Genomic DNA, 127,759 nt, shown 5'->3' with positions numbered 1-127,759 from the left:
TTTAATTTAATAAACTGCTAATGTTTCTTTTACTCTTATGTCAGGTTTTTTTTTTTTTTTTTAAGTAGTTAGCTTTTACATTTTCTACTTAAGTATGTGCCTTATTAAGTGTAACCCAGTCCATAGTCTGCCAGCCTGAAGGAGATAACCTTTAGAAAGAGGTTGAGGGCCAGCCCCGTGGCTCAGCGGTTAAGTGCGCGCGCTCCGCTACTGGCGGCCCGGGTTCGAATCCCGGGCGTGCACCGACGCACCGCTTCTCCGGCCATGCTGAGGCCACGTCCCACATACAGCAACTAGAAAGATGTGCGACTATGACACACAACTATCTACTGGGGCTTTGGGGGAAAAAAGGAGGAGGATTGGCAATAGATGTTAGCTCAGAGCCGGTCTTCCTCAGCAAAAGGAGGAGGATTAGCACGGATGTTAGCTCAGGGCTGATCTTCCTCACAAAAAAAAAAAAAAAGGTTGAGCTGGAGTGATGGCATCACTTGGTTATTATAAACTTGAGGCATCTCCAGGATTGACTGAGAGAAATGTTAGCCATATCAATAAGCACAGATGGTAACGGGGAAATCAGGTGTTCTCTTCATTTGTGTATTTCAGCAAAAATGTCTGTTGGTATTTGCACGTGTCTTCACTTTTGCATTTTAACTTGCATCCTTGTGCTTCCACGTGCCCTTGGCTGCTTTTCTTTGCAGCAGCTTCTGTGTGGTCCGACTACAGGGAAGGCCTCCACTCAGCAGTCTGGATGAGTTTGTTAGGAATGTTGTTTTATCTTAAAGATGCTGTCGTAACAAGTGAGAGATTATGAAGTAAAACACGCTGGTCATTACCTGAATGCTGGGTGGGTGGGGAGGGAGAAGAAGGCCCAGGGGAAGAATGCTGTAAAGGCAGGAGCATGGCGAAGCTTTGGTCCTGCGTTGTGGATTAGTTAGCCTGGACTTTGTAAAAAGAGTGGGATCATTGGTAATCAGCCACATTCTTTGAGTCTGAGTTTATCTTCACCTTTCAACTTGGATTCTGTGCAGTTCGTAGCTGTTCCCTAAATCATTTCATTATGACCTGTTATATTTGGTTGCAGTTTATCATAACGTGTCACTTTGTCCCTAAACTTAATCTCTGAATTTTAAGATCCCCTCTCTGATTTTTATATATTGAAATTTTCAGGAGTAACTTTTTTTAAGTCTTTTGAAAGTCCCGTAATCCTAAAATAATTCAAAGACTTGTTACAAGTATCAGAGTCTTCACACTGTGCACGCTACTAGAAAGCACTGGCTTATCGCATAGTGTTCAAGGGGAAAGGCTGGGTGGCAGCCAGCATAGTTTCTGGGTATAAAATGTGAAGGACTATTGAGATGAACATTTTTAGTGGAATATATATAGATACATATGTTTAGAAGTTTGGTGAACCAGTGTTTGTTTTTAATAACCTTTTTATTTATTTCCTTCTTTGATTAGCATTGCCTTCTGTGTTAAGAAATGCGGACTCCTGGGAGGTGCTGGAGGTTTGAATCATCTTGAAAGCTTCCCAATCTTGTCTAGTTACTGCTGCAGAGGCACTAAGGAATTTACCAGAAAAAGAGATTTGATACAAATGATTTATGAAATCTCGACATTTCCTGAGGTCATATCACTGGGCACCAGTTATGAATACTATGAATGAATTGCACACCTGGAAGCTTTTTTTTTAGCTAACGACGATTTCTTCAAAGATGTCAATTGTTTGCCTTGAAAATTTTATAAATTTCATTTCTACACACATCTGCCCCCAGTGCTTACCGTTGGGTTTATTATTCATAATCTGCAATTCAATAAAGGCTTTGTGCTTTCATTTATCTTCAAAACCTCTGGTATGAGCCTTTATGTAAAACTCGAATGGCTACTTTTTTTTTTTAATTTATCTTCTAATTCTAAAGACAGCCCTGTTTAGACCAATGGGAGGTTTTCTTGTACATAGATAGCATTTCTGTGGATTTGCATCCTTGTTAATGCCAGCAGTGGAGTGGGAGATGCTCTAAGATGCTATTTTCCCTCCTGCCCAGGTCCTAGCCGAAGACATCCATTTGGCCTCCTCACAGCCATTGCAAGACTGGAAATTGGCTCCCTAGAATTTGGTGATTTGCAAATACCAACCCAGTTTTATCCTTTGCTTTAAAGTAACAGGTTATGCTTGGTGTGCTAAGAAACTGAGATCCTTGCCATAGGTTGGTGGAGCAACAAGTTACACAGACTGACACAATAGAGTAATGAAAATGTTTGGTTCTCCAAAGAACAGAAAGAAGCAGGATTAGTAACCGTGTACAACCGAAGCATGTTTTCAGAATTCTGCCCCCCTCAGGGAGCAGAACTGGCAGTCTTTTGGCTTGGACTGATGGTGCCTTGGACCGATGGTGCCTGCCTGGAACCGACCTGAGTGGCGGTGAAGAAAATCCTGGGTTTTATTTCTTCAAGATAATCACGAGCTGATGGAGAGTGAAGAGTAGCTCAGCAGTCTCTAGACGACTGGCTGGGAAAACCAGACTGTCCACGCCAGCCCGAGTTCTGTTCACTTACACATACACTGAAATGTTCTCTTTAAAAAAGCAAAAAAGTGTAATCCTGTTAAGTAGCATCCCAGAGGTTTCTCAAATGGTAAATTAGAGAATGAACTGAATATACAGGACAGTTTTGTCCATCTACCCAGACAGTGAATTTACTTAATTTCTCAACTAATATGTATGATGTATATTCTGTTGTGAAGAAGTATAGATAATATGTAAATATCTAGAGAAAAGGATGTAGTTCACCTTCACCCCCTAATCCCACTTAGCTCCCTAGAGCTAGCCGCTTTCATATTTGGGGGTGTATCCTTCTAGATTTGTGAAAATGTACTCACATACATCAACATATCTGCACATGTATAATCTCAGGGAGTCTCTTACCCTTTTGCGTAAGTATCATCCTGTAGCAGTCTCCAGCTCCCCTACCGTATGGCGAGTGCCTTCCATGTCAGTACACGTACCAATCAACCTCATTCCTTTTCATGATGCTGACTTTTGCTTGCAGGTAGCTTTGATAAATTAACATGGCAGATACCCCAAGGCCCTTATAAACTAACAGACCGATAAAATGTCCAGGACTTGTCAGCTTATCTTGAATAGGGATTTTATAAAGTGTTGCTATTTGTTGGCACTTTTCTTCTGTGTTTATTGAGGGGGAAAAAAAACCTCCCCCAGCTTTATCTTCTCTTAGGTGAAGTGTCATGAGTTGCTTTGAGAGTGTTTCATCCTTTGATATTTTTGCTAGGATTTAAATGTTACAAATGCAACATAGTCATCTGAAACTGCACCCTGCTACTTTGTATTTCTACTTTTAAACAGAGGTTGCCCTTGGCAAAACTGATGAAAAACCTCAGTTATGTGGATCATTTTCCGCCACCTGCCCCCTAAATCTTGACCTTTGAGCTTTAAGACCCTCCCGTAACTGCAGCAGCAACAACTAGAGCTTTCTCTAACAATAAGTTCTCTGTCTTAACGTAGAATGAATCGTATGGCAAGCAAAGAGGGAACTCAGGCGAGAAAAAGATTCCAGCTATTTGGGTCAAGAGAAAGCAGAGAGCTGCCTTGGATTTTATTGGACAAATCTGCCAGAAAAATTTGTTGGAAAAAGGGAGGATGAAAGGTAGCCGTGGAGAATTCCTGACAGTGATCTCCCTAATCCTTAGGAGCATACCGCTAGCATTTTTTGGGAGGTGTTTTCCTTTAAATCACTTTCTCAGGCTCTCATTACGTGATTGTAGAATTCTGCTGTAGTTGCCATTCATGAGCATTCAGTCAAGTCTGTTAGGAGATGTTCTATATTTACCAGGTCGGCCTAGGAATGCAACAACTCTGACTTTTAAATTGGGACCATTTTCACCTTCTAAGTAAAATGCTTTATATTTGCTTGTCTAAGAAAACCATTTAAAAACCCAAACAAACTAATCTGTGAAATAATCCATTTGGGAAATAGCATAAATTGGCATATATGGCCATGTATTTCTAAAGCAAGTAACTCTTATTTGAAAACACGGGATTAAAATGTTGTTGAAGAGAAACCCGTTAGAGATAAAAATGTCAATGTTTAATGCCAACATTGAAAGGAAAGGAAAGGAGAGGGTTGTTCAAAGTGTCAAGTGGCCTATTTAAATGGTGTATCAATTTTCGAAAGAGCTCAATTTGGGTTGCAAACCATTTTTGTACTTAAGTCACTCAGCAGGTATCTTCAGGAATGTGGCTTTGCACAAGCACTCAAAATGGTTATAAGGTGGATTACATCTTCCATCTTTGTTTTTAAAATTCAAGACAACAGTGCTTTCACATAAGTAGGCAAGACATCTCCACAAGAAGACGGAAGGTAAGGGGAAAGGCGACACAGAACAGGCTGTGGGGAGAGGTGTGCGAGGAGGCCAGGCAGGGCACAGGGAGAGGCTGGAGGGGCGCTGGGGCATGGGGCTGGGCCCTGCCAAGAAAGCAGAAAGCAAGTGGACTGGGCAGAGCAGCAGTTCTGTCATGTTTACAGCCAGATAGTTCTCAAGTTTGTCTCCCCTCCCCTCCCTCTGCTCTCTCCCTTGCCTGAGGCAGCCACTTCCAACTTCTGGTGGTTTTGCGGGGGTGGAGTGTTTACCACCTGTCTCTAAATAATATATCTAATGCCACCTCTTGATTTTTAGTTCTTGAAATGATGTGTCAACTTCCCACCATCCCTGAACTCCTGCACCCCCGCCTCCCAGTAGAGTTGTAGTGAATTTTGTTTAGCACAATATTCAGTGTTTACACTACTGTGACTGTGTAGATGCTATTCTTATCAATCGAGCTGTATAACAAAACGATTCCTTTTTCTGCACAAGTTTTTTTTGTTTTTCCTGGAGTTTTTTTAGTTTTCCATGCACTTCACTAATTTACCCTAAACTTGGCCAATATTCTAAGCCTAACCAAATGCTCAGGTGCCTCAGGTATCTTACCTCTTTCATCTTCTCAGAGAGTCTCTCCTGGAGCGTCCGACCACCGTGCCTGTGCACAAAGGTCACCCCGGTCTCTCCACCTCCACCCAGAGATTCCCTTCACTCCTCCCACGTTCCCCTCTTCCACAAACTCCTTTTGTTAGTGCACACTGCCCAGTGGCTTCCTGGGAAAGTCTGCACAGGCAGTGCGCATCTGCAAATGTCTTTCTTCATTTCTGCTCAATTGATAGTTTGGCTGAATATAGAATTCTGGGTTGGAAAATATTTATCCTTCAGCATTTGAAAGCATTGCTTCATCACTCCCAGTGTTGTTGTGAGAAAAGCTAGTTGAAACCTTTTTATTTCTCTTGGAACTTTTAGGATCTTCTCCTGGGTTCCCAATGTTCTGAAATTTCACTATTACGGAAATGAGGCGGCTCTGTTTTCGTCTATTGTCCTGGGCACTTGATGGGATGGACCCTTTCCATCTGGCACCGCATGCCCGTTAGTACTGGGAGTCTTCCTGAATTCTTAGTTTCCTCCCTCCCTTTTCTCAGGAACTCCACACTTATTCAGATGTTGGGTCTCCTGGACTGATCCTCCGGTTTTCTTCTCTCTTCTTCCCTATTCCCCATCTCTGACTTTTTATTCAACTTTATTCAACTTCCAATCCCTCTGTTGGTTTTTCATTTCTGCTATTATGTTTTTCATTTCTGAGTTCTTTTTTTTGTCCTCAGATGTTCCTTGTTAAAAACTAGTATCCTGTTGGGTTTCATGGTTACAATATTTTTTTGGAATCTCTGAAGATATTCATGATATAGTTAAGTTTTTGTCTGCCTGCCGTCTCTGTGAGTCTTTTCTCTGTTTTGTCGTCTTGGACTCTCTTTTTCATGTTAGAGGCTTTCCTCAGACCCCTGCTTTCTTCTAGTCACTAGAATGGGGGCTAACCAGCTCTCGGGATGCAGTGACTCAGTGTGGCGTCACTGTGTGCTCCCCTCAGGGTGCCCAGGCTTGGCAGCAGTGAGGAGAGGATCTCCAGGACTCAGCTGGTGGGGTTCCCCAGAGAATTCCTCCAGCATGGGGGTAAGGACTTTGCTGCCAACATCCTGGGAGCTGAGTGGAGAAGAGGGCCCGTTGCAGGGGGCATGTCTCAGCATCCCTAGAAATTCGCCTTTTAAATTCCTCTCTTTGCCCGCAGCTGGGCTTGGTGTGGCCCAATCCAGAGACTCTCTCTCTCTTTTAGCTTTTCCAGAGAAAACCCTTGAGAGTTTTGCTGGGGTAGGGAGGGGTGGTGACTCAGCTGGGTGGTGGTGGTCTGGGTTGGGGAGAGACTGGCACTCTTGACTGCTGCTTAGATTGTCAACCCACCTTCTTCCTTTTAGCTCTGCCCTGCCTCCGGAGATCCCAGGTGCTTCATTTTCTCAGTCTTCAGAGTTGACCCAGTATCACTGGGATTGAGTCTTAGTTTTCCCAACTGCTAGTTTCGGATTCAGTTTGTTGTGTCTGCTGAGTTGGTAGCAGTGATCCATGTGCTTTCCACTGTCCACGTTCATATTGCTGTTACTTCTTCTCATTTTCTCCATTCTTACGGGCCTTAAAGAAATCCTTTGAGCCAGCCCTGATGGCCTAGTGGTTAAAGTTCCACGTGCTCCACTTCCATGGCCCGGGTTTGCTTCCTGGGCATGGAACCACACCACTAGTTTGTCAGTTGCCATGCTGTGGCAGCAGCTCACATAGAAGAACTAGAAGGACTTGCAACTAGGATATACAACCATGCACTGGGGCTTTGGGGAGAAGAAAAAAAAAAGAGGAAGATTGGCAACAGATGTTAGCTCAGGGTGAATCCTTCCCAGCAAAAAAAAAAAAATCTTTTTATTGCCGTTTTGGTGGGTCTAAGGAGGCAGCAAGAGTGGATGACGGTTTCAATTCACCATCTTTTCTGGCCAGTTTTTTTTTTTTTTTTCCAGTTTTACTGAGAAATAATTGACATAGCACTCTTTAAGTATAAGGTGTACAGCATAATGATTTGATCGGGCCAGTTTTCTAACGTAAAATTGGATTGCCAGGGAGAAGAGTGCAGAAAGAATATATCCCGCACCTTGAGAATCGATTAGCTCAGGGAGCGGCAGGAAGGAGAGGACAGATTTCCAATTCTTCATATCTTTGGGTTGTTTAATTTTCTACTGTGAAGTGCATCTCTCCTTGCTAACTGAGAATTGTTAGCTGCACAGCCTGCCCACAGGTACTCACTGAGCATGGTGTCCGTGCAGAGCACCACTGGAGGAAGTGAAGGAAAGAAGGAAGCTCCTTCCTCCTCAGGGGTAAGCAACAAAGAGCACCTGCCTGGGAAGGCTGCCACTGCTCCACGTGGAGGTGTGTGGAAGAAGATGTGCCAGGACTGAAATGACAAGCACCAACCTCGGGGCACTTGCGAGCCGTCTTGCTTGGCTGTAGTTCCCGTGGCCTGCTAAAGAGCAGGCTGAAGTTTGCGGAAATAAGTCAATCACAGCTTCTGTTGTAGTGATTCATTTTAGGTGTCTGAATCTCTTCTCCCCGCACAAATGAAACAAGGCCCCTGACCAGTTGCCTACCACACAAATTCATCCAGGCAACAAACGTAGATGGTCCTCTAGTGCAGGCACCGGCTCTCCCTCCCACCGTGGACTGCCCCTGGGGCAGTTAATGAGAGACTCTTCAGGCAAACTTGCTCTGGAGTTCTTCAACACAGTGGATAATTAAAATCACAAACCCACTAGCTGTGGACATCTGGAGACCCCTCACCTGGAGAGAGACATTCAGCTGTCATCTGCAGCCCTTCAGTGTGGATTTGATTTCCTATGCAGACTTCTCCATTCCAAAGTTACTAAAATATTTTCTAAGTTTTGTTTTCAAACACAAAGATCTTTATTGTTGATTGTTGTTTTAGTACGGTGTGAGGTGGTATCTAATAGATTTTCCTTAAATGGTCGCCAAGTCACCCAACATGTATTGAATGATACATGTTGTATCATTCCCATGTATCACACCCAACATGTATTGAATGACCCAATATGTATTGAAGAAGCCATTCCTTTTCTTTCTGATTTCAGGTGCCATCCTTGTCACTAACTAAACTCGCCTGGGGTTTTTAATAAGGCGTATTCGCAGACCCCTCCCCAGGACCAGACTCTGGGAGTGGGACTCCAAACATATTTGGACACAGGTGCCTTAGAGCCTTGCCACCTGGGCTGGCCGGCGGACCAGCGGCATCGGGATCACCCGGGAGCTAGGCCCAAGCCAACATTCTTGGTGGTCACGCCAGACCTGCTGCAGCAGAAACTCAGAGTGGGGCCCAGCAGTATGTGTTCACTAGGCCTCCGGGTGCTTCCGAGGTTGGCTACAGTTGAGAATCACTGACCCAGGACTGAGCATGCAACAAGGCGATTGCCGCTGGGATGACCACAGCACAGATGGGGGGGCTGTCTTGGCAGTTAATGACGAAGCCGGATGCGAGCATTGTGTTGAACTCACTTTCTCCAGCTCTTTTTTTCCAGTCTGCTGTCAGGAGAGTTGGTCATGGGGTTGTGTAAAGATGACACACATATGACAAGGTGGGAAGTCATAGCAACCCCCCATGCACCACAAAGGGCTGAGGGGCCTCCTGCTCTGAAGAGGCCAGAAGGCAGACGGCTGAGCACGAGCCCCAGCAGGGCCATCCCATGCCTGGGGATCCACTTCACTCTCTCTACCTGGGCCGCAGGACACATCTCCTCTGGGCTGAGGCACACAATGTTCTTGAGGCCTTGGGGCAAAAAGCTGGGTTCCCACTTCCTGGGTTCTGTTGAGGGGGCAGGGCTGCAAGGAGGGGGCAGGGCACGTGCAGAAGCTGGTCGGATGAAGATGAGGTGTGCCCACCACCTTGCCCGCAGCAGTGATTCCCACTTCCTGCACAAGGAAGTCCCTGCAGTGCAGATCTTCCCCTGTGAGCCCTCAGGATGCAGCAGTGACCTCGCCAGGGTGGTGGCACAGCTCCAGCCCAGAGAGCCAAGTGCCACCATCCGGACGCCCAGAGGCTATGGGAACCAGTCTCAGAGTCAGGGAGGGCTTGCTGCAGACCACACAAGTCTCAGCTGGGACCTTCCCTTCTGCCATCTGGAATGGAAATCAGATTTTCACCTTCCAGCATTGCACCATCTGATTCCTCAGCATAGTTGCAAAGTAGGTGGCCTCTGGGCAAGGCTCTAGGCCCACTGCGGGGTCAAGACCATGACACACCAGGGTCTCCTCCCTCTAGGGTAAACTGGGTACCTGGCTCCAGGATTCCGCCATAGGGTTCCAGGTGGACCAGAGTTTCTCCAACCTGCTTGTCACAGGATCACCTGGGTGCTTGTTAAACTGCAGATACCCAGGAATCCTTCCCATGGTAGGGGCACCAAGGTTGGACCTGAGAAGTGGGCTTAACTGCTGCCCACGTGACCGCTCCCGGCAAAGTGGGAACGCTGGATTTTACAGTGGGCCTGAGTGCTCCCTGGGTAAGTGGGAAGGGAGAGACTCTTGACGTTCTGTGAGTGAAATGTCCTCCTGGTCTTGATTACCTCTTCAGTGGGTGTCCTTTGTCCCTCCCAGCAGTGACTCAGAGGAGCGCTTTCTTGCTCATCCAGCCTGGGTGCCTGGGAAACCGGATAGACTTTTTTGCTGCCAGCTCAGGGGCCCCACCCTGGGTGGTAGGCAGCAGTGCGTGGGGTCACAACCAGGTTACCACACCCACCTTCTGAGGATACCTCTTTCTTAGGCTGTCTTCCAGGTGCCAGTGAAGACGGGTCAATAAAGGCCCGACTTACACGGGTGCTGGGGGAGGCTGCCACCTCTGCACCCCCTAGGACCTGTAGGCCGGAGAGAGACTGAAGGTTTCCACCTAAGCTTCTCTCATCTTGCCCAAAGTCTATGGATCCTTCTAGAAACGGGGGCATTACTGGAAGGGGGGGAGCTGGAGTGGGAAGAGCTCAAAGAGTTTGCCAGAAAGTGTTTCCCTCTGGAGGTGGGGCACCACCTGGCGCCTCCAAACACGTGGGTGACTTTGAGAAAAACATTTTTCTTGACAGGGTTTTAGCTCCTGCTCGCGTTCCGGGGCGCTCGCCGCCGCGTCCACAGGGCGTGGGAGGCGGCGGTGGACGCGGGGTGCTGGCGCGTTCTCCACACTTCTGGGGAAGATCGAGCCGCGCGGGGGCGAGCGGCGCCCGAATGGGGGCGGGGTGGGCCCCCGCGGCCCGGGTGGGGGGGCCGGGCCGGGCCGGGCGGCCAGCGGGGGGCGCCTGCGGCCGCTCCGCCGCCCCCGCGCGCACAGCCGGGGCCCGCCCGCGGCGGCGCGGCCACTCGGCCGGCGGAGGAGGCGGCGGGCGCGGCGGCAGGTGAGCGCGGCGGGCGGGACCCGGCGGGAGGGCGGCCGGGGCCGGGGCGCGGGGGTCGGGCCCCCGCGTCGTGGGCGGCCTGCGGGGGGGCCTGGGTTCCTGCCGCGCGCCGCCCGGCCCCACCCAGGCGGAGGGGCGCTGCGGGGCCTCGGGGTGGGGGGGGACGGAGGCGGGATGCCGGCCGCCGGGCCCCCAGACCCGCGGACTGCGCCGCCCCCCTCGCACTCTCGCTCCTGCTCCTTGCGAGGTTTGGGGTGGGTCTTCTCGGACGCCCCCTCCCGCGGCCCCTGGCCCCCGCCCCTCACGCGCTGCGGGAGAGGCCCCAGTGCCCTGGCCGGAACCGGGGCCCACCCCACCTTCCCGATGACAAGACTGAGATGTGACAGAGGGGCGCGGCCCTGTGCCCCCCGGCCCCCTCACCCCGGGGCCACTCTCTTGGGAAGCCGGTTGGCTTATGACGGAGGAGAGGGGTTGGTATGTCAGCTCTCCCGGACTTGGACAAGGCAGGGGCCTCGGGGGGTCAGTATAGCCTGTTAAAAGTAAAAACAGCTCCAAGGGAGAACTCGGCTCAGTGGGGGCAAGACTAGGGGTTGGGGTTGGGAGCAATCCAACAAGAGGTGACAGTGAGCAGGACCCCTCACCAGGTAAAGGGCCGGTGTGCGGATGGGAGAGTGAGCAAGGCATCGCCCCTGACTTGGACCCAATTGGCGGAAACCGGAACTAACCTTTCACATGAAGGAGGTGGGCAAGGTGGTGCCTGAGCCTGACGGGGAAGGATGCTGGAGCCTGTCTCAGTGTGGCTTGGATGCATTCCCTCTCCCGGTTTGTATCTTGGTCTCTCTCAAAGGCCAAGAACTCATGTTCTTTCTGAGTCCCAGAGCCAAGGCTGGAAATGAGAATTTAGACCCATTACTAGAAGCAGAGCATTTAAGATGAGGACCACAGCTGCCCTGTGTGGTTGGGCTGTGCCTAGAATGGCCAGATCTGGACCAGTCTTAGGTTCGGGTCCCTCATCACTTGCCGAAGTCCCCTCAGACCTGGTCCAGGATGATGCTCCACAGAAGAATGAATGAATGAATGAATGAATTACCAACAGGACTGCAGTGGTCTCAGGGCATGAGGCGGAGGACTTGGCAGGCAGGAGCCTTGGGCTCTGAGATGAGGGAGCTCTGGCATTCAGTCGCTGCTTTCGCATGTGGGCAGGTGCCCTCGTAGGAGTGGGGAGCTTGTCCACTGTGGTCCTGGGGCTAGGGGGGCAGACCCCGTGTGGTGAGAAGGCCCCAGAGGAGGGCCAGCTGGGCCTGCGGAGCAGAGGTGGGCAGCCTCATGCATGGCGAGCTGGGTCCCCCTGTGCTGAATGTTTGAGATTGTCAGACTCTGAGTCCTCTTCTCTCATCAGCCGAACAGGCGCTTGATGCCCTGGGGCTTTCGGGAGTGGGTGCTCTTGGGCCTTTATCGAGAAGTGCAGGCAGACGTGGGGCCTGCTGGGCCCTCCCAGGGAGTCCCCCAACTTCTGAGACCAGGTGGCTTACAAAGCCCTGGCCCGTCCCTTGTATAGTTTGATCCTGTGAGTTAGGCAGGGCCGGAATGATCAGCCCCATTTACAGGTGAGAAAGCTGAGGTTGTCAAAGGTCTTACGGCGAGATAGGCCTGGAGCTGGACCTGGGGCCTGGGCCTGGTCTTCCCTTCCTGTTCTGACATGGTTCTGGTGGAGTCTGAGTCTACATCAGGGAGCCTGAGCCCCCACCCCAGCAGGCAGAGTCTCACATGGGCCCATTAAATGCCCCCCCAAGGACGAAACACATTGCCCGCACATCCACCTGCCCACCTCTCACTTCATCCTGTTCCTACTCCGTGCCTGGGGACACCCTGGGGCTTTGCTGCTGACCCCACACCTCTTGGATCCCCTTCCTCTGTAGCTGGACGCAAAGGGACTGCTGATGGGAACCTGGTGGATTATGTGACTCCATGGCTGACTCCAGCAAGGGAGCCCCGAGTGGCCTGCCTCTCCCTGGGCAGGGGGCAGAGAGACGGGCTAGGCGTGGTCCCTGCCCTCGTGAGCCCGCTGGCCAATAGGGGACACAAAGTAGTTGTACCTTGACCCCGAGCACTTCTGTAGAGAGAGGCTCACACAGCAGGCAGGCCAGCCTGTACGCTGGGCACCAGAGAAGGACGCATGGGGAGGGGTCTTCATTGGAGTATCTTTGGGGACTTTGTTGATAGATAATTTTCTTATTTAGTCATGCTTTCTGTGTTTTCAAAATTGTCTACGATGAGGAAGAAAAGCAAAACTTTATTCTTTTTTTGTTCTGGAAAAGTTTCAAGAGAAGTTCTGCAGCTTCTGACATTTGGAATTGTGTTTGTAGGTGAGGTCTGGAGGCTGATGTAAACTTCTGAATTTAATAGAGTATCCAAAGGGAATGTCCAAAGATTTTGAGATATTTCAGCACAAAGTAGCCTCAAAACCTAATAGAATGGCCTGGAGGCCATTAGGAGATGACTCCTAACTGGTCTGTTGCAGAGCTTCTCGTTGGTGGTGTTGCTCTCCCCCTGCGCGTCTGCTGGTACCCGTGGCTCAGGACCAGCTGTTGGAGAGCTGTCTGATGGCGGCTGGCCAGAGGGTGGACGGGAGCCAGGGGTGATGGTGGCCCCTCTCAGGAGGGACACCCGGCGGGGGGTGATGGCGTCAAGGTTGGCAGCAGCCTCTAGGCCCTGAGCTACCCCCGTTTGGGAACCAAAGAGCGTGGTTTTCTAAGCTCGTGCTGCCTGCTGGGTTGGAATTGGCAGTAGGTCTCCGGGCCCCTAGAGGGGGCTCCCCTCTCCCTGTGGGAACTCCATGCCCACCTCCCAGCCCTTGCCCTTGCTGTTCCTTCTTGTGAACCCTTCCCTCCAGTGCGACCCGGTCATGTGTCTTAGAAAGTGCTCAGCCCCTCTTGGACAGCTGACCTCACGGGCCCCTTCAGTGCTGGACGTGGCCTGGGGGCCCTTCCGACTTCAGGCTCTGTCGGGAGTGTTGGCCTTCCTCTGCTTTTTGGGCATTGGTGTTTGAGCCTGGACTGTCACGTTAAGAGGGGAGAAAGAAAGGCAGGGACCGTGGTCGCCCCCAGGCCTCCGCTGCCCTTGCTGCCCCCCAGCTTGTATAGAGGGGGCTAATGGGGCCCCGCAGGGTGAGGTGGTGGGCATTGGACAGGGGCCATTGGCAGGTGTGGGGAGCTGGCGGCAGAAGGCCCAGCCCAGCCAGCGTGTCCACACGAGGAGGCCACTCGTTCAGTTAATGACCACCTGCTGAGAGAGGTGGCTGTAAGCAGCCGTCCAGCTGTGTGCAGAGGGAGCCGCTGTTTTCAGTTATTAACAACAAAGGCTGTTATTTGCAAGCTTCCGCCTGGAGGACAAGAACACGGTCTGGAGGGAACCCTCCGGGCTTGAGTCCCAGCTCAGCATTTCCTCGCTGTGTGACTTTGGGCTGGTGCTTCAACCTCTCTGAGCTTCAGTTTCTCATCTATACAATAGAGACAATAAGAATACTTATCTCAAAGGCTAAGGAATGGTTCCAGATTAAAGGAGACCGCAGAGACATGATAACCAAATGCAGTATGTGAACCTAGGCCAAAAAAAATTGCATAAAGCACATTATTGGGACAGTTGATGAAACTGGATGTGGACTGTAGATTAAAGTATTGTGTCGAGATGAAATGACCTGATAACTATTTATATGGGTCCTTGTTCTTAGGAAATAAACACTGAAGCATTCAGGGGGCAGAGGGACGCAGTGTGAGCAGCCCACGCTCGACTGTTGAAGAGAAACAGACATACAGACAGATAACAAAGAGGCAAAGTGGTGCAGATGGGCAAGTCTGGATGAAATGCATAGAGTTCTTTGTACTTTTCTTGTATCTTTTCTGAAAGTTTGAAATTGTTTCAAAACACAAGGTTCAGAAAAAAGCCTATCTAATGGTATGAATGAAATGACATTAATTCATGTCACTTAGAACAGTGCCTGGCACTCAGTGAACACCAGCTATTATTGTTACTGTTGCTTTCTATTATCATAAGTATGGGCAAAGTGTGTCTTATGTCACTGTCACAATAACCTGTGTTATTTTTCTACTTTACAGATGACACAGTTGAAGCCCAGAGAGGTTTACTGGTTTGCTCAGGGCCACACAGCAGTGAGTCTGAGCACTGATAGGAGAGCTGCTTAAAATTTATTTTTGATTAATTGCCAACATCTGAAAACAGTGAGATTTTACACGAAACCCCAGGTTTATGGTTTCCTTTGCTGACTCAGAAGGCTTACAGCGCTGGCCGCGTTCTAGCCTGGCAGCTACTGGCCAAAGCTCTGTGGCAGCTCTTCTTTACGCAGGGCGTGGGCCTCCAGTGTGCCCCAGTCCCCTCCTGGCCAGCCAGCCTCAGTGGGTGATGTCCTGTCTGGCCTCTGTGGGCCCTAAGTGTGCTGTCCTGGGGAAGTGCCATGCCACGCCTGATCCCAGGGTGCCAGACCCCAAGGCTTGCGTGCTTCCTGTCCCCCTGCATGATGCCCGTCTGGTCTCTGCCCTCGCCCACCTGCTCCTCCATCCAGAGGAGGCTGCAGTGCACCTCCTTCGCTCAGCCTGTCCCTGAGCACCTGCTGTGTGTGTGTGTGGCTGCAGGGAGGAGGCAGAGGAACCTGAAGCTTCGTGGCTGCAGCCTGCCGTGTCCTGTCGTACTCCCAGTCCTCCCTCATTCCCCCCTGCAGCTGTAAGCCCTGCGCCTGGCTCTTCAGCAGGGGTGCGGGAGGGTTGGCTGACCACCCAGGAGGAGGGCGTGGGAGGCACTGGCACAGGGGCCCCCAGGCTGCAATCTTCATCTTGCTTTGGAGTATGTAGGTGGGCGGTCCTTTCTCCCCTCTGAGTCTCTGGTTCTTCCTCTGTAAAATGGGGACGTAGCCTTCCTGGAGAGTGGTCAGAAGGATAGAGGGGCTGGTGAGTGGGCCTCGAGCAGGGCGGAGCTCTGCATCTGTGGCCGTGAGGGCTGCTTCGTCCCAGGGCTTGGGGTGAAATGAGATGCCCCTCGTTCCCCACCAGCCTGGTGCAGGGTCAGTAGGTGCCCGAGTGGTGAAGGAATGGCCGAAGGCGGGGGTGGGCGTGCCTGTCTATGGGATGGGGGAAGGCAGGGCTGGGCAGGCGTTGTTCATGTGGCTTTGTAGGTGAGCCTTATAGTCCCCATCTCACAGAGGGGGAACAGGCTCCGTGAGGATGGTGGGAAGAGCTCGACTTGGTGAGTTTGGTGTACGACAGATGGGGAAACGGAGGCTCAGAGAGGCGAGGGGACCCTCAGGGGTCCCACAGCCAGGTAGCTTCTGCCTCCGGGGCCAAGGCTCCGGGAGGAGAAAAAGTCAGCTCATTCCTTATTTTTAAATGGCTTTAATTTTGTGTTAATCACAGAAATAATTCACATTTATTATAGAAAAACCAGGAAACATAAGCAATAAAATGGGGAAAAAAACTAGAATCTGTACTCTTTTTTTTTTTAATAATTTTATTTATTTTTCCCCCAAAGCGCCAGTAGATAGTTGTATGTCATAGCTGCACGTCCTTCTAGTTGCTGTATATGGGACGCGACCTCAGCGTGGCCGGAGAAGCGGTGCGTCGGTGCGCGCCCGGGATCCGAACTCGGGCCACCAGCAGCGGAGCGCGCGCACTTAACCGCTAAGCCACAGGGCCAGCCCCAGAATCTGTACTCTTGAAGTAACCTATTAACATACTGGGTTCCAGTGACTTCCAGATGACTATCTTTTTTATTTATTTATTTATTTTTTATTTTTTTTTCTCCCAAAGCCCCAGTAGATAGTTGTATGTCATAGTTGCACAGCCTTCTCGTTGCTGTATGTGGGACGCGGCCTCAGCATGGCCGGAGAAGCGGTGCATCAGTGCGCGCCCGGTGCATCAGTGCTCGCCCGGGATCCGAACCCGGGCCGCCAGCAGCGGAGCGCGCGCACTTAACCGCTAAGCCACAGGGCCAGCCCCAGAATCTGTACTCTTGAAGTAACCTATTAACATACTGGGTTCCAGTGACTTCCAGATGACTATCTTTTTTATTTATTTATTTATTTTTTATTTTTTTTTCTCCCAAAGCCCCAGTGGATAGTTGTGTGTCATAGTTGCACAGCCTTCTCGTTGCTGTATGTGGGACGCGGCCTCAGCATGGCCGGAGAAGCGGTGCATCAGTGCGCGCCCGGTGCATCAGTGCTCGCCCGGGATCCGAACCCGGGCCGCCAGCAGCGGAGTGTGCGCACTTAACCGCTAAGCCACGGGGCCGGCCCCTCTTTCTTTCTTTTTTTTTTTTTTTTAAACATATGACAAGAAAAAGAAGCTGAGCATCACAGCTTTCCTTGTTGTGGTCTAGGGAAAGTCCTGTGTGTGCAGCTTGCCCCCGGGCTTTGTGAGTGGAGCTGTCGGGTTCCCAGGCACAGGCTCGCCCAGCGCGTGGTGCACGAGCAGCCCTGGTGCGTTTTCTCTGTCCCCTCTCGCTGGACATGTAGGTTGTTTGCAGTTTTCTGCAGCTAGAGCGCTGCATGGGGGAGCCGGGAGCCCAGTCTTCGTGTGCACTGGGGATTGTTCCTGTAGGGTGAATTAAGATGCGCCCACTTCTCAATGTGTGGTGCCCGCAGACTGGATGCGGGTTTGCGGTGGGGCGCGTCTGGGGTGTGGAGGTCCTGGGCGCCGAGAGCTCTCCGCTCCCCGACAAACTGCTTTGCGGTCAGAGGATGAGACGGGGAGGGGCTCCCACCAGAGGGCTTTGCCAGGAGAGGGGTTAAGATGCCGCCGTCCAGGCTGGTACTGGAAGCCGTTAAGCTCCTGTGAGGGAGGCGGCAGAGGAGGCGGAGGAGGAGGTGGCCTCTGCCCCATGCTGGTAGGCGATGGCGGGCCCCGGGCCCCGGAGCCCTGTGGCCTCCCGAGCTTCCTGCACAGGGCCCTGGAGTCGTCTTTGCCCATCCATGCTATGCTCGAGGCTCCGTGTGCAGGTTGGGAGCGCGCCCTGCGGGGTTTGGCTGTGGGGTGGGCTTCCAGCTGGGAGGAGGGTCGAGGCCGGTTCTGTCTTACCAGCTCTGAGACCTCAGGTGAGTCGCCTTCCCTCTCGGGCCGCACATTCCTCATCTGTCCCTTCCTTGCCTCAAAAGAGACAGCAGATGCCAGAGCTCTTACAGTGACAATGGGTCAACATTTCATTGTGGAAAAAGGGAACATACACAGAGGAGGACAGAATAGCATGATCCCCCCCAGCCCACATCCCTCCCTTAGCCACCACAGCTAACAGCTCTATCCTTTCAGTGTTCAAATTTCCAATTGTTTCATAAACATCAACATAAATATATATATATTTTGTTCTTTTTCTTTTTTTTTCAGATTTTTTTTATTGTGAAATTTTTGTTGTACATTGTTGTTTATCAGTCACTATATAAGTGCATCCCTCTACGCCAAATATATATTTCTTTTAGTTTTTAAAAATCAGGATCCGAATGAAGTCTGCATAATGAGATTGCGTGATGTATTTCTCACGTCTCCTTTCGTCTGTAGGATTGGTATTCCTTCTCTTGTGCCATGTTTTTTTTGACTCTGGGTCCCTTTCCCTATAGTAGAGCCTCCTATAATGGGTGACGCTTTCCTTATCCCCTGAACCTCGTAGAAATTGGTAGTTGTATCTGGAGGCTTGGTCTTGGTCGGTTTTGATTTTTTTCGCACAAGAGCGCATTGGAGATGGGGTTGCAAACTTCTCCTGGGGCGCTCGCCTTGTCTGGTGGACTGTCTTGTAATGCTCGCAGCCATTGATTTTCAATGGCTTTAAGGTGGTAGTATTTTTAATTATCATACAAAGCTTCCATTTTCGCCTAGTTACAAGTGGGGCTGAGTTTGGCGCTGGGTGGAGAACTTCCTGTCTCAGGCCTTTGTTTTTCCTTATTTCTCCTTTTTCTTCATAGTAGTTGCTTTACTAGCTATCTGTTGATTATGTGGGGAGTGTATTCTCGTTAGAGAAAATTGGAAAACAGACATAAACGAGGAGACAAATATGAAGTTAAAACTGTGCTAAATTCTATCACTTAGTGATAACTCCTAAGATTTGGATTATGTTTTTCTCGATTTTCTTGTGTGCGAAAAAATATACGCACATCTGTGATATTGTTAAATGAAAAAGAGATGGCACTGCGCGTGCTGTTCTGGGGGCTGCGAGTTTCACGCTGTGGCATCTCCCCATCCCAGGCTCTGTAGCGAGGGGCGTGGGCGTCTCCCTGCCCCTCCGTGGTTCGCACCGGGCGGGGTGTGGGGAAGGACAGGCGGCTGCTGGCGTGGCCCAGCTGCCAAGTTTCTCAAAGGAAATCAGGACTTTTGGTTGGCAGGGGAGTTGCTTTCACATCTGTTCTTTTAGGATTTTCTGCTGTGACTCAACATACTGTGACCCTGGCTGCCCCTTTCCTTCTCCAAAACCCTGTCGCCCAGGCCTGGCAGAGGCTGGGGCCGTGGGGGTCGTGGGAGCCAGCCCCCTGCCCTCCCGCGGGCTGTACCACCACCATGATGTCGCGTTGTTCTGGCATTGGAACTGGGACAAGCAGCAGCAATTTCGATTTCCACCCAGGAGGGGCAGTGGCCAAGGGGGACTGGGTTTGATAGCAAAGATACTGTTTACTCAGCACATGTGTTTATTTGGAGTGGCTTTGAGGCTCACCCCAAGTCACCCCTTAGGACCAGCACTGATCAGGAGTGAGAAGGCCCCGGTTCTGTCCTATGGCCTGTAACCCATTGCACGACCTCAGTCAGCCCCTTCCCCTCTGGAAACCCGGTTTCCTGCCTGTTGTGTGAAGAGGTCAGCCGGAGCATCTCCGTGTGTTCCCCGCCTGGGAAAGGAGAGGATCCGAGTACCTCCCCGAGCCACAGCCCGGGGGAGATGAAGGCAGGGGGGCCGGAGGTGAGTGGATGCATAGCAATGCAGCCCCGCAGCATGAAAAATCAGTCTGGGAGGAGGGTGAGTGACGGGACCGCAGGCTGTGCCTGCCCAAGCGAGGCTCCCTCTGCCGGGCTCTCACTTCAGCTCTCCCGGCTCAGTGTGAAAGAGCTGGGGGCCAGGATGAGGGGGGCAGCCTGCTCTGTCCTCCCAGGTGGGGTGAGCGCCAGGGGGACTCAGCACTGCTGCCTGTGCCGAGTGGTTGCTCTGTTTCTGCTGAGTTCTTAGTGGGAGAATCGGGGTGCAGACCAATTTGGCAGAAATGTCCTGAGGGCCTCTTGAGTGCCTGGTGCTGGGGAGAGGTGGGTCTGGTGGAAGAGAAAAGGTGACCCTTGGTCACTCCCGAGCAGGCAGGGGTGCTCCAGCGATGGTGAGTGGGTCCAGTCTCTAGTGGGGCTGAAGGATCTGCTTCCAAGGTGGCTCAGGCCCATGGGTGGCCAGTTGGTGCTGGCTGTTCGCAGGAGGCCCTGGCTCCTCATGACAGGGATCTGGCCGCAGGGCTGCTGGAGGGTGCTCACCACCTGGTGGCTGGCTTCTCCTGACTGACCCAGGAGGGAGCATGGTGGAATCCTCGATGTCCTTCATAACTTCAGAAGTCATACATGATGACTTCTGCAGGATTTTGTTGGTCACCCAGGTAGTGTGGGAGGAGACTGTATGAGGGCGCGAACACCAGGAGGCAAGGGTCGTTGGAGGCCATCTTGGAGGCTGATGACCACAGTGGCAGAGGTGGCCCAGCAGCTCCCAGCTCCCAGCAGGCAGGGCCCGCGCACACAGGCTAACGTGCCCTGTGATCACCTTTTGCCCCATAGTGCCAACGAAATTCCCAGATTTGCATCTCATTGGGCCAGTTTGAGTCACATGCCCATTCCTCAATGGATGCTGATCATGAGCCCACCCCAGAGGGCTAGTTCTCCACAGGAACAGGGAGCCGTTACCAGAGTGTACATGGATGCTGCAGAAGACGGGTAACACCATATATCCTCTCTGGAGAGGCCTGTGGCACTGTGGCCCAGAGGAGGTGATGACGGGGCATTGGGAAAGGCTTCCTAGAAGTGGTGGCATTTGTAGTTGTCTTGGCAGGATGAGTAGCAATGGCAGGGTGACCATTCCAGGTCGCAGAAAGGCCTGAGCCAAGGCGTGAGGAGTGGGGCAGCTGGAGAGTGGGGCAGGGAGATTAGGAGGGAAGGATGAGTGACCAGGTGTGGGGGTGGGGAGGAGGACCAGCACGTGACTCAGGAGGCCCGCGAAGCCATGGAAGGTCTTTGGCCAGGCCGAGTGTGCGCTGGAGCCAGGGCCTGGGGCCTGGCACTGAGAGCACCATCCGCCTGGCCCCCTCGTCTGCCGGCTCTAACTGAGCTGCTCCTCTGTGCCTCACACGCTTCTCACTGGACCCTCCCAGCCTCCCAGGGATTGGGTGATGTCCTCACTTTACACATGGGCTCCCTGGGCTGCAAGGTCATGTCACTTGGTCAGGGTCACTTGATGGGGGCTCTGCCTGCAGAGCTCTGAAGCCCCTTCATCCACTGGGACGAGGGGCTGGGTTGGGATGAGTCACCGGCCTGGGTGAGCAGACTCCTCTCAGGGCTCCCCTGGGGCGTGGGGAGCCGGTGACTGTGGCACAGATGGTCATCTCCCTGCCCACACCCCCTCCCAGAAGCCTGCCTGGAGTTGGAAACACTGGGGAGCTGTAGGGTTTCTTCCCAAGGGGGACGGCTCGACATCTGGGTTTGTAGAACGGGCCAAGCTGTTTGCTCAGCACTCCGTGTTATTTGTCCCTTGGCTGACTGACAACGCTGCCTGCCTTGTTTTTGCTGCAGTTTTCCTCCTTCTTGCCCACTATTTCACGGCCTCACCACACTCTGTGACCTGTGGCTCCCAGGCACGAGTCAGGGATTGGTCAGGCTCTCTCCTCGGCCTGGGACACCTCGGCTTGGGCCCCTCCTCCAGGGAGGCCCTGAACCTTCTCCAGGTCGGTGAGGGCTCTCTCCCCTGAGCTCCAGACCGTGGATCTCACCTTCATGGATGCTTCTCCCAGATTTCCGGGCCATGCCTTCGGTGGGCGTGTCTTATCCTGGGAGCTTGCATGACACGGGCTGTGTCCAAGTGCCGTGTGTGTCCCCAGCCCCTGAGAGGGGTCCTGCCCACAGGGAGGAGGCCGGCTGTTCTGAGTGGGACAGGAAAGGGCAAGGGCTGTGCTGTGTACCCTGGCACCTTGAGCAAGCGGAAACCAGTCTTCCCCGTCTGAGGCCGAGGAAGCCTGAGGCTGCCCGTCCTTTGGGGGAGTTTGCCCTGCAGGTTTGGGAGCGCTGAGTGCCAGGGCTTGGAGACCTCGGGTGAGGGCGCCCTGCTGAGGAGGGCACGGTGGGATGTGGAGCAGCCTGGCCCCAGGGAAGCCTTCCTTGCTCCGGGAGGGTCATGGCACGAGTGGTTGAGAGCACGGATTGTAGAGTCAGAGACCTGAGTTTGAATCCTGACTCTGCCTTTTCTTAGCTGTGTGTGCTTGGGCAAGTGAGTGGCCTCTCTGAGCCTCAGTTTCCTCTTCTATGGAAGGGGGATAATAGCAAGACCCTCCTCATGGGGCGGATGGGGAATCACATGAGGCTGTGTGCCTGCACACGATCAGTGTCTGGATGCCGATCACAGGGCACGTTAGCCTGTGTGCACAGGCCCTGCCTGCTGGGACTTCGAGGTCGGGGTGGGGGTCAGGGGTGCAGCAGGTCAGCAGGTCAGCGTCTGACCACTGCCTCCTCTGAGGAAAGAGCTGGAAGGGAGGCCTGGGGCAGCAGGAGTGTCAGCTGAGAACATCAGGCTCTGCCCCCCTCTTTGTTACCAAACAGTAGGGTTTACTGTCAGGATAAAAGATAGGAAGTGATCCCAGGATCCCATGTCACATGCTCAGAAGGGCTCCCTGGGGACCAGGGGGTGTGTTCCCCCTCTGTCTTGGGAGGTCTCCACTCCCTGTTTCCCAGCCTTTCCTAGTCTGCTCCTCACCAGGGAGCACCCCAGGAGCTCGGTGGGGAAACTGAGGCCTGGCAAAGCAGAAGAGGCTCTGGGGTTTGATTCCTGGCCTCCTGGGGCCAGGGCTGCCGAAGTTCTCGGGGGCTCGGGCTGTTGGGAATAGAAACTGCAAGCATGGGCCTGGGCCCCCCACTCTGGCCTGGCTGCAGCGTTGGGGCAGCTGTGAACTGGAGAGGCACCGGGCTAGACTGGAGACCTTTGACCTCAGATCATCCCCCCTCACAGATGGACGGGGCGGCCTCACGACGTGGGTGGGAAGACAGGCTCGGGGCCTGTGTGTGTGTGGCAGAGCCAGGGTGAGACTCCGTGCCAGGCTGCTCTTGCTTCTAATTGCTCATTAAGGATGCATTTACTGCCTACATCCAGCAGTCATCTGGGGCTTCTGATGCAGATTTTTGGTCTTTGTTTCATTTTTACTTTTCGAAAATTGTTGCAGTTTAAAGCTTCCAATTTCCATGAAGTCACTGGAGCTAGGAGCCTGGCCTGACAGCCCCCTCCACTTCTTTTGAGGGCTCTGCTGCGGCTGGGAGAGGGGGCCCCGCCTGCGCACCCTGAGTGGCGCTGAGCTGAGGTTCAGCGTTAGACTTTCTGCTGCTGCCACTGCTGCCGGGGCAGGAAGTTGTGGGTCCCAGATGTGACTCACTCTCGTTAGGTAGCCGGTGGAAGGAACCTTCACATGTGTGAGCCTGAACGCTGGCCGAGGAGGGACTGGCGCGGGCTGGGCCACCTCCAAGCCGGCTCAGACCCTGGCCTGGCTGCCAAGGGGCCCTGGAGGAGAGCCAGGTAAAGCAGGGGGTGGGGATGTGGCGCCATCTGTCCTGGTGGCCTGGGCCTGAGGGGACGGCTGGGCAGACCCCCCACGAGGCCCGCCTGGCCTGGGAGTGGATGGACGGTCTGGGCTGGAGGTGGGGGAGGCTCTCGGAGCCTCCTGGGCAGACAGCTGGGTGAGGCAGCTCCTGGAGTAAGGACCAGAGACAGCTTGTCACTGGAGTTTCCCAGCCAGACAAGAGGTTCTGTCATCACTGTGGTGGTGTTCACCTGGCTTGTTCCACCTAGAATTCCACGAACCACAGACTCAAGTGTCCACTTCTTTTCAAGGTTGTAATTTTACAAGTACACTTTACTTTTCTCAATGAAAGTAAAAATTAGCGAGGGAAGGACAGTTGAACTTATTTTGTTAGATTAAAAAAATAAATAAACAGGGGCTGCCGCAGCAGAGCGCATGCGGCCCAGGGTTCACAGGTTCGGATCCCGGGCGCGCACCGACGCACCACTTGTCAAGCCATGCTGTGGCGGCATCCCATATAAAGCAGAGGAGGAGGGGCACGGATGTTGGCCCAGGGCCAGTCTTCCTCAGCAAAAAGAGGAGGATTGCCATCGGATGTTGGCTCAGGGCTGGTCTTCCTCACAAAAAAAAAATAAAATAAAATAAACAAAACCAAACTCTGCAAGTGATACACGCCCAAGAGGGAGATAGAAAACCGAGAAGCCTTAAGAAAATGGAATAGTCTCCCTTTCCCTCCAGCCCCTCCTGACGCCAGGCCCCAGGGATCAATGTGGACCATCGGGAATGGGTCCTTCTGGATCTTTCTGCACACTCATCCAAACACACGTACACAGACACAGGGCGACGCAGGTACCCCTTTGCATGTCACCACATGGGGTTCAGGAGAGCTGGCACTGGGGGCTCCCTCCGTGGCCAGCCCTTGGGGAAGGGGAGAAGGTGGGACGAGGGAAGCAGAGGGCAGGGCCAGGCCTCTGAGCGAGAGGGCCCCTGGCCCAAGGCCTGCACGCGGGGCCGGAGTGCGGGCCGTCTCTGCCTGCAATGCTGTGTGACCGTGGGCCGTCACTCGCTCTCTGGGCCACAGACGTGCAGGTGGACGACGTGAGGGGTGACTAGACGGCGTTTCTCAGTGGGGCCTGCTCCACCAGGGCCCTCAGATGGTTTTAGCCTGTCTGTGGGTAAACGTGTTTAAAATTTGTTAGGTGCTTACTTTAATGTCTTAGAAAAACAAATGTGTGAATAAGACCTTGAATCTGTGACTCGGTGAGTGTATTTTTGCCTGGGACAAGGCTACAGAAGATACTGAGAGGGAAGGCGGGTAGACGAGAGGAAGTGTCGGGTGCCGGGCTCCGCAGGAAGTGCAGGCGACTGCGGAGGTGGCGGCCCGGGAGCCCTGCTCTCTGTGCCCTTCGTTTCTGACCGGGCGGCGGGCTCCCCACCTCCCCATGGGCCCTGGGCGCTCGGGGCTTTCCTGGGGCTCCTGGTGGGAGGGGCGGGTGTGGAGGAGGGAGCCTCTCGGATTGTTCCCGCCTCTTGGCCCTCGGAAGGGAGGTGTGAACTTGGTGGAGGAAGAGTCTCCAGTGGTATTTGATTGAAAAGAAGTGGCTGTCAGCGGAGGCCGTTTTCCGGGGCTGCAGGTGGGGGTGGGCCTGGGGAGAGGGAGTCTTCCTGTGGGCCTGCGGGAGTGGGGGTTGGTGCAGTGAGGGCCGAGGCAGCGAGCGGTCGGATGGGGCAGGAGTGGGGCCTCCAAACAGGCCAAAGGTGCTTTTCAAGAGGAGACAAAGGTCCAACTTGATGTTGCTTTGAGGATGTGCACCCCCCTTTACAGTTTGTAACTATTGGTTTAACCCATTCCCTGCCTCTCGCACCGCCTTGTGTGGTAGGTGTCATCTGTCTCCAGTTTACAGAGGAGAAGACAGAGGCCCCATGGGGCACTGTCTTGTCCTGGGTCACACAGCGAGTCGGTCCCCAGAGGCGTCCACCAGCACGCGCTGCCTCTCCTGGAAAGCTGCCACGTTGAGGTCTGAGTTGGGGTCAGGACCCTGTGCCTCGTCTTTGGAGAGGCTGGGTGGGGCACAGCTGAACAGGGGCTCTGGGTGGCTTTGGAGGGTTGGGGGGTGGCCGTCACTCGTGGAGTGAGGAATCAGGTTCCTCTGAGGGAGCCCCGCGCGCCTGGCCTGACCCCTTGCCTGCGCCCGCTGCGGGGTGGCTGGGGCTGAGTCGGGCTCTCGCCCTGGTGGGCCGTGCGTTCTTGGACGTGTGCTTGCGTGCTGCCTCAGCCGGGAGGCGGATGATCCGGCCCTTTGGGTGTTCCGTGTCTTGCTGCCCCACCATTACTAGGGTCATCAGGAGGTGGCTGGTGGCCCGTCCCGGTGCTGTGCCTCTCTTCCCTCCTCTTGTCCTGGAGGAAGAGGGTCTGGGGCACATTCACTGAGCTGATGGCAGCTTTCCATCTCCCATTGCCCAGGTGGAGAGCAATGCCTAACCTGGCTGGGAGAGTTCTGGGGCCTCTGAGGAAGTGGGCAGAGTGGGTCACACTGAACGCCTGAGTCGGGGCGGCCGATTCCAGCCTTTCGTGCGGTCAGGTCTCAGGGATGGGAGGGAAGTGCTGATGGTGATTTTTAAAAAGACCTATGTAGCCAAGAGCTGGGAGTTACTTTGGCTCAGTGAATGAGGCCACCACATCTGAACACCAGCCAGAGAAGCAGGGGTCTTCTGGAGGTCATCGGGTCCAGCCCCCTGCCTCTGGGCAGAGCCTGATGATGCTCTGGTGGTGGCCTGGGTTCAAGCCCCACTCTGCCTTCTCCTAGCAGTGTGTGAGATGAGCAATGGATGGACCCAGTTTCTTGCCTCTGTAAAATGGGTTGCTCGTGGTCCCCAATGTATCAGGTGGTTATAGGATTAAATGAAGGGACACAGGTGGTTATAGGATTAAATGAAGGGACACGGGGGACACTAGAGGATTAAATGAGTCACGACTGGGCCGGCCCTGTGGCTTAGCGGTTAAGTGCGCGCGCTCCGCTGCTGGCAACCTGGGTTCGGATCCCGGGCGCGCACCGATGCACCGCTTCTCCGGCCATGTTGAGGCCGAGTCCCACATACAGCAACTAGAAGGATATGCACCTATGACATACAACTATCTACTGGGGCTTTGGGGGGAAAAATAAATAAATAAAGTTTAAAAAAAATATTTCAGCATTCATTTAGAAAAAATAAAATAAAATAAATGAGTCACGTACTGCGCCTGGCACAGGGGAGACGCTACCCAAGTGGAAGTGTTTGTCAGTATCCCTGTCATGTGGTTGTGTTCGGGGCTCTCCTCTGTCCCGTCCTGCCTTGAGTCGGAGGGTGGACATCCCTGGGTGGGGGTAGCCCGGGAGGTGAGGATGGGCAGGGCTGGGCGAGGGGCCTCTCTGGTAGCCCGTAGCCCTTGGGCTAGTCGCTCTCTCTGTTCCTCAGTGTGCTCATCTGTAACATGGCAGTGTGCAGGTAGTTTGCAGGGAGAGTTAAATGTGTGAAAAATGCTTCCCAGACACGTACACCAACATGCTCAGGCCTAGAGGGTCCCCGGCCGTGGCCGGAGTCCCCCAGCCTGTGTGTGGGGAGTCCCGGCAGCCCCTCCTGTCTGGTGGCCCTGCAGCTCTGCCCCCACCCCTCCCAGCCGAGCCTTCCCGGGGCTCCTCCTGCCCCCACCCCCAAGGAGGGTGGCAGGGTGCCCACCCAACAGCCATCGGCATCCGGCTCGACCTGCCGCTGCCCACGGATTTCACAACCGGCCGCGTCATGGCTGGGGCCTTGCCCAATCCTGGGCGCAGACCTGCTGGGCCAAAGCACCTTCATTCCCCGCTCTCCTGTTTTCCCCACGCCCCCATCCCCACCCGAAGCCTTTGTAGGAGGGGTGAGGTGTGGGCGAGGGTGGGTGGTAGGCCTTGGGCCAGAAGTGGGCTCAGCTCCTCTTGGGTGACCCTTCTCCCCGGGACACCTGGGGTCAGTTCTCTCACTGTCTGCTGATTTCTGGCAGGTCTATTTCACGGGCATTTTCGGAGCGTCCAAGTGCTGTGCTGGGAGGTAAACTGACCCCCCCGTTGTCAGGATGGGGTGGCGTGGCTGAGCTCGGGCCCTGGAGAAGAGGCCCCTGGGGTTGCTGGGTTCCTCTCACACACGTCCATCGTTTCTCCTGTCTGGTGTCACGTTTGAACCCCGTCTCCTGGCTCTGTGGCCCTCCCGTCCTGGCCTGCCCTCCCTCTCCAGTCCTACCTCTGTGGTCTCTTGTGCACTCTGGGCCGGCCTGTCCACGGGTCAGCAGACTGGCTTGCCTCTCTCCTGCCCTTTGCCCGCGCAGACCCCTCTGCTTAGAGCGCTCCCACCTCACAGCCCCTTGGCTTTCGTCACCCAGTGAGGGCTCCCCTTCAGGGGTCCTCAAGGTCGGGAGAAGAGGGGCTCAAGTGTGTGCTCCTGAGTCATCCGCTTGGCAGCCTCCCCGCCCCCTTGACTCTGCGTTGCGCCCGCTCTCGCTGGTGCTGGTGCTGGGGGACACCTTCCTCTCTGCATCCTCCCCTGTATGCCTCTGTCTGCCCCCGACCCTGGTGACCGCTGGGAGGAGTTACCCTGTGACCGTGCCTGAGGGAAGAGAAGCAACTCGAAGTCTTTGTCGCTGGTACCCCAGTTCTTAGCCGTGTGCCTGGCCCCCAAGACCCCCCTCCTCTTGCATCCTCCTGGGCCCAGCTGGAGGTGACCCAGGGAGGAGCTCATGCCCATTGGAGGTGGCAGCATGGCAGGCCTGGCTCTTGGGGAGCAGGAGGCCCCCAGGGGGTACATGCGGTAGGTGGTGCCACCGCCCACCTCTGGGGACCCAGAGTGCCCTGAGGAGGGCCTCTTTGTTTTCCAGGATCCAGGCCCTTCTCTCCGCTCGGGGCCTTCCCTACCCCTCAGAAGCGATTCAGTCTCACTACCTCAGATGCAGCTGACTTGGGTCGATGGTTCCTGGTGTCACGAGCAGGGAGAGGCCCAGGATCCTGGGGCCTAGCTGCTCTCTGCACAGATGGGGAAACTGAGGCCCAGAGGGCTCTGTGGCTTCAGGGCCAGTATGAGTTTTCCTGGTCCAAGCCGTGTGGAAGGCTCATTTCCTCTGGCCTCTCAGTGGGGCCGTATGGATCTGGGGCCAGTCGTCCCCTCCTCCTGGCCTCAGTCTCCCCATCCTTGCAGTAGGCAGGCTGACTCCACCTCCTGCGCATCTCCCTGCTGGTGTGGGCCAGGGACCTCCCGGGTCTGCCCTTCCCTGCTCCCGGGCCTCCCGCATTTGTCTCCCGCAGGCTCCATCCGGCTGGGGGAGGAGGAGCCCTTTGAAGTCGGCTGGAGGCGCTCTTTAATGGGGGACCCGGGCTGCTGGGGAAGCGTCCTCTTCTGAAACAGCCAGACTCCCTGGAGCCACCACTCGGGTCCCCTGGGGAGGGGGTGCCTTAGTGCCAGGCAGGGCCTGGGACGGGGCCAGCACTTCTACAACCCTTCGTCAGGCCCTGCTTTCTTGGCCAGGGAGCAACGGAAGAGAAGAGCTGCCTTTTGGGGGCTGACAGGAAGTCAGACTGGGACCCCTGGACTTGAAGCGTGTCCCCCAGAGCCTGTTGATGTCAAGGTTTCTCAGACTATCCATCCTCCTGTTTGGAGCCAGCTGGAGTGACCCTGAGTGACGCCACTCCCTGGGTGCCAGCCTCTGTGTGAAGCCCCTGAGTATTAGGTACCATTACCAGCTCATTCTTCAACTGAGGAAACAGAGGCCCAGAGAGGTTAAGTAACGTGCCCCGGGTCACACGGCTTCTCTGATGTGGAGCTGGGGTTCACACCTGTTTGGTTTCAGAGCCTGTACCCTTAACCACTAGGCTTTCCTGCCTTCCCGACTGCCAGGCCTGAGTCTGCACCCCTGACCCCCGGCATTTCCTTTCCTCACATAGCTCATTTCTTACACGTCTCTCCTCTCCCCCGGCATGAGCTCTGCAGGGGCCCCACGTCCATCTTGTTGTGGTCTTAGCACCTCGCCCGATAGGTGGTGTGGGCAGGAGCCCAGGGGCACTTGTTGAATGGAGGGCCGGGGACCCCAGCCTGGGGCTGTTTCCCTGTGGTAGAAACAACACAGCAAGGTTGGCCCCTGTCCGTGGGTGAAGTTTTCGGATTTATAAGGCGTTTTTATAGCCATGAGGCCATTCGCTGCCGGAAGAGGCTGGGGAGCAGGGGGCAGTCTCATCCCCAGTGCTCAGGTGAGGAGCCGAGTCCTGAGAGGCAGGTGACCTGGCAGAGCTCATGCAGGTGGGACTAGGGACGCTGGGCTGGGGCCCGGCCGCTGACTGCCAGTTTGGTGTGGGCTGACCCAGTCCATGGCGTTTGGGGTTTGAGTGTCCTCTGTGTGCCAGGTACTGTTGGGTCCTGGAAGGTGGGCAGTGTGTGGCCGGACAGCAGCCTTGGGGGAGGTGTTGTGTAGCCAGGCAGTGGTAGGCCAGGTGCTCTGGGGTGGGAAGTGTGGGCTCCAGGGGAGCCGAGGCAGGCCCCGAGTCCAGATGAGGAGGAGACCTGGCAGCCCTCCTGGAGGAGGTGGCGGCCGAGCCTGGCTCTGAAGGGCGGGCAGGTTTGCCAGGCAGAGGGGTGTGGGGGTGGGGAGGTAGGCAATGCCATTAGGCTACCCGAGCCTGGAGACGAAAGGGTGGGGCTTGTTTGGGGAACTGAAATAAGTCAAATCACGCACCACGAAGAAGGCCTCGGGGAGCCCTGGAGGAGGTTTTGGCCAGGGAGTGAGCAGGACTGGGCTTGGTGTTCTGGGGTCCCGGGCAGGTGCGGGGCGCCGTGGTGCACTGTCCTGGGGGGAGGCTTGGGTTTGGGGGGCGTGGGGCTGCTGTGGACTGAGACCCCGTCACACGGCTTCCTGTGCCGGCCGAGGCTGGCTCTGCAGGCAGGAGTCCGTGGGAGGAAGGTGAGTGACGCGGCGTGGGGGCTCGGCTCGGGGGTGGCTGGGCCCGAGCCGCTGTGGGGTGCTGCGCCGGAAGCCGGGCCCTGCTGGGGGCGGCCGGCGGGGCTGCTTCCCGTGCAGAAGGGCCCTTCCGCTCCGGCCCAGCCCCACCGGGCGGCGCTGCCCCTCGCCCGCCCCGGCCGTGCCCGGCCCTGGGGAGCCGGCGGGCAGTGGGCTCGGGCCCGCGCCCTGGTGCTGGCGCCGCGGGGCCACGCTGGGGGCCAGACGTGACAGCGAGGCCTCGCTGGGCTCCCGGGAGGGCTGGGGCGGCCGGCCCCGGTGGCCGCGGAGCCCTGGGTGGGGCCTGTGCCCCCCGCTCTGTGGCTGGCGTCTCCGCTCCTCTGAGTGCCAAGGGACCCCGCAGACCCCGGACGCCTTTCCCGCCCTGGAGGCGGCGGGCCCAGAGAGTGAAGAGCAGCGCTGGACTGGCCCTTAGGTCTCCTGACAGCCAGCCCCGGGCTCTGTCCCCTGCCTGTGGCAGGTGGGAGACCGGGCAGGGGGGCCGCTGCCCCGCGTGGCACAGGAGAGGCAGGAAGTGTGACATGAGGGTCCTTTCCTGGTTGGTACTTAGAGCTCTTTCCCGCTTTCTCTTCCCCAGGGCAGATTGCTTCCACTGAAAACTGCCCGTGGGCGGGGCTGTGTGGGGGCCCAGGCCTCTGCCCCAGTCTTCCCCTCACCCCCACCCTAGAGACCGAGCTCAGGGTGGCCTCTGGCCCACAAGAGGTACACTGGCTGGTCCCCGCTGTGAGCCCATCCAACCCAAGCAGGGTCAGTGGAGGTAGGGGAGCGGGGCCCTGGCTGAGGGAGCTCCGGGGGCCGTCAGACAAGGGGAGGATAGTGGCCCCTCTGGGCCACAAGTGCCCAGGGAGGCTGCTTCCGGGAGCAGCTCCGAGCTGAGTCTCGGAGACTCAAAGTCAGCATTTCCCAAAGAGAGTCCATCAGCGATTTCATGCAAAAAGAGTCCTGTGAACCAGAAAGACTGGGAAATGTTTCGGTGTGTTTAATTCAGCAGGTTTCTTTCCTGCAGGACTTCTCAGAGCCTTTGAGTTGCTAATGTGCACAGGGAATCTTTATAGAGGAGGAGGAGGAGGAGGGTGAGCCCTGCACTGCCTGTGACCAGATACTGGTGTGGGTGGGTGTGGCTGCGTGTGCAGCTTCTCACAGCCCCGGTGTGAGCAGAGCACACCCCAGGAAATGCAGATACAGGGTTAAGAAACAGCCTTGGCCGTGGAGTGGGGCAGGTTTGGGTTCGAATCCCAGCTCTATTGCTTCCCAGCCGGGGGGCCTTGGACGAGTAGGTGAGGATCCCAGAGTGGGTTCCCTGGCTGGAAATAGAGTAGGAGCAGCCCCCTGCCTCCCTGGGAGTGTCAGGGTGGGAGTGCCCCACCCTGGCCCGTTCCCAGCAGGTGCCCGCTGAGGGGGAGGCTCTCAGAGGAGGGAGGCCAGAGGCTGAGGGTCAGGGACTCCGGCCGGGCTGGTTCTCTGCCCTCCTTGTGTCCCCGGGTGGGCTCCGAGGTTGCAGAGCGTGCCCTGAAGGCTGGGTGCTATGCTTTCTCTCCCGTCAGCAGGCCTGGGGGGCTTGGGGTGGGGACTGAATGCTGCCTGGGATGCCCCTGGGAGCGCTCTCCGCCTCAGACCAACATCGCCGCCTCCCCCTGACCCCAGTGGACAGCTACGCCTACCGCATGGGGGTGTCAGCCTGTGTTGCTGCTCATGGCCCCAGAAAGCCATCCTGAGGAGCTGACCACTGTTCTATCCTCCCCCAGAGGCCAGGCCGCTCCCAGAGCAGAGTGGGGGCCAGGCTCCTTGACCCTCCAGTGCTGTGGCTCATGACGGGGCTGGGGTGGGGGGAAGGGGTGGGTTCTGGGCCCGCCCCCTCCCTGACCTTGCGGCTCTTGTTACCTTGAATTGGGTGCCTCGTGCCAGGTGCAGCCTCGGCACTCTGCCTGCGTTACCCTCATTGAGTCCTGTCAAAGCCCTGTGTGGTCAGAACGTTGTTGTTCTCCCTTTTTCCAAATGAGGGTAGGTAACTTTCTCAAGGTCACGCAGCTTAGACATGAGGGACCTGAGGTTTGTTTTTTCTTTTCTTCCTTTTTTTTAATGGTTGTATTTATTTTTTGTGTCTTCACATACGTACTTATATATTATGTACACACATATACCCACCCCAGTAAACATGCCAGGAACGTATCTTTCCATGTTAATATATTAAACTTAGAGTGTCACTTCACTTATCAATCATTTATATTGCCCTTTGAGTTTTTCTATTAGTGTCTTTATTTTTTAGTTTGTTTATTTTTAAAACCACTTTACTGAGGTATGAGTGACATACAAGAAACTGTGCATATTTAGTGTATACAACTTGATAAGTATATACCTGTGAAACCATCACCACAATACGTGCCTTAAACCTATCCCTCACCTCCAAAACTTTCCTCTACTCTCTTTATTTATTATTATTATTTTTGTGATAAGAACGCATAAAATCTACCCTCTTAGGAAATTTTTTAAGTATACAGTATAGTATTGTTAACTATAGGCACTATGCATATAGTAGATCTTGTTTTTTATATTAAAAACTTTTAAAAATTTTGCACAAGCTACATTATAACAATAGAAATAGAAACTGAAAATAAGAAGTAAGGTTGGTTCATTCTGTCAAAGCAACAGTTTTGGTTTTTCTGTGTCCTGGTTCAGTTATCTGTTCCAGGCATTACTGTTACCACATGGGTTTTTCACAGGATACCCTGTGACAATATATTTCAAGCTGCTGCACCCGTTTTGACAGCTATATAGTATTCCACTGTAAGGAGATACCATCATTTATTTCCCAGCTCCTGACTGAGGGACACATTGTTCTCAGTTGGTTACCGTTACAAGTAATGCTGCAGTGAATGGTTCTGTACCTGTGTCATTTCACACATGTGAAAGTGTTTGTAGGATAAATTACTTGAAGTAGATCTGCTGGGTCAAAAGGTGTGTGTGTACGTTAGTGACTGTGTTAGATATGACTGAATTGTCCTCTGCAGGGATCGTGCTGAATCCCACTCCTGCCAGGAGGTGTTTCCCCCAGCCTGGCCAACACAGATTTATGACATGCCGAATCTTTGCCAATCAGAGAAGTAAAAATGGTTTTCCATAGTAGTTGCAATTTGCATTTCTCTTTTTTTGGGTGAGGTCAGCTTCTTTCCAAATGTTTAAGAGCCATTTGTATTGCCTTTCTGTGAACTTTCTGTTCGTACTCCTCTCCCATTTTTCTATTGGGGTATTAGTCTTTTTCTTTTGATAGGAGCTGTTTACATATGAGGGAGATTAGCTCCTTGTGATGAGAGTTATAGATCATTCCCTAATCTCTCGTTCATCTTTTGATTTTGCTTTTTGATGGTTTTTAGTATGTAGGAAAAAGAATTTTAAGGTAATTGAATCTATCAGTCTTTTCATTATGGGTTTTAGGTTTTGTGTCAGGTTAGAAAGGACTTATCCAGGGCCGGCCCCGTGGCTTAGCGGTGAAGTGCACGCGCTCCGCTGCTGGCGGCCCGGGTTCGGATCCCGGGCACGCACCGACGCACTGCTTCTCTGTCCATGCTGAGGCCGCGTCCCACATACACCAACTAGAAGGCTGTGCAACTATGACGTACAACTATCTACTGGGGCTTTGGGGGAAAAAAATAAATAAAATTATTAAAAAAAAAAAAAAAAGAAAGTACTTATCCACTACAGTATTACATGAGAATTCTTTCATGGTTTCCTGCTCTCTCTGGAAGTCGTCCTGGTATAAGTTATGAATCCAGTTTGCTCACTCTCCTCTGGTCTGTGCTGCCTCTTTAAACAGGCTACTGGCCGTGCACGAGTTAAGACTTGAACCATATCCTTCTTGCCCCCTCCAGGACACGGTTCCTCTGGGGTATATCCGCCCGCGGGTTTGTGAAATGGGTCTCTCCTCCCACCTCCCAACCCCGGTCATGCCTCCCAACCCCGGTCATGCCTCCCAACCCCGGTCATGCCTCTCTGCTGTCACCGTTGGACCCACTGTCTGGGTGGGGCCCTGGGCAAAGCATGAAGCCACTGTGCTGCCATCCTGGGCAGAACTAGCACCGCGTGAGGTCCCCAAAGGCCAGCTAGGCTTCCCCTTTCTGTTCTTCCTTATCAAGGGCAACGGGAGCAGAAATGTGCGAAACATGGGTGTGAAAATTGTTTCCTCTCTAAAGGGCAAGCCTTGTGAGGGCAGGGTAAAGGAATGAATAACTAATGGTGGAATTTCAGGCAAGAGTAGAGGAAAGCGCTGCTTTTCTTTCCCAAGGGGAGCCTGGTTGATTGGTTAGTCAGTTAATAAACACTGTCACCTGAACATCCACTGTGTGCAGAGCCTTTGCAGACACCTGGGGGAGGGGGACACAGAGGTCTCTGCCTTCTGGGAACCTGTGCCCACAGTGGAGTTTCCTCTTGGCACCCGGCCTGGTGCCTGGTACCCAGAAGGTGCCGGTGCACATCTGTTGAAGGAATGAATGCATGAATGGACAAACGCTTCCCAGGCGATCACTAACTATCACAGGAATTTATTATCCGGGCAGCCGAAGCCTTGGGGGTGAGGCGTGAACAGGGTGTTTGCATGTTAAAGGAGAGACTGACTAAGGTAACGCTTAACCCCCAGGAAAGTGGACGGGCGGTTCAGCCACAGAGAACAGGCGAGCCCTCTGGGGCCTGGTGGCAACACCAGGCTGTCCCCTGCAGCTCTTCCTCGGTACCGTGTCCTTTCCGTTTTACGGTTCCGCTTCCACTGCCGGCTCAGCCCAGAGCTGCGCCTCAGAGGTCGGATATCACCACTGCTTTGCAAGAGGGGAAACCGAGGCCCAGATCGGGCAAGGGACTTCCCAGGGTCACAGAGCAGGTTGGTGGTGGAGCGGGGACTGGAGCGCGGGTCTTGGGACCCCAGGACCGGTGGGCAGCCTGTGGTCCCTGGGGTGAGTCCGCCTGGGCGTTCTCGGGGAGCGCGCAGGGGCACAGGGCTGGCTGGGGGCTCGCATCACTGGGGCACTTTGGCTTTTGACCGGCCTGGTGGCTTTGCAGGCTGTCACCAGGAGGTGGGGAGATGACGAGGAGGGTCCTTGGGGCCCTGCCCCCTTCTCACCTCTGTCCCGATTGGACCCCGTGACGGGGCTTCGTCAGCTCTGGGGACTGAGCGTTCCTCCTCCTTTTGGGGCTCATTGCCGTTTTGTCCCTGCAGACTCGGCCTGTTGGCCCTCATGACCTGTGCCTCCCTCTCCCCCAGCTTGGGTGTCAGCACCCCAGTTTCCCGATGAGGAGACTGCGGCCCGGAGTGTGAGGCGACTGCCTCTCCTCCCCGGTGGTGGCAGAGCTGGGATTTGAGCCCAGGCCTGCTCCCTCCCGGGCACGGCCAGCTGGGGGAGGCGTGGGGCGGTGGGCACGGCCGTTTATCTGAGCGAGACCCTTTCCCCATCTCTTTTCATCTCCTTCTGTCCTGGAGGCTGCCCCTCCTTCCTCACCAAGGCTGCCCTGCTTGCTTTCCCCAGCTTTCTGCTGGTTCCGGAAAGCTGGTTGGGCAGCTGTTGGTTTACCCGTCTGTCCATGCATCCATCCATGCCTCCCTCCCACCCTCCCTCCCTCTATCCATGCCTTCCTCCCTCCAACCATCATCCATCCATCCGTCCATCCCTCCTTCCATCCCTCCATCCCTCCATCCATCATCCATCCATCCGTCCATCCTTCCACCCACATGCATCTGCCGGGGCCCAGCTGCAGGACGCAGACACAGATCCTAGCAAAGCAGTGTGGTGAGGCCGGCGCTGGGACGTTTGACAGATGGAACGTTGGCAGGAGTCTGGGGAGAGAAGGAAGGGGGAGGGAGGTCAGGCCCCGTGTGAGCAGAGGCACAGAGAGGCCTGAGGGCTGCCGGGCCCTGGGGGATGGAGAGGCCGCTGTGGGGCTGGTGCTGGCGGAGGGGAGGGCTTGAATGCCAGCCAGACTGGAATCCCTCAGTCCACAAGGTTGCCTGGGTGCCCCTTCGGGCCAGGCCTGTGCCGGGCAAAGTAGCCGCTGGCGCTCCTTCACGAAGGCCCGGGGCTGCTGAGGGAGGTGGCGTTAGTGTCAGACTGCCTCAGCAAAGGCAGACCCGCTCCCACCCAGCCACCGAGGGAGCGCCTGGGAGTGGGCCCCGGAGGTGACACCCCGCTCGTGGGCTCTCGGCTGCAGCTGTGTGGGCGCCTGTGTGCGGCTGGGCGCAGGAACTGGCCCGAGTGGGGCCTCTCCGCTCCTCAGGCCTGCCCGCCCCCCTCTGCCCCAGGCCCCCACTTCCCCTTTCTGAGGCCGCCGGGCCCTGTGCAGCTCCGGGCCTGCAGGGCTGGGCCAGAGGAAGCTGAGCTGGGGTTCCTGCCAGTACCGCTTGGGTGAGGAAGTGGGTGCTCCGACTGTGTCTGTGTAAGCTGGGGGTGGTCTAGGACTCCCTGGGGTGTGGTAGGGCTGAGGGCGCTGCCAGATCAGCCAGGTCCTCTGGGGACGAGTTTCCTGAGCCCCCTGAGTGCCGGTCCTGCAGTCATAATTTGAGGCCCCAGCCTCTGATTTCCAGCAGCTCTTCTAGTTGAGAGCCTGGACCCCCCGACAGTCGGTATTTGGCAAGGAGACCACAGTCCTGCCTCGGTTGCAGGGAAGGGAGAAGAGGCTGTGTGTGGTGTAGCTCAGAGGGCTTCCTGGAGGAAGAGGCCCTCTGGGATCTTGCTGGCTGAGAGAAGAGTCCCTGACTTTGCTTTTGCAAGACAGAGGGAGGGACCTTGATGGGGTCTTCTTTGCCCCCCACTGTCTGTCCGGGTTCTGGACGGGGGAGAGCAGGAAGGGGTTGGCATTTTGAGATGTTTTGGGCTCTGCGGATGTCAGCACTGTGCGGGTGGTGGGCAGGATGAGAGATGGACCCTGGATGGCCTGTGTTCAAATCCCAGCTCTCTTTTACTAGCTGTGTGACTTTGGGTGAATGACTGAACTTCTCTGTACCTCAGTTCCCACATGCATAAAATGGAAGCAGTAGTCATACTTACCTGAAGGGCAGGTAAGTATGACTTACTGCCCAGCACTGCAGGCAGTAAGTGCTCAACAGGTTTTGTTTCGTGTCCCCCCCGCAGAGCCCAGCAGAGCCCATCGCTTCAGGGGAGGAGGCGGTACCCCTGGAGTCTGTTTCAACCTAAGTACGCCCCGGGCTCCCTAATTCCCCCTGCAGGGGAGGAGTCTCTGGAAGCCACTGGAGAGGATGTGGGGAGCGCCCCCAACCCAGCCTCCTGCAGCCCTGGGCCTCCTGCTTCCCTGCTGCCCTGGGTCCTCTGCAGCCTGGCTGGGCCTGGACTCTGCACTCTGGGACATGGTGACAGAGGTATGGGGGGGTTCCCCTCCCTGGCCCAGCCCCCTTCCAGAGGAAGTCTTTGCCAGGACTGGCTGTGTCTGCAGGGGCCCACTTTCACCTCTGAGCTAAGTGGGACCCTCTCCCCTGACCCTGGACCCATCAAGGGGCCATGAGGGCCTCCTGGACACAGCAAACTGGGGCGAGAGGCCTGACATGGACCTTGGGACTCTGGTTGCAAGTGATAGAACTCAAACTGCTTTTGGCTGAAAGGGGCCCTGATTGTCTCCTGCGATTAAGGTATCCGGAGCTGGCTTGAGCTTCAGGCAGAGCTGGATCCAGGGGCCCAGGGGGTATTTTCAGGTCTCTAGGTCTCTCCAGTTCTCCATGTTAGCTCCGTTCTCGGGTGGGCTGTCTCCTTGTGGTGGCTCGGGTGGCTGCCAGCAGCTCCAGGCCACCAGCAAAGAGAGCACCTCTTTCCCATGAGTCAGCAGAAGTCCCAAAGAGGATTCTCACTGAGATGATTTTGGTCACATGCTCATCCTTAAACCAGTCACTGGGGTTTGGGAGAGACTATGCTGATTAGGCAGACCTGGGTCGTGTGGCTCCTGAACCAGGGGCCTGGGAGCTGGGGAGAGGACAGTGCCCTGCAGAAGCGAGAAACACCCTCCCCCCAGAGTGGGGCTGCTCTGTAAAATGGGGCTCCTCCTCCTGCACCCCCACCAGAGTGCTAGTGAAATGTGAATGACAGTGAGGGACCCCTGAGACTCTAGGCCTTCCAGGTGAAGGGGCCTTGACTCTCCCACATGCATATCTCTGCTCTTGGTGTCTGGAGTTCAGACAGGACCAGTGGGGTGGGATTGCAGGAGGGGTAGGGAGGCAGAGCTTGGCTTGACGTGAGGTAGGACTTACAGCCAGGAGGAGTGCCTGCCCTGAAAGGTGATGAGCTCCCCGTCACTGAGGTGTGCAAGCTGAGGCTGCGGCTGCAGGGTCATTTTTTGGAGACGTGGCAAAGGAGTTCCTTCATCAGGGCCTCTGAGGGGCCTCTGGTTCCAGCTGAGTCAGCGACGGCAGGAGAACTGGGCACTGGAGAGAGGGGCCTTGAAGCCTTCCCTGGCAGAGGGGCCTCTGGGTCTGGATTTGGGGGGTGGCTCCTGGAGAGGAGCTGGCCTCTGGTGACCCCGGTGGTAGGTTCCTGGCTGTCTCTCAGGAGAGAGAAATGCAGGCTCTCCTCCCAACCCCAGCCTTGCCTTGCACTGCCCGTGTGTTCCAGGGGCTGGACGAGGTCCCTGGATGGCCCAAGTCCCCGTCCCCAGTGCTGTCCATTGTGCCTCCTCCCCCGCCTGCCGTTGCCCAGGAGGTGGCCTATTTAGATGCCTGACAGGGGCATTTACCAACCCTGGGTTCCCACGCGCCCTGGGGAATCTCTGTCTCTGTGCCTGGCTCAGCCCAGCTTTGTGCACCTGGAAGGGCAGGTCAGGGTCTGGGGTGCAAGGCGCCGCGGGGTGTGTGTGCGGGTGTCTGCGTATGCTGGCTGCTCACAGCTCTGGTCTGGGGGCTTTTCCTGGGGGATGGAGCAGTGGCGGGGAGTTGCCCCGGCCCCTTGGTGTTTGGGGTTTCTCGCCCCGGCAGCCCTGGTGCACCGGTGTTTGGCACCAGGCCAGAGGGACAGGCAGCGTTGTATGTACGTGTGGCAGCTGGTTCAGTCTCCAGGAGCTGCCTACTGCTGTAAGGAGCTCGGGGGGAAGCCTCTCTCAGTTCGGCGAGACAGCAAGGCGGCCCGAGGAGCCCTGGTTTGGGAGCTGGCAGACCTGGGTTTGAATCCCAGCCGTTCTACCAACCAGCTCCAGCTGTGTGATCTTAGGCAAGCCACTCTACCTCTCTGGGCTCAGTTGCCTGTCTGTAAAATGGCTGTAACACCTTGGCCTTAGTGGGTTATGAAGGTGAGAGTGGATGTGTGTGCAGGCCCCTGGCGTGACAGCGTTGCTGCTATTAGGACCACAGATGGCTGTTTTAGGGGGCCCTGGATTGGGGGCTTCTCAGGGCAGGGACCTTATCTTGTTTTGCAAACCCTATAGCACAGGGCTGGGCACGTATGGCTAGTACTCAAAAAATGCCTCTTGTGGAATAAAGACTGCTTGCTTTATTTATTTATTTATTTATTTTAATTTTTTGTTTATTGCAGTAACATTGGTTTATAACATTGTAAAAATTTCAGGTGTACATCATTATACGTCTATTTCTGCATAGATTACATCATGTTCACCACCAAAATACTAATTACAACCCATCACCACACACATGTACCGAATTATCCCTTTCGCCCTCCTCCCTCCCCCCTTCCCCTCTGGTAACCACCAATCCAATCTCTGTCCCTATGTGTTTGTCTATTGTTGTTATTATCTACTACTTAATGAGGGAAATCATACGGTATTTGACCGTCTCCCTCTGACTTATTTCACTTTGCATTATACCCTCAATGTCCATCCATGTTGTCACAAATGGCTGGATTTCATCGTTTCTTATGGCTGAGTAGTATTCCATTGTGTATATATACCACATCTTCTTTATCCATTCGTCCCTTGATGGGCACCTAGGTTGCTTCCAAGTCTTGGCTATTGTGAATAACGCTGCAATGAACACAGGGGTGCATGTATCTTTATGCAATGGTATTTTCAAGTTCTTTGGATAAATACCCAGCAGTGGAATAGCTGGATCATATGGTAGTTCTATCCTTGATTTTTTGAGGAATCTCCATACTGTTTTCCATAGTGGCTGCACCAGTTTGCACTCCCACCAGCAGTGTATGAGAGTTCCCTTCTCTCCACATCCTCTCCAACACATGTTGTTTCCTGTCTTGTTAATTATAGCCATTCTGACGGGCGTGAGGTGATATCTCTTTGTAGTTTTGATTTGCATTTCCCTGATAGTTAGTGATTTTGAACATCTTTTCATGTGCCTGTTGGCCATCTGTATATCTTCTTTGGAGAAATATCTGTTCAGGTCTTTTGCCCATTTTTTAATTGGGTTGGTAGTTTTTTTGTTGTTGAGGTGCATGAGTTCTTTATATATTTTGGAGATTAACCCCTTATCAGATGTATGGTTTGCAAATATCTTCTCCCAATTGTTAGGTTGTCTTTTCGTTTTGTTGATGGTTTCCTTTGCTGTGCAGAAGCTTTTTAGTTTGATGTAGTCCCATTTGTTTATTTTTTCTATTGTTTCTCTTGCCCGGTCAGACATGGTGTTTGAAAAGATGTTGCTAAGACCGATGTCGAAGAGCGTACTGCCTATGTTTTCTTCTAGAAGTTTCATAGTTTCAGGTCTTACATTCAAGTCTTTAATCCATTTGGAGTTAATTTTTGTGTATGGTGTAAGGTAAGGGTCTACTTTCATTTTTTTGCATGTGGCTATCCAGTTTTCCCAACACCATTTGTTGAAGAGACTTTCTTTTCCCCATTGTATGTTCTTGGCTCCTTTGTCAAAGATTAGCTGTCCATAGATGTGTGGGTTTATTTCTGGGCTTTCGATTCTATTCCATAGATCTGTGTGTCTGTTTTTGTGCCAGTACCATGCTGTTTTGGTTACTATAGCTTTGTAGTATATTTTGAAATCAGGGAGTGTGATACCTCCAGCTTTGTTCTTTTTTCTCAGGATTCCTTTAGCTATTCGGGGTCTTTTATTGTTCCATATAAATTTTAGGATTCTTTGTTCTATTTCTGTGAAAAATGTTGTTGGAACTTTGATAGGGATTGCATTGAATCTATAGATTGCTTTAGGAAGTATGGACATCTTAACTATGTTAATTCTTCCAATCCAGGAGCACGGAATATCTTTCCATTTCTTTGTGTCTTCTTCAATTTCTTTCAGAAATGTTTTATAGTTTTCGGTGTACAGATCTTTCACCTCTTTGGTTAAGTTTATTCCTAGGTATTTTATTCTTTTTGTTGCAATTGTAAATGGGATGGTATTCTTAATTTCTTTTTCTGCTACTTCATTGTTAGTGTACAGAAATGCAACTGATTTTTGTATGTTGATTTTTTTTTTTTTAAAGATTTTATTTATTTATTTTTCCCCCAAAGCCCCAGTGGATAGTTGTCTGTCATAGCTGCACATCCTTCTGGTTGCTGTATGTGGGACGCAGCCTCAGCATGGCCGGAGGAGCGGTGCGTCGGTTGACACCCGGGATCCGAACCCGGGCCGCCGGCAGCCGAGCGCATGCACTTAACCGTTAAGCCACGGGGCCGGCCCATGTATGTTGATTTTGTATCCTGCAACTTTACCATATTCGTTTATTACTTCTAAAAGTTTTCTGGTGGATTCTTTAGGGTTTTCTATATATAAAATCATGTCATCTGCAAATAGTGACAGTTTCGCTTCTTCCTTTCCAATTTGGATCCCTTTTATTTCTTCCTCTTGCCTGATTGCTCTGGCTAGGACTTCCAATACTATGTTAAATAGGAGTGGTGACAGTGGGCATCCTTGTCTGGTTCCTGTTCTTAGAGGGATAGCTTTCAGTTTTTCACCATTGAGGATGATATTAGCTGTGGGTTTCTCATATATGGCCTTTACTATGTTGAGGTACTTTCCTTCTATACCAATTTTATTCAGAGTTTTTATCATAAATGGATGCTGTATCTTGTCAAATGCTTTCTCTGCATCTATTGAGATGATCATGTGATTTTTATTCTTCATTTTATTAACATGGTGTATTACGTTGATTGATTTGCGAATGTTAAACCATCCCTGCATACCTGGAATAAATCCCACTTGATCATGGTGTATAATCTTTTTAACGTATTGTTGTATGCGATTTGCTAGTATTTTGTTGAGGATTTTTGCATCGATGTTCGTCAGTGATATTGGCCTGTAATTTTCTTTTCTTGTGTTGTCCTTGTCTGGTTTTGGTATCAGGGTAATGTCAGCTTCGTAGAATGAGTTAGGGAGCTTCCCCCCCTCCTCAATTTTTTGGAAGTGTTAGAGAAGGATAGGTATTAAGTCTTCTTTGAATGTTTGGTAGAATTCAGCAGGGAAGCCGTCTGGTCCTGGACTTTTATTTTTGGGAAGTTTGTGATTACTGTTTTGATCTCCTTACTGGTGATTGGTCTATTCAAATTCTCTACTTCTTCTTGATCCAGTTGTGGAAGGTTGTATGATTCTAAGAATTTATCCATTTCTTCCAGATTGTCGAATTGGTTGGCATATAGCTTTTCATAGTATTCTCTTATAATCTTTTGTATTTCTGAGGTGTCTGTTGTAACCTCTCCTCTTTCATTTCTGATTTTACTTATTCGTGCCTTCTCTCTTTTTTTCTTGGTGAGTCTAGCTAAAGGTTTGTCAATTTTGTTGATCTTTTCAAAGAACCAGCTCTTGGTTTTATTAATTTTTTCTATTGTTTTTTTGGTCTCTATTTCATTTATTTCTGCTCTGATTTTTATTATTTCCCTTCTTCTACTGATTTTGGGCTTTGTTTGTTCTTCTTTTTCCAGTTCCTTTAGGTGCATTGTTAGATTGTTTATTTGAGATTTTTCTTGTTTGTTGAGGTAGGCCTGTATCGCTATAAACTTCCCTCTTAGAACCGCTTTTGCTGTATCCCATAAATTCTGGCATGTTGTATTTTCATTTTCATTTGTCTCCAGGTATTTTTTGATTTCTTCTTTGATTTCTTCATTAACCCAGTCGTTGTTCAGTAGCATTTTGTTTAATCTCCATGTATTTGTGGCTTTTCTTATTTTCTTCCTGTAGTTGATTTCTAGTTTCATACCGTTGTGGTCTGAAAAGATGCTTGGTATTATTTCAATCTTCTTAAATTTATGGAGACTTGTTTTGTGGCCTAATATGTGATCAATCCTGGAGAATGTTCCATGTGCATTTGAAAAGAACGTGTATTCTTCGGTTTTTGGATGGAATGGTCTGTATATATCTACTAGGTCCATCTGTTCTAGTGTGTCATTTAAGGCCAATGTTTCCTTATTGATCTTCTGTTTGGATGATCTATCCGTTGGTGTAAGTGGAGTGTTAAAGGTCCCTACTGTTATTGTGTTACTGTCTATTTCTGTTTTTATGTCTGTTAATAATTGCTTTATATATTTAGGTGCACCTACATTGGGTGCGTAGATATTTACAAGTGTTATATCCTCTTGTTGGATTGTTCTCTTGATCATTATGTAATGCCCTTCTTTGTCTCTTTTTACAGTTTTTGTTTTAAAGTCTATTTTGTCTAATATGAGTACTGCTACCCCAGCTTTCTTTTCATTGCCATTTGCATGGAGTATCTTTTTCCATCCCTTCACTTTCAGTTTGTGTCTTTAGGTCTGAAGTGTGTCTCTTGTATGCAGCATATATATGGGTCTTGTTTTTTTATGCAGTCAGCCACCCTATGCCTTTTAATTGGAGCATTTAGTCCATTGACGTTTAAAGTAGCTATTGATAAGTATGTACTTACTGCCATTTTTTAACTTTTTTTTTTTCTCAGTGTTCTAGTAGTTCTTCTCTGTTCCTTTCTTCTTCTATACAGAATTGATGATCACTTTAGTTTGACCTCTGTCTGAAAGCTGTACTCTTTAACTCCCCTCCTCCCTCCTTTTATGTTTTTGATATCGTATCTAATCTCTTTTTTGTGCATTTGTATCCGTTACGTTCTTATCATGGAAATAGATAATTTTTCCTATTTGTGGTCCTCTCTTTTCCCCTTAAATCAGTCCCTTTAACATTTCTTGTAGTACCGGTTTCTTGGTGACAAACTCCTTTAATTTTTGCTGGTCTGGGAAATTTTTGATCTCTTCTTCCATTTTGAATGTTAACCTTGCTGGGTAGAGTATTCTTGGCTAAGACTGCTTACTTTAGATTTAAAGATTGCATGGGCCGGCTCCGTGGCTTGGCGGTTGAGGGCGTGCGCTCTGATGCTGGCGGCCCGGGTTCGGATCCCGGGCGCACCCCGGGGCACCACTTCTCCGTCCAACGCGAGGCCGAGTCCCACGTACAGCAACTAGAAGGATGTGAACCTACGACATACAACTGTCTACTGGGGCTTTGGGGGGAAAAAAATGAATAAATAAAATCTTTAAAAAAAAAAAAAAGATTTAAAGATTGCAAACTAGTTGGCTGCACCACTCAAAAATTTTTAAATTAGTTGCCAGTGTTTAAAACTGGGTATTTCGTGTAGAATCCGATTGCAGGTTGTCTAAGCACATGGGGCACTTTGGGAGCCCTGGACCCAAGCCCTGCAGGGTGCCCCGGTTAAACAGGTGCCGAGGCTTGTGGGCCCCTGCCTGGGCCCGGACGGAGCAGAGGAGGCAGGGCCCCTGGCAGACAGCCCCTGTCTCCACCCTCAACTATGTGGTTTTCCCATGGTGTCCCTGGGGTTTGTAGAACAGGAGCTCCCAGAGGAAGTGGTGCCTGAGGTGGCTCCTGGATCCGCAGTGGGCGCAGGGTCCTCACGGCAGCGGGCGCTCATGGGGGGGCTTCACTCAGACTCAGTGAACTCCGGGTCCCCTGCTCTTCTGCCTCTGGGGGCTCTGGACTGCCTTTCTCTTGCAACTTCTGCTGGGAGCCATTTGTGCCCTTCACGACTGCTCCAGGCCTTCCCATCCTCCAGCTCCCTGCCCTCTGCCACCTGCGTGTCCTGGCTCCAACCCCTGAGGCAGGCCTGGAGGACGTCAGGGGCCTGGACTCCCGGTCCAGGAGATACGGGGTTGCTTCCTTGATACGGGGTTCCTGCTGGGAAGATGGCAGCTGCCCCCAGCCCCAGTTGCTGCATCTAGGGGTTGCACACTCTTTGGTAAATTTCTCTCTTTGGGGACAGGGAGCCCCAGGGAGAGAGAGCCAGCCTGGCACACAGGAGGTGTAGTGGGCCTGGTGTGGCATGATTAACAAGCTTTTTGGAATAATTGAACAAGCAAATGAATGAGTGGTGCTGGGGAAAGAGGGAGCCCGTCTGGGCTGAGCCTGGGGTCTGCTCCCAACTTTGTCATAAAGGATCCTCTGTGTTCCCTCTCTGAGGTTCAGGTTCCTTTTCTATGAAGTGGGGCTTGCGAACTTCGGACCCTTTTTAAAAAATGCAGTCTTATGTGGAAGCTTAACATAACATGAATGCAAGGAGGATGCTCTGGGTGAAGCGGGCGTGGGAGTCTGAGACACAAGACTCTCTAAAAGGCCCCAGTAATTGAGTGAATGTGGTCTTTGCACAAGGACCATTGGAACAGAGAAAAGCCTGCAAACACACCCCTCGTGCATGGTCACCTGACTTATCACAAAGGTGGTGTCACTGAAATTCTGGAGGAAAGGTGTTACTGTGGCTTCAGTAAACGCTGCTGGGATAATTCAGTGTACACTTGGAAAAAAGAAATGAGCCTGATCCCTGCCTCACACCATACACAAGAGTTCATTGATGGATCAGAGACACATATGTGACAGTGAAACAAAGTTCTAGAGCAGTGCTGTCCAGTAGAAGTTTCTGGATGACAGAAGTGCCCTATATCTGTGCTGCCCAGGATAATAGCCACTAGCCACGTGTGGCTGTTGAGTATGTGAAATGTGACTGGTATGACTGAGAAACTGAATTTTTAATTTCATTTTCAATCAACTTAAATTTAATTTCAGATAGCCGCATGTGGTTAGTGGCTACCATGTTGGACAGTACAGTTCTAGGAAACACAGAGGTCCAGCTGTATGACCTTGGGGTGAGCAAAGCTTTAAACAGCACCTAAAAGTTAGGTTCAGGTTGGTTGAATCAGACCCAGGGGCTCTGAGGCCTGGCCCCGCTCTTCCCTGATGCCAGCCCTTCCCTGACTCTGCCCGTCCTGCTCAAATCTGGGTCTGCTTTGTGTCTCTGCAGAGCTGAGGACCCCGTGTGTCTGGTCAGCCCAGCCTGGATGCAAAGGAGGACGCGGGCGGCGCAGTGAGCAAGGCCTGGTGGCTGCAGCAGTTCAGACCCAGCGTTGCCCATGGAGCTGCAGGCCGAGGGGGCCCCTCCCCATACGCGCCGGCCAGGCTTGGAGAGGCCAGAGGCCTAGGCCCACAGGGCAGGGGGTTGGCAGACAGATGCTCCCCAGGCCGTGGAGTCTCTTGAGTCGGCTGCCGGGTGGGGGTGCCAAGGGAGGAGGATGCCGGCCAAGGGGCGCTACTTCCTCAACGAGGGTGAGGCGGGCCCGGACCAGGATGCGCTCTACGAGAAGTACCGCCTCACCAGCCAGCACGGGCCCCTGCTGCTCACCCTCCTGGTGGTGGCTGTCGTCGCCTGCATCGCTCTCATCGTCATCGTTTTCAGCCAGGGGGTGAGTGAGGGCAGCCCGTGGGCAGGGGAAGCTTCTCCGGGTGCAGATCTCAGCTCTGACACTTTGTACTTGTGAGCTCCTGGGCACATTGTTATCTTTCGAAGCCTGAGTTTCTGCATCTGTAAAGTGCTACGGAGGATATTTAGGCTGGTGGAAGACAGGTTTTTTATTTCAATTTTGAGGTCTAGGGTGGTTTTAGATATTACCCTAATTTGACCAAATGAATTACCTTCACTTTTTTCCACAAAAAACTTGGATTCTGTTGAAGACCTGGGTTAGGGATGGCCTGTGTATCACTGCTTCCCTTCTGGTACCATGGCAGACATCACGAATCAATCCCAGCACTGCTCCCCACGGAGCCTGGCTGTGTCTCAGAATCCTTCTCAACACAGCTGTCCATAGTATCGTCTCTGACGTAGGCCTTACCCTGCTACACCACTACCCGTGTGTGGCTACTGAGCACTTGAAATGTGGCTAGTGTGACTGAGGAACTGAAGTTTTAGTTTTATTTTTAATTAATGTAAATTTAATTTTGAATGGCCGCATGTGGCTAGTGGCTACTGTATGGGATAGCAGAGCTGTAGAAGAAGACATCAGAGACGGCAGGGTGTTGACAGGGTGATATGTGTAACGTGGCTGCACCCAGTAGGTGCTCTGTCAGTGCTACCTGTGTCTCTGTGGATATAAACCGCAGGACATTTGTTTTGGCATTCAGCAAATATTTATTGAGTACCTACTGTGTGCAGCCCCCAGATCAGCCTCTGTGCTCACAGAGCTTAGGGGACCCTGGGAGGAACCAGGTGCTGTCCCAGCTGTGAATCGTCCTTCCTGCAAGCGCCTGGTGTCACCTGAGGAGTCATCTCAGCTCCAGCACCTTCTTTCTTGTCTGGGATGCCTTTACTCATCATTTGCTCAGAAACCTCCATTCATTCTTTAAGAGTCAGGAGCAGTGGCCTCTCCTCCAGGAGACTTTCCAAGCTTTGCCCCTGTGCTCTTGTGCCTGTCCCCTGCAGTAGGCACAGAGCACCCTGGGACCCGGGACAGGGGTGGGGAGTGAGAGCATCTCAGGGCTGGGCTGTGGAAGATGCCTGGGGCCCCGTAGGTGGCTGGGGGACGGTGCTGGTGCAGGCAGCCCCAGCAGAGACAACAGCACAAAGCCTGAAGGTGTTTGGTGGTCTAAAGACCAGATTCTAACACCAAAGAACATGGTGTTTAGAGGGAGCATAGACACTGCCGACGTGGAGGAAGCCACACGTGACACTGCTCTGGGCAGGCTAGGCAGGCTAACCTGGCAGGCTTTCTGGAGAAAGTGACGCCCCTCTGGGGACAGCCGTGGCATGTCTGTGTGTTTGCCCCACCCAGGACCCCTCCGGGCACCAGGCTGTCCTGGGGACGGCATTCTTCACGCTCGCCGTGTTCGTGGCTCTCTACGTGCTGGTGTATGTCGAGTGCCTCGTCCGGCGGTGGCTCAGGGCCTCAGCACTGCTCATCTGGGCCTGCCTTGTGACGCTGGGCTACGTGTTGGTGTTCGACGCCCAGAGCAAGGGGGCCTGCGCGTGGGAGCAGGTAACAGGGCAGGGCACCCCGGCGAGCCTGGGGGCTGGACACCTCCAGCCAGCTGTGCGCCTGGTGACACCTGCCCTTGCTGGGCATCAGGTCCGTTCCGGAGAATGGGCCTGCATTTGGTGTACTGGCCATGGTCCCTTCCCAGTTGGGGGGCTCCAGCAGGATGGCCAGATTCTGATTTCTCTCAGCTCTGCTGTCCTCCGCATGGTTTCATTCCTGGGCAGGCCGTCCCCAGGTCGGGGCAGGCTGCCCTCCCACCAGCTTGCCCACCCCAGCTGAAAGAGAGAGCCCGTTCTCAACCAGCTTGAGGCTCATCGGCTGGCCTGGGTCAGAGGCCCAGCCCTGGATGGTCACTATGGCCAAGGGGTGGTACCTCTGACAAGTGGGGCTGGTCCTCTGACGCTCCCGAGTCTGGGGTGGGGTGAGGCTCGTGGAAGCCATGTAGACTGACATCTCAGGGGAGGGCGCTGTTCCCAGAAGAAGGGGCGGTGTGAGGCAGGCAGGATGGCAGCAGCCAGCTGGAAGGGTGGACGGGGCGGTGGGGCTGTCTGCTGGGTAACAGGTGAGCAGGCCCTGCCCCAGCCTTCCCGTCCTGACCATTCCCTTGGAGGGAGAGCCACGGGGCTGTGGGCACAGGCTGGAGCTCGCTGCGTCCCCGGGGCCGTGGAGTCTCACTCCTGGGGGCTAGGCCTTGGCCCCGGATCCTAAATCAGCTCATAGGAAACGATGAGTAATGATAATGTTGGGCCTGACTCACAAGCAGATTCTGACATCTTCTCATTCCATTGTGTTCTATCGCTGTCTCTTACCACGCAGGGGAGGGGTGGGGATTGACCTGAGGACAGAGGGCGCTGGTGGCCTGGCCTGGCTGCCAAATGGCTCAGGATTCAGGTTTCTGGGGCCATCCCCAGAAGATGAGGGGCTGCGGGGGCCCGATGTCAGTTCAGTCTCGGGCTTGTCCTGGGCCCCAGCCTCACCGCGCCCTGTCCGCAGGTGCCCTTCTTCCTGTTCGTCGTCTTCGTGGTGTACACGCTGCTGCCCTTCAGCATGCAGGGAGCTGTCGTGGTGGGGGTTGTCTCCAGCACCTCCCACCTCCTGGTGCTCGGCGCTGTCATGGGGGCCTTCACGAAGCCCAGCGTCAGCCTGGGGCTGCAGGTGAGGGGCATGGGGCTCTGGTTGACTGAGTTGGTCCCAGAGGCCCAGGCGTGTTTCCAGACAAATGGTCTCAGGCCAGGCTTCCTCTGAATCCACTGGAAAGCCACCCTCGGGCAGGCACCCTGCCCTGAGGCCTGTCCTCTGCTGGCCTGTGCACCCCGGAGGCTCAGCCCCTCGTGGGAGCCCTGGCCTCGGGCCTCCGTCCCGGGCCCAGTGCACCCTTGTAGGGGGAGGGCCTGTCCCTAGGTTTCACCTGCAGAGACCCGTCCTGATGGGTGGGGGGCACCCCTGGGCGCCCTCTCTTGAGTCTTTGTGTTGAGTGAGTGAAACTCATTCATAATCAGTGGTGACTTAGAGATGTGTTGTCCTCCTGACCGGGCCTGGGGTCCACTCCCAGGGGTGGAGGCCAGAGCTCTGGGGGCCAGCGGGGCGCTGTGCCTTCTGTGACTGTCCTCGGCACTCCCCTCAGGCTCTGGGTTCTGAGGGTGATGTGCTCCTGCCTCTCGGAAAGAGGGCTTCCCTCCCCCAGGACTGGCTTCTCTGGCCTCTGGGCCCAAGCCCTTCTGGACCAGGCAGTGACCGGCAGATGCCGAGAAGGGCCTGAGGCCTGTCCTGTTGTCACAGCGACCCACTGGGGGACCAGCCCTGTCTGGGCCTGTTTCCTTGCCTGCCCCAGGAAGGGTGCCCACCTGAGCGGGCTGGAGGTCAGGGAATGGGGCGGGGTGCCATCACCAGCCCACCAAGGGCGCTGGTGCCGCAGGGGCACGGGCACGGGCCCGGGCCCGGCGGCATGCTGAGCCCGCCCTCGGCCCGCCCTCAGCTGCTGGCTGATGCTGTCGTCTTCCTGTGCGTGAACCTCACGGGCGCCTTCCACAAGTACCAGATGCAGGACGCCTCCCGTGACCTCTTCACCTACACCGTGAAGTGCATCCAGATCCGTCGTAAGCTGCGCATCGAGAAGCGCCAGCAGGTGGGCACCCCGCATCCCCCGAGAGCCACAGCCTGGCCCCTGCCCAGCCTCCCTAGCCGTCTCCCAGGCCCCACGCCCTGTGTCCTTTCTCCGTGGATGGCAGATGCTCGTTGAGCGGCGTGTGCGTGGGACGCATGGCTGGACACCCATGCAGGCCTCACCTCAGGGGGGGCTGGGGACACAGAAGGATGTGCCCGGCCGGGTTGGTGGGGGTGTAGGCCAGCAGAGATGGAGGGCGCGGGCAGAGATGGGCAGAGCGGGCAGGAGGGTGGAGAAGGTAGACGTCACCCTGCTGTGCCCCCCACTGGTGCCCAGGAGAACCTGCTGCTGTCGGTGCTGCCGGCCCACATCTCCATGGGCATGAAGCTAGCCATCATCGAGAGGCTCAAGGAGCGTGGGGACCGCCGCTACATGCCCGACAACAACTTCCACAGCCTCTACGTCAAGCGGCACCAGAACGTCAGGTGGGTGGCCGGCCGGGCCTGTGTGCAGTGTCTCCCAGGGGGTCTCGGGCAGGCGGCCTCCCTGCCCTCCTGTCTGGAGGCCCAGACCCCAGCCCACAGAGGGATGGGGGGAGGTAAATCCAGGCCCCTCCCTGGGCCTCAGTCTCCCCATCTGTTTCCCCCGGGAGTGGGATCAGATCAGACTGGTGTTGGGGGAGAACCGATACCCCTCTACATTGTTAAACTCTGTGCACACACATGACTGTTGGGAAGAAAGGGGTCCTTTCAGATGATGCTCAAAGGGGCACAGGACCTCCAAGAGGAGGTGAAGCCCCCGGGGCGCGGTGACTGCCCGAAGCCCCCAGTCCTGACACCTGTCTTCAGCTGTTTCGAAGGCGCTGCAGAATCTTTTTCTTTTTTTTATAAATTTTATTTATTTATTTTTTTCCCCCAAAGCCCCAGTAGATAGTTGTATGTCATAGTTGCACATCCTTCCAGTTGCTGTACGTGGGACGCGGCCTCAGCATGGCCGGACAAGCAGTGCGTCGCTGTGCGCCTGGGATCCGAACCCGGGCCACCAGCAGCGGAGCACGCGCACTTAACCGCTAAGCCACGGGGCGGCCCCGCTGCAGAATCTTGACTGTGCCAACCTGGGTGACTTGTAGATGTGCTGTGAGCCCCACCCTGGGCCTCTGCCCAGAGGCTCAGCGTTACAGTGGAGGCTGGCCCGCTGCCTCCTGTCTGGGCTGTGGTTCAGAACTCATAGGCTTGGAGCTGGGAGCTCGGGTGCAGATTGCAGCTCTGACTTCCCAGCAAGTCTCAAGCTCTCTGAGCCTCAGTGTGCTCCTCTGTAGAATGGGGGTCTTGCGAGGGTAGTGCGAGCACTGGATGTGTGTAAAGGGCTGGGCACGCAGCTTGGCTCCAGGGCGCGTGGAGTCGCATCTTACCAGGGAGTTCAGTTCTGAAGTCTGTGCTACGGTGAAAATCCAGGTACAGGAAAGGAGCAGGAGGTTCTGGGGAGCCCGTGCGCTCTGCCCCTCCCCCTGTGAGACCACCATTCAGTCGTCTGCAGTGATGGGGGCCGGGGGTTTAAGGGCCCCTGCAGACTCCGGGGTTTGCTCTGTTTTGCTTTAACTTGTATTTATGGCTGGGACCTTCTCTCCCACTCCTGCGGAGGCTGAGGAGTGGCAGGGGTGATGAGGTGAGGGCTGGCAGGCGCTCGGGGGCTCTGGACGGATGGTCCCTGGGCTCCTGCAGCCCCGTCTTTCAGAGTCCTGGCTCTGATCCTCCCACTGCCCCCCCAGCATCCTCTACGCTGATATCGTGGGCTTCACGCAGCTGGCCAGCGACTGTTCCCCCAAAGAGTTGGTGGTGGTGCTGAACGAGCTCTTTGGCAAGTTCGACCAGATCGCCAAGGTGAGCCTGCCAGCCTGTGCCTCCCCTCCCCTCTGCACCTGGTAAAATCAGGAGCCCCCTCCCATTGCATCCCAGTGGTGTCTTGTGCCCAGCGCCTTCCCCTCTGCACCTGGTAAAGTCAGGAGCCCCCTCCCATTGCATCCCAGTGGTGTCGCGTGCCCAGCGCCTTGGCTGAATTTTAGCATTCAGTCAGCAGACACTTCTGAGTGCCCCATGGTAGGGTGGATGTCGAGTGGTGGCCAAGGCAGCCAGAATCCTGTCCCCCAGAGTGTGAGGCTGGGGAGGGGGAGACTGATAGTATACATCAGGGGATGCAGGGGATGCAGGGGGGCTCAGGAGCTCAGAAGGGCTCGGGAAGGCTGCCTGGAGGAGGAGGTGGCTTTACTACACAAGGCTGGCAGCTTGGGCTCCCCTGGGAGCTTGGGAGGACTGGAATGGCAGGCCTCACCCAGAGTCTGCCTTTTAACAAGATCCCAAGTGAGTCACGTGGATGTTAAAGTTTGAGAAACCTGAAAGAGACCAGTGAGCAGTGTTCTAGGCAAAGGGAACAGCATGTGCAAAAGCCTGGAGTAGAGAGAAAGCTCCCTGTACCCCTGGAATGAACTTGGCTTCCTGTGAATGGGACAGAGTACCAGGGGGACAAGGTCACAGGGTCAGCTGTGCAAGGACTTGAGGGCGGAGGTGAGGAGTGGGACATGACCTGAGGACCCTAGGGCGCATGGCGGGTACCAAGTGGGGGAAGGCGTTGGGCAAGGAGGGTCCAGGGTCTAGCCGAGGGGAGAGAGGTCTGGAGGGCAGGCAGGGCTGGGCTGGGGTCTCACTGTATGCCTTTGTGAGCAGCAGCCAGCTCGGGGTGTGTGAGAGTGTGTGTGTGCGCATGTGTGTACGTGCATGTGTGTGTGACTGTATGTGTCTGTGTGTGTATCAACGGGAGAGGGGCCTCAGTTATTCATTAATTTACCAAATGCTCCTGAGACCTGCTGGTGGGAGCGCTGAGCTCACATGGGGCCTCGGGCCTGCCCTCAGGTTGCTCCCGGCCTACTAGCTCTGTGCTTTGAAGAGGGCTGCAGGGGGTGGGGTGGGTGGTGCTGGGGAGTGCCTAGCCCAGCCTCCAGTGGTCAAGACAGGCTTCCTGGAAGTGGTGGCCACTAAGGGGAGACCCAAGTGTAAGATTTAAGGCTGTGGCTCTCTATCCTGGCTGCATATTTGATCAGGTGGAAAGCTTAAATAAAACACCAGTGCCCATGCCCACACCCATGAGATTTTAAGAGCCTCCCAAGCCTCCCAGGTGACCCCATGCATGGACAATCAATGGTCTAGAACTTGACAGAGGCAAGTTCAGGTGCCACACTAGGAAGAACTTGTCCTGGTCAGAGCTGCTCAGTCATAGGAGGGATTGCCTCACCAGGAGTGGACTCCATCTCAGGGGATGAGCTTCCCATCACAGGGGGTAACCAAGCTACAGTAGGCCAGGGGTGTTCTGGAGAACTGTTCCACCTTGAGTATAGTGGACCCAGTGACTCAGAGGGCTTGTCTAGCCTGGTGCCTTCCTTCAGGAGCTTCCTTCCTTCATGACTTCTCCTGAACCAGCAGGTGGGAGTCCCCAGAAGTTGGGCCATATGTGGGGCAGGGGGCCTGGGTTTCAGGCCGCAGATGGCCCTTTCTCTGCCACAAAGCCCAAGAACCTTCCCTTGCCCTCTTGGACACAGCCCTCCCTCTGTGGCAGGCCCAGGAGGCAGCCCCATTGTACAGATGGGAAGAGGGAGGCCGTGGCAGGTACCAGCCTTCCAGCCGGAGCATCCAGTCCCTGGGCAGAGACAGGCAGGGCTGGTCCAGCGTTTGCTCTTATCAGCAGTCAGAGTCCAGAACTGTAACCTCCTTCCGAGAGCCGGGGTCTGCTCTCTCCGAGGCCCCTGCATTGCATCTGGGCCCGGGCACCTTCTGCCCCCAACACACTCACACAACATGTCCAGTTGGTAAGTGTCAGAGGCACAGTGGATCTGTCAGCCACGCAGAGGAGCAGCCTGGGGCACGTGGCGGGGCTGGGTCCAGAGGGCAGTCTCGCGCCTGGCCCCGGAGGAGGGGAGGGCGGCTGGAGCCTGGAGCCTGTGCCCGGGCCTCCAGGCCCTCTGCCAGCTTCCCACTGCTTCCCGGGAAGCTGCTGTGCTCACTCCTCTCGCCAGGCCTTGGGAACTCAGCGTGTGCCACACGGGGCCCAGCGGGAAGCCGCCGGCACACTCAGATGGGGTCACTGGGGAGGGTTTAGTACGGAGGCGGCTCACAAGGTGTGGCAGGGCCAGGGGCCTCAGGAGGGTGGTGCTCGGCCAGGTCGTTGAGGCTGGGCGGTCGCCCCCAGGCCTGGTGGGCACGGGGTGGGGTGGACACTAGATCTGGAGACAGAGGACACTGGTTCTGGGGGTAGCCAGCCCTTTGGGACCCTGCAGGAGGGAGCCGGGGCGTGAATGCACCCGGCCCTGGCCTCCCTGCCCAGGGCAGCCAGAGGGCCAGGCTGCCTGCTGAGGCCTCCGCGAGGGAGGGGGTGGGCAGTGGGACAGGAGCCTGCAGCTCCTCCTTCAGAGTCCCCCAGGCCTTGGTGTGTGTGGCCACCTTTGCCCAGGGCTTACAGAGGGTCTGGTGGCCCCAGCACGTCCTCAGGTGGAACCTCAGCAGGCTTGCCTGGGCCTCCCCGTCCCCTCCGTGGGCATTTTCCTGTGTGACCCCAGCCTCTCTCCCCGCCCCATCTTTCCTTTCTGCATTCTCCCCTCTCCCCAAACCCTGCATCCCCAGCAGCATAGCCATCTCTTGGGTTACCTTGACACCTGCTGACCCCTTGGCCTGTGGCACCTGCCAGCTCTCTGTCCTCTTCTCCCCTACTTGCTCCACTTCAGTCACTCTGGCTGCTTTGCTGTGTCTCGAACAGCTTTCTGGCCTCAGGGCCTTTGCTCATGCTGCTTTTTTCTGCCTAGAACGCTCTTTCTCCAGATGCTGGCACGGCTTACTCCCTCGGTTCCTTTGGGGCTTTGCTCAAATGTTACCCTCTCTGAGAGGCCTTCTCTGGCCCCCTAGGAACCTCTTCTTCCCTCCCACCCCTCATTTTTCTCCTTAGCACTTATCCTCATTGGGTGTCTCTAGATTTTATCTATCTAGTTCAGTGTCCAGCTTTGCCACCGGCGTGGGAGCTCCATGGCTGCAGGGGTTCGTGTCTGTTTGGCTCACCGCTGTGTCTCGGTGCCTGGGGCGGGGCCAGGCACTCAGTAGACGCTCAAACGTTGCATGAATGAATGAAGTAAAGCCAGTGCCATCTCAAGAGGCACTCGAGTGGCCGCCCTTAGTAACCCTGGCTTTCCTCCCTCATGCTTTCTTGGGGGTCCCTCTGGGAGAGTCCCGTGGCCCCAGCCCTTTGTCAGGCCCAGAAGCTGCTGGTGGCGGGTGCCCCAGAGGAAGCCTCTGGCCAGGAAAGAGCCTGGCTCACCCTGGAGGGTGGGGGTGGTGGCTGGCATGTGTGACCCTGGCCTCCTGACCCCCTGGCCGTCACTGACCAGGCCTCTCCCTTGCCCTGCAGGCCAACGAGTGTATGCGGATCAAGATCCTGGGCGACTGCTACTACTGTGTGTCGGGCCTGCCCGTGTCCCTGCCTACCCACGCCCGGAACTGCGTGAAGATGGGGCTGGACATGTGTGAGGCCATCAAGTAGGTATCACGGGCGGGCCTGGGGCGCTGGGCCTGTCCCCACGGTGGACCCCTCCTGCTCCCAAGGCATCGTGGGGAATGTATTGTCCCCAATTTGCAGATGAGGAGACTGAGGCTGGGGGTGAAGGTGGCTTGCCTGGATCACTCAGCCCGGATCCCTCTCTCTGGGCCCGCTGGGGTTCTGAGTCCCGGAGAGTCTCCGAGGCTCAGAGCTGGGGACGAGGACAGGGCAGCTGGGCTTGGCTCCTCCAAAGACTGAGCGTTACCCCAGCAGGAGGGCTTCAGGGCAGATGGCAGGAGAAACTTGCAGACTCAGGGTCCGAGTCCAAGGCTCCGTCTTCTTCCTGCTCCTCCTGTGAGGACCCCGGAGTCAGGACTGGGCCTCAGAACTGCGGAGAGACCCCAGCCTCCCGGGGCTCCTTCCCACCCACGTCCAGCTTGCCCGAGGTTCTCTGGAGCCCCGAGCAGCTGTGTCTTTGGGAAGCCCCCGCCGTGGTGGCCAGGCGGGCTTGGCCAGAGCAGCCAGTGTTGGGGGCAGAGCAGGGTGTGGCTGGGCTGCCTGCAGGTGGGTAGCTCGAGGGTGTAAACCTGGCTCCAGCTGCTCCCTCCTGAATCTCACCAGAAGTGGCTGGTGCTGCCGGGAAGACCACTGGACAAGGGGTCGGGGTCCGGTCCTGGCTGGGCTCTGCATCACCGCCTGTGTGACCTCGGCTGGGTCCCCACCCCCAGGCCTCAGTTTTCTCGCCTAGAACATGGGAGCTTGTGCAGGGCCCCCTTCTGCCCCGAGGCTCGGTCCACCCCCAGCCCGTGGGTGGACACACGGTGCCGGCTGCTCCTCGGGCCCTCAGCCACTGGTCAAAGGGACCCCGAGGCCCCGCTCGTGTGTGGGGGTGCCCTGTGCCCCAGGGAAGCTCTACCTTGGGGCTTCTGGTACTGAGTGGTGCCAGTGACCCCCGGTGCCTCCGTTTCCCAGAGATGGGGGTGCAGCAGGCCCCCATGTGCTTGTCCCAGTGGGTTTGGGGTGGTGCCTGGGCCCCTCTGCAGACCCCAGCTGGGGCTGCCAGGCCAGGAAACACCAGCGTTAGGATTTTCGGGCCTTTGACATGAGCCACAGTGACCAATGACAGCTGGAATTCCTCCTTCTTTTAACAGCCTTTGATTTTGGGGGCAGCAGCCTTCATTTGCACACTCCCAGAGGTGGGGGGCTCATCCCCTTTTAAGGAGGCAGTCCCATGAGGCTGAGAACGTTCTCCCCTGGGACTGGGCCTGCCCCCTCCCTCACGCCCCCCGCAGCCCTCGCCCTGCCCCCGCCCCGGGCCACACTCGTCCCCAGGATTGCGAGCCTGTGCTAGGGCTCAGGCCCCTGGCGGCCCTGGCTGGGGTGGGGTGACGGGACTGCTGTGCCCCAGGCAGGTGCGGGAGGCCACGGGCGTGGACATCAGCATGCGTGTGGGCATACACTCTGGGAACGTGCTGTGTGGGGTCATCGGGCTGCGCAAGTGGCAGTACGACGTGTGGTCTCACGACGTGTCCCTGGCCAACCGGATGGAGGCGGCTGGAGTCCCCGGGTGAGGCTCCGCGGGATGGCGGTGGGGTCAGAGGCTGGGGCGGACTGCCCGGGGGGTCTGGAGGGTGGTCAGAGACGGAACTAGTGACCTGGCGGCGGGGCCCACCGTGCGCCCCGGTGGGTGCCAGCCCGCTGCTCTGTGTGACGCACGTCCCCCCAGCCGCGTGCACATCACAGAGGCCACGCTGAAGCACCTGGATAAGGCGTACGAGGTGGAAGACGGGCACGGGCAGCAGCGAGACCCCTACCTGAAAGAGATGAACATCCGCACCTACCTGGTCATCGACCCCCGGGTACGAGGGCGCGGATACGGCGGGCGGGGGCGGGGCTGGCTGAGGAGACCCTCGGGGCTGGGACCGCGGGGAGCGGGTCCACACCAGGGGAAGACCCCCGTGGAGGGAGAGCGTTTTTCTCCTCAAGGCTGTGGAGAGGTGGGGAGAGGCCTGCCTGGGTGGGAGTGAGCTCCCCGTCACTGGGCGTGTTCTAGGCTCCGAGTAACAGCTTCTCTGGGCCTCCGTGTTCTTTTCTATGAAATGGGAAAGACAGTGCCTACCTCACAAGGGAAAGCTAATCCGAGTGAAGCACTCACTGCGACCTGGGCTCGTTGTAAACGTTCTAGAAATAATAGTCACTATTAATTTATTTTCCATGAGGTTGTCACTCATCTCCCAGATTTTAGAGACATTTTAAAAATATGTGGGGCCGGCCCTGTGGCTTAGCAGTTAAGTGCCCGCACTCCGCTGCTGGCGGCCCGGGTTCGGATCCCGGCCGCGCAGCGATGCACAGCTTGTCAGGCCATGCTGTGGCAGCATCCCACATAAAGTGGAGGAAGATGGGCACGGATGTTAGCCCAGGGCCAGTCTTCCTCAGCAAAAAAAGAGGAGGATTGGCAGATGTTAGCTCAGGGCTGATCTTCCTCACACACACACACACAAAAAAACACTGAAAATACGCTTTGGATGACACTCAGGAAAGCAGGGAATGGCCAGGGGGCTACCGGGCAGGAGCCTCTGTGTGTCCTGGGTTCTGACCCGCCATGTCCGCCTGTCTGGCCGGTGCCCCCGCCCTCTCAGCCGGCGCCGCTTTCCTCAGGGCCCTGTGGTGGGGGAGGCTGGGCTGCCCCTACAGGGGGCCCTGGTCCTGCCCCCCGCCTGCCCCACGCCTGCCCAGGCCGTTCTTTCCCGGGAGGCCGGCTCGTCTGGCGGTGCTCGGTGAATCATCCTTGGGTTGACATTCTTGCTCAAGAATGTCAGCCTGGCAGGCTCTTTCCAGTTCCCTCTCAGTCTGGCCTGGGCCGTCCTCAGAGCTGGCCCGACTGCCAGGGGGAGCAAGGGCCAGCCTGTGAGCCTCCCCCAGCGTCTGCCCGCTTTCTCTCGGGGCTCATCCTCTGATGTTCCAGGGCCCAGTCCCCCGGGGCACTCCCCTCTGTAGGCCATCGATGCTGAGTTAGCATCTGGGGAAACCCCTCATGAGTACCTCCAGGCTGCTCCCACCCCTCCACCGTGGGATACAGTCCAGCCCCTCACCCTGGACCCCGCAGCTTGGCCCTGCTCACTTCTCTGACCCTCCTTCCTTCCCCCTGAGTGCACTTCACCCCAGCCCATCCTCCTGTCCCCCCCGCCCCCAGGCCCTTTCCGCCGGAGGCCCGTTGTCCCTGCTGCTGCCTCCACTGGAGCCCTCTTCCCTCCCTCTATCTATCCTTTCAGCTTATTCAGTGTGGGCTCCTCGTGGGCAGGCTCGGGGGAGGGGTCCCCCTTCTCCAGGCTGCACCCCTCGTGCCTGGAACAGTGCCTGACACGGAGCAGCGTTCAGAGAGCTTGTGAGCCACCGAAGCAGAGCCCCTAACTCGCAGGGCAGTGGCAGGCGTGGCTCTGAAACCCACGCCCGCAGGGCTGCCAGTTCCGACAAGGACGGCTACAGGACGCCCAGGCAAACTTGAATTGCAGATAACAACCAAGACGTTTTTAGTATGAGCGGGTCTCCTGCAAGATTTCACTGGGCATTCTCTATTTTATCTGGCAACCCGGCCTCCCCCATCCTATTTAACTTTATTCATTCACATGGTTGAAAACTCAGAAGGCATGAAGGACGTGTGGGAGGAAGTTTCCCGCGCATCCTTTTCTGGTCAGCATGTCCCCGCTGAAGGGACCTATACAGGCGGTTTCTCCTTCCATGGGAATGTCTGTGCACAGTTCGGCGGATGGACAGTCTCCCCTGCCCTCCTCGCTAAGCCGGCGGCAGCATCCCCCACCTGTCCGCACCTCGCTCTTCACCTGACGACACACGTGGGGGACCCCCTCTGTGTGCACAGAGCGCGTCCTTGTTTCCTCTCACGACGGCACAGGGATGCTCCGGGGGCCTCCGTGGGGGACGTGGAGGCCCTTTCCCAACCCCGGCTTCTGGATGCTCTGACTCATGTCTCTTGTTACATGTGTGAGGACACGTCGGGGAGGAGTGTCCAGGGGTGGCTGGTGGGGCACCTGTGAGCTGGGGGAGGTTGGGGTGCCCTCCCTGGGGCCTGCTTCTGAGTGGGCACGCTTGTTCTCAGAACCCAGGGCTCTCTAACCCACGTTTATGTCTCAGGGAGCAGGGGTGTCTGGCTTCCCCGCCCTAAGAGAGAGGTGCCAGCGACCTTGAACTTGGGCAGCCAGGTGCTGCGTAGGTGGAGTCGCCTACTGGAGGGGGAGATGGGAAATGTAATCTCCCGCACCGGGCAGGTTGCTCACTCTCGGGACCCTGGGGCTCTCACAAAGGCCGGATTCCACGCAGTTCCCTCTGGCCAGGCAGGCAGACGCCTCTCAGGGTTTAAAAATGTTTCTATCCCGAAAGGAGGCTGGACGTTTCCAGGAAAGCCGCCGTGTGTGGCTTAGCGCGTGCCTGTGGCTGTAGGCGCTGGTCCGTGTGGGTGTGGGGACTCCTGGAGGGCAGGAATGTGGGGGCGAGGGGCCCTTGGCAGGCCTCGAGATGACGCAGGCTTGCCTGTGGCGGCCTTGGGGGTCTTTCTCTTCCCCCCCTCTTGCTCCAGTCCTGCCCATCCTCCCCAGCTGGGTGGTTCTTACTGGGGGAGGAGGCGGAGGAGGCAGCGCTGGGCCCCTCATTCGGGGCCTGGCTAAGCCACCGCGACCGTGGCTTGGCCCTGGCAGGCACGTGGCAGATAATGGACCCATGCCATGATTTGGGGGCCGCACGAGGGGAACTCCCTGGAATGCTGCCCTGGGGGTGGGGCAGCCCCGCCTTGGACGTCTCTCCGTCTCTCCGGGTTGCCAGCCAGCACTCCTTCCTCCCGGCCGCTCCCCACAGGAAGGACATGTGCCGGCCACATGTGGGAGGGCAGGGCAGGATGCCTGTGGCTTCCCTGGGCACCGGCCCCCCGGGCGCCTGCATCGGGAAGGCCCATGCCTTCAGGCCCCAAGGACCGTGTCTGGTTCCCAGAAGCCTCACGGGGCAAGTGGGGCCTTAGGGCTCAGGACCTTACGCCCCTTCTTTCCCTGGGGAGGCGAAGAAGGACGCGAGGGGCTGTCCACAGCCGTGCGTGAAGGGCAGGGCCTGAGCTGGGGCCGCCCCTACAGCCCGGCCCCGCCCGGGGTGCCCTGGGCTTCAGCCGGCCCCGGGGGAACGCAGCCCCAGCAGCTTTGTGGCCATTTTCCCCTTTCGCCAGATAGGCCCGCGCTCTGGACAGCACGGTGTGTCGGGGGAGCAGGTGGGGGAGTGGCAGCCCAGCCGGGTGAGAGGGGAGGGGATGGGACAGGCTGTGTCTGTCTGCCCACAGAGCCAGCAGCCGCCCCCGCCCAGCCACCACCTCCCCAAGCCCAAGGGGGATGCGGCCCTGAAGATGCGCGCGTCCGTGCGCATGACCCGCTACCTGGAGTCCTGGGGGGCGGCGCGCCCCTTCGCGCACCTCAACCACCGCGAGAGCGTGAGCAGCAGTGAGACTCCGGTCCCCAACGGGCGGAGGCCCAAGGTGGGTCCCCCGTCCCGGAGCGCTGGGAGCAGAGCTGGGTGAAGGGGGACAGCGGATGCTAAAGGTGTCCTCCCCGAGCCTGACAGACGGTTGTGGTCCTGCCCTGCCCCGCCTGCGGAGTGGGGCCGGGATGGTCCCTCTCCTTGTTCCCCAGACGGGGTCAGCATTGGTTCGGGATGCCTGCAGCTTGGACAGCCCCTGCCCCCGCCCCATCTATCCGAGAGTGCCCGAGATAACAGACCAGGTCCCGGGAGAGACGCCAGGGCCCTTCGTTCTGGAGAATGATGGTCTCCTCTCCTCCCTGCCCTTCTAGGCCATTCCCCTGCGGCGCCACCGGACCCCTGACAGGTAGGTGTACTGTGTTCCCCCATCACAAGCTGTGGCCTGCCTTTCTGGCCAAGTCTTGCCCCAGTCACCTCCTCCAGGCAGGCTACCCTGACCAGCCTCTGCTAAGGAGGGCAGCTTGGTGAGGCCCAGCCCTGACCACAGAGTTCACTGTGGCTTAGGTCACAGTATTTCTAGGAACCAGCACTCCACAATGATTGAGTGCCTGTCATGTACCCACCTGGTAGCAGGGTCAACAGGGTTGGTGTGAGGGAACCCTGTGGGTTTAGTGGAGGAGGCCTAGCACTGGGGGTCGGATTGGGGCTCTGCCCTCTGCCAGGCCTTCACTTGCTTTCTCTGGGCCTCAGTGGGACCTGCCTGTCCCTCCACCATCCTGCGTGAGGCTCTGGGGCCTCCTGCAGGCACCTGGGAGCCCCACTCGGGTGAGTCGTCTCGTCCACACCCCTGCCTCTGGGCAAGTGGATGCTGGCTCTGGGGTGATGCAGTTGCGGGTGTCTGATTCCAGAAGTACGTCCCCCAGGGGGCGGGCGGAGGACGACTCCTATGATGATGAGATGCTGTCAGCCATCGAGGGGCTTAGCTCCACCAGGTGAGGCTCTGAGCCCCCTGCTTGGCCCTGCCCCCCTCGAGTGGGGCCCCATGTGGCCCAGCCCACCTTGTGCCTCACACTGGGTGGCCCAGCTCCAGCTGTGTCTGGGTGGCTCCTTCCCCTCCCTGTGCTGCCTCCCGAGGGTGGCCCCTGCCAGCCACACCCCTCCCTTTCTCCTCCCTCTCCTCCTCCCCAGGGTGGGCCCCTGCCTCCATTCCCTGTCTCAAGGGTGCCCCTGCCCTTCTTTCCCCCGGAAGATGGGGTCCCGCCTCCCCCCCATCTCCCTGCCTGTGTCTGCCGCCCGCCCCACAGGCCCTGCTGCTCCAAGTCCGACGACTTCTACACCTTTGGGTCCATCTTCCTGGAGAAGGGCTTCGAGCAGGAGGTGAGGAACCGGGCTCGAGGAACGGGGGCTCCGAGGCCTGGGGTGGGACGGGGGCGCAGCCGTGGGGTGGCCGACAGTCCCAGATCTGTTCAGGGAGCGGTGTGGGAAAGCGCTCCAGCTGGCTGTTGGGCGGGGCTCCGTGCAGCCCCGCGTGGCCTCTTCCTGCTGGACCCCCCCCCCGCGACAGCCCCCGTCAGTGATTGCCCACTGGGCTGGGCAGATTTCTGCTCCCTTCAAATGCGGGAACCTTGGCTCACGGGCTGGGGCGCGCCTTAGGCTGACGGCATCGGCCTCACAGTCAGGAGAAAGCCCCAGACTTGGCACCAGCCTTGAAGGGACCTGATTGGCCTCCCCTCTGGCCACTACAACGCATGCTTTTCGCACACTAGTGACCATTTGTCTATTTAATGAGCACCTCCTGAATCCTGGTGGTGTCATTTAACCCTGCACAGTAGGCCACGCTGGGTGCTGTTGCCCGTTTCTCAGACTGAGGTTTCAGAGCCATCTGCCTCGGGTGTGGCCTCCCCGCGAGGGGGGCCCCGGCGCCCTGGTGCTGGGACCTCCCTCCACCTCAGCCGAGGATTGGAGGGGCGCCTCCCTCTAGCTGATGCTCCCTAGGGGAGAGCTTGGGGTCTGGAGCAGGTGTGCTCCCCAGGAAGCCTGCCTGGTGGGCCTTCTGCCTCCTGTGTGACCCAGGCAGGTTGCCGGACTCCCCGAGCCTTGGCAGGAGCCCCCGTGGGCCCCATCGTGAGGGGGTGCCTGGCGTGGAGGAGAGGGCGGCACAGGGTCCCCCGCCCGCCAGCTCACGGCTTCGGCCCGGCCTCGCTCCTCAGTGTGGGGTGAGGACATCCCCACCGCCAGCCCCCATCTCCGCAGCCCCGGAGCACAGACTCTGTCCCCACCGCGGCCTGGGGCCGGGAGCTTTTCAGGGCCGGTGGAAATGAAGTGGGGGGGCGGGGCGGGGCGGGTCTTGCCTCTGCCTGTACACGGGCAGCTGCAAAGTGGACACGGATGAAAGCTCCTCGCTCACGACGACGAGCATCATTGCAGCTCGAGGGGGTGCGAGTTGTTTTTAAGCTGATTTACTGGAGGTGGGGTGGGGCCGTGAAAGGTTCAGAGCAAGTGGCCTGCAGGTGGCCTCAGCCACCGTCTCACATTCTCCGTCGCCCCCAGTACCGCCTGGCGCCCATCCCCCGGGCCCGCCACTACTTCGCCTGTGCCGGCCTCATCTTCATCTGCATCCTGCTCGTCCATGTCCTGCTGATGCCCAGGTCAGTCGGGGGGCCAGGGGGGCGGGCAGGATGGTCAAGCCCACTGGGGTCAGGGTGGGAGGGGCAGTGACCTTGCAGGACCCCCCAGAAAGCCTGCAAGGAGCTGCGTGAGCAGCAGGAAGGGGCTGGCTGTCTTGAGCTGCAGGCCTCCCCACTCCCGGATGCCTTTCACCTTTGGAGTCACCTGTTATCTGCGTGGCCGTGGAGGCATTTCGTTTTACGACCCTGGCCTGAGGTGTTTGGGTCCTAGAAGGGCGGACTCCTGAAACTGCAGCTGCCATCAGCTCCCTCTTAGATGGAGGAGTTCATGCCGCATCCGGGGGGCATGGCCAGGACATCAGGAGCTGCTGAACTTCATGCTTCTGCCTCAGGGGCCCTGTTGATGGGGCAGGGACAGGGCGCCAGATCGCAGGGAGAGGAAGATCAAGTCTTGGTGGTTTCTGGAAGGCTGGTTCAGCCAGGGGATCCGCGAAGATTGTGGTTTAGGGTGTGCTCAATAAAGACAAAACAGGGAACACTTTATATGGCACCGGGTGCCGGACGTGAGTCTGCAGGCTGCGGAATCACTCGTTTCTTATATACTTGGCCCAGAAAAGGGGACGTGACCTTGGTCTTGGTCTTCATGTCCTGGCCAGGCCTCGTGTATGTTCGTGGGACAGCAGGACCACGGTTTTCAAAGGTCCCCTTTGCTCAGTGTAAAACAGTAGTTTGAGAGGGGACGGAAGGTGCCGGCGAGCCCGAGAATTGGGGTGCTGGGAGGGGAGGGGACCCCCCAGACCTTGGGTTTCTTCCTCCTCCCCAGGACGGCGGCTCTGGGTGTGTCCTTTGGGCTGGTGGCCTGTGTGCTGGGGCTGGTGCTCAGCCTGTGCTTTGCCGATGAGCTCTTGGTGAGTGGGGAGGCCCCTGACAGCCCGGCTGCGCCCTGCTGGGTGTGGAGCTGTGGTGGGGCTAGCCCCTGCGCACTGCCCCTCCCTCTGGCCCTGGTCCCTCCCCCGGGGCCCTCCCTGGGGAGCTTTGCTGGGCTGAGCCCCCATGCCCCCGCCTGGAGGGCAATTTGCTGAGTGTTCCCGAGGCTTCTCCCAAGAATTCCGCTTTCCCAGGCCTGCTGGTGGTCCCCACGTGGCTGTGGCTGTCCAGGACCCCAAGGATGGGAGTGTCCCTTCTGTCTGCAGGCCAGGCCTGTGCTGAGCTCTGGGCTGGGCACGCCTGTGCCGGCGGACACGCCGTAGGGGAGCTCTCCGGAGCTCTCGCATCTGCGGGGCCTGGGACCAGGCGCTCCCCAGGCCAAGGCCTCAGGCAGGCTCTCCCTGCTTGTCCGGCCGGCGCTCAGTGACTTGACCCCGTGACCCCACAGAGGTGCTGCCCGGCCTGGGGGTCGCTCCGGGCCGTCTCCGAGCGGGTGGAGACGCAGCCCCTGCTGCGGTTGTCGCTGGCGGTGCTGACCATTGGCAGCGTGCTCACCGTTGCCGCCGTCAACCTGGTGCGTTCTGGGGGCGGGCAGGTAGGCCCTGGGAAGGCCCCGCGTGCCCCGGCACACTTCCTGGGTGGAGGGAGCCAGTCTTTGACCCTGGGAGCCCCCAGATTCTAGAATCCTATCATCTTGTAACCCTGTCCAGAGCCCCGGGGCGGGCCCTGCGAGGTGCCCACGGCGGGTTGGGGCTCCTTATCTTCGTTCTTCAGAGGAGGACGTGGGGCCCCCGGAGAGCTTACGTGGCCAACCCCACAAGGAAGAGATGTCCTGAACTGCCACGGTGTCCTTGGCATCCGCTTCCTTCTTCACGGCCCCCTGGGGAGGCCCGTCCCCCGCTCTCTGAGACTCAGTTTCCTCACTAGGGAAGAGTTGCCCAGGGCACAAGCTGGGGGGGACACCTGAGCCCCTGCTTCCGGGGCCCCTGCTCCGGTGCTCTATGCTGCAGACGGCTCCGGTCCGCTGCTGGCCGGAGCCGTCTAGAGCCGGGGTCTCCCCCCCACCTCCCTGTCTCCGACACCCTGGGCTCTGTGACCACCTCCCTCAGTGTCCCCTGGGAAGAGGGGACTCCCTGAAAACGCTGACCCCAGGTTCTCCCTCGCCCGCCCCAACCAGCCTCTGATGCTCTGGGGGTGGGGCCCACGTGTCTTCATTTTACACCCTTCTCTCCCCCGCCCCCCGGGAAGCCGACGGCTGCCGTGGAAACTCAGGCACAGCGGCTCTGGCTGTGCCTAGAGCTGGGCCTGGTGGGGGATGCCCGAGATGCAGACACCTCGGGCCCAGCCCTTCCGGCCCCTCCAGACCCCCAGCCCTGCTCGGCCCCAGATCCCCCCCTCACAGGGACCTGTCTCCTCTGCAGCCGCTGATGCCTCTCCCAGCCCTGGGGCTGCCTGCTGGGAACGAGACGAGCCCGAGGGCCGTGAGCAGCAGGGAGAGGACCCTGTGCGAGCTCCTCCCGGTGAGTGTGTCTGGGTGCTGGCCCGGCCCTCTGGGTGCGGCTTGTCCTCACTCAGCATGTAGTGGGGGCAGTGGGGTTTCAGGTGGCTGTGTCATGGGGAGGGAGTGGGGGAGAACTGGGAGATGAAGCTGGAGCTAGGTTTGATCCAAGAGCTTGGTCTTCATCCTGGGGGCCATGGGGAGCCACAGCATGATCTTGAGCAGAGGGGTAACGTGGGCAGAGATGCACTTTGGGAAGGGCAAGCTCATGGCAGAACTCGAGACAGGGAGGCTGTTCAGGCGTGTGCACACCACTGCCCAGACTTCTGTCCCATCCACACACCACCTGCACTTTTATTTGCCTTTTTTTTCCTTTAAATGAGTTCATTTGCCATCAATAGAAGTAAGAACACAACATGAGAAAACGGTAGGTTCTGTTGCCCGCTCTCTGTTCAGAAGGGTGGTCAGCAAGGTGAGAGAGCAATGCTGAAGACACTGGCTCTCCACGGAGTCCCCCGAGGGGGAGAGGGGCTCCGTGAGGCAGTGTGTCGGTGCTAAGGTGGCGGCCGCTGGTCTGGGAGGTGCCTCTCGGTGACCGACGTGCCCCCCTCCCCAGTATTACACTTGCAGCTGCATCCTGGCCTTCGTCGCGTGCTCCGTGTTCCTGCGGATGAGCCTGGAGCTGAAGATCGTGCTGTTGACAGTGGCCCTGGTGGCCTACCTGGTGCTCTTCAACATCTCCCCGTGCTGGCAGTGGGGCTGCTGTGGCCACAGCCTGGGCAACCTCACCATGACCAACAGCACCCTCAGGTGGGGCCTAAAGCCCTCACTGCCGGGACCCCAGTCCCTCTGCCCGTCTCGGCTGTGGCCCATTCGAGCACCTTCTGTTTTGCTTGGATGTCATTTCAAGCTAAGGTGTGTCTGCATTCAGTCCCGTCTGGACTGGACGCCTCGTGGGCTGGACTGGCAGGTGGCATGGTTCCATTTTACAGAAGGGGGTTGATGGGCCCAGGGCCCAGTCTGCAGGCCTCAGAGCTAAAGAGTGGGACTCATTTGCAGGTTGTCTGGAGGACGTCTCTGGTCCCACCGAGGGCGCCTGGGTTGTCCCGTCTCTAGGCCAGCCTGGGGTGGGGGGAGGCAGGCTTCCACTCTAGACCAGTCCCCTGTGTGGAGCCGTGTCATAGATCTCCACAGCCTTCTGGGAGGAGCAGTTGTCTCTGTTTGTCCCTGGACAAGTGGGTGACACCTGTGGCATGGGAAGGGCTAACGTGTGCATGGTTCTGGGGGCTCTGGGTCCCAGGGTTGAGGAGAGGGGCCTGGCTCCTCTGGAACTGAAGGGCTGGAATTTGGGGATGGAAAACAAAATGTCCTGTGGGTCTGGCTCGTACCTGCAACCTCCCTCTGCTGGTCTGTGCATCCCTGGCGCCCTTCCGGCTGCTCCCTACCTGCCTGGAGCCTCTCCTTCCCTCTGCCCTGGCTCTCCCTTGTCCTCCGGGGTGAGCGCGATGTCACCTCCGTGGGCCGCCCTCATCTCCCCGTCAGCCTCTACCCCACCACGCTCTTCTCTTTACAGCCTGGAGTCGTCTTGTTCACTTTCTCTGCTGTGGGAATGTGGGCTCTGTGGGCAGAGGTCCCCCCCGTTCACTCTGTCCCACGGGCCGCGCCGAGTGTCTGGGCCCCGCGCCGCCTCCGTGTTCGGGGCTGGGTGGGGACTGGTAACGACTCCTGCCTTTGCCCTTCCTCTCCGGCAGCTCCCCACTCTGCTCGTCATGGGATCTGAAGACGACGATCAACTTCTCCCTGGTCCTGTTCTACACAACCCTCATCATGCTCTGCAGACAGGTGAGGCCAGGATGTGCCCGCCGCAAGCCTAGCTCTGCTCAGCCTCCTCCCTCCCCTCCACCTGGGGGAGCGCGGGGGGCGGCGGGGGCTGCCTCAGATTTTGAGCAGCACGGAAGACAACAGACGGTCCCGGGGGGAAGCCCCGGCTCAGGGGTCCCGAGTCAGTGTCCTTACGCCCTGCATCACCTCCCTTCAGGACACGAGGGACAGTCAGTCCTGCGGGTCACTTGAGAACTGAGTCACGGCTGACTGGGATTCTGAAGCCCTTGGGAGGTGGCTGTAGAGTTGGAGACATTTGCCAGGGTGCAGGGTGGGAGCGCCGGGTTACGACGGGGTGTGCCCTTCTGCCCTCGCTCACGGTGGCCGTGACACTGATCTTCCCGCCACTGCAGATTGACTATTACTGCCGCTTGGATTGTTTGTGGAAGAAGAAATTCAAGAAGGAACATGAGGAGTTTGAGACCATGGAGAATGTGAACCGCCTTCTTCTGGAGAACGTCCTGCCAGCCCACGTGGCTGCCCACTTCATTGGTGACAAGTTAAATGAGGTGGGTGCAAGCAGGGGCTGGCCCCTCGGCTGGGAGGAGACAGAAGGCACCGTGCGGTCTGGCTGAGGTTGGAGCTAAGGTGCCTGCTGAGCGTGTGTCCGTGGTCCGGGCCTCGCCCGCACGCCCAGGAGACAGCGCCTGCTGTCAGCTGTGCGAACAGAGACCTGGGTCTGGGTGTGAGCGTGGACGAAGCACCTCACTTCCCTGGGCCTGGATCCTCGCACTTGTAAAACGGGGCTGACAGTACTTAGCTGGCAGGACTGTCGCGACGATCAGATATATGTCCAGGTATTTGTAATCTGGACAATCTCTGTTGATGAAAATGTATTTCCACCAATTCTGTGTCACAGTGTGAGTTTTATAGATGAGGAAACTGAGGCCTAGTGGGTACAGAACCCAGGTCTCCTGATTGTTCCCAGCTCCTGCTGTACAGACCCGTGTACTCAGAGCCACACCAACCCGAGCCCGCCCCTCCCTGCCCCGCTGGTTCAGACTCTTCTGTCTGTGTCCCCAGCTGCTCTCAGGTACAGCCAGGCTGATGCACTGGCCCAGCCCTCCCTCCCCGCAAAGCTTCGCTGACAGCTGAGTAGCCTCTGCTCCTGAAGCACGAGGATGTGACCCCCGTCTGTTCCCTGTCCCTGCACGAGGCCACGCGGCCACTCCCTCCTGTCCTCCCTGCCCCATGCAGGACTGGTACCATCAGTCGTACGACTGCGTCTGTGTCATGTTCGCGTCCGTGCCAGACTTCAAGGTGTTCTACACGGAGTGCGATGTCAACAAGGAGGGCCTGGAGTGCCTTCGCCTGCTCAACGAGATCATCGCCGACTTCGACGAGGTCCGGCTGTGCCCTGGGTGGGGGGCACGGGGCATCCTGAGCCCCAAGTGACAAATGGGCTGCGGTTCCCTTGGGTGGACATACAGGACACAAATTATAAAAGATATGAATTTGCCTTTTTCTTTGTTCTAGTCAATAAGTATTTTGTTGTTTTCTCCGTGAGGGGTAGCTTGCTAAGACAGATTTAGGTCCTTGTAGCACGGCCTGATTTCCAGCTAAGCCCATGCTATCAACCTGTTCCAGAGGAAGTCAGTGTGGGCTTGACTCTCAGCTGCAAGTAATCGACATGCCTGTGTAGACGCTGCTGAGCTGAGTCTGCTCCTCACAGAGAAGGAGAGGCCAGACGGGAACGGAGGGAGGGGACGAGACAGGGACTGTCAGGGCAGACAGAGACGGCAGGAGCGGGGAGGGAGCCAGGGCCCTGTCCCCACTTGTACCTCGGCCTGAGGAGTATCTGTGTTAGAAGTGGTGGGTGGGAATCCTACCCCTTCTCAGAACCTGGGGTGGGCTGGGCTGCAGCTGTCGCATGGCCTTGCCTCCTTGTCCTGCAGCTGCTGTTAAAGCCCAAGTTCAGCGGTGTGGAGAAGATCAAGACCATCGGCAGCACGTACATGGCAGCTGCAGGGCTCAGCGTCCCCTCGGGGCACGACAACCAGGTACTCAGCGGATCTCGTGGCCTCTGTCCCAGACCCACGTGAGGGGAAATTCAGCAGCCAGTCCCCAGACCTGTCACCTTACTTAAAGGGGGCACCTCCCCATGCCCTGTGCTATGAAGGAAGGGCAGAGAAGCTCCTGACTCAGCCTGGGGGAGGTTTTTGGTGGTGGTGGGGCAGGAGGCCCCTCCCTTGGAGGTGAGCAGGTCCTGGACCCTCTGGAGGAGCCTCTGGCACATCTCTGCCCACCCGCAGCCCCTCCCTGTGGCTGTCAGGCCCATGCTTGTGCACCAGTGCTCACCAGCCCTGGAGCGTCCACCTGACGCTCTGTTGAGGCAGGAGGATGTGGTGTGGCGCCCACGGTCCCCAAGCACAGAGCTCTGTCCCACAGGACCTGGAGCGGCAGCACGCCCACATTGGCATCATGGTGGAGTTCAGCATCGCCCTGATGAGCAAGCTGGACGGCATCAACAGGCACTCCTTCAACTCCTTCCGCCTCCGAGTGGGTGAGGGCCCTGGGCAGGCGGGCCAGGACGGGCTCTGGGTGGGAGATGGCCAGCCCCTGCCTAGCCCACTCGCACATCTATCCGGCATACTTTGCTGTCTGCTATGGAAAGTCTTAGCAAGCCCTCTCTGATCTTACGCCCCCAGGGATTGGGTAATTATTCTTTCTTTGCATAGTATTAAGTTACTTCTGAAAGTTTTAGGTAAACAGGAATATATCACTGCAGAAAAGGGAGAACAAAACATCACAGGCTGTGAATAGATGACCTTAAACTACACTGAGAACAAACCAAGGTATTAATCTGTGATCACTATTAGCTAAGAGTCACACTCAAAGCTCAAGTCTTTCTTTGTTAAGAGGAGATCAGCAGATACCAGGAGAGTAACATCAGGCCCAGACATCTCGAGTAACGCAGTCTGGAAAAGAACACGCAGGGAGGGCCCTTCTCACATCCTGAGAGTGGTCTCCGTCAGAGCTGGGAAGCGCAGGTCCAGCCTTCAGTTCAGTTGTGTTGTCAGTGCTCTGTGTTGTGAGTGGAGTCTGTGGCCTCCCCTAAGGGCAGAGGCCCCAGGCTTTGCCTCTGAGTTGCAAAGTTGCCAAGTGCAAACATTATCTTTAGGCATAAACCACGGGCCTGTGATTGCTGGAGTGATTGGGGCACGAAAACCTCAGTATGACATCTGGGGAAACACAGTCAACGTTGCCAGCCGCATGGAGAGCACTGGGGAACTCGGGAAAATCCAGGTAAGAACCCACCTGGGGAGACCCATAACCCGGGGGAGAGAACTCCCCAGAAGTGCGAGGACCTGGGCAGCAATCAGCCATGGATTCTACCATGAAGGCTTGGAGGGAACCAGACATGTACACTGCTCATTGGCCCATTTCTGTGTGTCCCTCTCACAACACATTTTCCTCCTGCTTCTGAAGACTTAGGTCTCCTTTCCTTTTCAGGTTACTGAAGAAACAAGTACCATCCTCCAGGGCCTAGGTTATTCTTGTGAGTGCCGCGGACTGATCAACGTCAAAGGCAAAGGCGAACTGAGGACTTACTTTGTCTGCACAGACACTGCCAAGTTTCAAGGGCTGGGGCTGAACTGAGAGGGCTTTTGGTAGATGCAGAACATGCTGGAAGCCAGTTTCCCTCCCTGAAGCAAGCCAAGAGGAAGAGCAGCCCTACAGCAGTCTCAAAAGCATCCCAAGGGTTTGGCCACCACCCTGACAGACGGCGGTGCCTGGCTTCCTTGGATGGGCACTAGAGGATTTCTCGGAACGTGCGCCAGAGCCTGGCTTGAGGCGACCACTGAGCCTTAGCGTGCACAGGTGGCCAGAACCTCCACACCAGCGGAATCTACAGCACAGCCTCCAGCACAGCAGGAAAGGGCTCGTTTGTGGGCTTCAGACCCTCGTGCCCCTAGGTGCTGTGGAGGAGATCGGAGAGCACTGACTTGAACACACATTCCCCTCACCGAGCTGCACAAGGGAGACTCGTCTTTTCTGGGTACAAGACCGAGACAAGTTGTCCATCATGGGTTGGGGACCCCTTCTCCCAGTGGACCAACTACAGGATTCTCCACTTCTCACACAAGCATTCGGGTAAAGAGAATCGGAAAGGGTGTTTTAAACCTATAAAAGGTTTCAAGCAGTAGGGAGAAAAACCCGTGAGGGACGCTTGTTCTTTTTTGCCATCTCTGGCATATGTTTGTTTTAAATGGATACATTGCTAATGGAGGTTTTATCCTTTTAAATGACTTCTTAGGAGCTAGACAAAATATCTTCCCTCCAGTATATTCTTTGCCTTTTTAACCACTGACACATAAGCAGGACTGCTGTCCAGTGCCGGCTTATGGGATTAGCCTGGCTGTGGACGGAGCTCTGAGGAATGTGGCTCATGGCAAGGCGGCAAGAAGCGACGTAGCCGTGGCTTTGAATCACACCACTTTGATGCCAACATTTTGAGGTTTCAGAAAAGCCTAGAAAACAAGGCACCTCCTCTGAGCCCTTCCCTGACCACTCATGCATTTTGAGTATTCCTCTGCAATCTTCAACTATACCTTAGTCTTTATATTGGGAAGGAAAGGAGTCTGTGTAGAGAGAACTTGGACAGCCTGTAGTATTCTTTCCTTTTCTTTAGTCCTCATCACTAACTTTGAAGCCCTTCAAAAGTAAAAGGTCCTACTCAGCATCAGCACGTGTAGAGGTTCCTGTATCTGGGAAGCCAGCAGCGTCACAAATGCTGAGATGGTCTTGTTCTGAACCGAGTGAACTAAGGCAAGTGCACAAAGCCAGGCCTGTGAGATGATGTCTTACAGTGCTTCACCTCTGAAAGAATCAAAGCCAGCCTACATTTCAGGGTGAGAAATAAATGCCCCTTCCTTTTTCTGAATTTAAGAGCATCCCAGGATTGCTATTACAGTTGAATTTCGCTAGATAGCAGTGATTCTTAGCCGGAAGTCCTCTGTGAAGCCTCTGAAATTATACCGAAAATCTTGGGTACAGGAGACTTCAAAAGAGCTGACGGGGCTGCAGACAGGTGACTAAGCAGCCAGGTCTGCCTGGGATGGAGGGTCTGGGACGAGTGCCACCCTGTGTGCAGCCAAGGGCAGGGAGGGGGACTGAAACAGATCTGCTGTCTGCGCGTGCCGTGTCTTGCTGTGGGGCTTACCAGCCCCAGAAGGGGCGTATTCTAATTTGCACGAAGGTGCTGGCTGGGCTAGAGGCAGCTCTGATGTGCTGCATGTAACTGGAATAGGTCTGAATATGAACAAATTACAAGAACTTGCTGTGTAAAGGAACTTAACGGCAAAAACGCTGGTAAGGGAAATAATCCTTACTGAAATTGCCTTTTTTTTAACACTTTTCGTACAAAGGGCTGGCTTCAGGTAATGCTGTACTAAACTCTATACTCTTCAGTCAGCGGTGACCAGGGCTGCTCAGCAGGGCCCCCGGGAAGTCAGCAAGGCTCTGTCGCTGCTCCAGGTGGGCGCGAGTCTGTGCTGGGCCTCTCTGAGGTGGACGTGCAGTTGCTTCTTTTCCTCCAGCAACAGAAATCCCCATGGGGAGTTTAAAAAATCAGTTGCCATTCATGTATTTTTCTTTATTTCCAATTAAAGCACTGAGCTCGGAAAAGAATATTCTGTAAGTTTTTCCTTTTTGATGTTTAGATCATAGTGTGTAACTGACCATACAAATCACTGCAGTTATTTTTTATAAATCTGTTTTCCAACTACCAAGCCATTTCCTCATCGGTGTCATTTTGTTTTATGAAAAGACAAGTATCTTTTCTAACAAACGCTGACCTTCTCTATGGGTCAAGGACTTGCTTAAAATTTCTACTAAGGCAGCCTTACTGACTCCAGTGAAAATCACACCTGAAGTTTTCTGGTTTACTTATTAGGAAACGTTCCTCACAGAAAAGATGATCATTAACCACTGTGTGCATTGTGTATATAACAGGTGAATGTACAGAAATATGCTTTGAGAAGGTACATGCAAATAACTAGGGGTTATTCTGTATACTGAATATTTATAGATCTGTAACACTTGTTTCAAAATGTATTTCATTTTTATATTTCATTTTTATAAAGTGCCAGTGTTTCTACTTTGTTTAGCTTTTAATACATTAAATTAGCAATTTGGAAAACCTGAATGTCCTAAAGTGTTTTGAATTTAAATGTTTCTTTGATCTTCAGGAACTTACCTTAGCTAAACAGATCTAAAGTTTAAGAATCGATTACTGCCTGAATTATATGTGAGAAATTAAACTGTAAAAACACTTGATAAATACAGATTTGAACTGATTTTTTAATTCTTTTGGCATATGATTTTAAGTAGGTTTTAAGGGCCGGCCCCGTGGCTTAGCGGTTAAGTGCACGCGCTCTGCTGCTGGCGGCCCGGGTTCGGATCCCGGGCGTGCACCAACGCACCGCTTCTCTGGCCATGCTGAGGCCGCGTCCCACATACAGCAACTAGAAGGATGTGCAGCTGTGACATATAACTATCTACTGGGGCTTTGGGGGGGAAATAAATAAATAAAATCTTAAAAAAAAAAAAAAAAGTAGGTTTTAAAAAGATCAGGTCATCTTAAACTCTCTTGAATCAATTTTCTTTCACCATGCTTTTTCTTGCTAAATGTTGGTTTTCAAAGTCCAGATTATAAAATAAAAGGGTGCCCTGCCTGGGTGTCTCACAGAAGGGCTTCGTACAGTCTGAGTGGGTCTTAGACTCAGGTGTTTCCTGAGCTAGGTCAGTCTAGTGCCTGGTTACAGAAGAGGACCGCCTGTCCCACGGTCCCCACTCAGATAAAGAGCTGCTCGGGCACTTGACCTTTGTGTCTCAGATAACAGGAGCTGAGTGTTGGTTCAGGGGCACGCTGGGGCACAGGTGACCCGTGAGAGGCAGTAAACAGAAACGGAAACTTCTCTTCAAGCTCCGGGCTTCCCTTATATATTCACACATCTGTGAATTAGTCTATTAGCTTATTTGGCTTATCCTTTTATCATAGTTCCAAATGACTCTCTCAAAAATGGAAAAAATAAACCAAAAAGGAACACCAGACAGGTCAGTGCTGTGAGACTCCTGGTGCTTTTCTTCTGGGGAGGGTGCCGGGGGGGCCCAGTCACCTAGTCCTTCTCCCCAAGGACATCGTTCCATCAGGTGCACAGGGGACATACAGTCAACTCTCAAGTATTTTCAGTGTGTTTGTTTTCACGGTATAACACTGGAAAATCTCACTGGATGGGGATTTTTAAACAGTCTCTTGTTATGGTCCTATCTGTGAAACAGGAGGAGGAAGCCTTTTCTCTGTTCTGAAAGGACTGTGCCAGGTCGACTCCTGCTTTCTGCTCAGCATGCAGCAGGTCAAAGTCTCACTCCCTCCTCATAAGGCCCCATTTTGCATAAATCATCAGGATGAAATCTGCTAAGTCAGGCACTATTTGGTTATAACTGCTTTGATTGGGAGCGTGGCCAACGTGGAAAAATGAGGGATTTCAATTATTTGGGGGACTTGCTTCTTTTAATGGATGGTCACGAAAAAGGCTGTTTTATTTTCTGAGCTTATCTCTTTATCGCTTCATCCTCAGATTCAAACCCAGGGAAAGGTTAAGGGGTAACTTAGCTGATATGCACAATACAGCTCAGAGTCCCAGGTTCAGCTTTATTACCTAATAGAAGCCCAATCTCTGGAACATTAAATTAATTGTTCCAAAGTTTAATTAAAAACACAATTTACAAATATTTAATATCTTCTGAAAAGCATTTCCAAGTTAAGAATGAAAAAAATATATACATAATATATAATCAAGTACCAGTTAGCTTCAAATCCCATCAGGTCCACACTCAGCAACATCAGTCTTTCTGGGTTCTTCAAAATCTGAAAGAAAAAACCACCACTTCCTTCAGCACTTTCTTCCTTTAAATTAAAAAAGGGATGTGAAGGTAAAGGTAGCGTCCAGAATAATAACTGTTGACAGTCCTTTACCACGTCCAAGGTTAAAGACTAATTGCATTAGGCTATCACTGTAGCTTTTTTGGCAAATATGTGAGATCTTTATTAATTCTTTAGATTAGATGGAAAGAAAACTAAAAGTAGTTTATACATTAACAACACACAGAGACAAAACTTCACATGTTACTTGAGAGGAGAGGACTGATGTTCCTTTCACTCACAACAGCCCTCCACTCTCCCGGAGACAGGGGGCACGTACCTTCCGTTAAATCGACAAGGTTGTTTTCTACGACAGGGGAGGGGATGGAAATCCCCATTGCTTTTCGAACTCCATACATGCTTACAATATCACCTGGAGTTACTTGCTGTGCAAGCTCTTTAAGATTATTCGTCACTTGTTCAGCTAGAAAGAAAAAAAATTAAAAACAGTTCTAGGTATTAAAATGTGGTTCCTTTAGATAATTAAAATCGAAAGAATAAATATATAAATGCAGAAAATCCACTGTCCCTGGTGTTCACTTCAGCGTTCCTTTACAGTGGTATCACTCCTCAACTCATCCCGACCCTTCTACCGGAGGGGCAACATACCGAGATGCATCTCCCTGTATGAGGGACCCAGGAGACAGATGGTGTTGGGAGGGGGTCTGGTGCTGAGACGCTCGTTCTGGGCTTCCTGGAGCTCCCTGAGCAATCTGGTGGTCTCGTCAAGTTTCTTCTGGAACACTTCAGCTTCTGTACGGTAAGAAAAATAACACACTAAAGATAACATGGAGATACTTGTGTTTGATCTTTTTCCCTCCACTTATTTTTTTTTACTCTTTCACTCTTTATTTCACTCATGATATAAACCCATAGTAACAGAATGTGAATCCTTATGATGTGATGCCCATGGTCTCGGTGTCCCCAGCATTTCTGTATTCTCTGCTTCTAATATATTTGGGCACAACCCGGTAATTTAATGGCTTCCTGTGATCCCTGGGAAGTTCCAATCTCTAATTAAATTTTAGACAGGAAATATATAGAGAAGATGAAATCAAGGTATAGAAATTGCTTAAAATATGTAGGCCTAGAAAGTCACGACCACTTTGCCTGTCAGGTTTGCTTCCTCACTTCTACTTACATTTCATCTTGTACGGTGAACTGAGCCCCAGGCTCTGGGGTTTTGCTGTTTATTGGTTAGTCTTCTCTCCTCAAAGGAATAACCCCCTGCTCAAATGAAAACACCACAGCCATGCTTCACCGCTCACTGAGGCATGGCCAACCAAGACTTTCCTGTGGTGAATGGTTCTGTTCATCTGTACTAATGTGACATTAAATCTTGACTGCCTGTGTCATGAAGCGTTTCCATCAAACCCTCTGGAGACACTCACCTTCAGAGTCAAAAACTTCCACTGGTGCGCCAAAGTTTGTCACTGCTTTCAGGGCTGTGAGCCTGTCCTGAGTACTGGAGTCTATAAGCCCCAGTGGCTCTATTTCTGTAATCTGCTTTAAAAAAAAAAAAAATAAAAAAAAAAGGAATTATTTGAGCTTGATAAGCTCTGACAGTGCTAGAATGAGAAGTCAGTAAAATGGCTTGTGTTTACAGGCCAAGCTACTCCACCTATCTACTGTGCAGTTATCATTTTGATGCCTATAGAAAATGTCTTCCCAGGGTACTTTAAAAACGTCATTCCCAATCCTGGCAAAGAAGTGTCCATAAATCCACACTTTTCTGTAATGTAATGATGTGTCTTATACAATTTGCAGCATTCGTTTCATATGGCAGCCACTCTAAAGATAAAGTAACCAGACCCTCGTTCCTGCCTACACTGTGAAGAACTTCTGGTGATTATGACAATGCCTCGTGTCTCCAAGGCTCATAGGCAACGTTTCAGCTCCCCAGTCCATACACCTGCACTCCTAGCGTATACCTTTGAACAAAAGACACTTCCTGGGTCTCCTCCAGGCCCCTAAGCCAGGCTGTCCATATTGCAAGGGAGAAACAAAATCCTAATAAGGGTGGAGTTTTAGTTTTGGAATCACAAGACTCCGTTTCCATAACCTCAATACTGCTGTTTAGGAACAGATCAACCTCAACAAGAAGTAATCACCAGTTAACGGTTCCATTCAAGCTCTGGTATTGCACTTGGAGCCCCAGTGCTCCACCCACACGTGGGCTAAAAGCGTGTGGTGGAGGAAACTCTGTCAGTACACACATGTGGTCTACCACTTCAGCGGGGCCCTCACAACCCTGCTCAATGTCCTTCTGCTTCTTACCCAGCTTCCTTTCCGAGTCTCAGGATTTCTTTCCTTCTTACCCCCTCACTAAGCACATGACCTTGCCTGACTCCTCTTTCCCTGAAAACATGGTTTTGTAAAAAACATCTGCATCTGCATCTGCATCTAACCTGTCTTTACTTGATCTCACATCTTCAAGTTTTCTTTCCCCTCAGTTAAAGGACTTACGTCTCTTGGATCTTAAATGTCCCAGTTTTCCTCTACTCATTTAACTCACTGAAGTCTTACCTTTTGTCCCCCCCATTCTGCTAAAATTGCTCTGATTAGGGTTATAAATGACACTTGCCAGTCTCCTCACTGGGCTTCCACACAGCCTGTGACCCTGCTGAACATTTTCCTGCATCTCCTTCTCTCATGGTTTTCCCACCTTAACTCCCGGTCTTCTCCAAGGTTCTGTCCTTTGACCTTTCCCCAGTCTGCATGTTCTCCCTGGACAGTCCTGTTCACTTTCACGACTGTTCTTGGAGTTCCAGGCCTACTCCTCCAACGATGTCCCAAATCACTCACCACGTGTGAAACCGGATGCAACCTTTCCCTGCCAAAGGTGGCTCCTTTTCCTGTACTTCCCATATGAGCTAACAATACTATTATCTACCTCATGCGCCAGAACTTGACTTGTACTGTATTTCTTGTTATTGCATATCTTTATTCTCTTCCTTTATATTGTTGCGTTAGTTGTTTTTTCGCTTAGACAAGCCCCACAGCTGTTCACTGGTCCCCTCCCTCCAGCCTCTCTCCTCCACATTTCATCACAGCATCCTATCTTCAAGGATGTGGTCTCAACTTCTGAGCCCTGCACATATGACTCTTCATCATTTGGTCTCCCCACTTTCCTCCTCTGCCCAGGTAGCCCATGGTCACCCACTTTCTGAGCACTCTGCACATGTACCCTGCTCTCTTGGATCTATTTATGTCATTACACTTGCAGCTCTGCCCACTTCAGAAGCTGGCCCTGCCTGCTGGGAAAATGCCTGTTCATCCGGCAGCCCTGTGAGGGTCTCCTTAGCTACCCAAAGCAGCTGGTTTCTCCAGCCTGTGTTCCCACATCACGTGCAGTTACAATGCGTAGTCACTGGCTCCCTGTTCACACGCTCGTCTACTGCACTGCCTACTATGCTCCCCATAGTGAAAAAAAGTTCCTTTATCTCAGGAGATACTCAATAAATATTTTTATTTTAAAATAAAGCTTTATCATTTAAGCCTTTCAGCTTATTCCCCATTTAAATATTTTGTATAAAGAATAAAATATAATCACCTCTATTTCTTTTGCTGTGTCAAGTGTCCTAGCCTGGCCTTCATCTTCAGGTGATGACTATAAGGATAAAGAAAACAACTTTTTATTAGAAGATATATAAAAAGGCAAATATCAAGAAAAATAGAAAAATATCAAGAGTTTCAGGGCAAGAGAAAAAGTAAGAATATGGGTTACTGGAATATAATTTTTAAACCAAAAATTAATTACATATCATTTTGAGCATTTTGAGAGCATTCTCTGAATCAAGAGTACCTATTTCTGGTAACTTCAAGACTGGTATCTCTATGCCTGATCCAAAAGCTACACACGTTTAAGAAAGTCTGTGGCAAACAGCACATGAGTACTAAATAATGGAGTGTGTTTTCAACAACAGGTAAATCTCTGACAAAGAGAAGATAAGAGGAGCTCTAGGGACTCTTCTGCATTAACAAAGCAATATTCTTAGACAGCAGAGGATTACTGTAAAATATTCAAATGCCACAGAGAATGTGAAAGCTTCCCATAATCCTAGTCATCAGAGATAATGCAGATATAAACAACAAATGTATCATGCACAAAAATCAGTAATGACATCTTTTTTTTTGAAGGTCACACTGTGATTTAACCAATTCCCAATTTTTAAAATTTATAAAGGATGTACCCTTATATATAACTTTTCCCTTATTTTCTAAGATAAATTATGAGAAGAACTGCTGGATCAAAGAGCAGAGAAACAAATGAAAGACATTCAATTTAGTTCAAGACTATCAATTAATTCAGATTAATTGATGGGAAGGGTATAGTAAAAATATTTTTGAACTGATGCAGAGTTGAATGTTTCTCAGGTCACGTGAACAAACAGCTCATGTGTGAAGGTTGTACAGCAGTTCTCTCTGAACCTTAGCTGCTGACTCAGCTTTGCTGACAGGTCACCCAAGGACCAATGGCCATAGGTACAGTGAGGACAGAGGAGAAGGCAACTGCAGCCACAGCTACCAGGAAGAGTTACGACCCCCAAGAGACACAGGGTTCCTTTAACTACGGTGACAAGGGCAATCTGGAGATCAACTCTCCTCTACATCAGAAGGAACATTTTTTGGTTCTAATCTTTGAGTCAAATCTCTGAATTATTCCCAATTATGAACTATGTCCAACTGAACTAGATATAGTTTACAAGTGTTAATAAAAGACAGCAGTGGGGAAGCTTTTTACTTTTTCACTTGAGGCTCCACTACTGTTATTACTACAAAATAAAGAAAAGGACGTTTTCTATCATTTTAGTCAACTCAGTTTCAAGCCAGTGAGCAAGACTTCCCTTTTTTGTTAGGGTACATAGCGCCAGCTTACTTCTGGGTTGTAAACCCCAATTTTGATTCCTACATTCTCAAGATGAGGAGATAATGACAATCCTCTGGCTCTCACAGATCCTGGTAGCTGAGTTACTTGTTTCCGTTCATTGTCCTCCACCCATGGTCTCCACCCGGGCTGGGCTGTCTTTTCAGGGGAATGGAGTTCAGCTGTCACACTGGTTAATCCCATGGTTTCGTAACACTGAATGACTAATGCTTGAGAGCCAATAATAAATTCCCCCGTTTCTTTAGCAGCATTCTTACCGTCTCCAACTCTTGCAGGGTTCTAGAATGCCCTCCTTTTGTTAAAACATCCAGTAAACTATCTGCCATAACATACGGATAATCTTGGCATGTGGCCAAAAATTCATGGATGCTGAAAGACAGAGTTGGGAAAGTCACTTCTATATAAATCATCTCCACTGGCTTAATCTTCCCATCATAGCCAACTGTTTCCATTAGATGTCCTTAATTTATACACTAAGATGTAAAACTTTCTGTCTAGGTACAACACTGTATCTACACATTTACCAGTGATAAATTTATCATCATTAGAGAATTAAACAATATCAAGAACACAGTGAAAATGAAATTCCCCTGGGAAAACCTCCTACGGAATATAAGACCCCAGGGATGGAGGGGTCCAGGGCTCAGTCCGTGGAGCTCCTTGCTCCTCCCCTTCACTTCCTCCCTAAGGTGATCTTCTTCACCTCAGGACTTTCGTATGTACTGAAAGACTCAAAGTTACACCTCCAGTTTGGACCACACCCTTTGGATATACATATGTATATCAACATTTCAGAAAAATGTGGTACTCAGAATATCGATGAATTGGTGACTTACCTGAAATCGCTCGGAAGATCAGAGTCTTCCCCATAGGTTGAATAGATTAAATCAGAATCGTCCTTGCTGATATTGGCAAATGTGGAGTCATAATGTGGTGCATAAGAACTGTAGGGTCCATAATTCAAGTATAACACTGTTGATAAAAATTAAATACTACAATACTGTTCTTTAACTTGTATGTCAATGTATTCTTTTGTTTTATTAAAGATTATTCCCTTCTAACTTTACTACTTCATTGACTGGTATGCAAAGCTAAGGCAGACATTTTCCCCCAAACAGAATACTTGTGAAGTCACAACTCAAGTGAATATTTTCTTACAAAAGGGAGAGAGAGAAAAAAAGAAAGGAAAAAACTCATTTTGAAAATGAATACCCAATTTTTCAGTTTCTCTTCAGAAGTTAATAAAACAGCTAACTAATGTTGCAAAAGTACCACCACCAAGGGAGTTAGTGAATAAAGCAATCAATGGTAATTATGCTTCTTTCCCCTAACTACTTGAACCAGAGAGGAGAGAGAAAACACTACTACGTGGGGAGCCTTACCTGGAGTCACTCTGTTCCTTTTATCCTCTTTGAACCCCTGCAAAGTATTCACTCCAGACTGAAGTCTCCCAGTTGTCATTCCCAGTCTCACAGGGCAGTAGCCTGGTTCTACAACATAAGACCGCGCACTGGAGGAGGCTCACGTGGCCATGAGCCGAAGGGCGCTCTACAGAGTGTCTGCACGGACACTGCTTCAGGCCATCGACGTGACTCTGTGAAGGAGGCTGCGCTGCCCTTACTATCCCATTTTGAACATAAGAAAATCTGAGTTTAGACAGGCAGGAATGCAGCCAGAACCAAAACCTGGTCCTTTTCATTACACTCGACTGCTTCCCAAAATCCTTTAAAATCATGCATTTTACTTATTAAAAAAAAAGACTTAAAATTAAAAGTTGGACCTTTTAATGTGAAGATGATGAGAGTAAACCAGTAGAAAAGGTTAGTGAAAGACTGAGAAGGGAATAGGTCTGATAAAGACAACAAGAACTCATAATGTATCCCGGGTAAATGCACATCTACCAGGCGTACTTGTAGTGCAGCGAGAAACAGCCTCTCAAGACGTGATCTCTGCAAACTTGGAATCAAGCCCTGTAGCGACCTGGGGGTGTGAACTGAGCAGAACTGAGAAGGACGGTATCAGGAGGAACACGGTCTCCAGCACTGTCCCATGGGAAGCGTGTTTTCTCCCCTGAAGAGGAGGCTTGGCTGTTGTACCAGGACCACTCGGGACAGAGGCTACTGCCACAGTGACCACACGATAACACACGCACTTGTGAGAGACTCCCAGCACTAAGTCAGATCCTCGCCTTCTCAGTGAGCAGTCCGGGACTTGGTGTCCTCATGGGCACTGGCACCTCCATCCAGAAGACCAAACTGAGAAGGGGACAGGGGCACCGTCCACCTTACACAGTGACTGGCCTCCTGGGGGAGCTGCTGTAAGTGAGAGAAGCCAGGGCAGCTCTGGCCACACCTGGTTACGCCCAGAGGAGCTGGGACCCCAGGAACCCACCGAGGGCAGACAGACCCCAGGTACAAAGACAGGGGAAATCGTTAAGGTGTGCCCTAAATCAAGTTAGTTGCATCTCCTATCACCACATTTTCACCGCAGCTATACTAGAAAGAGCAATGTGCTCAATCCTGTGGCATCTGACCCCAACCACATAAATTTCTACTCTGAAAAGTTCACAGAAAAGCAAAATATGAGTTTTGTTTTGAAAACAAAGCACCAGTTCCTTTTCTTCTAAGTAAAGGAACTGTTCCTTCAGCACTTCAGGAAGGGAATGCAATGCTAAAAGGCAACATTAACAGGTTCACCCTTTGAGTCTTGAATGCATCAGGCTCTTCCCCGCTTCACAGTTTTCTTACCTGCGATTCCCCCATCCCCTACTGACCTTTTGGGATCAACCTAAACATCACCCTGTTAAGGAAGCCTTCTCTGACCCTCACACACTAGAGAGGTGCCCTCTGTTATGTACGATCACAGCTGCTCTTTTCCTCGGCAGTATGATGCACGGCAGACAAGTTGCCATCTCTTCAGCCAATTATTTTTGTTTGTGTCCTCCTCCTCCCATTCCACAGAACATAAGGGGAGGGGACTCCTCTCCCTGTTTTGTTCCCCACCACACACCTAGCCCCACCTCCAGCTCCTAAGACAGGGCCTTTCCCATAGCAAACAACAAATACTGGAGACTATTTCCTGAAGTGTAGGAATTCTGTCATTTTTTTTTTTTTTAATGAGGAAGATCAGCCCTGTGCTAACATCTGCCAATCCTCCTCTTTTTGCTGAGGAAGACTGGCCCTGGGCTAACATCCATGCCCATCTTCCTCCACTTTATCTGGGACACCGCCACAGCATGGCTTGACAAGCGGTGCGTCGGTGTGCGCCCGGGATCCAAACCTGCGAACCCTGGGCCACTGCAGCAGAGCACACGCACTTAACCGCTTGCGCCACCGGGCCGGCCCTGTCATTATTCATTTTTGTATCCCCAATTATCTCTCATAACGGCAGTATGAAAAGGGATATTTATAAAATAAATTAACATTCTCACATTTGCTTATCACAACAAGTTTTTCCCTCAGATGAAATGACAGAAAATTACTCTTCTTACATCAAATTTCAAAATATTCCCTAAACTATCTCCATTAAAATATTATCTGAGAAAATAAAATTATGACTGAAGTTCTAAAATAGTGATTCCCAACCTGTATAAACTTTCTACTGACCACAGTGAAAGACCTAATGTCACAGGTATAGACCATTCCATTACTACTAAGGTAGTATACGGCATACTCATTGTAGTCACTGAAATCAACGAGTCGGTTAAGTCTGTCATCATAATCCGAGGGTTTTGGGATATCTCCAGAAAGAACTCAGCATATATATCACAGTCTCTTAAAACCAGGGCTAGAAATTACTGCCTAATCTTCTGGCTTTGTTAATGATGGGTCTGATACTCCAGGGACTTTGTATTTTAAAAACTTGATCTATACAGTACCTATTTTAGGGTGAAGCCCAGTTAGGCTAGCTGTCAGCATGAAATACAAGATGTCTAGCCAAGTTCTTTGTGGATAACAGACAGTTGGATTTATCAATATTCAGGCTTGCTGCTTGAAAACGTTAACCCAGGTTACTGCTCCTTGCCAAACAGCAAGACACGCAGTCTAATTCTATGAACCCACCTCCTACAATGGGATCCGCAGGATGGAGAAGTCCCAACGTTGTTGTTCCATCTGGTTTTCTTCTTTCAAATTCACACTGCAAGGACCCGAAGTATTCAAATGGCATAAACGATTTTATATATATTATATAGTATATAATATATATATCATACTGGAAAGCCCTACTTGAGTTTAATCAAACTAATATTACAGGTGGCTATCTTTACACACTCAGATATTGACTTTCACACCTGTCTCCATATGCACAGGTGCTGACAGGCTAAAGAAATAAAGTTAGGAAAACCTCAGAATTTTCAACAACTGTGTGGGTCCTTAAGGTCACCTAGTCTGCCTACTCTTAAAAAAGGAGGATACTGAAGACCAGGGAAGGGGAGTGACCTGCCCAAAGTCATGTGTTAATCTATTTGGATTAAAAAAATTTTTTTTTAAAATTTTTCATTATTATTTTTTTTGTGTGAGGAAGATCAGCCCTGAGCTAACATCCATGCTAATCCTCCTCTTTTTGCTGAGGAAGACTGGCTCTGAGCTAACATCTACTGCCAATCCTCCTCCATTTTTTCCCCCACAGCCCCAGTAGATAGTTGTATGTCATAGCTGCACATCCTTCTAGTTGCTGTATGTGGGAGGCGGCCTCAGCATGGCCAGAGAAGCGGTGCGTCGGTGCGCACCCGGGATCCAAACCCGGGCCGCCAGCAGGGGAGCGCGAGCACTTAACTGCTAAGCCACGGGGCCGGCCCTCTATTTGGTTTTAAAACCAATGTGCTAAAGATTTCAAAAGACAAGAGTATACATGTTTTCTTGTAAGCTTAAAGTATGTGGTTCATTTTCCAATTTTAGAACACATTAACTTCACTTAAAAAAAAATCCATAGAGGATAAGATTAATCACGTACTTTACAAACGTATTGTTATTTTTCTTCTGCGAGTGTTGTACTGAAGAGCTCTACAGCAGATGTGGATTACAAGTACACAAGCAGTTAAAAACAAAAGGTTTCAGATGACCCGGATTGGCAGGCAGCGAGAAGGAGGAAAAGCTCCATCACCTGACTGTGAACAAGCCGCCTGGTCAGCTTTCCTCCAGACTCTCTAACGATGCGGTCAATCTGCTCCTGCTCTCTTTCTAAATTATTGCTTTTCAACTTATCTTCAAGCACATCTCTGTCTTTCCTGAAAACACACATTAATACTAGGTTAAAAAAAAAACAAGGTAAGATGAAAAGATTAAAATCAATTCTAGATATGAATACAACTTGCCCTACTGGCACCAATTAAAGCTTTGTTCTTTAATGGCCTGGTGAGGGGCCCCTAGGAACGCACAAACAGTATGGCAAACCGAATACGTTGGTTAGTTCCCTCCCTTTTTGCGTCCAGTGTTATTTGCCTTAAACATTTTTCTCAGTACAGTCACAAAAATGAATTCTACCTTTAATATATTTTGAGGGGGGAGAGGCGCACAATTTTTTTTTTAAAGTTCAATTTTTAAAATTTAAACTAAAAAACCCCATACAGTTAAAATGTATAAATCTTAGAAAAAGAACAAAAACTTGTCACAAGTGTACTTTCTTTGCATTACGACAGCAGAAATCTCCAACAGCTAACTAAAACCGTCCCCTAGAGCTGCCAGCGAGGTGCAGGCCATCAGGGCTGGCATTCAGTGGTGGAGCGGGAGGTACGTGACTGCCCAGGCACGCTGGCTGTTGCCCGCAGGACCAGTGGCTCGTCACTGCTCCTACCAGCTGACAGCCAGTGGAAAACATGCACGCGTCTCAGTGACAGCCCATTGGTTTAGGAAGGAACTTACCTGTGCTCAGCTTAACCGCCGCCTCAACTCCCTTATGGAATGAGGTAACGAACACACGTTTTTCTTAAACAAATAGTTCTATTTAAATAAACTCACCGACGATACAAGTCCTGAAGATAATTTATTGGTTTCAAAACTACTTTCATGAGAACACACATTAGATCTGTTTTCTGAACTGTGTTTGGACAATTCTGTCCAGTGCTTTGTACGAGGGCTCTGACATCATCAAAATGGACTTGCGTGCCCAAACCAACCAAGCCTGAGCAGACAGGACTTGTCCTCCTAAGCAGGCCCTGAATCAGTCGTCTTCTCCCTTCTAGCTTGAAAAAGATAGCTTAACCTCAATGCTCCAGACTCCTTACTTTCTGTTTTCCTTGTTGGGACTCCTGAAGGCCTGTGCTTCGGCGTCTCCAGAGTCTTCCCTCTCTCTGGGCCAGGAGCCGCTGTCCTCCCCACCCTGCGAGGTGTCTGCTCTGTCTTTCTGTTTGCGACTTTTCTGCAAGTCGGCCATGAAGTCTATGCTCTGCTTCAAGCTCTGAATTCTCTCCTAAAAATATTCAAGATTATTCTTATTGTATGTTTGTCATTAATTTTTAAAGTAGTGCATTTTTTTCCTCACAAGAGTTTGCACTTATCCTGTCATTAACTAGGGAAGAGAAACAATTAAATGTAATTATACCAAAAGAGTACTGTATTTAGGAACTAGGACAATAAAGTCTATTCCTTCAATTTAGATAATTTATTTTCCAACATAAGAGAATGCTTTATACCTTTATCATCAAAAAGTTCATAGAAAAGAAAGTATGAATAAAGACTAAATATTGTTCGCAGTACTAAATTTAAAAAGTAAGCTTTAGATTAATAGCATGTTAAAATTTTATATTTACCAGAATGGCTTATCTTTTGAAACTTAAGAATTATCAGGTATTTTAAAACCTAGAGCATGTGAACAAGTCCCCTCATAGTCTGGTATCCTAGGATGATCACTGATGATTTTGGCATTTTTCTCTGTGTGAAGACAACACACCTCAAGGAGAATAAAAGGTTGCTAGCACAGTTTCTTTCTCAAAGTGCAAAATGTTCTTCTAACCAAAAAAGTCTTGTTTGTATTTTGTGAAAGATGTGCTTAATTTTCCACTGCATTGATATGCTGTGAAATTTTCATTGTGGTTAAGGGCCTGAGGTTTCTGGAGGCAGATCTGTTCCTGGTGACTACTCTGCCTTTTAAGTCTGAGTGTTGTCACTGGATAAAATATGCAGCACAGTCTGCTTAGGGCTGCATAGCAACAGCAGGGAAGACTTTTGCAGAATAATAGAAACTAAGCACTGGAAAGGACCAGAGGTCATTCAAATAAGAACAATGTAGCCCGGAAATGCTACATGCCTCACCTAAGGTCACAGAACCAGTGACTAAGACGAGGCCTCTTGCATCTCATGACCAGCCTTTCCTCGTCACACTCTGCTGTATTAGCAGTGTAGACTGTGAGAGCCTCAAGAACACGGAACCTGCTAATTTTACTGGACTTTAAAGTAATCTTAAAACTATTAAAGTAATATATTTTATTGTAGACAAAGACATGGGTAGAGGAACAAATAAAAATCTTGTTAATTTATTATCCAGAGAGGGACAGTGTTAACAGATTTATCATTCCAGTTTTTTTCTAAGCATTATACATATCAGCAAAATGGAATTATACTGAATATTTGGTAACAAGCGTTTTTTTCAGTTAATAAATCACAAGAATCTCTCCTCCATATCACTAAATGTTCTTTAAACTGTTTTTAATAACTGCATAGTATTTCATCTTATGGATGTACCATGACTTAATTAACAACCTCCTATTGGACCTTTAGATTACTTCCAAATTTCCACTATTACAAACGAAAGTCTCATGAACATCACTGTAAATAATCTGTCTAGGAATCTCTATCTCTTTAGGATAAATTCCTTGAAGTGGAAACACTAGGTCAAAAGGAATGAGTATTTTTAAGGCTTCTGATATTTACTGTCAAACTGCCTTCCAGAAAAGTTATATCAATTTCTGTATTAGTGTTTGAAAGTTGCACCAGTGTTTGAAAGTTTCTCTGAATCCTTGCCAAACTGAATAGCATCATTAAAAAACAATTTGCCAATTTAATTTTTAAAAATATGTCTTATTTTAATACATCCTTAAAAATATTAGTGAGTGTGATTATTTCTGTAACTGTTTATTGGCCATTTGTGTTTCACCTTGTGTATGTCACTTAGGTAATTTCTTCCTCATCTCTATCTCTAGTACTCGAAACAGAGTGGCATACAGTAGGTACTCAATAAATGTTGGTTAAATGACTGGGCTTAGATCACAAAATTCTTCTCAGTAATCTTTTTATTTCTACTCTAGAATATTATAAAGCAGAATCCACATTAAGAACACTTTGGGGGACCCAGCCCCGCGACTGAGTGGTTCAAGTTCTGCGCATTCCACTTTGGCAGCCTGGGTTCTCGAGTTCAGATCCCAGGTGTGGACCTACTCCACCCACCAGCCATGCTGTGGTGGTGTCCCACATACAAAAAAAAAAAACAAAAAAAACAAAACAGAGGAAGATCGGCACAGATGTTAGCTCAGGGCTAATCTTCCTCAAGCAAAAAAACAGGGGGGAAGATAGGCAATAGATGTTAGCTCAGAGCAAATCTTCCTCACCAAAAAAAACACAAAAGAACTTTTGGGATTTTTTTAACATAAATGCACAAAATTAAAATAATTCAGAGAAATTTTCTAAATTTCAACACAAGTCATAGGAAAAAGGTGAGTTTAACTAATTTTACTTTGAAAGCAATGTCTTTTTTGGTAATTAAAATGTCTCCAAATCAGTATACTGTTTACCAATCCTCAATTTTACAATATTAAATGACTAAAAGGGTTTGATTCTTTGTCATTAATAATAGCTAACACTGACTGAGTGCTTACCCACATACCAGGCATAACTCTACAATTATCTAAGTAAGTACCATCATTATCTCATTATACCTGTCTGGAAAAAGGCTGAGAAAGGTTATACAGCCTGTCTAAGGTCACACAGTGTCCCAGTGGCAGAGCCAGGACTTGACCCTTGATTAGTCTCATTCCTAAGCCACTATGCTACAAATAGTACTGTTTGTACTATAATGCAGCATTCTAGTATTTATTTAGGAGACCAAAAGTGTTATTCTATTCTACATATGTCCATTGTTTATAAAAATGACACATCTACTAATAGTCACCATTGGCGTGTAACTGATAAAAATGATGATTGACTGCTCTATGGTCTTTACACCTAACATTCAAAAACAGCTATCTTTTAAAAGACACCATTCATGGAACGGTGTGCTGGGCTCTCCCGGGAGCACTGCTATTAGAAGAGTTAACTCAGAAGGTCTAAATTTAAACGTTAAAAATCACTGTTGCAAGGATCCCTCCCATCTAGGGTGGAGAGAACAGTCAACAGGAAGCTATAACACAGGATGGGTAGGGCTCCTCAACAGGAAGAGATCTGAAAAAAGGGAATACAACAGAGCGAGACAAGGCCAAGTGGAGAAGAAAGCTTATCTTCTGTGCTTCCAACCACCCCACCCCAGCAACACTCAAGAGAGAATGGAATCTCGCGCATGTTACATTAACTACATTATTTAAAGAAGAAAAATAGTGGTAAATCAAAGCTGATAAATTTACTTTGGATATTTTCTCTCTGCAAATTAAATTTTCTCCTAAAAATTCAATGTATGTATTTTGGAGTGACTACAGATTGCATTTGCTGGATGCACTTTTACCTCAAATACAACAATAACAAGCATTTGCAGGTTTTTAACCTGGAATATGGCTAGTTGTGGATTCTGAGTCTTTCTGTAAAGAGTGGGATAAACATTTTATATGCCTTCCCTCTGCAAATTTTGCCAAAGACGGGCAACTAACTGGCTTACATTACAGTAGGAAAGGGTGGGAACAGACGTTGTCTACACATTAGGAGTGCAAGAATACTCCTCAATCCAAACGTTTTTCTTTCCCCAGTTAAATGGATCCAAGACTCTCTCAGAGGCAAGCCCACTCAGACATCTGCACACCAAGGCAATTCTTTAAATGTAAAACTGTGACACAGATGATCACCATTAACACTGGAAAACCACGTGCATCTACACGGGACTCAGGTCTACTATCCTGTAACTCCCCGAGTCTGAGGCTAAGCTCTTCATTCTGATTTCCTCCTCTTCCTATGCCTTATACCCACTCATTTCTTCTTTGCAAAATCCTGCTCCTATCTTGCTCTTCTTTTTCAGAGTCTCCTCCCTACTCTAGCTCTTGTCTAGAATCAGCACATAAATGCTAGCAATTATCTTAGAGATCACAGATTAAATCTTCTTCTCTACAGATGAGAACACTGAGGCCCAGAGGGGTTAATATCTTGCCCAAGGTCTGCAAGTTAGTGGAAAAGAGCTAAAACTAGAGTGCAGTGTTCTGACTTCCTGCCGTGGTAAGGTGCCAGGATTATCTCAGGTAACGTCCCATCCTACTCAGAGATGTGAGTAAAACCTGAAGAGATGCGACTTATCTTGTGAGCTCTTCTCTCCCCCCCAGCAAATGCATAGTGATCACCTCAATTTTCCCTTCACAGTACTTCATCAGCCGTCACTCTGAGACGACACTCACATAATTTTCTGCCACTATTTACAGTATCTCTTGAGTAAGCTATCATGTTTAAGCTCTCTCGTGAAGCTCGATGGTGCTGTGTCTGTGCCCTGCACGTCTCCTCTGCCACCTCCAACGCCTCACTACGCACCAGCTCTCGTCCTTCAAGGAGAGTCTGCCCTGTGGTGAGGCGGCTCTGACACAGTTCCAAGTTACTGCTCATTTGTCTATTTTGTTTCTGTCTACTAGACAGAGTGCCGGTGCTTCACCAGAACATTAGATCCCATCCCTACAAAGGGAAATAGACAGCTTTCCTCCTAAAAGGTCTCTAATTCATCTATCTTATCTTATCCTGGAATCCAGGTTGATGTTTCTTTCACAGAAAATTTAAGTCTATCTGGTAAATATCAATTCAACAGCCTCTAAATAAATAATTACAAGTGAATACCAATATTTATTTACATCAATTCCAAATGAGAATCTTCCTAATTTTCTTCTCTATATTAAAATTTTTTTTCATGTATTATTTCCTACTTTAGTATAATCTGCCTATAAAATAAAACCAGTATTTTTTGTACTGGATCTGTATCACTATGACCAAAAAAAAATGGATATAGATTTTATAATAACTATTATTTATGACAAAGAATTTCCTTTACCTGGCTAAGGATTTTCATCCCTGAGTGCAACAGCTTCTTTGCAGCTTTATAATAAATGGTCTCTGGTTTGTTGTAAATCATAGCGTTAGTACACATGAGTTTGAAGTTATCCTGCAGAGAGAATATTACGGGGGAAAATGCATTAAAACAAAACAAAGTACCCTCCTCCTGTCCCAGTCTGAAATCATACAGGTCCTTGAAAAATTAAACTACAAAAAAAACCCTACCCTTTGCTTTCACTGTTTACTAAAGAACATTAAGCAATTTATCAAGTTTTAAGACTCACTAACAAATGCTACTAAATTAATTTAAATATCCTACTACATTCTTCTCCAAATTCTTAAACATTTCATAGTAACTATAAATGGGTTTCTTCAGTATAATTTTATTGCATACAAAAAGATTTAGAAGAAAATACTATCTTATATTTAATAAAATAATCTTAACTGAGTAGTTCATGTAATTGAAAGATATTACTCTTAGTTTTAAAACAAACATCTTAAGTTTCCATTTATGAATTATTTTATTTCAGATTCTGACTGAAAACTGGAACAGTGCTAAATTATCACAATATTTCCTACCAAATCCAAATTAACTGGGCAAAATGTTAAAAACATTTACACTAATTTTAAGTGTTTGGATACTATCACAAGCTAAACATAATTTGCAGAATGTTGCAAAATCACGCCCATGTGAAATAAACCATACAACCTCAAAGAGTTAAAACATGTAACTGGAGTAGCCAAATGATCAAAACTGTACTTTTGGTTTAAATTTCAAAGTACGTACATGTGCTGGAGAACTCACTCTCACTGCATGTTTTCATGCTTAAGTAATTTTTACATTGTATAAACGTGAGAGTGATTATGGCACGGCCTTACTAAGTTAAAGTGATAAAACCCCCCCAAAAAGAATCCGACCTCCCAAACTGCAAGTTGAAACACTCAAACTCCACTATTTAATAATTAGTGATGATAGCTCAGAACACTTAAATGAAAATAGGTAGAGTGAGTACGACTGCAGATTATTTAAAAGCATATGAGAAGACTGATTCAAGAGTCACAATGAATTTGGTATTCTATCTGAAGTGGATGAAGTACATGTGGATCCTCAGTTTCTGGCCTAGCTAGGATTTTGCCAGGTCTTGGATCTCGAAGAATCTGATGAAAGCTATGGATCCACTCTTTAAGCATACATACATACAAAGAATTGAGCACGGAATTTTTCTTGTAATTTTAGCAGGTCCCTGGTGCCTCTAAAGGCTCATGGATGGCTACCCAACGTTATAGATATTCCAGACAGCTTCCATTCCACTAAGAATTATTAAATGTATTTGGGGGGAGGAGAGGCAAGTGAGGAGAGACACAAGACAGCTATTACTCACACTAAATGATCACTGGGCCTATAACTGGCAAGAGAGTACTAGATTATTCCACTGATCATAGGTCTGATCTATCAAGGCAATTTGTTGATTCCATGAATCTTAACTGTCATGTGCCAGGCTTTATTCGACTTTTGTATAATGAGACTTGGTCATTCAAAAAGCTGAATGACCTTTCTGTATACTTTTCATGTAACAGGAGAAAAAAAAAACTTGAACAGCCTAATGAGCTGGATTAGCTAATAAATATTACTTCAGGCTAGTGAATTTTCCCTAGAAAAAAAGGTAGTAATGTAGAAAACTCCAAAGAGTTAAAAATACTTGTTCATTTCAATTACGATAAACCTTAACCATTTGATCAAAAATACTTAGGGGTTCAACTTCTACTCTATCCTGTCATGCTAAGAGAAAGATCAGAGGAAAACTGTCCAAAAAAAGAAAAAAAAAACTGTGAAAATTTTTTCCATTAAGCAATAAGAAGGTCAGGAATATGCTGAAATAAACAGTTCTAGCCTGATTTTCACCAGATGAAAAGCTGGGAAAGTTTCCATTTCGCTGAATACAAGAGAATGTAACTCAGGTTTTTCACAGTAAGTGTAATATTATCTATACATTCATATTGATAGCAAAGACAGAATTAAATGTTGGTGTACTCATAAATCTCTGATGACTGACATGTGGATGAAAAAAAGAGATCAAGGAAAGATACTGTTCACTGTTTTATTTTCCTTCTGTAACTGACTAGAGTCTAGCCCTTAGGTCAGGTGACCACTACAAGGTTCACCCACAAAAAATAAAGGTAAAACAGGTATTATCTAAACCAGTTAAGTTTGTGGTGGTCTGGTACAAAACAAATTTAAAAAACACATGGTTCCTTTTACATGGAAGATTAAAATGAAAAGTATACCTCTGAAATCAACATATACCAAGACTACGTAAAGACGTGAAAAACTTCAACTATAACATTAGGCATATACATCATCTTGGTGGCTTGTAGATTCTTGTAAGTTTTTAATTTCCTTCTTCTTAATGTTGAAAAAATATGCTCAACAAATACAGCTGAAGTGAACTCAGGGAGCAACTGACTTTCATCAGACTAGAAAAAGTAATTAAACTTCTGTTTAGTATTTCTGGACAAGCCAATTAACTCTCTATTTTATTTTATTTTTTATTTATTTATTTTTAAATTTTATTTATTTTTGCCCCCCCAAAGCCCCAGTAGATAGTTGTATGTCACAGCTGCACATCCTTCTAGTTGCTGCATGTGGGACGCGGCCTCAGCATGGCCGGAGGAGTGGTGCGTCGGTGCGCGCCCAGGATCCGAACCCGGGCCGCCAGCAGCGGAGCACGTGCACTTAACCACTAAGCCACGGGGCCGGCCCTTAACTCTCTAAAGATATGCATACCGTAGATATCTAGAAATAGAAACTACTCTAATTCAATTTCATTAAAATATCAGTTTTACCTGTATTGATCTGAAATGAAAAATCAAATATCTTTTCATTTTAAAGGTTGCGAAAACATACTGTAGAACATATGAAATTCAAAATTTTGCTACCCCCCTCCCCCAAAATAATGAAAGATAGCAGATGGCTTATTTCATCTGGTTTTCTATCACCAAGCTCAAAAATGTTTTCTAAGACAGAAAAATACAAAGAGTTTGAATACTAAAATAAACTTAATTCTTTGCAAAATAAAAGGCCAATTAGATTCTGAATACGAGACATGCAGATTTCTAGCAAGATTTTGTATATAGAGGATCCAAGAGTTTGACTCTCAGTTGAATAAAGATATGTTACTTTGTATCACAGCTCAGTCTATTTGTCCAATCACAACAAAGTCACCCGTCACCTTCAGCTCCTCTATGGACTGGTAGTCATTGTTCTTGATCTTTTCTTTCATGGTACTAAAGTCCATGGGGTGTTTAATGATCATGGAGTAGCCAGGAGCAATGAAATCAGTCACAGGAAATGAAAAGAAAGCACTTGGGTCTTTTCTGTGAAGATACGAAAAAGACAATTTTATTTCTACTACAAACAAATCTACTGATCTGGGAGCAGAAGTCAGAGGAGACCCTTCAGATGTAGAAAGAATTTATAGTATGCTAACATGTTTTTCGCTGAAAAGTGAAGGAATGATTTTAAAGACTAATAACTACTTAATAACAAGGTTAAGATATTTTACATACTAGTTGTACCCTTCAGACAGAGACTTTTTGAAACATGCAGCCTAATTAATTAGTAGCACCTCCTATACAGGGAAAAAAGTAACAAAATAAAAACCCAGCCTGACCAGTGTCTTAGCCTTTGGGAGACCAGTACTATGCATTTTTATCAACTACAGGGGAAAAGGCAGAAATGATAACTATGACTGCACATCTGGCATCTTCCATACTGGTTTCTAACTATAGGCTTTGACTCTTGGTAGGCCACAGAATTACTGCACCCAGTGAATATGTATGTTTTCTTAATTAACGGATACTATTTCTATCGTGTCTGTGTAAGGCGTGTGCTCAAAAAGCTGACATTAAGAATATCTTCATAATACCCCCAAATTTGAGAACCAGTCCTTTCTACCACAGGCTCTCAACTCTGGCTGTGCATGAGAATCACTAGAGGAGCTTTACAAAAATTCCAGTCGGGTGGGGGAGGCTTACCCTAGACACACTATATCAGAATCGCTTAGGGAGGCGAGTGGGTCCAGGCACTGGTATTTCCAGTATTGACAGGGTTGAGACCCACTGCTCTATATAATTAGGTCATTAGACTGATTTTTTTCCTCTGGAAATTTGGCACACCAAAGTTTCCTACTCCAAATAATCATAATAATAAAAATGGCTTAAAAAATAGTAACAGCAGCAACTTTTAAAATCTATTTACCACATGCCAGGCCCAGTGGTAGGTACTTGATGTATTTTATATTTAATCCTCACAGAAGCCATCAAGGGGGTGGTATCCTTACTTCAAGATGAGGATACTGAGGCTCAGAGATCAAATCATTTGTTCTACGTCATAAATCTGATAAAAGATAGAGTTGGAATCTTAACTCAGGTCTATGTGAATCTGCCTTTGCTCTTCCCAGCAAGATGCCTAAGCAGGGAGACTAAAAAATAATGAGAGTAAACAAAAATATCCAGTCTGGAACTTATGCATCCAAATGCGTGCCATACAGTAGCTACTGTGAATAACACTAATCATCTCTGGAGGGCCTCTTCAGAGCAAACTACCCACACCCCTAAAATTAATCACTTTAATGAAGAGTCCCACTCGGTTGAACCAAAAATGGTATTGCTAAACTTGGTCAATTACATTCTTCAACAGCATTGGTGCTGAGCCTCAAGGATGAAGAATCATCCAATCACTAAGGCTATTAAAAAAATGTGGCTCTGGGTTCTAATTCCCAAAATGTTCTGAGCAATGTGAACATCCTTGGACTAAGAGAGACTTTGTTAATTTCCTCTAAGGTGACATCATTAACCTATATTCTGATCTTATGTTACAAGAAATAAAATTAAAAGGCAGCTAAAACACTTTACAGTCATATATTCTAACTGAGATGGAATGCCCCAAACTTACCTGTTCAGTCCTTTGGGACAAGTACTGAATGATTTATTTAAGTGTAAAGACTTGAGATATAATTTTCTCAACTATTCTGCAACACCAAAAAGGGAGAGAGGACACTAACTTTCAATCTTAAATGCAAAGCTGAATAGGTATTCAATACAAATAGCACAAGAGGTTTTATCTTAAAAAACTATTTATGACGTGTTCTGGGGTTGACACATAAGCACAACATAGTGAGAAGAAAGTTCACTATTAGAATGCATACCCTATACCCATGAATCCTCTGCAAATAACGTATATGTCTATTAGCCGAAAATTCAAATTCTGAGTAAAAAGAGGTAACAAAATAAATATAAACTAAAGATTTATTATTTTCCTTTTAAAGAATTTAACATTGGTCTAATCTAGATACTGAAATTTTTAGAGCAAATTTCTGCATTCATTTACTTTTTAATTTTTTGCTGAGGAAGAAGCAAAGAGAGCTTCTGAGCTAACATCTGTGCCAATCTTACTCTATTTTGTATGTGGGTCACTACCATAGCATAGGTCCTCACCTGGGAACCGAACCCAGGCCGCTGAAGTGGAGCATGCCGAACTTAACCACTAGGCCATGGGGCCGGCCCCTCTGCATTTAAGAAAGGGTCACAAATCCTATTTATGGTATTTGGTGTCTTCTCTCAGACTTAATAATTATTGAATATTCATAGCATGATAAGCATTGCACAGATATACAGATGGTATTTTCATCTATTAGCAAAGTGGAAATATCTGTATTGTCTATTCCTGGTTTAAAGCTTTAACATCAGAAGTTACTTTAGATTAAAGAGAAATTTGCCATTAAGAGTATTATGTAACACCCTTCAAGGTGCCAGTTAAAACAAACCAAACGAGAACATCTAAAAGCCTCTTGAAGTACTTCCACTGCCAGGCAAAATATTTATCATCCACTTTAAAATCAAGTACGTTTTGATTTAGGCCACGAAATGTGGCTTTAAATAATCAAAAACAGAGAAGTGGTTTGGATCCTATATTTCCCATTTCAATTTCCATGTTATAAACATGTTGGAAAAAACATTTACCTCTGTAATTGTCTCATCAGTTGATTCAAAGCTTCTTGAAGGGGTGTCTGTTCTACTTCTAAAGTGAAGAAAAGAAGAGTGTTTTAAAAAGGAAGATTCTAGAGAGTACTGCCTAGCTTATTTTCTTTCTATATGACTTATCTCACATTCATCATTAAATATCTCATACAGAAATTCTATTTATCTTATAAATATGTTTAAGTACGAGAATACCAATTCAAAATTGAAGCTAATTTAAAGCTCTTACACAGTGAGAGAAATAAGAAAACTTGAAAAAAATTCAATTAAAAAGCTTTTAAACTTTACTTAAAAGCTAAATACCCAGTCACTTTCCCTAGCTATGACGCTTAAAATAATTTCAGCCTTCTTATTCAGGACAGTTAATTCAGAGTTACTCCAACCTTCTTGCTTGGCTAAGGAGCTTGCGAGAGTCTTCCCAGGAGGCAGGTCTAATCCCACAGGTGACTGACACTGGAGGTCTCTTTCTGCCTCACTCTCTGCACGGTCCCCATCTCGCTTCTTTTTATCCTCCTACGTGGAACAAAGGGAGATAATTTAGAAATACTTCAGAATCAATACCTTTAAAACAAATCATTTTAATTTCAGTGGAAAAAAATAAGACACCACTGAAAAGAAAACAGACTCTTAATAATGAAATCTTAATGTATTTTACTGCCATCTACTGGAAAAGGAGAACACGTTAATAAAGGGGGGAAAAAAACTTTCTATATGCCAGAAATAACCAACTAGAAAAATAACACTACTCACAAAAGCAAGATAACATACCTAGCAATAATCTAATAAAAGATGCCTACTACCTTTTGGGAAAAATTATAAAACATTATTGAAAGGCCACTGTGGAAGACCCAAATAAAGGAGATATACCATGTTCATGAACTGAAAGACAGTCAATTCTTTCCAAAGTAATCTATAAATAAAATGTAATGTCAATCAAAATTCTAAGACATTTTTCATGGAATCTGACAAGCCAATCATATAATTTACCTTGAATAATGAATCATCAAGAACAGCACAATTTTGAAAAGATCACCATAAGATGTGTCTTATCAGATATTAAGTATTTGTATAAAGTATTTGTATAATGTATTAAAGTATTTGTATAAAGATAATAAGACAATGTGGGTCTGACATGGGGATGGACAAAAACACCAAAAGAATAGATCATACAGCCCAGAAACAAACCCATGCACATGGAAAAGTCTTGGTTTATCAAAGAAGTAGTATCATAAATCAATGGCAAAATGGTAGTGCTGGGAACAACTAGTTGTCTACATGGAAAGAGAAAATGAAATTAGATCTCTACCTCACACCATACACAAAAGCAAATTCCAGAGATTAAAGACCTAAATGTATAAAGCAAAGCTTTAAAACCTCAGATAAAAGTAAAGAATCTTTATGACCCAAAAGCAGGGAAAGATTTTCTCACTCATCAACCAAGCTAAAAGACTAGCTATCGACTGAGATAAAGTACTTGAGACACAAATAACTCAAGGATTAGCAAAGATTACATAAAGAGCATCTACAAATTCATGTAAAAAGGCAAATAACCCAAAAGAAAATGGGTAAAGAATATCACAGGTAATTCCCAGAAGAAATCTGAAATGTCAAGAAACAAGAAAACTAGCTCAAGCTCCCTGGAACTCTAGGAATTATAAATTTAAAAACTAGAAGGCATTTCACATCTCCCTGATTGGCAAAAATTAAAATGCCTGAAAATGTCGTTTTTTTTTTTTTTTTTTTGTGAGGATGATCAGCCCTGAGCTAACATCTGATACAAATCCTGCTCTTTTTGTGCTGGGGAAGATTGGCCCTGAGCTAACATCCGTGCCCATCTTCCTCCACTTTATATGGGACACAGCCACAGCACGGCCTGACAAGTGGTGCGTCGGTGCGCACCCAGGATCCGAGCCTGCAAACCCCGGCCGCCAAAACGGAGCGCGCGCACTTAACCACTACGCTACTGGGCGGCCCTGAAAATGTCAAGTTTTGATGAAAATGTAGAGAACTGGGGCTCTCATACCTTGCAGATGGGTGAGTAAGTAGATACAACCATTAGGAGAACAATTAACAATATCCAGCAAAGCTGAAGATGCCTTAACTCAGCTATTCTACTCCTGGAAATATACACTAGAGAAACTTCCTTTCACACAGTACAGTCATGTGTCGCATAACGATGTTGTGGTCAACCACGGACCACATACAGGACAGTGGTCCCATAGATTAGCACCATAAAGCCCAGGTGTGTAGTAGGCTATACCACCTAGGTTTGTGTAGGTATACTCTATGATGTTCGCATAAAGACAAAATCGCACTGTGAAATTACGACGCGTTTCTCAGAACATACCCCAGTCGTTAAGTGACACATGACCGTATACATGAAGACACGTATAAGAACGTTTACTGCAGCACTCTTTGAAATAGCAAGAAATTAGGAACAATCCAATGCCTACTAAAATGAAAGTGGATTAACAAATGATGGCATATTTACATAGTAGGTAAGATTAATAAGCTAAAGATACACTTTATCAACATATATAGTATTCAGAAACATAATTTCTAGAGAAAAAGTTGAGAATACTTGTCTGTTACAAGATCAGTTATATACGTTTGAAAATGTGTAAGTGTCTATTATTTACGGATGTATGCAGAAGCAGTAAAATTATAAAAACAAGTGTGCAGGGGCCGGCCCTGTGGCTTAGCAGTTAAGTGCGCGCCCTCCGCTACTGGCGGCCCAGGTTCGGATCCCGGGCGCGCACCGACGCACTGCTTCTCAGGCGATGCTGAGGCCACTTCCCACATATAGCAACTAGAAGGATGTGCAACTATGACAAACAACTATCTACTGGGGCTTTGGGGAGAAAAAGGAGGAGGATTGGCAATAGATGTTAGCTCAGGGTCAGCACTCCTCAGCAAAAAAGAGGAGGATTGGCATAGATGTTAGCTCATGGCTGATCTTCCTCACAAAAAAACAAAACAAAAACAAACAAAAAACAAGTGTGCATATGATGCACACCAAACTCATGATAATGGTTCTCTCCAGGGAAAGAGGGACAGGAGAGATTCTGGAAGGGCACACAGAAGGCTTCACCTCTGTCTGTTCTCCAATTTCTTAAAAATAGAAAACAAAACACACAAGCAAAAGGCAAAATGCTGAGAATTGCTAAGGCTGGATGGTTGATATCCAGGTGGTAGTTTTATTATTCTCTGTAGTTTACATTTTTTAAAATTAAATTCTGAAGTAAAATTGTCCAAAAAGTTCTATTTTATGCTCTTGAGAATCAAGGTTCTCAACAGGATCTTATTGACTCAAAAATCTATTTTCTTGGGCTGTGTCCTAACTTCTGGTATCTAGGGCAGTAGCTCTCCGAGTGTGGTCCCCAGACCAGCAGCATCAGCATCATCTGCACATTGAGAGAAATGCAAATTCTGCGGTCCCATTTGGTTCTCAAGCCTCAGTGCGCGTCAGAATCACCCGAAGGTCTAGTTAAAACACTAATGTCTAGGCCCTGTCCCCAGAGTTCTGATCCAGTAGGTCCAGGACAGAGCCTGCGAATCTGTATCACTAACAAGTTTCCAGGCCATGGGGGTGTTGCCGGTGCAGGGATCACACTCTGGAGTATCACTGATACAGAGCTTCATGCTCTGTTCTCAGGTCCAAAGCATCTCATACAGAATACGACTGGTTTAAAAGCTCCAGAGAACAACATTATAAACTGTACTCATCGTGCGCTTGATCTCAGTTACCATTAAGACGACTGGTGCCTGTTTTTTATGGCCTCATGACATACTCTGGAGCAGTACTTTTTTTTCCCAGAGAACAATAAACCCTGTTATTACACGAGCTAAGACAGGAGGGAGGAGGACTTATTTGCCTTTCTGGGCCTTGATTTTCCTGAGACAGAACTCGAGCTCCTTGCCCTCTAGCACACAGCCATCCACTCGGCCACACTGGCCTGATCTTGAAGCAGTGCATGCTGCAAGAGAGTACGTGGTCTTTAGCAAAATGACAATGTGGTCCTACCCAAACCTGTGTATCCCCTTAAAAGTCCGCGTTGGTTCAGGTATCCCGGGGACAGGCATGAAGCTGGTGGGGCAGTAATTTTTGACTTTGGAAAGTTTTGTATCTTCTGCCCAGAAAAACTGGCATGAATCTTCTGTAGGTTGGCAGGTTTAGAACATCTGTTCAAAGGAAAAAGACCCCCGAAGACATAGATTCCTTTCTATTGAATGTAAACTGTGGAGAGAAGACAGATAGAAAGGCAATAAGCACTCTCCGAGGTGGAAAGAACTAGGGCTATAGCGCCAGGAGTCTAGAGCAGGGGGCAGCAAACTTTTTTTTGTAAATGACCTGAGAGTATATATTTAAGCTTTGCAGTCCGTAAGGTCTGTCACAACTACTCAACCTTGCGTGGTACAGTGAGAGCAGCCACAGACAATATGTAAATGAGTGGCTGTGGCTGTGTTCCAATAAAACTTTATTTACAAAATCAGGTGGTGCCGGCCCTGGTTTGCTGACCCATGGTCTGGAGGCTCAAGTTCTGGCTCCAGCTCCACCCCTAATACTCTGTGCCCTCCTTAGGCACCTCACTTACTCTCCTCAGGTCTCCATCACCTGCAAGACAGAGATCTAGTTACTGATTTTATTTATCCTACAGAGTCAATGAGATGGTGAGATGAGGTCATGAAACAGAAAAGCTGAAAAAGTACCAAGGAAGGTGTCACGTCTCCACACCACCCCTACCCAGTAACCTCACCCAGCTAGCCTGCTCTCCAGTAACCACTTTATTATTCAGCACAGCAAGAGAATATAGCCTTTTGGGCTAGAGTTGAAAAGAGAAAAAGGATATAAAAACACATACTTGGGGGGCCGGCCCCGTGGCTTAGCCGTTAAGTGCACGCGCTCCGCTACTGGCAGCCCGGGTTCGGATCCCGGGCGCGCACTGACGCACGCTTCTCCGGCCACGCTGAGGCCGCCTCCCACATACAGCAACTAGAAGGATGTGCAGCTATGACATACAACTATCTACTGGGGCTTTGGGGAAAAAAAAGGAGGAGAATTGGCAATAGATGTTAGCTCAGAGCTGGTCTTCCTCAGCAAAAAGAGGAGGATTAGCACGGATGTTAGCTCAGGGCTGATCTTCCTCACAAAAAAAATAAAAACATATACTTGGGAATTACCATACACTGAATGGAGATATTGTAACAAGTTATTTCCAGACTAGGAATTAGGAGACCTGGCTTCTAGTTCACCAGAATGTGACCTTGAACAAGTTACTCCACTGTTTTAGTCTCAGTTTCACCTATAAAACAAGAGGCTTTGATCTCTACAGTTCTCTCTCCACCTAAAATTCTGATTCCAACCGTATAACTTTCTTTTTTATGATTCAGAATATCTATTATAGAATCCTATTGTGAATGTCACTTAACTAAAGTAACACAGATATGTAAGACCAAAAATTAACACAGTTCTGGTTAACAGTGTATTTTGCTAATTACATATAGAAAATTAAACAAAAATACCAGAGCCATTCAATGTCAGGTACCCAAGGAAGAAGGGTTTAGTCACAGTCTATAATATACGTTCAAATTCTGGCTTTGCCACTTATTAGCTATGAGATCAAGGATAAACTATATAATTTTGGGGGGACTAATTTTCTCATCTTTAAAAAAGACACAACAATACATACCTCAGAAGATTGTTTTGAGGATTAAATAAGATTGTGTATGTGAAATTTCAGCACAGTACCTAGCATGTTGTGAACACTCATTCATTCATGCCTTCAATAAATAAATGAGGTTCTACATGTGGATACACACTGGCGGATAAAATACTCACAGCCCTACCCTTAGGAAGCTGACAGTGTAACAACAGACACAGACATTAAACAACTCATTAAAAAAAAAACCAAACAGATTTCCAGGAGAGAAGAGCTCTTGGGTGAATCCAATTAGACTGGAGAAGGGTGGGAAGGCTTCTACGAAGAAATAACATCTGAGCTGAGATCTGAAAGGACAGAGAATTTTGCTATGTTGGGGGGGAGGTACATGGGTGGGAACAGCATTTTTGGAGGAGAGAGAGGAAGAGGGAAAGGAGGGGGGGGCGAGAGGGGAGAGAGAGGAGGGAGGGGAGAGTGGGGGAGAAAGGGGAGGGGAGGGGGAGGGAAGGGGGGAGAGTGGGGGAGAAAGGGGGAGGGGGGAGGGGAGGGAGGGGGGGGAGATGGATCTATATCTATTTAAATAAGGCTTCCAGTGTGCAAAACAATTTCAGAACTTCTCTTTAATAGCTGTTTTTAGAATTCAATTGAAAAATCAGTTTATTACTTTGAAGCTACACCTCACTTTTGGCCCTAGGGTGAAAACAGCATCGGCTACACAATTCAGCTGTCACCTCTGTGATGCTCTTCCCTAGCTCCCCGAGGCAGTGAGAAACACTTTCCTCTGGACTCCCAGAACAATTTATTCACACCTCTATTAGAATCTACCAGACCATGAAGTTTATTTATCCTTTCGCGTCTGATTCCCCAGCCGAACTCTGGGCTCCTATAGGGTAGGGACTGTATTTTATTTATCTTTATCATTTAAGCCTAGTACAGAGTCTGATATATAATAGGTACTTGGTAAATATTTGTTGACTAAACAAATAAATAGCCCTTCTATCAGAAGAACAACATTACTCTTATGCCGTTAGAGTACCTCCTTGTCCAGGAAGATCGTCTTCTGTGATGAAGAGGACCACCTGAGGAGGGCAGAGCAGAGTGGGAAAGAAGGGGGAGGATTTTCTGCCAACCCAGACAAGCCACAGCAGCCCTGAGATCCTAAATTGTGCTTTGACAGAATTTCCATTCTGCTTAATGATTGTAGTCATTCATTTCTCCTCTCTAGTTATAAGCTACCTCATCCTCTATGCCTCAGTTAACTCAGCAACAAAACGAGATACTAACAGTACCCACCCCATAGAGCTCTTTGTAAGGATTAAAATAATAAACATAAAGCACTTAGAACAGTGCCCGGCATATAGTAAACACTCAAATGTTAGTTTTTAAGAGTTATGTATCCCCTTGGGATCTAGTATAGTGCTTTAATAAAACAGGTGCTTATCGAAATTTATTGTTTTAAATTTTCAATAAAAGATTTACATAATCTCAGCTTTATAAATAATAATATCCTATGTTAATGCTTATAATTTTAAAGAATTTAAAAAATAACTTTCATTTTATTCTGATAACCTTCCTAGCAATGGGACTAGCCTAACTTCTTTGAGTATCTAAACCTGAAGGTGGTTTGCTAAGCTGTTAAGACAGAGTTTGGGTAAGGATTATGCTTTTCAGAAGAACAGGTTTGAGTTTCAATTTAGGAATTTAGACCTCTCATCTGAGCTATTTCAATGAAAAGCCTTCTAGGTAGGTCTCCTTACACCCAGTCTCCACCCTCTTCAATATGTGCTGGATACTGTTAACAGATAAACATTACTAAGGCTCAACTGTTCTCATTCTTCCACTCAGAAAGTTTTTGACTCCTCACAGCCCACATATTCAAGCTCAAACTCCCTACTCTGACATCTCAACTGCCTTTCAGATCTTACCCTATACTCCCTTCACGTATTCTGTGCTTACAGAGAACTACTTTATGTCCCCTATACACACGCTCACATTTGCCCACCTTCATGCTCCTGTTCTTAACTCTCTACTTGGTGTGCGAGCTTCCTTTCCTCCACATCTCTATGCAGTAGTCTAGTATTCTATTCAGGGATCAGCCTCTCAAGCCAGCATATACATGAAAATTGGGTTGTCAGATTACCTTTGAAAATATCTTAAGTAGCCCATAAAGTACAATACTCATGGCTTTACACATGTGATTCTTTTATATTTAATTGTACAATATAAAAAGAATAGTTCTACTGTACTACAATAATAGCTCAGAGTATACAGCTGACCCCCTGTTCACTGAATATGTAGTGTAACATCACCATATTATGATTCTAAAGACCAGCTCAAATGCTACTTCCTGGGCAGTCTTCTGTGATTCCTTCAGTGACAAGGCATCTCAGGACCCTCAGAACCAGAATTCTGTCTCAGGCACTGACTGTATTTTTCTGTGTACTGTGAAGCAGGGGAGGTTGGTGTCCATTTTAAGAACTCTTTTACACTAAAGCACTCTTAAGGGCAGGATCTGAGTTCTCGTTCTGGCACTGATTGTATGACCTTAAGCAAGTTACTTCAGCTCTCTGAGCCTTAAGTTTTCTCACCTATAAAAGGGAAGATAATGTGACCCAGCATTTCTACTTCTGGATATATATCCAAAAGAATTGAAAGCAGGGTCTCGAAGAGATACTTGTACACTCATGTTCACAGTAGCATTATTTATAATAGGCAAAAGGTAGAAGCAAACCAAATGTCTACTGATGGATGAATGGATAAACAAAATGTGGTACAGCCATATAATGCAATATTATTCAGTCTTAAAAAGGAAGGAAATTCTAACACATGCCACAACATGGATGAATCTTGAGGACATGATGCTAGGTGAAACAAGACAGTCACAAAAAGACAAATACCATATGATTCCACTGATATGAGGTCTCTAGAGTAGTCAAACTCATAGAGACAGAAAACAGAATGGGGGTTACCAGGGGCTAGGGGCAGGACTAAGGGGGAGTTGTTTAACGGGTATGAAAAAGTTCTGGAAATTTGTTGTACAACAGGGTGAATATACCTAATACTACTGAACTGGACACTTAAAAATGGTTAAGATGGTAAATTTTATGCTATGTGTATTTTACCATAATTAAAAAAAAGAGAGATGATAATACCAGTCTCAGGGGATCACGGTAAGGAGTAAAATGAGAAAACATACATAAAGCACTAAGCACAGAACCCGGCATCTAATATGTGCTTAATAAGTACCAGGTGTTGCTTGTAAATGTTATATGTAACATTTAATGTAACATTATATGTAAAGCTATTACATGCAGTTTTTTTTAGTAATCATAATGGGTGTGTATATATATGGTTGTTATTTCACTTAAAATGATTTTATAAACACTTCTGTAATTTTTATAAATCACCACTTTATCAATGTAATGGTCCACACAGAATCTTACCTACTGCACCTTAGTTTTACCTAATTATTCTCTTGTGCCTATATCATGAGGTCAAACGGTATGAGCATTTTTTTAATGAGCTATTTTATTTTTTATATAATGTGGGAATAAGTGACTTGAAATGTAAGGCTGAATCTTTAGGAAAGGGCAATGTTATATAATGAGAGTCATGCCAGCATGCAAATTCTTTGCCAATTGCTTAGCATTCAAATATTCAAGGGAAAAAACCCAAAAAAAACCCAGAAAAAACACAACACAGTTTCATAGGGGTGGTGTCTAGATTATGGGCTGATTAAAACCAAGGAATGCTGTACTCTTAGTGTTCTGGTTGGTATTAAATACCACTGCTCTACAGGGAGGTATACCATTGATCCTATCTACTGGGGCATTTTATTTTTTTATTTTATTTTTTTTTGTGAGGAAGATCAGCCCTGAGCTAACATCCATGCTAATCCTCCTCCCTTTTTTTTTTTTTTGCTGAGGAAGACCGGCTCTGAGTTAACATCTATTGCCAATCCTCCTCCTTTTTTTTTTCTCCCCAAAGCCCCAGTAGATAGTTGTATGTTACAGTCGCACATCCTTCTAGTTGCTGTACGTGGGACGCGGCCTCAGCACGGCCGGAGAAGCAGCGCGTCGGTGCACGCCCAGGATCCGAACCCGGGCTGCCAGCAGCGGAGCACGCGCACTTAACCGCTAAGCCACGGAACCGGCCCTCTACTGGGGCATTTTAAACTAACATAATCAGGGCCTTCCTACTCAAAAGAAGACAATCACTTCACTAGACACTTTTGAAAAATTACAGGGTTCTGTGTTATATGGGTGTGTGCTTCCCCAAAACTTTATCTTCTCCTTATTTTCCTAAGTAACAGATTGCTGATTTTTGTTAGGGCACAATGCACCCACCCTCTTTCCCCAACTAAAAGACACTTCCCAGACCCCCCAGCAGCTAGGGCAGCCATATGATTAAGTTCTGGCTAATGAAATATAAGTAGAAGTTATCTATGCCTTTTAGAAAGATGCTTTAACAGAGAAAAGGGCATGCTTTATCCCTTTCTTGTACCCTCCCTCCTTCACGGAACTGACAGCAGAGTCACCAGTCCCTCAGAACCAGATACCTCAGCCCCTCCCAGGTCCAGGGGTGTCATGCAGCTGACTCTCCCTGCAAAGAGACCAGAGGCAACTACTGTTCCTAAAACTCCCCGGAGATCCAGAACTTAGCTCAGAAAGGAGTGTCCTTCTGAAGTCTCCCTCCCCAAACAACAGCAGAATTCCCCTCTCCCTGTTCCTGGTCTGGCCTGGAAAAAAGGGAGGACCCAAACAGCCTCTACAGAACCAATGCCACCCCAGAGAATCTGGAAATGTCCCAGGGTCCCTAACCTTGAGTCCTGGGGAAGTGGGACCTTCGGCAAATTCACTTGACTTCTCTGAGTTCCCACTTCACCTTTTGTAAAATGGAAACCATTCACCTACCAATCCTACCCTGCAGGGTGTTATGTCTGAATGAGACTGTGGATGCAAAAGCATCTTAATCTGCAACTGAATCAAAATATAATGGTGGCTAATGATATTTAGAGCCAGAGTCAAGAAAGGGCAGAATGGCTGGAACAGAGGGGGAGACTTTCAGGAATCTATCCTGAAGATATCCTTATAAAAGTGTACAAAGATACGCGTACAATGCTGCAGGCTCATGCAGCATTACCTGTAACGTTTAAAAGTAATATATGAAATAAAATATGGTACACCAATATAACCAAATATGATGTAGTTAATAAAAAGAATGAGGGGGCTGCCCTGGTGGTGTAGCAGTTAAGATTGCACGCTCCGCTTCGGTGGCCCGGGGTTCACAGGTTCAGATCCTGGGTGCTGAACCACGTACCGCTTATTGAGCCATGCTGTGGTGGCATCCCATATAAAGTAGAGGAAGATGGGCATGGATGTTAGCCCAGAGCCAGTCTTCCTCAGCAAAAAGAGGCGGATTGGCAACAGATGTTAGCTCGGGGCTAATCTTCCTCACCAAAAAAGAAAAAAACCATAATCAATAAGACAAGAAATGAAAAATATGAACATATCAGCTGGTGTTATGGTGGTAACTGCCAGAACTAAAGCCAGAAGTAGTTAAAAGGGGTTACTTCAACTTCCAGTTAAACGAGATGATGGCAGGAAGACAAAGAGTATAGAAGAGACAACAGTGGATGAAAGATGTCAACACACTTGGGAGATGAAAGGCAGTGGAGGAGTCTGCAGATTAGAGAAAGCAAGATACCTCCTGCATGCAGAGATGGACACCTATGAGAAAAGTTCAAGGCGCAGAAACCTGGAAAAGCTCAGAAGCTGGAGACACAGAAACCAGAGAGTCTGCAGTCAGTAGTGGAGAGATGCTGGACTGAAAGCAGAGCACGGGGTAATAAGACTGCCAGCCTCCTTCCCCTGGTTGGCTCCTGAAATACCAGCAGCCAGGTAAGATCCTTCTCCCAGGAGGGATTTTTCTCTGGAGAAACTAAAGAGCGCAGAGGAACTATCTTACGGTACAGAACTTGGGGGTCCCCCACAAAAACGATCAAGTTTCTGTTTAGTGACTCTACAGTGAAATCCATCAGCTGACAGACTCGGTCTGGGCACAAAGCATTTAATCAGCATTTCTGTGCTGCACATGTAAATACAAGCAGACTACAAAGGCTCAGCAGATAACTAAAGGATGCCTAGGAGTCCAGCATCCAAAAGGCAGGGCTTCCAGGAAGGGAGGAGAGAATGGAGAGAAGGAAATTATCACAGAAATACTTCAAGCAAACATCTCAGAACTGAAGGCATGAGCATTCATGGTGAAACAAAGCAGTGAAGATAAAGGAGATGCTAAAAATTTCAAGAGAGCAAATACTGGTCACATACAAAGGACAAAGAATCAGAATAGTAACAGACTTCTCAACAGCAAATCTAGAAGCCAGAATACAATAAAGTAATACTTTAAAAATGTTGGGAGAGGGCCAGCCCTGTGGCTTAGCAGTTAAGTGCACGAGCTCCGCTGCTGGCGGCCCGGGTCCGGGTGCGCACCGACGCACCGCTTCTCCGGCCGTGCTGAGGCCGCGTCCACATACAGCAACTAGAAGGATGTGCAACTACGACATACAACTATCTACTGGGGCTTTGGAGGCGGGGGGAACACGTTGGGAGAAAGTAATTTTCAGTCTGGAAGTCCACGCTGAGTCGAGTCATCAATCTATAAGAGGAAACTATATGAAGGTAGAATAAAGATTTTCAAACACGTAAGAACTTGCAGAAATCTACCTCCTATGAATGTTTTCTTAGGCAGTTCTTCGCGTAAGACTCCACCAGAACAAGGGAGTAAATCAAGAGGAAGACCCGGGATCCAGCAAGCAGGCAGAGGCACCTTCCAGGAGGCCCAGAGAACAACTCACCCAGACTAGAGCAGGAGGGCAGAGAGGCCGACAAGATGGACATCTCAAAAAAGGAAGTATTTAGGGGGCCGGCCCCGGAGTGGTTTAAGTGTGTGTGCTGTGCTGTTGGCGGCCTGGGTTCGGATCCTGGGCGTGCGCCGATGCACCGCTTGTCAGGCCATGCTGTGGCAGCATCCCACATAAAGTGGAGGAAGATGGGCATGGATGTTAGCCCAGGGCCAGTCTTCCTCAGCAAAAAGACGAGGATTGGCGTGGATGTTAGCTCAGGGCTGATCTTCCTCACACACACACACCCAAAAAGGAAGTATCTGACCATGTGAAATACAGAACTCAGATGGGTTTTAGAGTTTTACAAATCTCTGCGAGTTTTGGAAGAATTAACTGAACAAATGAAAGTACTTAACAACTGGCCAAGATCAGAGCTGTATTTGTATGTCTCTAGTGAACAATAATTAAAAATAAACATTGATTTTACCAACCACTGTCATCCACCTATACTGGGAGAATGGAGGAAGGGAAAGTGGGGGCGTGGAGCAGTATAAGAATCCTAATTTAGATTCTCATCTTCTGTAATGCCTCAGTAAAAGATGTAAACTGATAAATCAGTCAACAGCAATATAAACAGACATTTAGAAATGGAGATAAACAGCCAAAGAAAAAACTAAAAAGTCTGGGAAGTAAAACTCCAAGATGGAGCAGGAGACTGCTTTTGTGTTAAAAGTCTTGTAGTACTCTGGACTTTTTAAAACTATGTTCATGAATTCACTTTACTAACAATAAAAATTAAATTAGGAAAACAACTGGTTACCTCTGGAGAGGGAGACTATATGAGAGACCGGAGTGAGGAAAACCTTTTCCCCTCCATTTTTTTCACTTCTGTATACTTGAATTTCTTGGGGAAAAAAACCATATGCATATATGACTTTTATAATCTAGGAAAAAGAAACATTAGATAGTTCTATATATTGTCACAGTCTAGCCAAGAGCAATAAAAACTGCGGCAGAAATATATTTAAGAAATTCCAAAGAGAGAATCTCTAAGATTTAGTGACTTGCCAATGTGTTTAATCCCATGGAACAGAAACTTCTGTTATACATATAAAATAGGAAAAATTATAAAACTAACCCATGGGAACTGACATCCAAGTACAATGACTGATTTAATAAGTCACTTAGTGACAGCTTAAATACTGGAAGTGCAGAAGTAGTCTAGGATAATTCCAGGTATGTGTGTGATCATCCCCAGAAGGAAAATTAATTATTATTATTATTCTACCCAGCCTGCAAACCAAGACAGCAGCTATTTATTTTTTTCTATTAACTGCAACTGGTCAAGAAAATGCTTATTTTTATTATTGGTATACCATCTCTTAAAGGTCTCTGAGCAAATGTTCTCTTCAATAGACTCAAACTTTGTTTTAAAAGATGAAAGTTGCTCATTATATATTTGGCATTATAGTATTTATTTCAGAACAAAATTTGGACCCCCATAGGTCCCATTCACTTTCGAAATGACTATTTTTGACAAACCTCGAACACAGAGGCTCTCCTGAGCGTGACTCTTACCTTTCTCAGCTGGAAAAGGCCCTCTTTGAAGCAGCTCACTCACCTGATGTGTAAGTACAACTGTCTAATTATAATTAAACAGATGTACTGAAACAGCGATGATTCACGTTTCTACGCTGTCTGCTCCTCCCCCAAACCAGGCCGAGCTGACCGGCATTTCCAGCATCTCGCTGGACACACAGGGAGTCCAGTGAGGCCGGCAGCGGGGGGCGCGACCTGGACAGCGGCGCCCCCCGCAAAGCTGACGCGACGCTACGCCCTTACCTTCGCTCGTCTCCGTTTTCTCCCCTTCTCTTCCCCTGGACCCTGCTTCTCGCCCTTCTTTCTCTTCTTCCGCTTTCGGTCCTTGTGTTTGTCGTGGTCGTTTTTGTCCTCGAAGAGGCCGGAGTCGTGCCCCGAGCTGCCCGTGGAGAGCTCGGTGACCTCGCTGCCCCCCACTTTGAGGACCAGCTTCAGCGGCTTCTCTGCGTACTCTGCGGCGGGAGGAGAGGGCCTGGGTCAAGGGGCCCGCGGCGCAGCGCCCGCTGAAGGCCCGCCCTGGCCGAGCGGCGGCGCGAACGCGCCCGGGCGCCCACCGGCTCCCGCCCCCCGCCAGAGGCCCGCCCGGCCGGGCCCCGGGTTCGAACGCCGGCCGCCTCGGGCGCCCCCGGTGGCCCCGGGCCGCGCGCAGCCCCCGCCACTCACCCTCGTAGAGGCGCTTGTCCGACTTGTGCTTCTTGTGCTTCTTGCCCATGTCCGCCCGGGCCCCGGTGCCCGCCCCCCGCGCCAGGCCCAGGCCGAGCGGCGCCGCTTCCGGTCCGGGCCAGGCGAGCGGAGGGCGGGAGCGGGGCCCGCGAGACCCCGCGCCGCGAGGCAGGGGGGCGGCGCGCGCCGCGCGGCGCGAGGCCCCTCCTGAGAAGACGGCGCGAGAGCCGGCCCGAGCCCGGGAGCGGCGGCGGGGCGGCGAGCGGCCGGCGCCCAAGGGGCGGGAGAGAGGGCCCGCCGCGCGCGCGCGCGGGGTGCGGCCGCCTGCGCGTGGCGGCCCCTGGCGGCTGGAGGTGGCGCTGCAGCCTGCGGGCCGGGGGCGGGCTCCGGGCGGGGGGCGGGGCCGGGCGGGCCCACCTCTCCCAATGTCCCTTGTCTTTCTTCTTTCCGTCTCTCTCCGTCCCTTTCTCTCCTCCCTCTCCTTCCCTCTTCTCGCGTCTCTTCTTGCCTTCCCTCGCTGTTTTTGTTCCCGCCTTTCCTTCTTTCTCCTCTCCTTTCTCTCTGTCTCTGTTTCTCTTTCTTTGTCTCTCTCTGTCTCTCCCTCCCTCCCTCTCTGTCTCTTTCTTTCTCTTCTCTCTCTTTCTTCCCTCTCTTCATCTCTTTCTTTCTTCCTCTCCCTTTTTCTTTCTCTTTCCCCCTTCTCTTTCTCCCTCACTCCCTCCTTCTCTCCTCCCTTTTTCTCTCTTCTCCCCTCTCTTCTTCCCTCTCTTCCCTCCCTCCCTCCTTCTCCATCCCTCCTCCTTTCTTCCTTTTTCTTTTCTTTTTCTCTCCCCTCCTCCTTCCCTGACTCCTTCCTTCCATCCCACTTTCCCTTGCTTCTCTCTTCCCTTTAACAATATTTATGGAACCCTGTACTGGATGCCAGATCCAGGAACCCCAGCACATTGATAACAGAAGGATTCTAATCTAAAAAAAAACACAACAACTTATGTGCTCCTCCAAGACCGTAATTAAAACATCAACAAACTATGGAGCAGAGATTATATGATAAGATCCGTTTATGGAAATAAATGTTGACATCCGGATAAAAAGGCTGTGATGGACACGCAGGAACCGTTAACAGTGGTTATCTCAGGTGGATAGGACTGGAGGTGGAGGAGATTGTTTAGTTTTATGCTTCTCTCGATTGTTTGAAATTTTTTTTCATGTGCATGTTAAATTTTTTAAAAAATGAAAAGAAAGATAAAATTTAGAAATTACATTGAAAAAATGATGAAAATATATCTATTAGATCCACACCAAGTGGAGGTCCAGACTAACACTGTTCTCTGTAGAAGAACGTCCACTTCTCAACCCTGTGTTGAGCCCTGCTTCTCATTCACTCTTATCCTTAGGTGCTGAACCTGACTGGAGAGATGAGTTCTTCACATCTCTGCTCATTGGCATTTACCCAAATATAGTATTAAGATGCGTTTAATACAGCACATCCAGGGATGGTGGCTGCAGAGAAACAAAATAACGTTGATATTTTTCTACATGACAACCTTGTCAGATAGGAAGTGCAGAAATGTTCTTATTCCTGTTTTACAGATGAGGAAATGGATGCCCAGAGAAGTGAGGTAGGTTGCCAGTTAGCAGTAGAGCTGGGATTCCAATTCAGGTTTTCTGAATCACAAGCTCTTTTTACTTGTGAACGTGTGAAGGATGTCTTAACTGTCTCTCCTTTTAGCCTTATAATGCCCTCTGTACTTGCAGATAAACCCACAATCACAGCCTGCTCTCAAGACAGGATCTGGCGTTAGTCGTTTATAGTTTAGTAAGGATTTGGACCTCGGATCACTTCTGCCAGGAAGAGTGTAGCTTTAGCTTGAAATGGTAGACTTGTAGCTCAGGACTCTACAGTTGGTAAGTGACAGAAACCCAGTTGAATTATTTAAGTAAATAAAAGTGTTTGTTGGTTCACATGCCCAGGAAGGGCAGGCATAAGCTTGCCTGAGGGAAGATGAGAACCAGGGATTTGATGCTGTCAGGTCTCTCTCTCTCTTTCTTTATCTTATCTCTGTGTATGTTGGGCTCTGTCTTTTTTTTTTCTTCCCGATATGGCTGAAAACACAGTTACCAGCAACTGCTTCCTGACTGACTGGGAAAAGAGTCTCTTCCCTGTTAGCTTCACCCAGGAAACAATCCCAGGGAAGGGCTCTGATTGGATTGGCTTGGGTCACATGTTTTATGGGCAAGGGAATGGGAGATTGATCCAGCTTGGCTACCAAGTCCACCCCCATGGCCAAGAGGAGTAGAGCCTGTGATTGGCAGGCCCCACCAGACCCCATGGTTAGCCAAGGAAGATGAAGTTCTTCTAACGAAGGGAGCTGCTTTTTTCACGAAGGCTAAAAGTTGGTGTCTATCACTCCCCTGTAATGAGCCTCTCTGGCACATAAGAGGTGGCAGTCAGAGTGGAGGAAGAGGGCTTGTGTTGGGGAAAGGAACCTCTGTTGCTCTGAAATCAAGCCACTGACACCCCCTAAATATAAGGCCAAGCTTGGTTCCAGCTTTTCAGCCATTGGTTATAGCTCTTTTTCCTTTAGTGAGAACAGCTATGCCAACTCCCCCGTGGGTCTGGCCTCCACTGTGGCATGCCTCACTCCAGGTGAGTTTACCTGTCTGCTCCCCATCACCCAGTGTGCCCCACCAGGGCAGAGTCTAGTCTCATTCCCTTGGTACCCACAGCACCAAGCACGGTGACCACTACTCTGAAAATGCCCCTCAAAGCTAGGTCACTCTCCTCTGTGTGTGTGTCTCTCTCTTCCCTCTGACCACCTTGGGATGGAGGAAAAGGGTCTGGTTAACTCATTCACACTATGGAGTTACTACTTTCCCTCTTCTCCTCAACAGGGATCCTACATAGGTCCCAAAGTGTTCACAGTGGTGAAAAACGAGTAAGAACATGAAGCAGAAAACACCTCACAGAAAAAGTTCCTGGGAGATAGAAACCCCAACTCATCTATTTTTTTTCTTCCCAGCTCCAGGACAGTGTCTGGCACGTAAAAGGCACCAGAAGATGCTAGTTGAACTGAACCATGCTGTGCTGGGCAGACTCTAAAATGACCCCTAAAGATTCCTGCCTCCTGGTATTCATGTCCTTCAGTGAGTGTGGGCTGGCCTACAGACTTGCTTCTAACCAATGGAAGATGGCAAAGATGCTGAGCTGTCACTTCGGTGATTCAGTTACATGAGATTGTGGCTTCCATCGTGCTGGCCAACTCTATCGCCTTCTTGGCTTGCATGCTTCCACAAAGCGAGCTGCCATATTGGAGAAGCCCACGTGCGAGAAACTGAGGGCAGCCTCCAGCCAACACCCTGCAAGAGCCGAGGCTGTCAGTCCAGCAGCCCTTGAGCCATTGAACCCGCCAACAACCACCTGAGCTTCAAAGTGAATCCCTCCTCAGTGGAACGTTTGGATGAGACCTCGGCCCTGGCTCGCACCTTGATTGCAGGCTTTGAGAGACCCCGAAACAGAAGACCCAGGGAAGCTATGCTCAGACTCCTGACCCACAGAAATTGTGAGATAATAAACTTGGTGTGTTTACTTAAACCACCAAGTTTTAGGGTAGTTTGTTACATAGCAATAGATAGCTTGCACAAATATCATCCCAAACAGGGAAATTCTCTGAGTCTGCTACATATCTCAATAAGAAGGGCTAGAGTGACAGTAACTGAGCAATTGCCTGTGCAGGGTGCTTGGCTAGAGTGTTGCACACATTCTAGGGGGACACCCTTTTGTCCTATTCTAGCCTGGTGATAGGAGCACTGTTATCCTGTCCCACAGGTGGGGCAACTGAGGCCTGCAGGAGTCAGGTGGCTTGTTCAAGGTCACACAGCTTGCATATCTGGGAATCTGAATCCATGTCTGCCTACCTCCAAACCCCACATTCTAACCACTAGGCAACACTGCTCTTTGAAAAGAGAGCCAGGTAATCTCCAAAGTTCCTTCCTGCATGTTGGGAATAGTGTTAGATGAAGACAAATTCCAAAAGAGGATCCATCCAGTCATATAAACATGCGAGAATGGATGTCTATGCACTGAAAAGGATCAGAAGATAAGTTAAAAAATGGAAATAGTTGGGCTCAGCTCGGTGGTGTAGTGGTTAAATTTGCGTGCTCTCCTTCAGCAGCCTGGGGTTCACAGGTTCCGATCCCGGGTGCCAACCTATGCACTGCTCATCAAGCCGTGCTGTGGCAGCATCCCACATACGAAATAGAGGAAGATGGGCACAGATGTTAGCTCAGAGCCAATCTTTCTCAGCAAAAAGAGGAAGATTGGCTGCAGCTATTAGCTCAGGGCTAATCCTCCTCACCAAAATTAAAAAAAAAAAAGGAAACAGTTGTTATTTGCTGCTTATGGATTTTTGTGCGTCCTTTGAGACTAAATGAACAAAGAGATCCTGACCAATAAAAGATGACCACTCAACATGATGGACCACCTCTAACCGCAAACTTCAGGTTTTGCAATACCTGGGTGGGAGTCTGGTTCTGGCCTGAGCTGTGAGGGGAGGCTTCTTGGCAGCAGCTAGTTGCCCCTCTAAGGAGATGGAGCCTTCTCTCTCTTGTGTCCTCAGTGGCTGAAGAGGAAGAGGCTGGTCTGTTCCTTGCTTAGTCCTCCCCAGAACCTCCCTCCATCTGCAGGCCTCTGTTACTTCCCTTGCAGCTGGTTTGCTGTAGCTCCGTCCTGGAGGCAGAATGGGCGCCTTCTCTCTCCAAGGTGGACTGGGCTGATACATTTCACTAGATCCATAGAACATGGCCTCCAAAGCTTTGGGAATGGATACCTGCTGTAACAACTGGTGAACATCTGCTGTGCATCCATCAGCAGCCTGGACCGTTGCTCAGTGTCCACCATGCAACTCCCAGAGGAGGATACAGTGTGTCCATCTTACAGCAGTTGGAGCCGTGGCAGTGTCAGACCGGACAGGAACCGCCTATGTTGCACAGCCAGTGGGTGCGAGCGAGAATTGGAACCCAGGCCTCCCAACTCCTGGGCCAGCGTAACCCGACAGCTCTGGAGTGGGACAGACTGGCTCAAGTCTGGGGTTCGCACTTACCAGCTCTGTGGCCTTGGGCACATCACTTCATCCCTCTGAACCGCAGTCTCCCGCCCTGGAACAAGGGCAAGGGAATCAGGCCTACTGCTTCATCTGGTGGTTGTAGCACGAAAGAAGATCACGTGGTCAAAACGCTGAGTGTACCACCTGGTATGGCGTACGTGCTCAATAAATGTCAGCTGCTAATATTAATTTTTAAATATTTTGTGATCCTTTAAAAACATAATTCAGATCATGTCACTTCCGTACTCAGAACTGTCTCATGGCTCCCCATTTCACTCCGACTCAAAGCTAAATCCTTTCCTTGGCTTTCAGGGCCTGATGCGGCCCCCATTATCTCTCCAGCCCCACGTCTTCCCCCGTTGCCATGGCCCGGCCCCACGTCCTCCCCCGTTGCCGTGGCCTGGCCCCACTGGCCTCCTCACTAGCTTCTGCCTCAGCCTCTGCTCTTGCCTGTGCCCAGAACACTCTCCCCTCAGCTCCTTGCCTGGCTCCTGCCCTCATGTCATCCTGGTCTCCAGGGTGACTGCCTCAGAGAAGCTTCTGGACCAGCTATCCACAGCAGCACTTCTCCTGAATCTTCAGCCCCATGTGGCTTTGCCTCTCTTCGTGGCACTCATGCCACTGACATCATGTTACATATCTGTTACCAGTCTGTGTGCGTGTTTATCAACTGTCTCCCCCGCTGGACTCCTGGCTCCTCAAAGACAGGGACTGGACCCAACTCACCCATGGCTATGTCCCCCCACCTAGCGCAGAGCCGGGCTCAGCACAGGCCCTCCAGAAATATTTGTTGGATGAATGAGTGAATAATTATTACTGTTTTGTGATGAAGATTCCCTCCCACCTCCTCCCCTGAGGGTCTTTTTGGTTGGGGACAGGAGGTGACTGGAGAGAATGAGGAGGAGGAGGAGGAGGAGGAGCAGGAGAGGAAGGAGGAGGGGGAGGAGGGGGAGGAGGGAAGGAGTGGGGGAGGAGGGAAGGAGGGGAGGAGCAGGGGAGGAGGGGAGGAGGAGGAGAAGGGGAGGAGGAGGAGAGGAGGAGGGAGAGGAGGGGAGGAGGAGGGGAGGAGGAGAAGAGGGGGAGGAGGAGGGGAAGGAGGGGGAGGAGGAGGAGGAGGAGGGGGAGGAGGAGGAGGGAGAGGCACTGAAGAAGGCTGGCCGCTGCGGGGTGTGCATTTGCAAGAGAGGGCCTCTGCCCAGCTCTCTCAGGCCCAGGCCCCTCTGCAGAGGGTTGTTGCCCAGGGGGCCTGAGGCCTGGGCAGGCCCGGCCCTTAGCAGACTCCTCACCCTGAGGTGTGCCAGGCTCCCTCCACAGCGGGGCCTTCAGGCCTTGGAGCTCCTGCAGAGAGGGAGCTCTGGGACACAGCTGACATTCTGGACTCCTGGCCCTGGGGTAGAGTGTGGCGTCCCTTGGTTGGGGCAGTTCTGGGTGACCCTGCGGGGACCCCTTACAGGACTCCCCTTATAGCCGACAGAGGAAAGAGGCTTACTGGGAGCCGACCCCATGATCCAGACACACCAAAAGCCCTGAGCATCAGGGGCTTCCGAGACCCTCACCCCTGCCCTGCTGTGTTCCTTGACGCCCCCTCCTGCAGCAGTGAGGCAGGGCAAGGAACTCCCAAGGCCAGTTGCCTGCGGGCTACTTTCTTTCTCTTGTCTTCCTCTGTCTGAACCTCAGTTTTCTCCTCTGAGGAATGGGCAGAACCAGCCCTGAGCAGCCTGTGTGGTTGGCACGTGGATCTGGGAAAGTGAGGAGTGAGAAGGCTTCTTGTGGGGGGCCAGCCCCGTGGCTTAGTGGTTAAGTGCATGCGCTCCGCTACTGGCGGCCCGGGTTCAGATCCCGGGTGGGCACCGATGCGCCACTTGTCCAGCTGTGCTGAGGCCGCATCCCACATACAGCAACTAGAAGGTTGTGCAATTATGACATACAACTATCTACTGGGGCTTTGGAGAGAAAAAAGGAAAAAAAAGGAGGAGGATTGGCATGGATGTTAGCTCAGGGCTGATCTTCCTCACATACACAAAAAACAAATAAAAGCAAACAAACAAAAAAGAAGGCTTCTTGTGCAGGGAAGGCCTTCGCAAGTGTGAAGGGACAGAAAGAGGGCAGGGGAAGGGTCCTTTTCCCGGATACTCTGGCCTGCCCTGCCCTCTGTCCCAGGTGGAGGGGAGGAGGTGGCATTTCCTGAGCCCAGGCCCCCAGCAGCTGCACCAGGTGCCCCAGTTTGGCAGCATGGACCGGCCCACCTGGTCCCCGCCTGGTCCCTGCCTGTTAGCGCTGCTGGGAGAGATGCCGAGGGGGCCGAGGCTGGTTCAGTGGGCACTCTTTGGGGATGCGGTGGCCTAAGGTGATGCGCTGTGACAGGCTGTCGACAGCCAGCTTCCAGGGTTGCTCACGGTCACAGGTGGCGCTGCCTCAGCTGCCTGCCTCTGAGTGAACAAAAGAGAGACAGCAGGTGGCAGCTGCCCACGTGGGGATCCTGTGGCGCCTCCACGCTCGCTCGTGGCCTCGGAGCTGTTTGCGGGAGGGCAGCGAGTCCAAGCCGTGGTGCCCTTTGTTGACAAGCCCAAACGTCATTTGGACTCAGACTCTGCCGTGGCAAAGATAAACCTGGGCCCTCTGTCTAATAGGAAAGAGGCAATGCGAGGACCTTCTCTCCCTCCCTCCCTCCCCACCTCCCTGGCTTCCTCCTTCCATCCAATTTTGTTGAGTGCCTACTATGTGCCAGGCACTGTGCTCGGGGCTGGAACACGGTGGGAGGAAATAGACGTGGTCCTGCCCTCGTGGAGTTACAGTCTGGTGAGGGAGACACACATTAAAGAGGTAACTGCACAGGTCGTTATTTAATTACAGTTGTACTAACCATTATGGAGGAAAACAACAGGGAGCTGTATTGACCCAGCCTCGGGGTTCAGGCAAGGCCCCCCGAGGATGCCACACTTGACCTGGAGGATGAGTCCTAGGTTGGGTGCCCTTAGAAGCAGAACATTCTAGGTTGCCGGGACTCTGCTGGGGCGACAGGAGACACCTGAAAGGGAGTGAGAGGAGGAGGACAGGACAGAAGCAAAGCGAGGATGTGGCCTCAGCCCCAGCCCGTCGTGGTGGTGGTGTGGTGAGGGGGCGTGGAACGTGAAGCACACCGCAGAATAGTCTTATGGGCGCGGGGAGAGGCGCCAGCCTTGGGGAGCCCGGGTCAGGCGGTGAGGTCAGCCTCATGGTTCCCTCACCCCCCAGAGGCGACTCTGGTTTGTCCAGATCAATTCACTGGGGGGGCAGGGGCGACTGCAGGCCCTCAGCGGCCAACACGGACAGCTGCTGGGGGTGGGATGCCCCTGGGACAGGTGGGCTGAGTGGGGCACCGACAGCATGCACTGAACAGGCAGAGGGGTCAGCATGTGCGATGGCAGGAGAAAGTCTAGCACATTCAAGGAAGAGAGAGGGCGAGGTTTGGGGCAAGAGAAATGCGGGAGACAGTGCCCGGGGACAAGGCTGGGCTGGGCAGAGCCTCGGGAGGCGTGGCAGAGATGCTTGCTTTTATTGGGGTGCCTCTGAAGGCAGCGGAAGCGAGCACGTGACCAGGTTGCATGTTAAGAAGAGTGCTTTGGCTTCTGAATGAAGAGGGAATTGTGGGTTTAGGAGACAGTGTCGGGGGAGCAGCTAGGGGTTGATGTGGAGTTCACGGGGAGATAGTGGTGGCCCGGACTAGCGTGTGGGCTGTGGGGCTGGTGCGGGGGGATAATGTGAGAATTATTTAGGAGGGGTTAGAGATGCCCGTGAATGACCCAGGAGGAGATGCTAAGTAGGAAGTCGGATGCATGTGTCTGGGACTCAGAGGAAAGGCTATGTCTGAAGAGAGACTTTTGATCTAGAGATGACTTTGAAACTTCAGGAGTGAATGAGACCACCCAGGAGGAGAGAGCAGAGTGACCAGAGAAGATGGAGCCTTGAGGACATTTGATGTCTACGAGGTCAGTGGAGGATGAGGAAGCAGCAAAGGAGACGGACAGGAGAGCAGGAGAGCGGGGTGTCCGGGGAGGATGCCCAGGGCCAGAGCTGGCTGAGGGCGCACAGAGGAGAGAGCTGGGCCAGGCTGCAGGGAGTGTCCAAGCCCTGAAAGGGTCTATTCAGGGCTGAGAAAGGGTGGTTTGAACAAGTAGAATCACACACAAGGACACGGAGGTGGGGATGCTGGCAGACGGGGAGGGTATGATTAGGAGGAGAAGCAGAGGCAATCTTGCCAAGGACTTGAACACCAGGCTACGGAGTATAAAGTGGGATAAACCAGATAAAATGCCCTCCTCAGAGACGGCTGGGCATTTTCCAGGAGCCCAGGCCAGCAGCAGGCGGTCGGCAGCTCACAAATGATGCTGCAGGCTTGGGCACACAGTCCACCCTTGCTCCTCGGAACTCTGCTTTGGAGAGGGGGCCCAGGATCGAATTCCCTTCACAGAAAGTCGCTGTGTGCTGTGGCTGTGGGCTTGTACTGTGTCATCCAGATCTCTAAGGTCCCTTTGTCCTGGCTCTGCAAAAACCAGCTGGGAGACCCGGGCCTGTCTCTTCGCCTCCCTATGAGGGCCACAGAAAGAGGACAAGGCTGGTTGCTTTCAAACTCTGTTGGTCCTGGGAAGTACTTCCAATGTTCTGTCAGTGTCCGATAAAAGTTTTATTTAAAATATACGTGTATATTTTAGATTTTTTAAAAATTCAGTTACTTAGTTTTAAACTTATTTATTGCTTAAGTAATACGTGTTCATTACAGATAAATTTGAAAATCCAGATAGGCATAAGGAAGAAATTTTAAATTGGTTAAAACCCCACCACTTTCTGTAACATTTTGGAATATGTCATTCAGATATTTTCCAATTTGTTTTTCAAGTTAGAATTTGGTAGTCATTCTCATCTCCTTGCCTCATCCATCAGAGATATATTCATGATACTCCTTTATTGTGTATTCTAGAGCCTGGCTACTCAAAGTGTGGTCTGTGGATGGGCTGCATCTCTAGCACCTGGGAGCTTGGGAGAAATGCAGAATCTCAGGCCCTGTGCCAGAACTAAGGAGTCAGAACCTACATTTTAACATGACCCCTGAGTGATTCATATATATGTATTAAAGTTTGAGAAGCACCATTTTAGAACACTAGTTTATGGCTAGGTTTTATTTTCTTGGACAAGAAGAAGGGAATCTTTCTCTGAAGTTAGAACAACTAGACACCAACAGGAGAATTTTGACAAAGCCAGGCAAATTCATGTGTTCATGTTTTTCCTCAAAAGCTCAATAGAAGGATGGAAAAGATCCGAGGGACTTTTTCATTTATCCCAATTATTAAAAAAAAATTTTAACAATAAAAAAAAACTGTGATAAAACCCCCCACACATGCAATTATACATTACATATTATTACACATATATATACATTTTATAATTTTATTTATTTATTTTTTTCCCCCAAAGCCCCAGTAGATAGTTGTATGTCATAGTTGCACATTCTTCTAGTTGCTGTATGTGGGACGCGGCCTCAGCATGGCCGGAGAAGCGATGCGTCGGTGCGCGCCTGGGATCTGAACCCGGGCGGCCAGCAGCGGAGCGTGCACACTTAACCGCTAAGCCACGGGGCCGGCCCTATATATATTTTTTATATAACCAATTTTTAAAGGTAATTTCAGGTTCATGGAAAAATGAGAAGATACAGAGAGTTCCCATATTCTCTCTACCCCCACTCATGCATAGCCTCCTCTATTATTAACATCCCCCATCAGAGTGGGACATTTGCTGCAACTGATGAACCTACACTGACACATCATCATCACCCCAAGTCCATAGTTTACAGTAGGATTCACCCTTGGTGTTGCACAGTGGACAAATGTATAATGACATGTATCCAGCATTATCATATCATACAGAGTATTTTCACTGCCCTAAAAACCCTCTGTCCTCTGCTTGTTTAGCTCTCCCTCCCCCTCAACCTCTGGCAACCACTGAAATTTTTATTGTCTCCATAGTTTTGCCTTTTCCACAATGTCATATGGTTGGAATTGTATACTATATAGCCTTTTCAGATTGGCTCCTTTCACTTACTAATATGCATTTAAGATTCCTCCATGTCTTTTCATTGCTTGGGAGCTCATTTATTTTTAGCACTAAATAATATTCCATTGGCTGGAGGTACCACAATTTCTTTATCCACTTACTTACTGAAGAGCATCTTGGCTGCTTCCAAGGTTTGGCAGTTATGAATAAAGCTACTATAAACACCCATGTGCAAATGTGTGGACATAAGTTTTCAGCTCCTTTGGGTAAATACCAAGGAGCATGGTTGCTGGATCGAATGGTAAGAGTATGTTTAGTTTTGTAAGAAGCTATCAAAGTGTCTTCTAAATTGGCTGTAGCATTTTGCATTCCCACCAGCAATGACTGAGGGTTCCTGTTGCTCCACATCCTCCCCCGCATCTTGTGTTGTCAGTGTTCTGGATTTTGGCCATTCTAATGGGTGTGTAGTCGTATCTCATTGTTGTTTTAGTTGGCATTTCACTGATGACATATGATATGGAGCATTTTTTCATATGCTCATTTGCCATCTGTATATCTGCTTTGGTGAGGTGTCTGTTAAAGTGTTTGGCTCATTTTTTAATCGGGTTGGTTTTCTTTTTGTTGAGTTTTAAGAGTTCTTTGTATATTTTGGATAGCACTCCTTTATCAGATTACGTGTTTTGCAAATATTTTCTCCCACTTTCTGGCTTGTCTTCTCATTCTCTTGACTGTCTTTCAGAAGTTTTTAATTTTAATGAAGTCCCACTTATCAATTACTTCTTTCACGGATTTGTGTACCTTTTGTGCTGTATCTAAAAAGTCATTGCTATATGCAAGGTCATCTAGATTTTCTCTCATGTTATCTTCTTGGAATTTTATAGGTTTATGTTTTACATTTAGGTCTGTGATCCATTTTGAGTTAATTTTTGTGAGAGGAGTAAGGTCTGTGTCCTAGTTCATTTTTCTTACATGTGGATGTTCAGTTGTTCCAGCACCATTTGTTGAAAAGACTTTCTTTGCTCCATTGTATTGCTTTTGCTCCTTTGTCAAAGATCAGTTGACTGTTTTTATGTGGGTCTATTTCTGGGCTCTCTATTCTGTTCCATTGATCTATTTGTCTGTTCTTTTGCCAGCACCACACTGTCTTGATTACTGTAGCTTCATAGTGAGTCTTGAAGTTGGGTAGTGTCAGTGCTCCAGTTTTGTTTTCCTTCAATATTGTGTTGGCTATTCTGGGTATTTTGCCTCTCCATATAAACTTTAGAATTAGTTTGCCGATATCCACGTAGCAACTTGCCGGGATTTTGATTGGGATTGCATTGAATCTGTAGATTAAGTCAGGAAGAACTGACATCTTGACAATATTGAGTCTTCCTATCCACGTATGTGGAATATCTCTCCATTTATTTAGTTCTTCTTTGATTCCTTTCATCAGAGTTTTATAGTTTTCCTGATATAGATCTTGCATGTATTTTGTTAGCTTTATACCTAAGTATTTCATTTTTTGGGGTGCTAATGTAAATGGTACTGTGTTTTTAATTTCAAATTCTACTTGTTCATTGCTGGTCTATAGGAAAATGATTAGCCTTTGTATATTAACCTTGTATCCTGCAATCTTGCTATAATCACTTATTAGTTCCAATTTTTTTGTCTATTCTTTCAGATTTCCTAAATAAACAATCATGTAATCTGCAAACAAAGACAATTTCTTCCTTGCCAATCTATATTTTCTTTTCTTGTCTTATTGCATTGGCTAGAACTTCTAGAATGATGTTGAAAAGTGAGAAGTGACATTCTTGCCTTCTACCTGATCTTAGGGGGAAAGCTTTTGAGTTTCTCGCCATTAAGTATGCTGTTAGCTGTAGGGTTTTGTTGTAGATATTCTTTATCAAGATGAGGCAGTTCCCCTCTACTATTAGTTTACTGAGAATTTTTATCATGAATGGGTGCTGGATTTTGTCAAATGATTTTTCTTCATCTATTGATATGATCACAGTACTTTTTGTCTTTAACCTGTTTATGTGATGGATTACATTAAGAGATTTTCGAATGTTGAACCGGGCTTGCATACCTGGGATAAATCCCACCTGGTTGCAGAGTATAATTTTTTTTATACATTATTGGATTCTCTTTGCTAATATTTTGTTGAGGACTTTGTATCTATATTTATGAGAGACACTGGTGTGTAGTTTTCTTTTCTTGTAACATTTTTGTCTGGATTTGGTATTAGGGTAGTGCTGGCCTCATACAATGGATTAGGAAGTAGTTCCTTTGCTTCTATCCTCTGAAATAGATTGCAGAGAATTTGTATAATTTCTAACTTAAATGTCTGTAGATTTCACCAGTGAACCCTTCTAGACCTGGTGCTTTATGTTTTGGAAAGTTATTAATTATTGATTCAATTACTTTAGTAGATATGGGCCTATTCAGATGGTCTATTTCCACTTGTGTGAGTTTGGCAAATTGTGTCTTTCAAGCAATTGGTCCATTTCATCTAGGTTATCAAATTTGTGGGCATAGAGTTATTCATAGTATTCTTTTACTATCCTTTTAATGTAGTGATGTCCTTTCTTTTATTCCTGATATTAGTAATTTGTATCCTCTCTCTTTTTTTCTTAGCCTGGTCAAAGGCTTACTAATTTTATCGATCTTTTCAAAGAACCAGGTTTTGGTTTCATTGACTTTCTCTATGACCAATTTTTATACCTTGGAAACGAATATGTTAAAATTTGGGTCTTCATTGATTATAAAAAGTAAATGTTAAAACTTTTAACTTAAAAGATAAAATACATTTGCATTAACAAGATGTTGCTTTTATTTCTGATACACAGGAGCTCTGTTTAAGACTTCATTTGAAACAAGAAGTTTCTAAAAATCTTTGAAAACTACTCAATGATATGATCTCCAGGGGCCCTTCTATGGCTCTGTGATTCAGTTAGATAAAACACTATTGTGATCACGTTTTTATTTTTTAAATATTCATCTTCTAGTAAACCATAAAGCCACACAGATTAGTCAAATTTGGATGTGAGGCTGAATAAAGTTATCTGGAACACGATACAGGGTGAGAGCACTGCACTAGAAATCAGCATGTCTGGTCCTCATCCTTGTATTGCCTCCATGTGACAGTCGGAATGCTTTCATTTGATGGTGTCAGAAACCCACCCCTAATGAGGTTGAGCTTCAGGTATGGCTACATCCAGGAGCTCAAACGATGGCACAAGATTCAGGCTTTCCCTATATCTTGGCTCTGCTTCCTCTGTACTGGTCCTATTCTCAGACAGGTTGTAATGGCCTCCAGGCTCACATCCTCATAGATCTCAGTTCAGAGAAAAGAGAATGCTCCTTTCCTCAGTGGTCCAGCAAAAACTCATGGAGCTATCTGATTGAACTGGTTCAGATCATGTGCCCACTCTGTACCAATCACCACGAAGGGGCGGTTGGGGGGAGTGGTGGCCATGATGGTGGT

At 50.5% G+C, this 127,759-nt stretch overlaps 2 protein-coding genes across 8 annotated transcripts; one reads left to right on the top strand and one right to left on the bottom strand.

Moving 5' to 3' along the window:
• Positions 1-10,300: 10,300 nt before the first annotated feature.
• Positions 10,301-74,521, top strand: ADCY7 (adenylate cyclase 7). Of its 6 annotated transcripts, none has more exons than XM_087420282.1 (26): positions 10,301-10,347; positions 46,298-46,736; positions 48,099-48,302; positions 49,296-49,457; positions 50,278-50,427; positions 50,743-50,891; positions 52,175-52,286; positions 55,849-55,976; positions 57,386-57,544; positions 57,704-57,836; positions 61,313-61,504; positions 61,818-61,852; positions 62,355-62,438; positions 62,751-62,823; positions 63,997-64,094; positions 64,897-64,981; positions 65,449-65,574; positions 66,422-66,520; positions 67,115-67,413; positions 68,250-68,340; positions 68,733-68,888; positions 69,577-69,723; positions 70,275-70,379; positions 70,768-70,882; positions 71,501-71,625; positions 71,833-74,521. In XM_087420282.1, the coding sequence occupies exons 2-26, from the start codon at positions 46,566-46,568 to the stop codon at positions 71,977-71,979; spliced, it is 3,345 nt and encodes a 1,114-aa protein (XP_087276408.1). In that variant the 5' UTR covers positions 10,301-10,347; positions 46,298-46,565; the 3' UTR covers positions 71,980-74,521. The 6 variants fall into 6 exon arrangements, with proteins under 6 accessions (XP_087276408.1, XP_087276406.1, XP_087276407.1 ...); XM_087420280.1 differs by lacking the exon at positions 10,301-10,347 and adding an exon at positions 23,015-23,127; XM_087420281.1 differs by lacking the exon at positions 10,301-10,347 and adding an exon at positions 29,848-29,947.
• Positions 74,522-76,016: 1,495 nt separating this feature from the next.
• On the bottom strand, positions 76,017-113,329 carry BRD7 (bromodomain containing 7). Of its 2 annotated transcripts, none has more exons than XM_087420284.1 (17): positions 113,162-113,329; positions 112,742-112,950; positions 98,779-98,908; positions 98,378-98,435; positions 95,587-95,731; positions 92,355-92,465; positions 87,418-87,602; positions 86,298-86,421; positions 85,256-85,331; positions 82,577-82,684; positions 82,031-82,166; positions 81,452-81,563; positions 79,860-79,916; positions 77,698-77,812; positions 76,916-77,059; positions 76,587-76,730; positions 76,017-76,252 (listed from the first exon to the last, which is right to left on the bottom strand). In XM_087420284.1, the coding sequence occupies exons 1-17, from the start codon at positions 113,208-113,210 to the stop codon at positions 76,197-76,199; spliced, it is 1,959 nt and encodes a 652-aa protein (XP_087276410.1). In that variant the 5' UTR covers positions 113,211-113,329; the 3' UTR covers positions 76,017-76,196. The 2 variants fall into 2 exon arrangements, with proteins under 2 accessions (XP_087276410.1, XP_087276411.1); XM_087420285.1 differs by having other exon boundaries at positions 77,698-77,809.
• Positions 113,330-127,759: the final 14,430 nt, after the last annotated feature.

Source organism: Ceratotherium simum, chromosome 30, assembly GCF_057802395.1.
Source record: "Ceratotherium simum simum isolate JZ-2026a chromosome 30, ASM5780239v1, whole genome shotgun sequence".
NCBI classification, from domain to species: Eukaryota; Metazoa; Chordata; class Mammalia; order Perissodactyla; family Rhinocerotidae; genus Ceratotherium; species Ceratotherium simum.
Note: the sequence above shows the minus strand (reverse complement) of the source record. Positions and strands in the feature narration are given on the sequence as shown.

What these genes read in the sequence shown, in the direction of transcription:
- ADCY7 (XM_087420282.1), top strand. Translation starts at nt 46,566, where the DNA reads ATGCCGGCCAAGGGGCGCTACTTCCTCAACGAGGGTGAGGCGGGCCCG. An exon ending in GCATCGAGAAGCGCCAGCAG is followed by an intron (nt 50,428 to 50,742) that starts GTGGGCACCCCG and finishes ACTGGTGCCCAG; the next exon opens with GAGAACCTGCTGCTGTCGGT. An exon ending in GCTTTGCCGATGAGCTCTTG is followed by an intron (nt 64,982 to 65,448) that starts GTGAGTGGGGAG and finishes GTGACCCCACAG; the next exon opens with AGGTGCTGCCCGGCCTGGGG.
- BRD7 (XM_087420284.1), bottom strand. Translation starts at nt 113,210, where the DNA reads ATGGGCAAGAAGCACAAGAAGCACAAGTCGGACAAGCGCCTCTACGAG. An exon ending in GGCGGCTTGTTCACAGTCAG is followed by an intron (nt 85,332 to 86,297) that starts GTGATGGAGCTT and finishes GGGTCCTTGCAG; the next exon opens with TGTGAATTTGAAAGAAGAAA. An exon ending in CCCTGCAAGAGTTGGAGACG is followed by an intron (nt 79,917 to 81,451) that starts GTAAGAATGCTG and finishes TTATCCTTATAG; the next exon opens with TCATCACCTGAAGATGAAGG.